This window comes from Lepidochelys kempii, chromosome 28, assembly GCF_965140285.1.
Source record: "Lepidochelys kempii isolate rLepKem1 chromosome 28, rLepKem1.hap1, whole genome shotgun sequence".
NCBI classification, from domain to species: Eukaryota; Metazoa; Chordata; order Testudines; family Cheloniidae; genus Lepidochelys; species Lepidochelys kempii.
Window position 1 is genome coordinate 5,455,252 of NC_136407.1, and position 121,896 is coordinate 5,577,147.

Sequence of the window (121,896 nt, forward strand, 5' to 3'; positions counted from 1 at the left end):
TTCATAAATCTTGGAGGTCCCCCTTCTTCGGCAATAAAGCGAGCACAGCTCGCCTGCATGAAAGAGGGAGGACCCTGCTCTGCAGAGACTCGGCCCAGACGGTGACTAAGTCTGGGCCGAGGATATCCCAAAACACGCGGTAGAACTCCACGGTCAGCCCGTCAATGCCTGGAGACTTATTAGTGGGCATACGACGGAGGGCTTCTGAGAACTCGGCCAGGGTGAGAGACAACTCTAGCTGGTCTCGGTCGCTTGCGCTGACCATAGGGAGCTCCTCCCAGAGCACTCTGCAAGCGCCAGGGTTGGTCGGATCCGTGGAGAAAAGACTTGCGTAGAAGGCTCGGGCCCTCCTGCACATCTCCACCGGTTCTGTGAGAGGGGTGCCGTCCTCTGCCAGGAGGCAGGTGACGTGTTTCTTGGCCCTCCTCATTTTCTCCAGGGCATAGAAGAAGCGGGAGCTGCGATCCATCTCCCGAAGGAGGCGGATGCGGGATCGAACAAAAGCGCCCCGGGCCCGATGGTGCTCGAGGGCCCGGAGCTCCTCTCTCTTCTCCTAGCACGCTCCGCAGAGGAGCGGGTCCTCGGGGCTGGCAGCCAGATGCCTCTCCAGCTCTAAGACCTCCCGTTCCAGCTGCTCTATTGCTGCATTTCTCCGTCGGCTGGTGTCCCGGGTGTAGTTGCGGCAAAAAAGCTGGGCACGCACCTTCCCCAGGTCCCACCATCACTGCACCGAGGGAAAGGCATGCCGCTGCCCTCGCCAGGCCAGCCAGAAATCCCGGAAGAACATCACAAAGCCCTCGTCCTCCAACAGGCTGTTGTTAAAATGCCAGTAGGCCGGCTCCGGCCTCTTCGTACAGAGGGAGGCTGTCACGGTGGCTAGGTGATGGTCAGAAAATGGGGCTAGCCGAATGCTGGAGGAGTGGGCTCGTGAGAGATGGAAGCGTGATAAATAAATGCGGTCCAACCGGGAGTGGCTCAACCGATGGGCTTCCACCTGGACAAAGGTGAACGTGGAAGTATCATCCGGGTGGTGGTCACGCCAGATGTCCATTAGGGAGTGATGTTCGACTATCTCCCGGAGGGTGTCCGCGGCGGCCGGGCTCTGCTTGGTCCCTGAGCGGTCCCACTCCTCGAGGGTGGTATTAAAATCCTCTCCCAGGACCAGGCACTCATGAGAATCTAAGGTGCCGAGGAAGGCGGACACCCGCTGATAGAATTGCAGCCGCTCCGGGCCCGATGTCGGGGCATAGACGTTAACGAGGTTAACCATGAGCCCTTCCATACGGACCCGGAGATGCAGAAGGCGACCTGGCACAGCCTCAGCAACCCCTAGCACCTCGGGCCATAGGTCGGGGGAGAACAGGGTCGCCACTTCAGCTTGTCAAACTGTGGAATGGCTAAAGTAGACCATGTCCCCCCACTCCAGTCGCCAACTGTCTTCGGCGGTCGGATCCGTATGGGTCTCCTGCAGGAAAACCACAGAGTACCCCCCCTCCTGAAGGAAGGAGAGCACCTGGGACCTGCGGAGAGCCATCCTACAACCCCGGGTGTTCAACGATACGATGGTGAGAGGTGTCATGGGGAGGGCCGGGGGGGATCCTCACTGGCAGGAATGCTCACATCCCCCGGCGGGCCGCAGAACAGTCCTTGACCCGTCCCGTAGGTGAGTAATTGGTCACGGAAGATGCGGACCCGCCAGTAGGCCGCGGCATCCTGCTTCCCTGTCCCTTTACCTTCCCTCATGAGGGCCCTTGTGGCCCGGAGGATTTGAAAAATGTCCCCAGATCGCTGGAGAGCAAGCTGTACCTTGTTGCAGGAACCACGGACATCCTCTAAAAACTTACGCAGTTCTTCTCGCAGCTCATGGGGGGCTGGGGTTACGGTTTCCGGGTTGTTCCCCAGCAGGGCCCTTGGTGTAGCCCTGTGGTCCACTTGGACAAGCAGGGTGTGGACCCCCGATGGGGTGTCTGATGGGCTGGAGCTTCTAGGCCTGCCTCAAGCTCTGGGGCAATAGGCGGCGTTGGAGGGAAAATAGCAGCTCCTAATGGGTCGGGGCAGGAGAACACAAAGGCCGCTCCCTGGGGGTCATCAGTTGGGAAAGGGAAGGAGACAGCCCTGGGGGCCACAGCATCAGGAGGTGGATTATCTTCTGTAGGGCCCCTGCCCGGGAAGGAAATCAATGGCTCTGCACCCACAGGGGGTGCCCCTGGCAACTCGTGTCCCGGCCGCGTGGCACCAGCTGTCACCTGAGCAGGCTCGGTGGTCTTCAGCGAGGTGCCCTCAGTGGCTGGGTCAGTGGAGGAGTCCTGGGGCTCCTCGGAGGTGGGAGCGGAAGCAGCAGTTAGGGGGAGGGAGCATGGGGAAAAGAGGGGTGGAGTGAGGTTGCCCAGATCAAGATTTGCTGGCAAAAGATCGTCCTCCCCCTGGGCGACCAGGGTCAGATCTAAGGCTTCGATCTCCTCGAACATGGAGGAGAGAACACTTTCTGCCGCCCCGGGGTTCTCCCCGCCGGCACCCACCACGACGGTTGCCTCGGGGTTCACGGGGGCTTCGGGTAGCGTCAGGACAGAAGGGGCTTCCTCGAGGGTCTCGGAGGGGAGGTTCTCCTGTGGAGGGGAGACACTACCCTCCGGTGCTGCCACGTCTTTCCCGGCTGACACCGGTGGATGGGACGCACTTTTGGGCAAAGTGGAAGGTTTGGCATCGGTGCCCCCCTTCCTGGTCTTCCGGGGGGGCCTCCGCCTCGGGTAGATGAGGCAGAGCTCAAGCCTTCCACTTGCTTCGCTTCCCCTGGACTAGAGCCCAGCCCTCCATGGCATCATCTGGGGGCTGGTTAGCAGGGGTCGTGTCAGGGGGTAAAGGCGATGGCTCAGGGACTTGGGGGGGAAATGGTGGGGCAGCATAAGGGAGGGAGGATTCTCCCTGGGGCAGGCTCTCTCCCATGCCTGGTGATATCTCTGCCACACCCTCCTCCGTAGGCCCCGCTAGATTGTCAGCAGCGAGGGCGGGGCTCTCCCGCTCGTCTGGGCGTTGTAGGGGAGGTGCCCCTTGGGCCTGAGCGGGAGTAGCGGTGGTCCGAAGAGGGGGGCGGGCAGGTTCGGGTACCGGGGAGCCAGGGGCGTCGGCAATGATGGGGCCGATGTCCTGCCGGGTCTCGGGGATCCCAGGTGCCCCTCCTTGCTGGGCTAAGGGGCAGTCCCTCCGGACATGCCCTGACGCCTGGCAGAGGTAGCACCAGGCTTCTCCCGTGGAAAAGTACACCCGGTAATGGGCCCCCTGGTGGAGGACTAGGAAGGACCCTTTGAGCACCACTCCGTCATGTGCTGCCGACGGCAGTAGAAGCTGCACTTGCCAGGGGAAGGAAAAGATGTGATGGAGGGTGGGGTCCTTGCAGCCCAATGGGAGAGGGCTTATAACAGAAACAGGTTTCCCCAGGGTGGAAAGGGCGGGTAGCAGGGCAGCATTGGGGAGAAAAGGAGGGACAGAGGTCAGGACCAGGTGCACGCCCAGGTCCTCTAGCGGCTCTAGGGGGACAAACACCGCCCCGCCACCGCCAGGCCCCTCTCCACCACTTCCTGGGTGGCAGCCTCCGATGCTAAGAAGAAGACGACCTTTGTATATTTTGGAGGCCGCCACAATGGCCAAGGGCCCCACCACCCTCGCCAACGCCCGCACGTAGGTCTCCACGTGGGGCGAGGCGGGCACCAGGAGGCATCGGACACCGCGCTTCCTTGTCATGGTAGGAAAGGGGCCCCGGCCGCTGTTGATGGTGGCGGAGGTGGTGGGCAGGAGAGATGACGAGGCGGCAGGGTTGCCGTTGCCCGGGCATACGTCCGGGGGGTGAGGGAGGGACATCTGCAGAGCTGGTGAAGGGGGCAGCGGGGGAGGATGCTGTGGTCAGTGGCGGGGCCGCAGCAGTGGGGTGGCCCCTGCCATGGAGGGCCTGGTGGTTTTAGCGGGGCCCTTCCCCTTCTTCTTGCCCTGGCCTTTCCCGCTGGCTGGGGGGGCTTCCCTAAAGTCTGGGGAGGCGATGGGCATGGCAGCGGTGGAGGTCACCCCGGTGCCCTCCATTGCCGATGCCCCAGCGGGGGCGGTGGCAGGTGGTTAACAGGAGTTGGGGTCAGGTAAAAAGGGACAAGCTGTGGGGTGGAGAATTTAGGGGGCGGGGCACATGAACCACCGTACGCTTGTACAGAGAGTCTTTGGGGTGTTCACAGCAACGGATACTATGAGAAACATGCTGGGTTAAGCGGGCCTTTTCCAAACTGACATTGGCCCAAAGTCTACCTCAATTCAGCCGGATTGGGACACATCTGTATCAAAGGAGTGGTTCACACCTGATTTGCCCAGAAACCTTGGGGGAGGGGTGTAAGGTAGGATAAGTAGGAATCAACAACAATGAAGTTAAAGCTAAGGGTGAAAGACCCTCACCTTGCAGGTCAACAAGCCTGTTCTGTTCATTCCCTCTGGCACATCTGCCACTGGTCACTCTCCAGCAGCACGCTGGGCTAGATGGACCATTGGTCTGACCCAGTATGACCAGCCTTGCGTTCTTATGTAAGCCATCTACGGCCTTGTCTACACTGGCAAGATTCTGCACAGTAAAGCAGCTTTCTGTGGTGTAACTTCTGAGGTGTATGCACGGCCAAGCTACTTAGTGCAGAGAAACTGAGCAGTTGCAGCGCTGTAAAAGAACCAACCAGACGAGAGGCATCCAGAGGCGTACATCTCTCCTCCGGTGGCTGCTTTTTAATAAAAGAATGGTTTTGGTTTAAAAACAATCTTTATTTCATTAATTGAAAGCAAACAGAGCCCTGCAAAGCAACAGGCAATTTCACAGTGCATCGTCTGCACCAATCGAGCATTACAAGCACTGCAGTCCAGTCATAGCAACAAATATTCGTGGCTTTCAGCTTCAAATTGCTGCCTCAAGGCATCCCTGAGTCTTATGGCCCCGCGCTGCGTCCCTCGAATAGCTCTGGTCTCTGGCTCTTCAAATTCAGTCCCAGGCTCAGAGCCTCAGTGGTCCAGCCCTGAGTGCAGCTTTCACCCTTCCCTTCACAAATATTATAGAGCGTACAGCAGGCATATTGAATACAGCATAGGAATATTGTCATCGGCCAGGTCCAGCCTTCCATATAGGCAGCACAACCGGGCCTTTAAATGGCCAAAAGCACACTCAACACGCATTCTGCACTTGCTCAGCCTATTGTTGCACCACTCCTTGCTGCCATCAAGGTGCCTCATGTATCATAGAATCATAGAATATCAGGGTTGGAAGGGACCTCAGGAGGTCATCTAGTCCAGCCCCCTGCTCAAACCAGGACCAATCCCCAACTGTATGGCTTCTTAAGCCACGGCATTAAGGGGTAGGCAGGGTCTCCCAGGATCACAATGGGCATTTCGACTTCCCCTACGGTGATCTTCTGGTCCAAGAAGAAAGTCCCTGCTTGCAGCTTCCTGAACAGGCCAGTGTTCTGAAAGATGTGTGCATCACACCCCTTTCTGGACCAGCGTTAATGTCTGTGAAACGCCCACAGTGATCCACAAGTGCCTTGAGAACCATAGAGAAATATCCCTTGTGATTAATGTACTCGGTGGTTAGGTGGTCTGGTGCCAGAACTGGAATATGTGTGCCATCTATCCCCCTCCACAGTTAGGGAAGCCCATTAGTGCAAAGCCATCCACAATGTCAGACACATTGCCCAGAGTCACAGTCTTTTGGAGAAGGATGCAATGAATGGCCCTGCACACGTTTGTCAACATGCCAAACTGGTTAGTGACTGATTGGTAGCAGTCTGGCGTAGCCAGCTTCCACAGTGCAGTTGCCACGCACTTCTCAAAAGACAGGGCAGTTCTCATTCTCATGTCCTGTGCTGCTTGGCTGGGGCGAGCTCCTCACACAGTCCCATGAATGTGGCTTTCCCCATCCAAAAGCAGACACTGCTCGTCATCCCAGATGTACATGACGATGTGATCCTACCACTCAGTGGTTGTTTCCTGAGCCCAAAAGCGGCGTTCCACTGTGGTCAGCACCTCTGTGAATGCCACAAGCAATCTCATGTCATAGCTAGTACGTGGGGTGAGATCAATGTTGAACTCCTCTTGCCTTTGTAGTTTAAGGAGTAACTCCACTGCCACTCGTGATGTGTCAGTAGGAGGGAGCAGCATATTGGTCAACGGCGCGGGATCCATTCCTGCTGCCCGAAGAGGCAGAGCGCGCAGTACACCAACCATTGAAAGATGGCGCCAAATGCGGACGGAAGCACAGGGATTGCTGGGATGCGAAGCAAGGCATCACGGGGCATTGGGACAGGTCCCGGGATGCCCCGTGACCCCCTCCACCTTCCCACAACTCTTAGCAGCAGAAGAGGAAGAGATGCTCAGTGGGACAGCTGCCCAGAGTGCACCGCTCCGAATACCGCAGCAAGTGCCGCAAGTGTGAACACACTATTGTGCAGGCAGCTGACAGTGTGAACACACAACAGCGGTTTCCCTTCAGCGCTCTCTGAGCAGCACTGTAACTCCTGGTGCTGTAACTCTGCCAGTGTAGACAGGGCCTCAGAGAGACAGGCTGCCAGGATCCCAGGACTGATCCCCTCTGGGGAATGAAGCACAACGTCGACAGGCTATGCAGCCTTCACTTGTCTCCTGTACCTGTAAACCCTGCTAGCCCAACGTGCTGGACCATCTCCGCCAGCACCTGGTTCCTCAACTGCAGGTACAGTTCCTGCTCCAGGGGAATCCAAAGGCCGAGAGGTGCAGAGATCCAACCCCTTATAACCTTAGAAAGGTTTTGTTTCGTTTTCTATTTTTTGTCTGTTTCTTTTTATGAACTTGGAGACCTCTCAGCCTTCTATTAGATTGGGGTGTAACCGTGCGGCTCAGTGGGGGTGAGTGTGTGAACACCTCTGAAATCTACAAAGGGAAGATGTTAGGAAGAATCGTTCCCCAAATCTTAATAGCCTTGAAACTCTGCCCCATGAAATGACTGAATGCATGCTCCTTTACCTATGGAAGCATTGCAAGGAATTGAGCTGTCAGATATATGTTGTTCAGTGAGATCTGTTTGAACTTCTTTTACTAATGTCTCTATAAGGTCTGTATGTGTTTTTGGGTGAGAGGGCAAGAAGTGTTAGCTACATAATAGTGAAATCGAAGGAGAAAACTGTAATTAGCTTTGAGGCTGTAGGCTAATTGTAAGCAATAATTTGGTTTTGGTATTGAAATATTCAGCTGGCTAAATCTGGTTTGCACTGCCTGGCTAAAAGTCTCTGATTGGGGTTTTGGCATCACTAGATATGCACCTGCCTTCTTGGGTTGCTCTTTTAGGATTTGTAAGGGTTGATTTTCTGCTGTATTAATCTGATGGCTTGACTAAATTGACAACTTGATTCCAATGCAATATTCTTGTTAACTCATTGATTTACTGATTTGACCTGAACTTTATCACTGTATTGTTTAACCCTTAGCTGAGTGGTGTTTATAGTCATTTAGCCTTAGTGATGTGTGCTCTTGGATTTATTTGTTCATGTTAAAAAAACATGTAACTTGGATCTTGAGTCATTTCTTTCAATAAGCAACAGGGGCTGGATCTTTTATTTCTATATTTCCCTTTAATTCAATCATAGAATCATAGAATATCAGGGTTGGAAGGGACCTCATGAGGTCATCTAGTCCAACCCCCTGCTCAAAGCAGGACCAATCCCCAACTAAATCATCCCAGCCAGGGCTTTGTGAAGCCTGACCTTAAAAACTTCTAGGGAAGGAGATTCCACCACCTCCCTAGGTAATGCATTCCAGTGTTTCACCACCCATCTAGTGAAAAAGTTTTTCCTAATATCCAACCTAAACCTCCCCCACTGCAACTTGAGACCATTACTCCTTGTTCTGTCATCAGCTACCACTGAGAACAGCCTAGATCCATCCTCTTTGGAACCCCCTTTCAGGTAGTTGAAAGCAGCTATCAAATTCCCTCTCATTCTTCTCTTCCGCAGACTAAACAATCCCAGTTCCCTCAGCCTCTCCTCATAAGTCATGTGTTCCAGACCCCTAATCATTTTTGTTGCCCTTCACTGGACTCTCTCCAATTTCTCCACATCCTTCTTGTAGTGTGGAGCCCAAAACTGGACACAGTACTCCAGATGAGGCCTCACCAATGTCGAATAGAGGGGAACGATCACGTCCCTCCATCTGCTGGCAATGCCCCTACGTATACATCCCAAAATGCCATTGGCCTTCTTGGCAACAAGGGTACTGTTGACTCATATCTAGCTTCTCGTCCACTGTAACCCCTAGGTCCTTTTCTGCAGAACTGCTGCCAAGCCATTCGGTCCCTAGTCTGTAGCGGTGCATGGGATTCTTCCGTCCTAAGTGCAGGACTCTGACCTTGTCCTTGTTGAACCTCATCAGATTTCTTTTGGCCCAATCCTCTAATTTGTCTAGGGCCCTCTGTATCCTATCCCTACCCTCCAGTGTATCTACCTTTCCTCCCAGTTTAGTGTCATCTGCAAACTTGCTGAGGGGTGCAATCCACACCATCCTCCAGATCATTTTTGAAGATATTGAACAAAACCGGCCCCAGAACCAACCCTTGGGGCATTCCACTTAATACCGGCTGCCAACTAGACATGGAGCCATTGATCACTACCCGTTGAGCCCGACAATCTAGCCAACTTTCTACCCACCTTATAGTGCATTCATCCAGCCCATACTTCTTTAACTTACTGGCAAGAATACTGTGGGAGACCATGTCAAAAGCTTTGCTAAAGTCAAGGAACAACACGTCCACCACTTTCCCCTCATCCACAGAGCCAGTTATCTCGTCATAGAAGGCAATTAGATTAGTCAGGCATGACTTGCCCTTGGTGAATCCATGGTGACTGTTCCTGATCACTTTCCTCTCGTGTAAGAGCTTCAGAATTGATTCCTTGAGGACCTGCTCCATGATTTTTCCGGGGACTGAGGTGAGGCTGACTGGCCTGTAGTTCCCAGGATCCTCCTTCTTCTCTTTTTTAAAGATGGGCACTACATTAGCCTTTTTCCAGTCGTCCAGGACTTTCCCGGATCTCCATGAGTTTTCAAAGGTAATGGCCAATGGCTCTGCAATCACATCCACCAACTCCTTTAGCAGTCTCGGATGCAGCGCATCCGGCCCCATGGACTTGTGCTCATGCAGCTTTTCTAAATAGTCCCGAACCACTTCTTTCTTCACAGAGGGCTGGTCACCTCCTCCCCATGCTGTGCTGCTCAATGCAGTAGTCTGGGTGCTGACCTCGTTCGTGAAGACAGAGGCAAAAAAAGCACTGAGTCCATTAGCTTTTTCCACATCCCCTGTCACTAGGTTGCCTCCCTCATTCAGTAAGGGGCCCACACTTTCCTTGACTTTCTTCTTGTTGCTAACATACCTGAAGAAACCCTTCTTGGTACTCTTAACATCTCTTGCTAGCTGCAACTCCAGGTGTGATTTGGCCTTCCTGATTTCACCCCTGCATCCCCGAACAATATTTTTATACTCTTCCCTGGTCATTTGTCCAATCTTCCACTTCTTGTAAGCTTCTTTTTTTTGTTTAAGATCAGCAAGGATTTCACTGTTAAGCCAAGCTGGTCGCCAGTCATATTTACTATTCTTTCTACAAATCGGGATGGTTTGTCCCTGTAACTTCAATAAGGATTCTTTAAAATACAGCCAGCTCTCCTGCACTCCTTTCCCCCTCATGTTTTTCTCCCAGGGGATCCTGCCCATCAGTTCCCTGAGGAAGTCAAAGTCTGCTTTTCTGAAGTTCAGGATCCGTATTCTGCTGCTCTCCTTTCTTCCCTGTGTCAGGATCCTAAACTCGACCATCTCATGGTCACTGCCTCCCAGGTTCCCATCCACTTTAGCTTCCCCTACTAATTCTTCCCAGTTTGTGAGCAGCAGGTCAAGAAGAGCTCTGCCCTCAGTTGGTTCCTCCAGGACTTGCACCAGGAAATTGTCCCCTACACTTTCCAAAAACTTCCTGGATCGTTTGTGCACCGCTGTATTGCTCTCCCAGCAGATATCAGGGTGATTGAAGTCTCCCATGAGAACCAGGGCCTGCGATCTAGTAACTTGCGTTAGTTGCCGGAAGAATGCCTCGTCCACCTCATCCCCCTGGTCCGGTGGTCTATAGCAGACTCCCACCACGACACACCCTTGTTCCTCACGCTTCTAAACTTAATCCAGAGACTCTCAGGTTTTTCTGAAGTTTCATACTTGAGGTCTGAGCAGTCATACTGCTCCCTTACATACAATGCAACTCCCCCACCTTTTCTGCCCTGCCTGTCCTTCCTGAACAGTTTATATCCATCCATGACAGTACTCCAGTCTTGTGAGTTATCCCACCAAGTCTCTGTTATTCCAATCACATCATAATTCCTTGACTGTGCCAGGACTTCCAGTTCTCCCTGCTTGTTTCCCAGGCTTCTTGCATTTGTGTATAGGGCCTTGAGATAACTCGCTGATCGCCCCTCTTTCTCAGTATGAGGCAGGACCCCTGCCCTCTCGCGCGCTCCTGCTCGTGCTTCCTCCCATTTTCTTGTGCAATCTCCATTTTCTGCATTTCGTTACTGTTCTAAGTTAAGGAACGTGCAGCAATGCAAACGGACACAAACCTGTTGCTGCCCCATTCTGTGCCCATCCAGCAGGAGTAAAGAACAAACACCTCCTGGAGCAGGGATTGTAACACTGGACGCCTGTTCCCAAGGTTTGCTGTCTTTCTCCAATCATGGCATGAGGGTGATACCTACAGCTGCTTGTAATCACGCCTCGCAGGAAGGAGACCCCTATGTTCATTCCCTTGGGAGGCAGAGGGATCTGGGAGACCCTGGACACTGGGGGCTACTTACCCAGAGCACAGGAGCAGTCTACTCAGGGGTGATGCAGTAGAAAAGACCTGGGTGCTGCTTTCCCCTCTTATTTCCCCTTATCGCCTTTCGGTCTCTCTCTCCCCTTTCCCTTTCTTCCCACTCCCCCCACCCTCTGGCAGGGAGACTTGGTCACTTCCCTGCTCCCAGGGGCGCTCACTCTCCCATAGCTGGGTTGGCCCCTGCGAGTGCTAATAGGAATGAGAGCCTTGCAGTAGCTCTGAGATACACAGAGGTAGGAGGAGGAGCAGAGATGGGGCCAGTTCCCACCTCAGAAAGTCCCTGGCCCGGTGAGTGCGGCAGCTGCAGCCCGGGTTGGGCTTGAAGGGGCCAGAGCAGTGGGGAGCGGGGGGCTGGTAGGAAGGAAGGCAGGAAAAGAGCTAGGGGGCAGCTCCTGGAGGCGGGGCTCTGTAAGGTATGAGACACCAGTGTTTGCAAAAATAGGGGGGCGGGGGGCAGAGGGGCTTTTTTATTTCCCCTCCCACAGACAGTACCCCCAGTCTTGTTGTGGTCACTTAGAACAGGGGCTAGGGTGTCCCCACTCTGGAGTACTCTCTCCACACTGGACTCTTCCCTGACCCACTGATCATTGCAGGTGCTTCAAGCAAATGTAATTTATTAAAGAGCAATCAATTTAAAACATAAGGAAAATGGGAAACGTTAAAGGCAAACATGTAACCTCATTCTGTAGCACAGAGATATCACAAACAGGAGTCTCTGGCACATGAGGGAAGTTCACAGTCTCTCCCTCACATGTCCTGGGCCTCCTTCCCGGGTCCTGGCTGTGGTGCAGGGATGCCACAGGTCAAACACTTGCTCTGGTGGTGGCCACATGCCCTCAGGCTCTAGATGGCAGGACCCTTCTTCCCAGCATTGGCCCCCTGTCGGGGTTATGATCCTCCACGTCTGGCCTGCAAGGCCTCTTGACTGGTGGCATCTCCATGTGCTGGGCCTTCTGCCCCGGTCCCCCTTGCTCTCCCAAGCTGCTCACTGCACGCACCTCCAGCCACAGGCTGCTGCCGCTCTGCCTCCATTTCCCTGGGCTGCTTCTCTGGCCTCTCTGGCTCTGGTTGCTCCAGCTTTCCTCCCAGCACAGATCTGCTCCCTGGACTGCTTCTCTGGCTCTGGCTGGCACAGCTCTGTTCCCCAGCTCTTCTTGGGCTCCTGCTCTCTCCTTAGCTCAGCCCACTCTGGCCCAGGTAGTTCCAGCTCACATGGAGGATGGGACCCTCTGGCCAGCTAAATCCCTCATTAGACTGCCTGCCCTGTCAGTCATGGTGATCTGGAGCTTTGCCCTCTCCCCATTGCCCTTAGAGCTGAAAGTCCTAGCCATGGAGGAGAAAGAAAGAGAGCAAAGACCACTAATTGGACTGCTAGAAAAGCAGAACCAGAACCTTCCCGTCACTGATTCCCACCTTCCAAAAATCCACAAATGGGAACAATTGCGTCTTTCATGCAAAATGACAGATGATATTACAGAATGTTTCACTACCTTTGAGAGGCTGTGTCTGATTCCTGAGATTCCTGAGGACAAGAAAATCCCCACTTTGGTTGCAAAGTTAACTGGTAAAGTTCTGAATACATTCAAGGAAATGCCCATTCAGGATGCTTTGGATGACTATAAATTCAAAGGAATGGTTTTGAAATGATTTCAGATCTCCCCTGAAACATATCGGGTGAATCTTAGGAATCTTAAGAGAAATGCTGGTGTGAGTAATAATGTTATACCAATAAAATAAAAACCAGCAGTATCTTATTAAAGGGGAAAAGGCAAAATGCCACATTTATTGTGGATACAGAAAGAATCATAGTAAGCAGTTAGTTATAGCTATAACATTCCATTCAATCTCATATTTATTCATACACACACACACAGGTTCTGCAAGGTTGTTATCATCGTTACCAGCCTTAGAGTTGCTCATGCCAAGCCAATGGCCAGGTGGCCTGGACATGAGGAGGGAGCAGGGCCTTGTCAGATGCTCATCTGATGCTCCTGAAAGTTGGTTAGCAGAATCAGACCCCAAAGTTCTCACTTTCTAGAGTCCATTTTTATAGGAATTTCTTCCTATGCCAGTCTGTGGGAATTGCTTCATTATGCTGTTGCTGAATCAATAGCAGATGTCACATTCCTGACAGCTCCGTGCTGCCAGATGTTATCTTGTTCTTTGGTTCTCCCATCCTTGAGGCTGCTGGGTGGATTCCAGTCTGCCCTCCAGGGGTCCTCTGGTTATTTCCACTTGATGCCTTCTTCAGCCGATGGACACTGGATTCTTAGGCTGGCACCTCCCTGATCATTCAGTTATTATCCACACCAAGCATCCATCCACATACATCCTCTATCTCTATTTTAAACACAATTGTTAACAAAGCGAGATGAATACAACAAAAGGGCGGGGAGTTTCTGGATGCTGTTTCTGTAGTTACAGAGTATTGCTTTGAGTCTCTCTCTGTGTGAGTAGTTGTTGTTACAAAGAATTGTTTTGAGAACAGACTCTGTCTTAGAATATACTAACACAATTAGCAGCTTGCAAGTTTCACACAGAGAGGGGGAGAAACAGTACCAAAAACCAAGAGACCTCTTCATTAGTAATACCCTGGAATTTAAACTGTGGGGAATCAAACTCATTTGTGATTTTAATTCAGAACTTCTTTAATATGATCCAACAATGGGGAGTATGTAAACAGGATGAACGATCTGATGGGAGAACGGTGAGGGGAAGGGGAATTGCCAGCTCTGAAGAAATGTTTGAACTTGTTGCTCAGCAGCATTTCTTAAGCACATGTAAAGAAGATATGAAGCAGTGTTTATGGGACAAAAGCTTGAACACTCTGGATGAGATGGTGTCTCTAGCTGATGCCTTTGAGCCAACCAAGTGTCTACTGAGCATAAACCACAGAAAGGGAAGTTTAAACCTGGTGGGAAGCAGGGTTCCTGTTTTACCCCTGGGAAAAGGGAAGGGGGGTGGGAGGCTGGGCACTCGTATGTTTGTCCGCAGAGAATTAAATACACGTGTCTGTTAACAGAGGGGGGTTGAGTCCCATCCCTTGTCACCATCAAAGTGCAAAACAGGGGCCTGTTGCTTTGCATTCCTGGTGGTGTGTCTCCATCGTGTGGTCAGTCCTTTTAAATAAACAATGCTTTTTTTTTTTTTAATAGAAACCATATTTTCCTCATCCAGACACAGGAATAGATTGATCTACAAAGGGCAGGTGATTCCCAGGCAGTTCTGGAGGGAGAAGGGAACATTTTCAGCATCACAAAATGATTGTGTTGTACCTCTCACACACACACACAGAGTGACAATAAACATAATTAACTGAGCTACCAACATACTTCACAGGAATGAAATAAACACCTTTATGTTCAAGGAGTTAGGTGCATTGAAATAATATTAAAAATATGTTCTGGGCAACACATGGAAACCTCAGTTTCTTGAACAACCCACTTGATATAGTTCATATACTCCATGATATTTAAAACTTCAAAACCAGACTCCAGCGACAGACTGCTGAATTGGAATTCATTTGCAAACTGGGTACAATTAACTTAGGCTTGAATAGAGACTGGGAGTGGCTAAGTCATTATGCAAGGTAACCTATTTCCCCTTGTTTTGTCCTTGGCCTGAGAGGAAGACTAGACTTGGCTCCCTGGGTGCTCAGAAACTGAAGGTACAGCCATGAAGACACCACACACCAGCCTTCCCTAGTTGGCAAGAACCAAACCTCCACAGAAAGACCCCCATGGTTTCCTAGGCCAGCTCCCTAAGCACTCAGCCACAACCACTTAATACAGGGGCTTTTCTACACTGTGGTTCTGTTCTCATTGAAAGGTCATTTCCAATTGTTTGCTCAGACCAGCTTACCCAGCACGCTCACTGCTTTGCAGTTCTGTAAGTGTGGCCATGGCTGAACAGCGAGAATTTCTGCCCATTTCCCTACTGGCTGGAGCATGGTTAGAGTGTGTTTGTGGTTAATGATTTTGCTGTAGATTGTTCATTCCCTGCTGTGACAATTCAGACAGTCCTTCCCCCCCTCATATCGCCAGCACATCGGTGATACCAATAGCAGGGGCAGGCTTTCTCTGGGACACTGAGATTTTTCAGGGAGTTGGTGGCTCCTGTATTTTCTCACCCTGGAGTAAACTCAGCTTTTTATTCCATCGTTCATGTTTCATGGAATAACAGCAGCAGCAGGAAGGAAGAGGAGAGGGAATATCTCACTGTCAGGGCTGAAGGTGGCCACGTCCCCTCTGTCTGACCATTGCCATTGCAGGAGAGAAGGTTTAAGTGGAATTGAATGCCCTGGCTCATACTAGAGACATGGAAAGGTTTTGCTGTTCATGGCTGTGTGCAAAGGAAATTGGGGGGAGGGATAACTCAGTGGTTTGAGCATTGGGCTGCTAAATCCAGGGTTGTGAGCTCAATCCTTGAGGGGGCCATTTAGTGATCTAGGGCAAAAATTGGGAATTGGTCCTGCTTTGAACTAGATGACCTCCTGAGGTCCCTTCCAACCCTGCAGCGGCACAATGCCCTAAGGCATGACGGGTGGAGGAATGACTGGAGTAGACTCACCTGGGATTGAAATGACATTTGTTCCTGTCAAGTAGTGAGAAATGTGACATTAATTCAGATGTGGCATTGAGGCTTCTTTAGCTCCTTGTAAAAACTTGAACTTGATTTCCCAAAAGGGAAAGTCTAGAGCTGCCTTTAATCCCTGGCTGGGGTCTCCTGGGCAGTGGAAAACATCCCTTGTTTTGCACTGCCAAGGGGATTGTGGAGAGCTCAGATGTCCCTCAGCTTGGATCAAAGAGGGATGTTGGATGGAATTTATCACAGAACCCTCCCTGCTCCCCAGAGCCCCACGGGCAGAATCTAGAGAAGGGGGAGTCATTCCTCACCTGCGCTCCCAGAAGAGCTGCTAGGACTCCTTCCTGCCAGCTACTCACCCCCTGGATTCATCCTCAGCTCCTGGGATCTTTCTGCTCCCAAAGCTCCAGAGTCCTGGGGTGGGGAGGGCGTCACTGCGCAGTCTGAAATACAAGGGAGGATTCTGGAATTAAAGGAATGGTGGGGGGCGGGGGGGAATTATGGAGAGGAAAGAAACAGAGAGAAAACGCCTCTTCTCTCACCCTTCCCCCTCCCAGCAAGAAATGTTATCAATGAGGAAACTCCCCACCAGGACCAGTCTTAGGGAAAAGGGCGCCCTGGGCAAAACTTGTATTTTGACACATTCCCATTGCCCCTGGCCCCTGTGGGCTCCCCACTTGCCCTTTTCCACTAGTTCCTTCACCCCTAACCCTGGCACCTCCTTCACCCCTAACCCCTGCCCCTTCCTGTGTCCTAACCCCTACACTGTGTCACCTTTGCCCTTAACTCCTGCACTCCCCTCCTGTGCCCCCAGCCACTGCCCCTCTCCTGCACCCCCTTCACCCCAACCCCTTCACCCCCTCCTGCACCCCCTGTGTGCATGGGGCAGCTTTCATTGCTTCCTACTCCTCCCTGGAATGCAGCTCCTCTGTGCACCCCTCTGGGGCTGCAGGGGTGGAGCGGGGCGAGGAGCAACGTCAGAGCTCCCTGCATCCAGGTCACTTTCCTCCCCTGGGCTGGTCATTTTGGCAAAGCGGACCCATCATGCTGCATAGCTAGGCAAAGTAGGCGTCTCTATGCAAACACAGTCTGTTCCTGAAGTCTTTCCCCCAGCTCCTCACTAGATGTGAAGGGGAAGCTCATTCAGACCCTGCTTATGCTTAGTATTTAAAAACCCCTCATTGTCCCTGCCTCTGCTGCCCTTAGATTTCTCCTCCTGTCCCTTTCCTAACAATTCAGATGAGGTGGCCGAGTGGTTAAGGTGATGGATGGCTAATCTATTGTGCTCTGCATGAATGGGTTCGAATCCCATTTTCATCGCATGCATTTAGTCTTCTCCTCTCCTTGACAAACAACTATCTCCCCATCTGGCATAATGACAGACCAAACCATGTTGCTTCCTGCAAACAAAAATCTCAGGAACTCAGACCTCTTGCTTTAAATGAAATATGTCTAAAGCCCAGATTTCTGAAAGAATTCTCTAGTTTTGTGTATCTTAGCTTTTATCTCAAAAGGTAACATCCCCCAAACATCCCTGGGACCTCCCCAAATTACTAAAATACCCCAAACCTCAGCAAGACCACAGCAGTGAACCACAGTTAGAGTGTCCAGGCCAAGCTGTTCTGAAGGAGGCCACTCAACATTTTCTCTCTGCTTCCCTTGGCAAGGTCTGACTGGGAAAACAAAATCCCGCAAATTGAAAATTTTCTGCTGAAAACCCTGTCTGGGGACTTTGATTTGAATGGATTATTATTAGTCTCGTCTGATCTCTGAATTATTTCAGTTCAGTCTTTGTCCTCCAGATGTGTTGCCAGGTGTTGAGTTGTGGGGGAGCGAGGCCAAGTCATGATGTCTCTTCCCCTCTTTCATAGTTTCTTCCAACTTGCTAGAAAGCTCCTTTGCTAGGAAGTGAGTCAAGCAGTGTCCATTGTCTCCGGGCTGTCTCGGAGAAGTCTGCATTGTACACGGTTCCTGGGATAGTCCTTGGGAGTGTGGATACCTTTACTGGGTCAGCAGCGAGTCTGGCTCCTCCATGTCGCACCGGAAAGGCTGGTGGTGGGCATTTCCCAGCCTCATCACAAATTTCAGTAACGCACCCAGAGCAAAACTTCATCACTTCCCAGACAAGGATAGCACACACCTTCCACCCAGGTATTAGCCTTCAACTGATCACGACTTTTACAATGATACCTCACAAGACACATGTTGTACAAACCATGTCATCATTATGTGACAGTGGTGACTATGGGGCTTCCAGGGTGCTGCTTTGAGCACAGGGTGCCACACCTGGGCTGACTTTGCAATGGAGACGTACCCTTAGAGTCCATCTCTCCTGGGATAAAGATGGCAGCAGGGCTGGTCTGGGTCACCTGACTTGGGCTCATGGGGCTGTGGGGCTAAAAACTGGGGAGCAGGTATCTGTGTTCAGGCTGAAGCCTGGGTTCGGAAACCCTCACCCCTTGTGGGGCCTCAGAGGTTGGGGTCAAGCTCATAGGTCTGCACTGTCATTTTATAGTCCTGCAGCCCAAGCCCCATAAGCCTGAGTCAGCTCACCCGGGCTTTGAGACAGGTGCCCTGGGTGTTTTAATCGCAGTGTAGATATAATGTTAGGATACGGCTCCAGTGCAATGAAAACCCACAGGGAGGGGCAGAGAGGTGTAATGAGCCAGCCACATATTGACTCTATTTCCCCATGTTACGTATCCTCACACCTTCTTGTCAACTGTCTAAATGGGCCATCTTGATTATCACTACAAACGTTTTTTTCTCCTGCTGATAATTAATTAATCATCTTAATTAATTAGCCTCTTACAGTTTGTATGACAACTTCCACCTTCTCTGTATGTGTGTGTATATATATATACCTTCTTACTATATGTTCCAATCTATGCATCCGATGAAGTGAGCTGTAGCTCACGAAAGCTTATGCTCAAATAAATATGTGAGTCTCTAAGGTGCCACAAGTACTTTTTTCATTCCTTAGGTTCTGCCACCTTATGCTGTGGCCATTTCATTTCAGTCCTGTTCCAACATTTATCGTTGTGCAAAGCAATGTTAGGCCCGTAAGTTGGGCGAGAGAAGACCAGAGGCTGTGTTCAAGCAGAAATGTAGATTAGGACCAATGTACTCTCCAGGTTCCTCCATCCCAACCTTCTGCTGATGCATCTCAACCCACAGCCATGCAGGGTTTGAAGAGTGCATTACATAAATTCCAGGACACTGGGGGATTTCAGCTTCCCTTTGTCCAGAGGAATCCCTGGGTCCCTGTTTGTCTTTTCTCTCTATCTAGGACAAGACCGGGTGCCTCAGTATAAATCCATGGTACACCCACATCCTGAATACTGCTAGCGGGTGTGGTCGCCCCATCTTAAAAAAAGATATATTGCAATTGGGAAAGGTACCGAAAGGGGGAACAAAAATGATGAGAGGTATGGAACAGCTTCCATATGAGGAGAGATCAATAAGACTGGGACTTTTTGGCTTAGAAAAGAGATGACTAAGGGGGGATATGATAGAAGTCTATAAAATCATGACTGGTGTCAAGGTACCTTCCCCACTCTGAACACTAGGGTACAGATGTGGGGACCTGCATGAAAGACCCACGAAGTTTATTCTTACCAGCTTAGGTTAAAAACTTCCCCAAGGTTACCAGGGAACTGACGGGTAGGATCCCCTGGGGGAATAACATGAGGGGGAAAGGAGTCCAGGAGAGCTGGCTGTATTTCAAAGAATCCCTATGGAGGTTACAAGGACAAACCATCCCAATGTGTCGAAAGAATAGTAAATATGGCAGGCGACCAGCTTGGCTTAACAGTGAAATCCTTGCGGATCTTAAACATAAAAAAGAAACTTACAAGATGTGGAAGATTGGACAAATGACCAGGAAGAGTATAAAAATGTTGCTCGGGCATGTAGAAATGAAATCAGGAGGGCCAAATTGCACCTGGAGCTGCAGCGAGCAAGAGATGTTAAGAGTAACAAGAAGGGTTTCTTCAGGTATGTTGGCAACAAGAAGAAAGCCAAGGAAAGTGTAGGCCCCTTACTGAATGACGGAGGCAACCTTGTGACAGAGGATGTGGAAAAAGCTAATGTACTCAATGCTTTTTTTGCCTCTGTCTTCATGAACAAGGTCAGCTCCCAGACTGCTGCGCTGGGCAACACAGCATGGGGAGGACGTGACCAGCCCTCTGTGGAGAAAGAGGTGGTTCGGGACTATTTAGAAAATCTGGATGAGCACAAGTCCATGGGGCCGAATGCACTGCATCCGAGGGTGCTAAAGGAGTTGGCAGCTGTGATTGCAGAACCATTGGCCATTATCTTTGAAAACTCATGGCGATCGGGGGAAGTCCCGGATGACTGGAAAAAGGCTAATGTAGTGCCCATCTTTAAAAAAGGGAAGAAGGAGGATCCTGGGAACTACAGGCCTGTCAGCCTCACCTCAGTCCCTGGAAAAATCATGGAGCAGGTCCTCAAGGAATCAATCCTGAGGCACTTACACGAGAGGAAAGTGATCAGGAACAGTCAGCATGGATTCACCAAGGGAAGGTCATGCCTGACTAATCTAATCGCCTTCTATGATGAGATTACTGGTTCTGTGGATGAAGGGAAAGCAGTGGATGTATTGTTTCTTGACTTTAGCAAAGCTTTTGACACGGTCTCCCACAGTATTCTTGTCAGCAAGTTAAAGAAGTATGGGCTGGATGAATGCACTATAAGGTGGGTAGAAAGTTTGCTAGATTGTCGGGCTCAACGGGTAGTGATCAATGGCTCCATGTCTAGATGGCAGCCGGTATCAAGTGGAGTGCCCCAAGGGTTGGTCCTGGGGCCGGTTTCGTTCAATATCTTCATAAATGATCTGGAGGATGGTGTGGATTGCACTCTCAGCAAATTTGCGGATGATACTAAACTAGGAGGAGTGGTAGATACTGTGGCAGGTAGGGTTAGGATACAGAGGGACCTAGACAAATTGGAGGATTGGGCCAAAAGAAATCTGATGAGGTTCAACAAGGATTAGGGGACTGGAACACATGAGTTATGAGGAGAGGCTGAGGGAGCTGGGATTGTTTAGCCTGCAGAAGAGAAGAATGAGGGGGGATTTGATAGCTGCTTTCAACTACCTGAAAGGGGGTTCCAAAGAGGATGGCTCTAGACTGTTCTCAATGGTAGCAGATGACAGAACGAGGAGTAATGGTCTCAAGTTGCAGTGGGGGAGGTTTAGATTGGATATTAGGAAAAACGTTTTCACTAAGAGGGTGGTGAAACACTGGAATGCGTTACCTAGGGAGGTGGTAGAATCTCCTTCCTTAGAGGTTTTTAAGGTCAGGCTTGAAAAAGCCCTGGCTGGGATGATTTAACTGGGAATTGGTCCTGCTTTGAGCAGGGGGTTGGACTAGATGACCTTCTGGGGTCCCTTCCAACCCTGATATTCTATGATTCTATGATTCTAAGGATAAGTGCAGGGTCCTGCACTTAGGACGGAAGAATCCAATGCACCGCTACAGACTAGGGACCGAATGGCTCGGTAGCAGTTCTGCGGAAAAGGACCTAGGGGTGACAGTGGACGAGAAGCTGGATATGAGTCAACAGTGTGCCCTTGTTGCCAAGAAGGCCAATGGCATTTTGGGATGTATAAGTAGGGGCATAGCGAGCAGTTCGAGGGACGTGATCGTTCCCCTCTATTCGACATTGGTGAGGCCTCCTCTGGAGTACTGTGTCCAGTTTTGGGCCCCACACTACAAGAAGGATGTGGAAAAATTGGAGAGAGTCCAGTGAAGGGCAACAAAAATGATTAGGGGTCTGGAACACATGACTTATGAGTTGAGGCTGAGGGAACTGGGATTGTTTAGTCTGCAGAAGAGAAGAATGAGAGGGGATTTGATAGCTGCTTTCAACTACCTGAGAGGTGGTTCCAAAGAGGATGGTTCTAGACTATTCTCAGTGGTAGAAGATGACAGGACAAGGAGCAATGGTCTCAAGTTGCAGTGAGGGAGGTTTAGGTTGGATATTAGGAAAAACTTTTTCACTAGAAGGGTGGTGAAACACTGGAGTGCGTTACCTAGGGAGGTGGTGGAATCTCCTTCCTTAGAAGTTTTTAAGGTCAGGCTTCACAAAGCCCTGACTGGGATGATTTAATTGGGGTTTGGTCCACCTTTAGCAGGGGGTTGGTCTGGATGACCTCCTGAGGTCCCTTCCAACCCTGATATTCTATGATTCGATGAGCCTAAGGTACAAACTTTGCCTTGTCCTTGAACCGTATGCTGCCACCACCAAGCATTTTAAACAAAAAGCAGGGAAAAGAGACCACTTGGAGACGTCTTCCCCCCAAAATATTCCCCCAAGCCCCACACACCCCCTTTCCTGGGGAGGCTTGAGAATCGTATCCTAACCAATTGGTTAGAAAATCACCGAAGACCCAAACCCCTGGATCTTGGAAGAATGGAAAAATCAATCAGGTTCTCAAAAGAAGAATTTTACTTAAAGAAAAGGGAAAAGAATCACCTCTGAAAAATCAGGATGGAAAATACTTTACAGAATATTCAGATTCAAAACACAGAGGATCCCTCTCTGGGCAAAACCTTAAAGATACAGAAAACAGAATAAACCTCCCTCTTAACACAGGGAAAATTCACATAAAACAAAAGATAAACGAATCCACCTTGCCTGGCTTACCTATACCGGTTGCAATATTGGAGACTTGGATTAGGATGGGTTGGAGAAGATGGATTTCTGTCTGGCCTCTCCCAGTCCCAAGAGAGAACAAACATGTAAACAAAGAGCACAAACAAAAGCCTTCCCCACCCCCCAACCCCAAGATTTGAAAGTATCTTGTCCCCTTATTGGTCCTTTGGGTCAGGTACCAGCCAGGTTAGCTGAGCTTCTTAACCCTTTACAGGTAACAGGATGCTGCCTCTGGCCAGGAGGGATTTTATAGCACTGTATACAGAAAGGTGGTTACCCTTCCCTTTATATTTATGACAAGTGGTGTGGAGAAAATAGATAAGAAAGTGTTATTTACTCCTCATGACACAAGAACTAGGGGTCACCCAATGAAATGAATAGACAGCAGGTTTAAAACAAATGAAAGGAAGTATTTCTTCATACAACAGGCAGTCAACCTGTGAATTTCATTGCCAGAGGATGTTGTGAAGGCCAAGACCATAACAGGTTTTAAAAAGAACTAGATAAATTCATGGAGGACAGGTCCATCAATGGCTATTAGCCAGGATGGGCAGGGATGGTGTCTATAGCCTCTGTTTGCCAAAAGCTGGGAATGGGTGAAAGGGGATAATCACTTGATGATGACCTGTTCTGTTTATTCCTTCTAGGGCACCTAGCATTGGCCACTGTGGAAGACAGGCTACTGGGCTTAATGAACCTTTGGTCTGACCCAGTGTGGCTGTTCTTATGTTGTGTTCTTATGAACTGGGATGTATGAGCACCCATGGCCCTCCCTGGAGCTGCCCTTCTCCTTCCCTTTCTATGCTCTCATGTTTCATTGACTCCAGACTTTTTTGTATTTATCATCAGCATCATCACAAACAAGCTGCCCTGACCTCCTGTCCCCCCAAAGAAACAGTGTCCCCTGTCTTGTGTAAATCCCTGACCCCTCTCCTCTCCTCTCTCTGCACTGACTGCCCCTCTGTGTCCTTGCCTTCAGTCTGTGCTGATGGGACCCTTCCCTCCAGTCCTGGGGGATTCTCCCTTCTCCTTCTTCCTCAAGTAGCCCAGGGGACGGGAATCTTAAAAGCATCCGGGTGAATTGGGATCAAAAAGCCCCACACACCTTCCATGTGATTGGCACTTGCCCCTCACTACTCAGGATTGAAACTTGTGCAGGGAGACTGCTGGGCCACATCCCTGCTGGGCATTAGCAAAGCAGCAGGGCAAAAAGGGAATCTAGAGATGCTGGAGATTGAATCCAGGGCCTTATATATGCAAAACACATGCAAAACCACTGAGCTACAAACCCAGACAGCCTATAGCTGCTAGGTGTTACACTCAGAGCTGTCCTGTTCCCGGTGTATCCAGTGCCCTATAAGTTTCATGGGAAGCCCATTCCCCTCTCTCAGGGCCAATCATGTTCTCCTGGAGGTTGCTGGTTCATAGGGGTCACTTCACAGCAGGGCCAGATTTTATGTGCGGGGCAGAGAGAGTGTGTGCCCTGGACTCAGGGTGCAGAGATACACTCAGCCCTCTCCCCTGCATTGGGTGGGGAGTGCTGCAATCCCCTGCTGGAAGGTCATGGTGGTGTGGGGTGCTGTGAGCAGCTCAACACCTGACCCTGGTGGCAGAAGTGGTGTGGGGAGCTCCAGGTGTTTCTAGGATCTGCTATTTCCACCTGTCTGTAAATTCCACCTTTCCCCAGCACATTCACTGCAGTGTACTTGGGTCACTGTTTCCATGGCTCTACAGCAAAGAATCACTCCCAGTTTCCCTTCTATCTGCAGCATGATTAGCCTGTGTCGGTGGTTAACAAGGTGCATCTAGTTGTAGATGGTTATTCATTCCCCACCTTGACAATTCACACAGTCCCTTTCCTATGCAAATCCCCAGCACCCCAGTGATCCCGGAAGCAGGGGTTGGGTTTGCCCTGAGATTTTCAGGGTTCTTTTTCCTCTCCACCTGGAGTGAACTCAGCCTGTTCCCCATCCCAGATATTCCATGAAATAATTGTAGCAGCATAAAGAAAGAGGGGAGGGAACATCTCACGGCCAGGGCTGGAGGTGCCCAGGGCCCCCTGCTTGTCCACTGTTTCCATCGCAGAAGAGGAAGGTTCCACGGAATTTGACACCCTGCTCTGCACAAGGGACAGAGAAAGATCTTGCTGTTCCTGCGTCTGTGCAAAGAAAATTGTGCTTCTGTATGAAAGAGAGGCGGGAAATGGCCCCACGGTGGGACAATATCCTCAGGATTAAGAGCAAAGGACTCAGGCTGAGAACTGATTTCTCTCCACTCATCTGGGATTTAAAAAATTATCTTCTATGGAGACACTGTGAATCTGTGACATTGATCCAGACTCAGGGCATTCGGGCTGCTTTAACTCATGGTAAAAACATGAGCTTGATTCCAAGAAGGGAGAGAGGAGAAGCCTGAAGCTGACTTTAGTCCCAGACTGGGGTCTCCTGGGTGAGTGGAAACTTCCTTTGCTGCTCCCAGGGACAGCGGCTACTGGCGACATCCCAGGGCTGGGATGAAAGGGGAATGTTTTATGGACTTTATGAGTACAGGGCCCCACTAACTCTGAATCCTCTGCTGTAGAGGGAACTTAGAAAGTCACACCTTCTTTCCCCCCACCCCCCTTCATAAGAAAGAGCTGGCAACTCAGGTGCTGTAATGATGCTGGTACTGGCGGGACCCAACTGAGAGTGCCAATTCAGGACAGGTTTCAGAGTAGCAGCCGTGTTAGTCTGTATTTGCAAAAAGAAAAGGAGGACTTGTGGCACCTTAGAGACTAACCAATTTATTTGAGCATGAGCTTTCATGAGCTACAGCTCACTTCATCGGATTCATACTGTGGAAAGTACAAAAGACGTTTTTATACACACAAACCATGAAAAAATGGGTGATTATCACTACAAAAGGTTTTCTCTCCCCCCACCCCACTCTGCTGCTGGTAATAGCTTATCTAAAGTGATGACTCTCGTTACAATGTGTATGATAATCAAGGTGGGCCATTTCCAGCACAAATCCAGGGTTTAACAAGAAGGTCTGAGGAAGGGTGGGCGGGGGTAGGAAAAAACAAAGGGAAATAGGTTACCTTGCATAATGACTTAGCCACTCCCAGTCTCTATTCAAGCCTAAATTAACTGTATCCAATTTGCAAATGAATTCCAATTCAGCAGTCTCTCGCTGGAGTCTGGATTTGAAGTGTTCTCCGACTGGTTTATGAATGTTATAATTCTTGACATTCAATCTCTCTGGTAACGCGATTACAGACATGAAAGTTGCGATATTACAACAGAAAAACTTCAAATCCAGACTCCAGCGAGAGACTGTTGAATTGGAATTCATTTGCAAACTGGATACAATTAACTAAGGCTTGAATAGAGACTGGGAGTGGCTAAGTCATTATGCAAGGTAACCTATTTCCCCTTGTTTTTTCCTACCCCCCCCCCCCCCCGCCACCTGTTCCTCAGATGTTCTTGTTAAACCCTGGATTTGTGCTGGAAATGGCCCACCTTGATTATCATACACATTGTAAGGAGAGTCATCACTTTAGATAAGCTATTACCAACAGGAGAGTGGGTTTGTGTGTGTGTTGGGGGCGGGGGGAGAAAACCTGGATTTGTGCTAGAAATGGCCCACCTTGATTATCATACACATTGTAAGGTGAGTGATCACTTTACATAAGCTATTACCAGCAGGAGAGTGGGGTGGGGGGAGAGAAAACCTTTTGTAGTGATAATCACCCATTTTTTCATGGTTTGTGTGTATAAAAACGTCTTCTGTACTTTCCACAGTATGCATCCAATGAAGTAAGCTGTAGCTCACGAAAGCTTATGCTCAGATAAATTGGTTAGTCTCTAAGGTGCCACAAGTCCTCCTTTTCTTAATTCAGGACAAATTCATAGAATCATAGAATATCAGGGTTGGAAGGGACCTCAGGAGGTCATCTAGTCCAACCCCCTGCTCAAAGCAGGACCAATCCCCAATTAAATCATTCCAGCCAGGGCTTTGTCAAGCCTGACCTTAAAACTTCTAAGGAAGGAGATTCTACCACCTCCCTAGGTAACGCATTCCAGTGCTTCACCACCCTCCTAGTGAAAAAGTTTTTCCTAATATCCAACCTAAATCTCCCCCACTGCAACTTGAGACCATTGCTCCTTGTTCTGTCATCTGCTACCACTGAGAACAGTCTAGAGCCATCCTCTTTGGAACCACCTCTCAGGTAGTTGAAAGCAGCTATCAAATCCCCTCTCATTCTTCTCTTCTGCAGACTAAACAATCCCAGTTCCCTCAGCCTCTCCTCATAACTCATGTGTTCCAGACCCCTAATCATTTTTGTTGCCCTTCGCTGGACTCTCTCCAATTTTTCCACATCCTTCTTGTAGTGTGGAGCCCAAAACTGGACACAGTACTCCAGAGGAGGCCTCACCAATGTCGAATAGAGGGGAACGATCACGTCCCTCGATCTGCTGGCTATGCCCCTACTTATACATCCCAAAATGCCATTGGCCTTCTTGGCAACAAGGGCACACTGTTGACTCATAGAATCATAGAATCATAGAATATCAGGGTTGGAAGGGACCCCAGAAGGTCATCTAGTCCAACCCCCTGCTCAAAGCAGGACCAATTCCCAGTTAAATCATCCCAGCCAGGGCTTTGTCATATCCAGCTTCTCGTCCACTGTCACCCCTCGGTGCTTTTCCGCAGAACTGCTGCCTAGCCATTCGGTCCCTAGTCTGTAGCGGTGCATTGGATTCTTCCGTCCTAAGTGCAGGACCCTGCACTTATCCTTGTTGAACCTCATCAGATTTCTTTTGGCCCAATCCTCCAATTTGTCTAGGTCCCTCTGTACCCTAACCCTACCTGCCACCATATCTACCACTCCTCCTAGTTTAGTATCATCCGCAAATTTGCTGAGAGTGCAATCCACACCATCCTCCGGATCATTTATGAAGATATTGAACAAAACCGGCCCCAGGACCAACCCTTGGGGCACTCCACTTGATACTGGCTGCCAACTAGACATGGAGCCATTGACTACTACCCGTTGAGCCCGACAATCTAGCCAACTTTCTACCCACCTTAAAGTGCATTCATCCAGTCCATACTTCTTTAACTTGCTGACAAGAATACTGTGGGAGACCGTGTCAAAAGCTTTGCTAAAGTCAAGAAACAATACATCCACTGCTTTCCCTTCATCCACAGAACCAGTAATCTCATCATAGAAGGCGATTAGATTAGTCAGGCATGACTTTCCCTTGGTGAATCCATGCTGACTGCTCCTGATCACTTTCCTCTCGTGTAAGTGCCTCAGGATTGATTCCTTGAGGACCTGATCCATGATTTTTCCAGGGACTGAGGTGAGGCTGACTGGCCTGTAATTCCCAGGATCCTCCTCCTTCCCTTTTGTAAAGATGGGAACTACATTAGGCTTTTTCCAGTCGTCTGGGACTTCCTCCGATCTCCATGAGTTTTCAAAGATAATGGCCAATGGCTCTGCAATCACAGCTGTCAACTCCTTTAGCACTCTCGGATGTAACGCATCCGGCCCCATGGACTTGTGCACGTCCAGCTTTTCTAAATAGTCCCGAACCACTTCTTTCTCCTCAGGGGGCTGGCCACCTACTTCCCATGCTGTGTTGCCCAGCGCAGCAGTCTGGGAGCTGACCTTGTTTGTGAAGACAGAGGCAAAAAAAGCATTGAGTACATTAGCTTTTTCCACATCCTCTGTCACTAGGTTGCCTCCCTCATTCAGTAAGGGGCGTACACTTTCCTTAGCTTTCTTCTTGTTGCCAACATACCTGAAGAAACCCTTCTTGTTACTCTTAACATCTCTTGCTTGCTGCAGCTCCAGGTGTGATTTGGTCCTCCTGATTTCATTCCTACATGCCTGAGCAATATTTTTATACTCTTCTCTGGTCATTTGTCCAATCTTCCACTTCTTGTAAGCTTCTTTTTTATGTTTAAGATCCGCAAGGATTTCACTGTTAAGCCAAGCTGGTCGCCTGCCATATTTACTATTCTTTCGACACATCGGGATGGTTTGTCCCTGTAACCTCAATAGGGATTCTTTGAAATACAGCCAGCTTGAAATTGCTTCAAGCAGGGCAGTTACAGCCCAAGGCTGGGGTCTCTGTGCACACCAAGGCAAGCCAAACCAGTCAAACGGAGAGGACTTTGGTTTTACCCCACTGGCTAACCACAAGTCACACAAGCAATTCCCTTAGACACTCCAGTTTCCCAGTATCTCCACCAATGCCACTTGTTATGGGGATGAATGGTTATGAAAACCAATACCCCAGTAAAAGAAAAAAGATTCTCTCGATCCTAAAGGGCCAGGCCCCAGACCCAGGTAAATATACAAATGAGATCTTACTCACAAATCACGCTGTTGCCAATCCATCAGAATCTAAAATCTAAAGGGTTATTCATAAAAGGAAAAAGATAGAGATGAGAGCTAGAATTGGTTAAATGGAATCAATGACATACAGTCATGGCAAAGTTCTTGGGTCAGGCTTGTAGCAGTGATAGAATAAACGGCAGGTTCAAATCAAGTCTCTGGAGAACATCCCCAGCTGGGATGGGTCTTTCAGTCCTTGGTTCAAAGCTTCAGTGCAGCGAAGTTCCTCCAGAGGTAAGAAGCAGGATTGAAGACAAGATGGAGGAGCTGCAGCAGCTTTTTACAGTCTCTTGCCGTGTGCTCTTTCTTTCTTTGTCCCAAAGACAAGCTGCCCATCTCACGGCCTGGAAACTCGTCAGGGTTCTGTCCATGGCCGGGTCCTTGCACACCTTGCTGAGATGCAAGGCGTGTCTGCCTTCTCTCAATGGGTCAATTGTATCGCTGATGGTCCTTCATGGGCCATCAAGCAGGCTAGGCAGAGCTGACACCAGCTTGTCTGGGGTGTCACCCAGAAGCATAGCACGAGTTTGAACTACAGACCGTATAGAGCCAACAACATTTTTAAATACAAAAATGATATGTGCATAGAGACAGAATAATCATACCCAGCAAACCATCACCTTGTCTTAGACACCTTATCTGATCCCCTTTATACAAGATTTGGTGCCACTACAGGACCTTGGTTGCAAGAATGCTCCATACGGTCCCAGTTCAAGTCAATAATGTCACAGGTGCAGAATACCACTTTTTCATTTGGCTGAGGAGCTGGAAACCAGGCATGGGCAACTGGTGTCTCCTGAAAGGGGGAGGCACAATTTCAAGGTTCAGCCCCACCCCCTTACGATCAACATCCCCTCCCAGGTGTGAACAATGCAGGGAGGGGAAGCAGCAAAGGCAGCCCCCCTCTACTTCCCCCTCCAGCAGCTGCTGTGCAGGGAGGGAGCCTGGCCGCACCGCATGATGTAGCAGGGATGCTAACCCAGGGGGGGCTCATGACCCCACATAGCGCCCTCTGCAAGTGTTGCCGCTGAAATTAGGGGAACTCGTGAGTTCAAGGCACAGCTGCACAGCCAGAAAAAAGCCCAGCACTACACGCCCAGGGTGAAGGGGTGTGCTAAAGCCTGGCATCGAGCCAGAAACCTTCAGATCATCCATCTCATGCACTCCCAACTGAGCTACTTTGGCAATGACTGAGCCAACCAGGAAGCCTTAATACACGTGCTGCAGCTCATGCTAGGAAGATGTAAATCTGGATGTCACAACACAGGAGACAAGCAGTGAACTTGGTCCGGAGGGGCAGGCTGGGGTTTCCTATATCCCATTCACTCAAGCCAGCACCTGCCACCTCGCAAGCTGTCATGGGCGCCCCCAGCTTGGCCAGAAAGAAGCAGTGGTTCTCACTGGAAGAAGTCTGCCCACAGCTCGCAGGCAACTCCCAAGCCCACCACAGCACACCATCATATCCTGAAAGGAGCCCACTCGGACTCATCTTTGCTTGTCTTCCTTTCACCCAGAACCCTGCTTCTTCTCCTGGGCTGCAAGTAGCCATCCCTGGGAAGCCAAGAGGCAGGAACAGGATTCTACCTTCCAGCAGCCAACCGCACCTCCCAGGCTTTGGTAGAACGAATGGCGGCGCTCTACTAACCCCACTTAGCCGCACTGAGGTGCGTAGTTTCTGTCCTGCCTTCCTCAGCATGACTCTTTTGCCCCATTCGTGCCTCCCTTCCGCCTTTGGCAAGTCATGCGAAGAAGGCCAGCAGGAAGAGCCGGCCTCCGTAGGCCAACCTCCAAGGGCAGAGGAGGCCAAGCCACAAGGCTCCAAAAGGTGACTGGCCTAGATCCTCCAGCTTTCCCTGGCTGACGCCAAGACACTTTCTCAGCTCATTTCACCACCCTCTGTCCTGCAGGGGTTGGGGTTATCCCAGGGACAGGCCAGTGGCAGAATGTGGAGTGCCTTGCTGGACAGCAAGGGGATCTGGGAAAAGTAAACCATTATGTTTCTGCCCAGTTTTGAACCGGGGCCCTTTTGTGTGTTAGGCAAATGTGATAACCACTACTCTACAGAAACTCCATCACCATGCCCCTCAAATTCCATCCACTTTGGTGGCACTTGTCCTGACACACACCGATAGGTGAACCAGGAGAAAGTGGTGTCAGCCCTTCGATGGGTCAGCTGGTAGAGCAAAGGACTGGAGCCGGCTCTCAGGAAGTCATCCTTACGTCACCCTCGTGACTCCAGCTTGAAGGAGAGCTTCTTTTTCTTCCCCTTGCTGAGAAAGGGTAAGAGAAGAAAGCAAGCTCAGGTGGGCCAACTGGGTGCACAAGCCTACACTGTCTTTTCCTGCTGAGGAATCCCGAAATGAGGGACTCGTGGCGGGTAAAGGCACCACTCAGCTTTCAGAAAACAGCCCACCTGTGCACAAAAAGAGACCAAACAGCATGGCAAAGCCTGGGATTGAACCAGGAACCTCTAGATCTCCAGTCTAACACACACCTGACTGCATTACTTTAGCAGCTGCTAGGCTTCTGTTTGGCCTGCTGTTTTTCTGTCTGGGATGTTTTTGTCAGCCATGGCACACAAAAAGGACATCATTGAGAGCAGCCCATGAGGGCAAGATGAGCTACAGAGACCTTTGCTTTGTTTCCACATTTTTCCGGTGCCTCCTTTCAACACTTGTCAGCAAAAAGACCTGTTCCTTTTGCAAGCATGTGTATGGCTAGTCAAAGGCAGGTTTCTCTGTTAGCAAAAAAGATTGACCAAAAGGTGACAAGAGGAGGCACGTTCAGCAAGGCAGCACTGGATGCTGGATCCTGAATTTTCTCTTTATGCAGTAGGTTTATTGGCAAGCTCTGCCATGGTGCCACTCTCTGGGACTTCTCCCGTAACTGCTCCATTTTTCATCAACAATAAAATGGAAGGTGAAAGGACAGTAATTCTCCATTTCCTGCAAGCCCTGCAGAGAACCTTCTAGAAGGGTCTTTGTGCATAGACATCCCCAGTGAATTGCATGGGTGCGGGACACAGGCTCGCATGTCACAGCAATTGCAGTCGAAGCAACCTCCTTCCCAACACCAATAGCCATTTCATCAACTCCAGGCTGGTGATTTGATTCTCTCCAACGCTCCTCTGCAAAGAAGCCTTTTCCTTAGCTAGCAATTGCTTGGATTGCCAAGGGAGGTCTCTTCTGTTTCCTAGGAAGACAGAGAAAAACAGTACAACAAGGCACCACTGGGAGTTGAACCCAGGATCGCCTGTTTACGAGACAGGTGCTTTAACCTACTAAGCCATGGTGCCGTCCTCAATTACCTGTTTGCATCTGTTCCACTTGATGGTCCAAGACAACACCGTCAAATGCCAAAGCACAGACTTTCCCCATTTCCCTCAAGACTTGCAGACCTTGAGCGGGCTGGCTCTCTGTGCACGGAAAGCCACAGCTGAGTTGACAGAGGGCTTCTAACATGCGCTTCTCCCACAAGCTGCTGTGATCATATAAAGAAAAGGAGGACTCGTGGCACCTTAGAGACTAACACATTTATTTGAGCATAAGCTTTCCTGAGCTGCAGCTCACTTCATCCGAGTGAGCTGCAGCTCACGAAAGCTCATGCTCAAATAAATGTGTTAGTCTCTAAGGTGCCACGAGTCCTCCTTTTCTTTTAGCAACTTCAGTGCAACTCTGAGTCACGGTAACCTTTCCATCAGCTCCAGACTTATCATTTGCCACTTTCCAAGACTTAGCTGCAAGGAAGGCTCTCTCTGTCTTGAACAAGCATTTACAAGGATTGCGCTGTGAGGTCTTTTCTTTTTATGAGAAGAGATACTGTAACTCATCTTGCATGCATGGCGGTTGAATCTACAAGGCAGAGTACTAAACACAATATTACCACGTCTGGTCACAGGAGGGTCTCCATGTGACGGGTCCTCAGGGCACAATCCGGAACTGTGGGGCTGCTCAGCCCTCTTAACTCTCCAGCCCGGGCTGCCTCTTACAATGCTGTGCTAGTGACAAGCAACAAAACCCCTCCAGGTGCTGTGGTCACTTGGCCAACAACATGCCGTGACACACTATGGTCCATGTTAGAGGGCTTTCCCTCTTCCCTGGTTCTTGTCAGGCAAGCAGCAAAAGGCCAGAAGTCCAAAGCTCAGCCAATGCAATGTTTATTGGGGATAGTTTCCAAGCAAGCATATTTCTAAGCCCTTCACACCAGTCGGGCTTATCTCTATACGCCGATAGAGTCTGTTCCCCAGTGTTCCCTTTCCAGCTCTCATTCCACAGAGTTTTTGCCCCATGACCCCCTTCCCAGCTCTGATGCTGCAGAACCTTGCCTGTGTCCCTGTTCCCTATTCCCGTTCCCCCCTCAGCAAGCATGATTCCCATTTCCCTTCCCCCTCCTGTTTGACCCCAGTTTATATAATATTATTCTCAGCTATACCTTAACCAATCATTTTACTGAAATTTAACTAACCAATTCTAACATATTGAAACATAATTCTGTAACCAATTGTATCCCACCACCTTAATTAACTTACACCTCCCAAAATTAATTATACAGCAGACAGAAACAATTAGAGAACCAGACAGATTAACAATAGAAAAGTGGGGGCCATAAAGATAAAACAAGACAGAAATGAGGGTTTCACATCCACAACCACTGATAAGTGATTTCTTGCTAGACAGGATACTATCAAAGTAAATTTTCTTTAACCATCTTAAGATCCCTTTCTTTATCTAGTGGTGATGGGAACTATCAGGACAGGATCGTCTTCCTAACAGCCCAATACCACCTTATTTCAATGAGACTGGTTTGGAATGTGAGGAGGTGACCGGTCGCTTCCTGGCTTATGGCTGCCCCTTGCTGCTTAGCCAAAGGCCTGAGCCTAAGAACAAGGCCTCAGTCTATACCTAGTGAGAGAAGGCCTGTACACAGGCAGACTGTGATTTTGATTCTTTGTTTTTATACCCCTGTAACTAGCTAAGTGATAAAAATACACCTCAGTTCTTAAAGTATAGGGAAATTAGTTTGTCTCTGTTCATATTTCACCTTCCGTTGTTACATAGAGGGATCTTCACGACACTTTCCGAGGTTAATAACTATCTCATAAATTTTGTTTACTCAAATTTAAAAATTGGTGTCACCTGATTTTTGCATCTTCCTGTGGAAAAACAAGGGACGTGTGTGGCTTTCTACAGGGTGTCATGATGTTAAAGTTGAGGAATTCAATCTCTGAAAGGTGGCTAGATCATCGGGCTCAACGGGTAGTGATCAATGGCTCCATGTCTAGTTGGCAGCTGGTATCAAGCGGAGTGCTCAAAAAGGTCGGTCCTGGGGCTGGTTTTGTTCAATATCTTCATTAATGATCTGGAGGATGGTGTGGTTTGCACCCTCAGCAAGTTTGCAGATGACACTAAACTGGGAGGACAGGTAGATACGCTGGACGGTAGGGATAGAATACAGAGGGCCCTAGACAAATTAGAGGATTGGGCCAAAAGAAATCTGAGAAGGTTCAACAAGGACAAGTGCAGAGTCCTGCACTTAGGACGGAAGAATCCAATGCACCGCTACAGACTAGGGACCAAATGGCTCGGCAGCAGTTCTGCAGAAAAGGACCTAGCGGTTACAGTAGACGAGAAGCTGGATATGAGTCAACAGTGTGCCCTTGTTGCCAAGAAGGCCAATGGCATTTTGGGCTGTATATGTAGGGGCATTGCCAGCAGATGGAGGGACATGATCGTTCCCCTCTATTCGACATTGCTGAGGCCTCCTCTGGAGTACTGTGTCCAGTTTTGGGCCCCACACTACAAGAAGGATGTGGAAAAATTGGAAAACATCCAACAGAGGGCAACAAAATGATTAGGGGACTGGAACACATGACTTAGGAGGAGAGGCTGAGGGAACTGGGATTGTTTAGTCTGCAGAAGAGAAGAATGAGGGGGAATTTGATAGCTGCTTTCAACTACCTGAAAGGGGGTTCCAAAGAGGATGGCTCTAGACTGTTCTCAGTGGTAGCAGATGACAGAACGAGGAGCAATGGTCTCAAGTTGTACTGGGGGAGGAAATTGTTTCTTTTGTTTTTCAGACACTCTACAAGCAAGCTGGCGCCAGCGGGAAAAATAACCCAGAATACCATGGATCTGTGTTTTGTGTTTGTCTGTGGTGTTTGCCTTGTTGCTAGGATCAAAAAACCTCATGACATGGGTGGGGGATGGCTTCAAAAGGCTAACCTGGGGCAGGGGGGTGGGAGATATGTATGGGAATACAAAATGCTCAACTAGGAGGCCAGCAGCTGTGTAATAGCTACCGTGATACCTGGAAATGGAATGGCAACTAAGGTGGTCCCCACAAGCCCTATGGAAATAATGAGAAGAGGAGGAACTCACTGGGAATCAATGGAGGGGTGTGTAAAATAGTATAAATCAACAGAAGATGGTTGGATGTGCCCCTCTCCTGTGACTATGGAGAAGCAGGATCAATGGCCTATGCAAGGGGTGGACAATTGGGTGTACTGTGTATAAGGTGTTTTGCTGGGAATGTACATATTACTGGGAGCACAATTACACCAGCCTATAACCAAACTACACAGATCTACATGCTGCTATCTGGACTTTGGTGCACAAATGGATCTGTGAATCTTGTTGCTGTGAATAATCAAACCAGGGCCTACTGCCTGATTCCATGCCAAGTGGTCAAGCTGGTTTGGACAATATCCCATTTCTCTGTGAACATTCAATGGACTTATGATATGGACAAAAGCAAGCAAAACCTGCAGGGGCAGCTTGTTGCAACTGCCAGCAACTGGACACATCAGATCGTGACCCCGTTGAAGGAGGAGAGGCAGTGTTTTGGGGGTGTCTCGGATGTTGGACCATACTGCAGTGGTCAGGACTCGGTGTTGCTGTGGATTTTGTATTGTTAACTGTACTTGTGTTACGTTGCATAGGGAGATAACCTATAAGTAATGTAATAAGCCTTCCGAACCCTACAGTGTACTAGACAACCTGGACTCAACCTTCTCGGGCCGGCTATAATGGGAAGTCTGGAACGCTAATTGGAATAGGTGTGGTATGCCCATACGAGAGAAGGTGCAGGGCACTATACTACACAAGGGGCAGTGGAACAAATGGAAAATCGACACCTTCCACCTTGATGCCTTGCCCTATCAGGAAATGTGTGGCCATATGTCCTATGCTTTTCCAGGGATACCTGGGCAGGAGGATCCCAAAAGAAAAAGAAAAAAAGAACGGGGTGGAGTGTTAGGATATAGAAATTCAGGCCTGTCTGTAAAGGCCTATACTCTAAGGATTTAGGTGTATTCTTATCACTTGGCTAGTTAGAGGTATAAAAGAAAGAATAAAAATCACTGCCGGTGTAAGGTCCTTCTCTTACTGTGACAGTTTGTGGCCCTGTGCTTAGGCTAAGATCTTTGGCTAAGCAACAGAGGCAGCCATAAGCTGGGAAGTGACCGGTCACCTCCTCACATTCCAAACTAGTCCCATTTAAATAAGGTGCTATTGGGCTGTTAGGCACGATCAGGACAGGATTGCATTCCTATCACCTCCAGAGAAAGGGAAGTGCCGAGAAAATGTAAAAGGAAACAGCATCCTGTCTGGCAAGAACTCACTTATCAATAGCTGGGATGTGAAATCCTCACTTCTGTATTGTTTTGTCATTATAGTTCCCACTTTGCTGTTGTTTGTCTGTATAATCTCTGTCTAGTTCTGTGATTGTTTCTGTCTGCTGTATAATTAATTTTGCTGGGTGTAAACTAATTAAGGTGGGACATAATTGGTTACATAATCATGTTACAATATGTTAGGATTGGTTAGTTAAATTTCAGGAAAATGATTGGTTAAGGTATAGCTAAGCAGAACTCAAGTTTTACTATATAATCTGTAGTCAATGAGGAAGTGAGTGGGCGTGGGCATGGGCATGGGCATGCGGGTGGGGGAGATGGGAACAGGGAATGGGGGTAAGAAAATTGGAATCATGTTTTGCTAAAGGGGGAAATGGGAACAGGGAATGGGAGTAAGGAAGTTGGAATCATGTTTGGCTAAGGGCAGGAATGGGAACAGGGACACAGGTGTAAGGCTCTGTGGTGTCAGAGCTGGGAAGGAGGATACTAAGGAAGGAAACTGGAATCATGCTGGAAGTTCACCCCAATAAACATCGAATTGTTTTCACCTTTGGACTTCGGGTATTGTTGCTCTCTGTTCATGCGAGAAGGACCAGGGAAGTAAGTGGGTGAAGGAATAAGCCCCCTAAAAGGGAGCTGTATTCATGTACTGAACAATCACTAGAAAATGAACATAAGAACATCTACACTATGTCAGACCAATGGTCCAGCTCTCCAGTATCCTCTCTTCTGACAGGTTTCAGAGTAGCAACCATGTTAGTCTGTATTCGCAAAAAGAAAAGGAGAACTTGTGGCATCTTAGAGACTAACCAATTTATTTGAGCATAAGCTTTCGTGAGCTATAGTGGCCAATGTCAGGTACTCCTGAGGGATTGAACAGAACAGATAATCATCAAGTGATCCATTCTAAGGACCTGCATATTTCCCTCACTCATCTTTATTTGACTGCATTTCAGTTGTTGCTGGAAGATGTCAGGGAAATGTCCATGGAAAAGTGGTGTGGATGTGAGATTTGTCTGTGTTTTGTCTCATTGTGAGATGTGTGCGCAATTTGGAGGCACTCTTGCAGCATTTGTGGTGATTGTTTGAGTTAAAACAGAAGTTCTTGGTGCCCTTTGCTTCCCTGTTCTTCAAAGGGAAACCAGCTGATGTAGCAGCTACTGAGAAAGCCTTAGAAAAGGGCCCAAAAAGTAATAGCAGCTGGTTTCTGTAGTGTAGTGGTTATCACATTTGCCTAACACGCAAAAGGTCCCTGGTTCAAAACCAGGCAGAAACAGTGCTGCTTTCTCTCTTGTGGTTCCTTTGGTCTTCTTTCCATCCAACTGCTTTCTCAAATACATCCATAGCTTCTATGCTTTCTTCCTTGATTTTTTTTTTTCATTTCATTAAACTTTAAGTTCAAAAGGAGAAGGTTAACTTGCATTTTGAGGGAAGGAACAGACCATCATTTGGGAGATTGCCAGCTACATAAGAAATCTGAACATAGAACAATCCCAACCCTCTGTCCTGCATAGTTCGCTCCCAGCCAGCAGTGTTCCCCTCGCTTTTGTTTCTTTTGAACTAACCACAAACAGCCTTGACTGATGATCACATTTCCCCTCCTATCCTGGCTAGGCAGGGTTGGGGTGTGAGGAATCAGAACATAATAATTGGAACTCTCTAACCCATCCTTTTAACATACAACATCACTTTCTCCTTTCTAAATAATATTTTTCCCATAATATTTTTTAACACTCAACAGCTTGCTCATCTTCAAATGATGTTAACACAAGCTCTGAACTACAGATTTTCTTACTGTTCCCTTGATATTTTTAGCACAGTAAATTGACATAAAAGAGGAACAGAAAACAAAACAATCTTCAATATTATAAATTGAGGACAGGTCTTTTTTTTTGTCCCCTCAGGGCAATGGAGAATGGATCAGGGTTACCAGAGAAAGCCTAGTACAGGTGATAGTGCTTAAGTTTTAATGTTTTTACCACTGTGACCTGGGTTCGATTTCTGGTCAGGAAATGATGCTTTTTTCAACACATATCTTCACTTATTGTCTCCTCAATTGATACTTTGTCATGCTCAGATGGGTTTTGGAGACCCCATGAAACTCAAACGGCCTCAGAACAGAGCATAGGCATAGAATCATAGAATATCAGGGTTGGAAGGGAACTCAGGAGGTCATTTAGTCCAACTCCCTGCTCAAAGCAGGACCAATCCCCAACTAAATCATCCCAGCCAGGACTTTGTCAAGCCTGACCTTAAAAACTTCTAAGGAAGGAGATTCCACCACGTCCCTAGGTAACGCATTCCAGTGCTTCACCACCCTCCTAGTGAAAAAACTTTTCCTAATATCCAACGTAAACCTCCCCCACTGCAACTTGAGACCATTACTCCTTGTCCTGTCATCAGCTCCCACTGAGAATAGTCTAGAACCATCCTCTTTGGAACCCCCTTTCAGGCAGTTGAAAGCAGCTACCAAATTCCCCCTCATTCTTCTCTTCTGCAGACTAAACAATCCCAGTTCCCTCAGCCTCTCCTCATAAGTCATGTGATCCAGTCCCCTAATCATTTTTGTTCCCCTCCTCTGGACATTTTCCAATTTTTCCATATCCTTCTTGTAGTGTGGGGCCCAAAACTGGACACAGTACTCCAGATGTGGCCTCACCAATGTCGAATAGAGGGGAACGATCACGTCCCTCAATCTGCTGGCAATGCCCCTACGTATACATCCCAAAATGCCATTGGCCTTCTTGGCAACAAGGGCACACTGTTGACTCATATCCAGCTTCTCGTCCACTGTAACCCCTAGGTCCTTTTCTGCAGAACTGCTGCCGAGCCATTTGGTCCCTAATCTGTAGCGGTGCATTGGATTCTTCCGTCCTAAGTGCAGGACCCTGCACTTGTCCTTGTTGAACCTCCTCAGATTTCTTTTGGCCAATCCTCGAATTTGTCTAGGGCCCTCTGTATCCTATTCCTACCCTCCAGTGGTATCTACCTGTCCTCCCAGTTTAGTGTCATCTGCAAATTTGCTGAGGGTGCAATCCACACCATCCTCCAGATCATTAATGAAGATATTGAACAAAAGCGGCCCGAGGACTGACCGCATGTTCCCATTGTGGATCTTTCATACAAGTAGAGCTGTGCAAATCATTTATTTCCTTGCTTGCTAGCTAGCCTAACCTCTATAATTATATTATAATAGTTAATAATAATCCAGGTTGACCCCAGATGAAGTTTTTTCAGTCTTCTTGTTGAAACAAAACTAAAAAATAAATAAATCATTTGTGGCCCACCAAAATATTTCAGTAAATAAAATATTCATCCAAAAACCATTCACCTGGCTCCATAGACTAGTCTTCAGAATTAACCAGCTGGAGAGAAGGATCAGTAGCCTCTTCCATTCCTGAAGTCTAGCTGCTGAAGGGTTCTGAGGATGAAGCAGATTTCATAGCCTTCCACCTGTATGCCACTGGTTGCTGTCAGGTTGCTACTGGTGAAAGCAACTTGGGTCAGCGGCAGATCTATGTATAGCTCTCTGTTCAATACAGAGGAGTATTTTTTTTTTGTGCATTGCATATAAAAACAAAATAAATTGTGTTGAAAACTGACCCTGGGATCAAGGTGAAACATGGTGATTTTAAATCAAGGACAAAATCTCGACTGAGTTAAACAGAAGGAAGGCTTTTTCATCAGGTTCTTTCAAATGCTAAAGATTGAGATGGTTCTTAGAGCTTCCAGATACATCATCGGCCAGAATTTTCAGAAGATCTCAAACCCACCCCTAAAGCTAGATTTTCAGAAGAACTCAGCTCCCAGATAGGCACCTAAATTTTTGCCCAACCTTTTTTCAACTTGGGTCAACCTGAATGTCTATTATTCATATTATAAGGTTGGTTAGGCTAGCTAGCAAGGGGGGAAAAATAATTTGCACATGTCTATTTGTGTAAAATGGCATGCAGCCTGGACTTTGAGGTGCACAGTGGACACATGCCCACATTCTGCTATTAGTCGGTGGGAAGCTTTGATTTTCATATGGTCTCCAAAGCCCTTCCCAGCATCATTTAGAAGAAGGGGGAGTCAGGGAAAAATCACACGTTTGAGTGAATTGCAAGTAAGGAATGAACCAAAGTTTTCTGTTGTAAAGTTACTTTCTCTGAGCAAGAGTTGAACCCAGGCTGCTTATCCCGCCTAAGAGGTCATGAAAACTGGAGAAAGCAGAGAAGGTTTCTGCTCGTGCATATCTTTTATTCCCCTAATAAGTGAGCAGAAGTCACAGGGCTCTAGGAAACTTGCAACTTTAGGTGAGTGTGATTGTATCTAAAAGCCAGCTGTGCTGTAGGGGGCCTCTAGGTGTTGGAAGAGATGTGCCACCTCAGCCTTCCTGAGTGCTCATAAAACATTTTAGAAAACTAGAGTTGGTAGATCAGCTGCTTCCATGGTGTCAGGATGTTCGAGTGCTCTAAAACGCCAGGTTCAAGGTACTATCTTTTTCTCAACTGGGTGTTCTGGTCTCCATTGGAAGCCTGGGTTAATACCCCACTCCTGAAACGATTTTTTAATTCTACATGGAGGAATGGCCTCATTTCGATCTCTCTTTTAACATGAGAAGAGCGCTTGCTTTGGATTTCTGTTAGAGTAGTGGCAAGAGAATTTGGAAGGAATTCAAACACCTTCAGAAGCTGCATATTGAGCCCTAGTTGGGTAAATTCCAGTTCATGCCCCAGGAGAAAGTTGGCATTGCTTGAGGGTAGGCAGGTTTGGGTGTTAAACATACAGGTAGGGGAAGAAGGGAGCAGTGCAGAAAACACTGATAATACGGAATGTAAGACTCTTAGTCTCACGGTTTGGGCTTGAGTCCCAAGTTGGGTGCCCTCCCTACTCTGGTTTGACTGCTTCCTGAGGGCACAGAATTGACTACATCGGAGCAAAGACAAGGGGCAGCTAAAACCAAGAGCCCTGTCATAGTGTGCCAACGTCCTATGAGGATGTATCAAAACCCTTCTCTCAGAATACTATCAGCTCAACCAGGCTTTTTTCCTGGAAGAGCCTCTAGATAGGCCGAAGAAGCAGGTGAGAGGATTAAAATGGGGTAAATGAAAGCCACGGAGGGTTGTTCCCCTTGAGATTTGTTTGTGTTTCTCTTATCATCCTGGTGGAGGAATCGGCTGCATAATTCAATTTTTCCCCAGTGCCTTTGATTGGGTTCAGTCTGTGACATTGAGCATAGGGGTTCCATCAGGAGCTGCTCCTGTTCTCACAGGAGAATGGGAACTGGGCCAATTTCCCCAGTTGGACAGAAAGTAGCTTGAGAAAGCCAGAAGAGTTAGTGGCTTGGAGACAGTACCTCTTTAACCCCGGTTCAATTCCAGGTCATGGAACAGAACTCTTCCGCAAAAATATCCAAAAAATGTTGTGTTTCACTTTAATTCATGAACACAGTTGTGTGGCAATTAATTAAATTTCATTTATTTAAAGTTAGTACATTTAAATTTATTGAATTACTTAGTTTATTTATTAATGTATTTATTAATTAAATTTATTCATTAATTTTTGTATTTATTAAATGTAAATGTGTTTAGATTTATTAAATTAAATTAAATTACGATCCTAAAGTTTCTGTGCTCAGATTTTTTAAGTAGCTGGTAATCTCCCAAATAATGATCTATTCCTTCCCTCAACATGCAGGCTAACCCCCTCCTTTTGACCACCATGCTCCCAGTGGCCCGAGAGAAGCAGAGCTCAGCACTTCCTAAGAGTACAGAGCTGACAAAATGAGAGCTACGCTAGCCGGCAGCTAAAGCCAGGAGACCTGTTCTAATGAATCAGCCTCCCATCAGGTAGCACAAACCCCCCTCTCTGGGTTTCTATCCCAGAAATATTGTCAGATCAATGATTTTTTTCCCCGACGAAGTCTCCAGATTATAAGCAGCAGAAGAAGCGGAGAGGACTGCGCTGGGCTCAATGAAAGAAGAGGAGAATTGCTCCTCTGGTGATTTCTTTGTTTTGCTTCTGTTGTGATGCTGATGGAGGAACCTGAAGCATAATTTGAATTTGTGACACCATGCGGTCCTTTTTTGGGGCTCAGCTTGTGACACTGAGCACAGAAGTTGCTTCACTCTCTGTTTTTGTCCCTTCAAGGCAATGGAGACTGGACCAGCATCTGAGATTGGCGAAGTAGGAGCCTGAGAAAAACAAAGATGGCTGTCGGAAAAAAAGAGCCCTACTGGGTGCTTTAAGTGGTAGGCTCTGGTGTTTTAACAGCCATGGCCTGGGTTCAATTCCCCTGAGAAATAGAAGTTTTTCAACAAAAATCTCCATTCATTCCACATTTGAAATTGAAAGGAAAAGAGGGCAAGATGAATTTTTGCCTGCCTTGCTCAGCTTGACTTCCTTCCTCGCCCCATTCCTGCCTTAGTTCCTGGGTTATCTGGTCACTGAAGGAGACTGGGGCCCAGCAGCATGGGGCTGAAGTTGGGCAGCTTGACCCCTGCAGCAAGAATCCTGCTGCCACTTGCCGCTCCACCCTGTTGTCCCAGCTTCACCTACTGGCTGCCAGGGACTTGTCACTCAGCAGCAAAGCAAAAGGAGGTGGACAGAGCCACCCTCTCCTTGATGCTTGGGCTCATTAAAACATATCTTTAATTGATGATGGCCAATTAGAGACTGACATCACTTGCTATTTTATCACTTGAAAATGCCATTGGCCAGTCCTTGGATGTCTCTAATGCTGCGCTTCAGTTCATGAGGTCAACGATGACCTTCGAGCTAAAGCACTAGGATTAACATTCAAACTCTGCCTCTTAATGTAACAGAATTTAATACTGGTCCACCCTGTGTTGGTGGCAGTTCGATTTCTAGATGTTTGCACATTTCAGTTACTGTTAAAATTAAAAAGTTTCTATGATTTTAAATTTTGAAACGATTTTTTTTACGAACGATTTTTTTTACGAAACGAAACAGTTGAAACGATTTTTTTTATTTGCTCATATACGGCATGAATAAATACAGATTTACAGATCCTAGCCTGCAAATTTATCATTTTATATGACAGAGAAAATCATGCATCCAAATTGTGCATGAAAATCATGAAATGAGCTACAAATGCAATAAAAAATAAGGTATTCAAAAGTTTAACATATGGGGGGCAGCAAAGAAGCTTCTTGCCTGGGGTGCCATTTAGTCTAGGGGAGGCCCTGTCAGGGAGAGCAGGAGTTAGTTTCACATGTCTATTTTCAGGCTGTAATCTGTGGGCACCCTGCTCTGTGGGAGGGATCGGAGGAGCCCACACTCAGGGCTGGAACAGGCCCCTGATTTAGGGGGTGGCTGCATGGTTTACAGAGCTCTGATGTCTCAGACAATCTGTCTCTCCCAAAGCCTCAGATCTGCGTCCCCAGAAGGCTCCTGCACCGCCTCCTCTCCCTTCACATTCTATAGAAAGGAGCAGCATGAAGGGTTAGGGATGAGCCATAGGGCACTAGCTGGTGGCAGAGGCTTCAGGAGCCCAGGGTGTTTGCCTGTCTGGAGCATTTTGGCTGAGAGCTCAGGGACACATTGTGAGGCAGAATCCCAGGCATCTACACGAAAGGAGCATAAGGACGTACAAATGGCCATACTGGTTCAGACCAAAGGTTCTGTGACGGGGTGGGTCACAGAGACCCCCTTGGGCTTCCACCTGATGTGCAGAGACTACCTCTGAGCTCATTTTCCCTGCCAGCTTGGGACTTCAGTGCCCTGCCTTGTTGAGCCAGACACGCTAGCCTGCTACAAACACAGGCCCAGGTCTAAACCAAATCCCCCAAAAGCTGCAAGCTTAACTGAAAATAGCTTAAGAAGCGCTCCTGTCTCCAATACCCAGTTCCCAATGGGGTTCAAACCCCAAATAAATCCCTTTTACTCTGTATAAAGCTTAGACAGGGTAAACGCATCAATTGTTTACCCTCTATAACACTGATAGAGATGTATGAACAGCTGTTTGCTCCCCTAGGTATTAATTGCTTGCTCTGGGTTAATTAATAAGTAAAAAGTAATTTTATTCAATATATAAAAAGTAAGATTTAAATGGTTCCAAGTAATAACAGACAGAACAAAGTAAATTACCAAGCAAAATAAAACAAAAACACACCCTTTAAGTACCGAGAACTGGAGGTTGGGCACAGTGGGCTTTGAAGCTTTTTACAGCTCTGCTATTGTGTTTTTCAGTTTTCAGCAGGTGGCTGAGCTGGAGGACAGGGCAGACCTGAGGGGAATGGCAGGGCAACCACAAAGAACACAACCGACTCTTCAGATCGTGGGACACACTGCGTCTACTCAGTGCCATAGCATTGTATCCCCTTTGGCAGAGCCACTGTGAGGAGCATCTTCAGCGATGAAGGCAGTTCCCCGAAGTACTGGCTAACCGGGTTTCTGTGGCCCTTAAATGGCTGGCCATGGTGGAAAAGCACCGTGAGCCAGCAGCAGAACGGAGGTGGGACTCTGGGACCTGGATGGGCCTTGATTCTGTCCTGATGGTCTCTGATTGAGGGAAGGGAAACGGTTTTACTGTAGCAAGTGGGAGCAGTTGTGTTTCATTTTCAGGCATTGGTATCAATTCCTGTAGGTTTCTTGTAAGCTCATAGGGACGTTAGCAGGTGCTTTCAATGCAGGATTGGCCCAGACACCATAATGTGATGGGGATTGCATTTTCCTTTTTTTTTGTTCTTCCAATGGCATTTCTGTCTGTGATTTTGTTTTGCTTTGTATAACCGTGTTTTCTCCTGGATCTGATATTTAACTGAAAGAAGAAGAAGGTCTCAGGGCACTGGATGGAAGAGGAGGCTGGGGCTAGGGCTGCTAAGAGAGTGAGAGTAGCAAGTTTTCTGTATTGTTTCCTGCCTTCTTTTTCTTGACTAGTTTCTCTTCTGCACCAAACTTGCCCTTTTCCTATGTGAGCCTGGTTAGCTCTGTTGGAAGCACATCAACCTTTAAATGTAAGGGACCAGAGTTCAAGCCCCTGATCAGGTGGAGAAGGGATTCTTTCCCCTGGTAGTATCTCTCAAGGGGCATCTCTTCAGTACCCTTCTTGGTGTTACTTTTTTTTTCTTCTTTTCAGGACTTGGCCCTTCCTAGGAAGGGCCATTTACTGCCAGGGGCTGAAGGGGCAACTTCCTCACACGCCCACTGGCCTCACAGTCTGGAGGAAGAAAGGTCTATGGGTCTACAGCAAACCACTGCATGCCGACTTGTTGAGCAAATACAGGGCTGGCCAGAGAGGCCATTGAGGCCTTGAGTGAGGAAGGGAAAAAGCGAGTCCACCCAGGCCCTTCCACACCGGAAATCAGCAGAACACAAGCTGTTCCCTGCTTGTCCCATGGAGTAAGGGCCAGCACTCAGGACTTTAAATTCTGCAATCCAAGTTCAAGTCTTGGTGGGACCTTGGAATAGCTCTTTCAGCACCTAATGCTACTGGGTGTCCCAAGGCTTTGTCTTGCTCTCTCAAATCACATGGGAGCCTGTCCTTTGCCCTCTAGCTTTTGTGACTTGAGCGCATGAAGGGACGTTTGATCCAGAAGGCTGGCCATGCCTGGAGTCCTGTAGGTAGGGATGCGAGCTCCATTTCCTCTGAGTCCTAAAGCTGGGCTGCAGCCTGGCCTAGGAGGCAGCCCTATTGGTTGACCTACTGGCCCCAAGTTCCTTGTGCGGCATTGGTGTTCCCCAGGAATGCTGAAGGGCTGGCCTAAGGGCAGGAGGCTTAATACTCCTCCCTGTCAGTCAGGGCAGAAGAGGAGGGCTGCAAGAGTTGGCAGGTTGATGAGCTGAGCCTTCTAGCGTTCGGTCGGTGATGAGGTGGGGAATGTGAACTGGGGCAGTGCTGGCCTGTGAGGAATGGCTCGGCCAGTGGAGTAAGTGGACCTTGTCATTAGCCCAGAACGTTGTCATGCTAAAGAACTATCTTTTGGCCACAGGAAATTTCCTCAGCCATGTATTTCCCCCAGCTCCACCAGTGCTGCAGAGACTGAACACGATAGTGTCCCAATTCTTGTGGGGCAATTGGACACCCCTAGTAAGGAGAAGTGTGGCTTTCCTGCCGGTGACAGAGGACGGGTTTGGGCATGGTGGGCTTTGAAGCCTTTTATGGCTCCACTTTCTTGTTTTTAAATTTTCAATTTCCCGGGCTGGGGGGGCGGAAGGGGCTGCTCCTATCCGAGCATGGCCCTGCCCCAGGCGGGCCCCTCGCAGGGTGTTGTTGACACTCGGGGAATTGGGGAAACCCTCCTTAGCCTGGAGCGGGGCAGAGCCATTGAGGATGGCTCTAGACTGTTCTCAATGGTAGCAGATGACAGAACAAGGAGTAATGGTCTCAAGTTGCAGTGGGGGAGGTTTAGATTGGATATTAGGAAAAACTTTTTCACTAAGAGGGTGGTGAAACACTGGAATGCGTTACCTAGGGAGGTGGTAGAATCTCCTTCCTTAGAAGTTTTTAAGGTCAGGCTTGACAAAGCCCTGGCTGGGATGATTTAACTGGGAATTGGTCCTGCTTCGAGCAGGGGGTTGGACTAGATGACCTTCTGGGGTCCCTTCCAACCCTGATATTCTATGATTCTATGATTCTATGACTGGATGGATCTTACCATGAGAAAAGCAAGGGGAATGGGCTGTTTTTACTGAATCATTAGACTAAGGAGACCCTGCATGGGAATGCAACAATCATATTTCAGTTCAGCTTTGGAGATTTGACACAATACATGTACAATCACCTTCCTATAAAGCTTCTAAAATCCCACGGCCAAAAATCTCCATTGCACAGCTTGTAAGCTGCACTGTGAATAGATCCTGCAGGAAACCACCCACGCAGCAAAGTGGTGCAGCAGAAGGGTGCTGGGCCCATAACCCGGGAGTTGATGGATCGAAACCATCCTCTGCTAGCTTGGGGTTTATTGCTTACAACCCTGGGAAATATTTCAGTCTGTCTTTATTTCTTCCATATACAAAAGAGGAACAAATTCTCTCCTTGCTTACCCTTCCACAAGGACTAAAGGAAGGAATAAAGCCCTATCCCATAGGGTCACCTCCTGTAAGGAGAGAGATGTGCAATGACTCCAATCATAGAATCATAGAATATCAGGGTTGGAAGGGACCTCAGGAGGTCATCTAGTCCAACCCCCTGCTCAAAAGCAGGACCCATACCCAATTAAATCATCCCAGCCAGGGCTTTGTCAAGCCTGACCTTAAAAACATCTAAGGAAGGAGATTCCACCACCTCCCTAGGCAACGCATGGTTTCTTCTGAGGCAATCACATGGTTTCTTCTGAGGCAGGACCTTTCTTGTTGGAGGAGCTGTAAGGTTGTTCCTGGGCAAAGGCAGACTGATTCATACTCTTCAAGATTCACACCTTACTCCTGGGGGAATTCTGCACCACTGCGCATGCACAGAATTCATGTCCCCTGCAGATTTCTTTGATTCCCCACAGAAAAAGGGGCAGTGGGAGGGGGCGGGAAAGTTACCACAAATTTTGTAAGCCCGCTGCAGAGCTTGCAAAAACAGAGGTTGCGGGGCAGAGGGACTTTTTTCCCTCTCCAAGGATGGTACAGCTAAGGCCCCACTTCCTGGGGCTGTGTTCTCAAAGGCAAAGTGCATTGCCATGCCTAGACAAGGTAGCCCTTCCCTGTATGAAATGATGTATTCAGCTGCTGAAGGAGACTTGATTCAGGAAAATATTTGTTATATACCACCCCCAACATAGCTAGATAGATAGATATAGTTGTCATCTATGTTTTAGTGTTTGAGTCCCTAACCAGTCTCTATGTCTGCATAAAGTCTCATACCAATCACAAACTTGTCTTCTCTGCTGTTCTGACTCCCTGAACTGGCCTGCCTTTCTTGTAATCCATTCTCAATATAGTGTTGCACCTTCTGATTGTTTACTTTTTAAAAAGTTCCTTTTATCAAGTAACCAAAAGTTATTTGAGACTTCAGAACGATCTTGACAAACTGGAGAAAACAGTCTGAAGTAAATAGGATGAAATTCAATAATGACAAATGCAAAGTCCTGATACAGAGAAGAAAGAAAAGCAGTCATGTAAAGCTATGCTTCTGTCTTTTCTCTACACCTATGGGTAGAAAGAATTTGCACTGTGTGTAACCTTTACTTCCGGTGCAGGGAAAGAACTCCTTGTAAGGATCAGCCTCCATGTTCATACCACAGGACCCAAACAGACTGGGTTTAACCAGTTTGAACTGGACGAAATGTCAGAATTTATGTTGAGCCAAGCTATAAAAGCTCAACCTTGTTCTTTGTTCAGGGCTTCGCCATTTTCCTCTGTGTAGGAAATTGGTGAGCCCTTCAGCTGTCGTACTTGCTAGCATTAAAGTGCCTCATTTTATCTAAGAGCCACGACTCTGTGTTTGTTTGGCTAATACAGAAGTACAGGGAAGGCTACCCTCCCAACCCTGGACGGGAGGGGAACCCTTTTTCCCTAATGGCACCCAACTTAGGAAGGGGTAATCAACTGCACAAATACACAATGGGAAATGACTGTCGAACAAGGAGTACTGCAGAAAGGGATCTGGGGTCATAGTGAATCACAAACTAAATATGGGTCAACAATGTAACACTGTTGCCAAAAAAGCAAACCTCATTCTGGGATGGGTCAGCAGGGGAGTTGTAAGCAAGACAGAAGAAGTAATTCTTCCTCTCTACTAAATGATTAGGGGTCTGGAACACATGAGTTATGAGGAGAGGCTGAGGGAGCTGGGATTGTTTAGCCTGCAGAAGAGAAGAATGAGGGGGGATTTGATAGCTGCTTTCAACTACCTGAAAGGGGGTTCCAAAGAGGATGGATCTAGACTGTTCTCAGTGGTAGCAGATGACAGAACGAGGAGTAATGGTCTCAAGTTGCAGTGGGGGAGGTTTAGATTGGATATTAGGAAAAACTTTTTCACTATGAGGGTGGTGAAACACTGGAATGCGTTCCCTAGGGAGGTGGTAGAATCTCCTTCCTTAGAGGTTTTTAAGGTCAGGCTTGACAAAGCCCTGGCTGGGATGATTTAACTGGGAATTGGTCCTGCTTCGAGCAGGGGGTTGGACTAGATGACCTTCTGGGGTCCCTTCCAACCCTGATATTCTATGATTCTATGATTCTATACTCAGCACTGATAAGGCCTCAACTGGTGCAACCCCAGCCCCGTCTCTTACATTATGACAGCAATATTTATGAGTTCATGACTGCGATATCCACAAAGGTGTGAAGTCACATTCCGATAGGCTGCAAGACAGATGTTTTCAGGTGATTTGCAGCGCCGTGATGAGGAGAAGGGTTGGGATCAGGGAGAAGTGATGGGGAGAAGGGGGGAAGAGGAGTGAATGAGGGGTGGATCCTCGAAGGGAAGAGGTGGGGCAGGGGAGGTTCCGGCACTCCTGACGGACTGGGCAGTTTTTAAATATGACGAAGTTGACAACCCTACCCCAGCTCCGTCTGTGCTCTGCCCAGAGTCCCTGCCCCATGTTCCACCCCGAAGCCCTGCCCCCACTCGGCGTCTTCCCCCCACCCCTGGCCGCTCGCATGGGGAGGAGGGGGCAGAGAGGAAAGGGCATTGGACAGGTCTGGGGGAGAGGGCAGAGAGGAGTGAGCAGCGGGTGAGGAGAGGGGGTGGAGAGGATCAAGCAGTGGGCAGAGGGGAGTGAACAGAAGAGGTGAGTCAGAGAGGGGGCAGAGAGGAGCGATTGGGGGTGAGGGCCCCGGTCCAGGTTCCGGGACCCCTTCTGAATGTGGGCCTGGCACCACGCTGCCATTGTAAACCCAGTACTAGTCACTGGCTCTGATCTATCTGGATGGGAAGCATGGGTGGCAGGTACCATAGGCTGGGGGAGGCTGTGCCTCCCCAAACAGCCAGGCCTGGTGCTGCCCACCCCCAGCCCCCAGGCTCCCCCCTTCCCTTGTGCAGCTCCAGTGCCCCTGTGCAGGGGCCCCGGCTCAGGCTGTGACCGTGCCGCTTGCCCTCCTGGCCCTCCGGGGCTAGGGAGGCTGCGGCCATGTGCCACTCACCTCCCCGACACTCTGGGGCGGAGGAGGCTGGGGCCACGCTGCCTGCCCTCCCAATGCTCCGGGGCTGGGGGGGAGCTGCGGCCACACACTGCCCGCCCTCCCGGTGCTCTGGGACTGTGGGCCTAGCCTGGGGCAGGGGCTGGTAGTGGCAGTGGGGGGGGGATGCTCTGGGCTCCAGTGGGGTGTGTGTGCATGGAAGAGGCGGGGCCTCAGGTGTAAGGGGCGGGGCCAGAGGCTAGCCTCTCCCAGCCTGCTGTTCACGTGCCGCCCATGATGGGAAGGTTGGAGGCAGGGGATTCTGCTGAACAGACGCTGGGGGCTAGTCTGCACAGAAGTGCTACGTGCTCTCTCCCGTCGGCATAATAAATCCATCTCCACGAGCGGCGGTAGCTATGCTGGTGAGGGAAGTTCTCCTGCCAACATAGCGCTGTCCACTCTGGGTCAGTGTAACTTATGTTGCTTGGGGGAGGGGGGTTATTCACACCCCTGAGTGATGTAAGTTATAGCCTAGTAAGTGGCAGTGTAGACAAGGCATAGGACTCTGAGTTCTGGAAGGTTCAATTTCCAGGTGGGAATTCTCCAGAAACTCATAGCATTGAATGTGAGATCTGGATTCCAGCTGATTTCCAGGGTCCCCTCTGTCCCCCTCCATCCCTATCCTAGCACCTCTCAACCTGGTGACTTCCCTTGTGGTAAAAGTTCTATATATGGACGGCAAACAACAACTCCACCTCGGGGTCCCACTGCGGTAACGCCAGGATCCCTGAAACCACCAGCCAGGTGACGGAGACACAGCCGGGCAGTTAGCTTCTCCATCCGCTGCTCTCACTGAGGGGTTTTGCCTCAAGTTAGGGCCACAAAAGAGGAGGAATCACTTCCCTAATTCACTTTACTTCAGAATCCCAGTCACTCTTCCTTGCCAGGGAGCGGGCAGGAAACTGACAGACCCCCCAGATCTGAATCCTCTATTACTGAGGAGCTTTGGAAGAAGGACCCCCCAATCTGGGGTCTTAGGGGCATCTGAGGCTGTACAGAGCTCTGAGACATCACAAGAACCATTCCACCCCCCAGCATCTTTGCCCCTCACTATATGCTCCACACCCTCAGCAGGGCAGCCCCAAGCTGAACTGGCTCGAGAGGCTGAACTTCACTCTCACCCAAGAGCTCCTGGCTCCTTTCCACCAGGAATTGTTATTATTAGGGCTGTCAATTAATCACCGTTAACTCAAGTGATTAACTCAAAACAAATGAACTCAATTAAAAAAATGAATCGTGATTCATCACAGCTTTAATCGCACTGTTAAAGAATAATAGAATACCAATGAAAATGTATTTTGGGATATTTTTCTGCATTTTCAAATATATTGATTTCAATTACAACACAGAATACAAAGTGTACACAGCTCACTTTCCTATTTTTTATTACAAATATTTGCACCATAAAAATGATAAACAAAAGAAATAGTATTTTTGAGTTCATCTCATACAAGTACTGTAGTACGATCTCTTTATCATGAAAGTGCAACTTACAAATGTAGATTTTTTTGTTACATAACTGCACTCAAAAACAAAACAATGCAAAATAAGTCCACTCAGTCCTACTTCTTGTTCAGCCAATCACTAAGACAAACAAGTTTTTTACATTTACGGGAGATAATGTCACCTGCTTCTTATTTACAATGTCACCTGAAATCGAGAACAGGCGTCCACATGGCACTTTTGTAGCTGGCATTGCAAGGTATTTACATGCCAGATGTGCTAAATATTTGTATGCCCCTACATGCTTCAACCACCATTCCAGAGGACATGCTTCCATGCTGATGATGCTAGTTAACAAAATAATGTGTTAATTAAATTTGTGACTGAACTCCTTAGGGGAGAATTGTATGCCTCCTGCTCCTTGGTTTTATCCCCATTCTACCATATATTTAGTGTTTTGGCAGTCCTGGATGGCAACCCAGCATATGTTGTCTGATTTAAGAACACTTTCATTGCAGATCTGACAAAACGCAAAGAAGGTACCAGTATGAGATTTCTAAAGATAGCTACAGCACTCGACCCAAAGTTTAAGCATCTGAAGTGCCTTCCAAAATCTGAGAGGGACGAGGTGTGGAGCATGCTGTCAGAAGTGTTAAAAGAGCAACACTCCAATTCAGAAACTACAGAACCCGAACCACCAAAAAAGAAAATCAACCTTCTGCTGGTGGCATCTGACTTAGAGGATGAAAATGAACATCCGCACTGCTGTGGATCGTTATTAAGCAGAACCCATCACTGGCATTGGCATTGTAGACATCGCCTCAGACTCGGTGCTTGCCAGTGGGGAGTGTCACCTCTAGAGATACCCAGAGCTGGTGTGGAATCGTCTCAGGCTCCTGGGTCGGGGCTCGAGCAGGTTCTGTGTGGTGTTGTTGAAAAGGAACCCCTAGATATTGAACCCGGGCCGTGTTGCTGCCGACTGCAACTGGCAGAAGGGTTACAGAAAGAAGCAAGGGAGAGGAGCACCAATGAATGTATGCAAATTATTCAGTGAGGCAGGGGCCTGGCATGAAGGAGACACCTCTGCCCTTGGGCGACTGGGGGATTTGTGATGTCCTGGGCCATGGAGATCCAGGCCCACAGCACTGGGATGATCAGCCCAGGGATGGGGCAGTACATGGAGTGAGGCAGATTTGGGAATTGGGAACCCCTCTCCCCAGGTATTTCCCCTGCAGGCTTTTTTCAGTGTCCCTCTCTCCCCTTTCCCTGTGTAACCCAGTGGTTCTCAAACTTTTTGAATTGGTGACCCCCTTCACAAAGCAAGGCACCCAGTGCGCCCCTCCTTATAAATTCAAAACACATATTTTATATTTAACGTTATTTTAAATGCTTAATGTATACCCTGATTCTCTGCTATGGATTGACCTTTTCTCACCACTTTTATATTAACCCTAAAACACACTTTGATTGAATTCCCGGGATAAGCAGAAAAGGGGGTTTTAAGATAGTTACGGTTTAATACTGGGGGTGCGAAGCCATTTCTCAAGATCACTTTTCACAGCAGACTTTGTGCTCCGTTGCCCCCCCTCACTTCTGCGCTGCTGCCCCCCGCAGAGCTGGGCAGCTTGTGCCCCCCCATAATAACCCCCCCCCCCGAGGGGCTGCAACCCCCAGTCTGAGAACTCCTAGTCTGCCCCCTCCCCCCTCTGGCCGGGACACCGGACCCCTCTCCCGTTCCCGGGGGGCCCGTGCTCTCCCGGAGCTGGACCGGCCCCTCCCGAGGGCAGCCAGAGCCGGGGGGTGGCCAAAGCGCAGGGGGGCGGGGAGGGGCCGCTTGTGCAGAGTCCCGCCCCCATGCCCGGGGCTGGCCGGGGGCCGGGGCCGCCGGGAGGAAGGAGGCAGGAGTCGGGGAGAACAAAGAGCCGAGGGCGCCGGGGCCCGCGGGGGCAGCTCCTGGGAGCCCGGGCGCTGCTGCTCCCCTGGGAGCCGGGGGCCGAGCGGCCGCTGCCGCTTCCCCAGCGGGCTCGGGGCGGGGGGCCCGGCCGGGGGCGCCTCCTCCGGCGAGAGACCCCCGGGCGCTGCTGGCGGCGGCGGCTGAGCGGAGACTGCAGGTGAGAGAGACCCTGGGGCCGGGCGGGTCCCGGGCTCGGCGCAGCCCCCGCCCCGGGTGTCCGGGGGCCCGGAGCTGCTAAGGCCGGAAGGGAGCCTTCTCCCAGCCAGCCTGGCCGCTGCCCCGGCCCTCTGCTGTGCCCTGATCCCCCTGCTGCAGGAGAGTGCTGCCCTGGGGACGGTGTCAGGGGGAATCCCCCCCCAAGGGGCTCCTTTGGTCCTGGTCTTTTCCAGTGTTTAATTCACCCTCTGTTGCTGGGAGGGTTTGAACGTGGGTTTAGTCCTGGGGTGCGGGGGGTGAAGGGAAGGGCAGGGGCATGGTCTGTGCAGCAATATGGGGATTGAGCATGTTCCCAGCATGGCAGAAACTAGCCTGTCTGTCTGCAGGGGAAGAGCCTGGGGGAAGCGTGATGTGAAATGAAGTAAAGCCTGTTCTGAAACCTGCACAACTGCCCTTCTCGCCCTGCCAGGCTGCAGAATGACGCCCACGTCTCGCTCCAGCTCATCCCGTCCTCCCACGGGAGAGGGGAGAGAAATGGCTGCTGTAGAGCCAGCTCAGGTAGGGGTTATTGGGGGGGGGGGGGGTCCTGGTGGGTTCCTGCTGGAGGGAGAGGGGAAGTAAATACTGAATGGGTGGCAACTTCTGGGGAATGAGGTCTGCAGGGGGCAGGGACTACCCTGGGTGAAGAAAGGGAAGGGGACAGAGTGTGACAAACCTTTTGGGATTTGTTTAACCTGGGCCTAGATTCTAGGAACAAACGCTTGGGTGTTGGGGGAGAAAATTCCCTAATTTATGAAACAGGAAATAGAGAAACCAACCCCCTGGGCAGGGCTGGGAAAACTGACCGGACTTCCAGTGCTGAACCCTCAACCTGCGAGCTAGAGGCTGGTGTGACATGGAAAGGGGGCACCCACCAGGGAGGCGTAGGGAAGATGCCCCAGCCACTCACATCCAGCTGCTGGCAGTGAGGAGGGTTTTAGGATTCCTACCATGGGGCTGTATCAGCCTCTGGCTAGTAGGTGTGTGGCTCTCTCTTTGTGCTCTCACCGTGATGCGTCATGGCTGTTCTCAGCAGTATGGGGATAGGACTCTGCTGAGTGTCTCTCTCTCAGAGCTTCCGTTTGATTGGCTCCTTTCCCCCATGAATCATGGGGTTGTGACTGGGGCAGCAGGTACTGACTGTTGGACTCTTTCTCTTTCAGGGGCCGGTGACCTTCGAAGAGGTGGCTGTGTATTTCACCAGGGAAGAGTGGGCTCTGCTGGACCCCGCTCAGAGAGCCCTCTACAGAGACGTCATGCAGGAGAACTATGAGAATGTGACCTCACTGGGTAAGAATTCCCGTCCCCTCAGTTCTTAGAAGGGGAAATGAAAAGTTAACGTTCATGCCATCCCCACAATGCCACCTCTGCTCTGCCCTGTTTCAGCATCATCCCAACATGGAATCATAGAAATGGAAGGGACCTCAAGAGGTCATCTAGTCCAGTCACCTGCACTCAAGGCAGGAATAGGTATTATATAGACCATGCCTGAGAGGTGTTTGTCCAGCCTGCTCTTAAAAATCCCCGATGATGGAAATTCCACAACTTCCCCAGGCAATTTATTCCAGTGCTTAACCACTCTGACAATTAGGAAGTTTTTCCTAATGTCCAACCTAAACTGCACTTGCTGCAATTTAAGCCCATTGCTTCTTGTCCTATCCTCAGAGGTTAAGAAGTACAATTTTTCGTCTTCCTCCTTGTAACAACCATTTATTTATTTGAAAACTGTGATCATGTCCCCTCTCAGTCTTCTCTTCTCCAGACTAAACAACCCCAATTTTTTCAATCTTCCCTCATAGGTCATGTTTTCTAGACCTTTCATCATTTTTGTTTTTCTTCTCTGGATTTTCTCCAAGTTGTCCACATCTTTCCTGAAAGGTGGTGCCCAGAAGTGGACACAGTACTCCAGCTGAGGCCTAATCAGTGCGGAGTAGAGTGGATGAATTACTTCTCGTGTCTTGCTTATAGTACTCCTGCTAATACATCCCAGAATGATGTTTCCTTTTTTTTTCAACACTGTTACACTGTTGACTCATATTTAGCTTGTGATCCACTATAATCCTCAGATCCCTTTCCGCAGTACTCCTTCCTAGGCAGTCATTTCCCATTTTGTATTTGTGCAACTGATTGTTCCTTCCTAAGTGGAGTACTTTGCATTTGTCCTAATTGAATTTCATCCTATTTACTTCAGATCATTTCTCCAGTTTGTCCAGATCATTTTAATTCTATCCTCCAAAGCACTTGGAACCCCTCCCCGTTTGGTATCGTCCGCAAACTTTATAAGTGTACTCTCTATGCCATTATCTAAATCGTTGATGAAGATATTGAACAGAACTGGACCCAGAACTGATCCTTGCGGAACCCCACTCGTTATGCCGTTCCAACAGGACACTGAACCACTGATAACTACTCTCTGGGAATGATTTTCCAACCAGTTATGCACCCACCTTATAGTAGCTCAATGCCAGTGACACACACACCAGTGCTCTGCCCTCCCCTGTTACAGAACGCTCTGGGAACAGAGCAGTACAGCAGAAAGTCTAACAGCTTCTCTTAGCTAAGATAATAGTCGGGTTCATCTCTATCCTAGCAAACAGACGCTTCCTACCCCTGGCCTGCACTCCCGCACTGAACTTCCTGCACGCAAACCATCTGAGACTTGCACAGTGTTACCACCCCTTTGCCCTCAACCTGACTTTTCCATTTGAGTCACTGCCTTCACTTACCCCTCACAGATGACTAGACCATATGCTATCACAGTGCTGACAATCCCTATGACACAAGCACACCCTTGGGCACCTTTACTGACAAAGCCTACAACACTCAGCACGGAAATGAGGCAGAATTGGTCCCCCAAGTTTCACACGCACCTCTCTTCAGAGCACAGCCACAGCTCTGCCCAGCTGTTCCAACCAATCCCTCCTTCATCCAGTGACAGCTACAGCTGACCCCGTGCACACAGCTGGAGGGCATGCAGAGAAAAGCTGGGATTCCCATCTGTGAACACAACACAAACACTGACAGGTTCTCCTAGTCTTTCCTCATATTGATTATACGTTCATAGATTTTAAGGCTGATGTGATATTAGGTCATTTACTCTGACGTCCTTTATAACACAGACCATAGAATTTCCTCCTGTGACTGCTGCATTGAGCTGAATACCTGAATTCCTGTGGCCGTTTGTTAAGCTTTGCACCGCCCACACAGAACCATTCTCAGTGGTTCTTGCCAGCTGCAGGGTTAAGGGTTGCGTGCAACTTTAAGGTTGCGTTGGAGGGGTGGCGTTTACATTAACTTTTCTTTTCCTGGTTTGCAGAGATTTAAGTTTAGTCACCGTCCATATGGTGCAAGTCAGGAGACAGCACTGGGCAACCTTAACTCTGCAGTAATGTAGCTTATGAGCATTTAGTTTCCTGTTTTAAAAAATGGACGCTTTTGCCACTATAGCTGTGTCTATAATTGAGCTTTGCCAGCAGAGCTATGTTGGATGGTGTACATGTGTGCGTGCACTTTTTCACAGCCTTAAGCAACAGAGCTGGACTGGCAAAGCTTTTAAGAGCAAACCAGGTCAGAGTCTGCACATGGATTTTAGAGCCCTTGAAAATATGCCTCTTAACTCAGAAATGTTGGCATCAGAGGGCAAAACTTCCAAGAGGAACTCCTGCAGGACGCAAGAAAAATGCACAGCACACATTGTCTGAAAGGTATCAGTGGTGGGGTCTCACTCAAACTCATGGGTGGAGCTCAGGTTCAAAGGCTGCAGCATGTTCTCTTGAGCCAATGAATTACAGTGAGGGTACATTGCTGGAAACCCTCTGGCTGTTAAGGAGAGCCTTAGGCCTGGTCTCCACTACAGAGCTAGGTCAACATAAGGTAGCTTCAGTTGACCCAAGTCTGTAAGCATCTACACTAAAATGTAGTACCCACCAATGTTACTTACCCATTACACCGACTTAATAACTCCACCTCCACGAGAGACATAGCCCGTATGTCTATGTAGTTAGGTCAATGCAGTGTCAATGTAGACGCTGTGTTGCTTACGTCGACTGCTGCTGCCCTTTAGAAACCATCCCACAATCCCCCATGCTGGCAGTTAAATCGGTACAAGCGCTCCTGGTGAGAACGCGCACCACCGACATGAGGAGTGTAGTGCGCACGTGTAAAACCGATTCAGTTACTGTGGTGGTTCTACGTCAACTTAATTCTCTAGGGTAGACTTGCCCTTAGTCTTGCTGCATTTCATGGGCCTTTCAGGCTCTCTGACTCTTCCCTTTTTCTCGTGCCAATCTGAAATTCCAGCCTCTGCAGTTTATTAGCTTTTTCTATACGGCTTCCCCAAGGAGGTATTGGGTGCCATGGACTAGCAGAGATAAATGCCAAGGGACTGAGATCACTTGGTGGAAAATTACAACCATAGTTTCAGCCCCAGGTTTGTGCAAGACCGTGTTATAGGAGCCAGCTGATAATGTGAAAAGCTGCTTTGGGGAGGGCTGTATCTCAGCAAACTCTTCATCAGGAAACACCCCATATTTGGGCCATTAATCCTGCTCAGCATCCCCATGATAAGCAGAAAATTTCAAGAGATTCTTAGTAAGAAAGGGGATGTTAGACCAATTAGAATAGCTGATCAGGTTATGCAGATGTATATTGAATGTTGAACTTTAGCTATGGTAGAACTGGTGGTCTGCTATAATAATTTCCCAAATGTGAGAAGGGTGTGGTGTGACAGTTGGGGGGGGGGGGTGCCGAATCATTGGATAGGAGACCGTGGGAGGTTCCTTCCTTGGGAGTAGGTGATGCGGGTCTGGTGCATGAACATTACTGGGACAGGAATATGGGTCTGCAGAGTCCCAGATGGGTGGCGGTTCTGTGCCACCACCGGGCAGCCTTGGCAGAGCTGCTGGCAATGCACATACTGGGAGACCAGTCACTGCAGGAAGTGCTGCCCGCATGAGAGATGACTGGCAGCTCTTCCCGTGACCTCTGATCCAGGAACCTTCCCATTTAAACCTGGAAAACCGGGAAGTCCTCTGTGCAGCAAGGCAGATCCCTGACCTGTTGCTGAGAGAGACCACGACTTTTTCCTGGTCCTTGCTTTGTCACCCTGCTCTATGCTTCCTGGTGTTTTCAGCCAGACTCTGGCATCTGATTTTGGCTTGACCACGTAGGCCTGACCACTTATGGTTCTCACCACTGGACATCACTTTTCATGCCCCAGGTGCTGTTAGCAATAGACGCACTCCAACCTTTGAGCTCTCCGAAGGTCTCCCTGGACTGTCCAGCCCCCTGGACACTCCTCATGTTGACAGATTCGCTGCTCCCGAAGAAGCACTGCATCGCAGCTTACCAGTTACCCTTCAGATCACGACGCCATTTAACTCATGGCACTCATATGTATTTCTAGTGAAAATAAGTGAAAGCTTATTTAACCAAGGATAGAGATTCAAGTGGTAGCAAGTAGAAGTCTTGGAAACAAATGGTTACACATCAAGTAAAATCATAACACGCTTTCTAGACTCTAGACTTACCTACCTAACTAGATCCTTTCATATTATAGAGCAAAACCTATGAAAGTCCCTCCAGCATTTTACAGCCAGGTTTGGCTGTGATCCTCCTGTCATGAGACAAGTCATGCTGTCAGTTTGCTTCCATGGCAGAAGATGCAGAGTGTATCTCTACACCCGCAAATGTCCCCCCACATGCCATTGTCTTCACTCGTAACAGGATCCTGCTCTTTATTTTTTCCCTGTAAATTTTCCTCTCTTCAAGATTTCACAATCTCTTCAATTAGCATTTCGCTGAGTGTACAAACAGGCCCCATTGTGAGACATACAGTGCCCAGTATGCATCTGACTGGACAGAGAGAGAAAAGTTTGTTACCTCCTGGTTGAAAATAACCTGTTTCAGTCTTTACAAACATAATTTCCAGTATAGATACAAAACTTCTTAAATGTTCTCCTTACACCTCCTCCTTCTCCAATCGCTGCATTGGAGTGTCCTTAGAATGATCCGCCTCACCCCCATTCCAACTTTCTGTTTGTTTTCCACGGGGCTCTGTCCTTGGTCCCTTTTTTTTCTTCCTCTGCACCTTATTTCTGGGTGATCTCATCCTCACACACACATTCAGCTACCACCATCTCAGTTGCTCTTAGCTCACAGTTCTTTCTCTCTACAACTTAAATCTATTTAGTACACAATTTGAAAAAAACATATGAGATGACCAAAACAATGATAAATGAATGATAAAATGAACTAATTGGCTCCATGAAACATGGAGACTCTTCCTTTTCCATCCCCACCTGCAAGAGCCACAGTTTCTCTCTTCCCTGCATGCTCTTTGGATCTTTGAATTTGTCCCTCCTGAAGTTACATGGCCTGATTCTTATTTTTCACTTTCTCCTTTGGCAGAAGAATTAGTCTGTGGCTTCTGAACTATGCCATCTAATTTGCCAGCTTTCTCCACACATGCTGTTTTTTATACTCCCTCCCTTTACACCGGACTCACTAGATTCCCTAATGCCGCAGTATGTGCTTTCCTGACATCTAATGCTGCTGAGATCCTGCATTCAGTGATATCCCTGCCCTTCCTGTTCCTTACTCCACTGAACCCCACCAGCCCATGCTTACTGTTCCCAGCTTCCCCAGGTCTCTTGCATTGTCTCTGGACCTTTTTGTCAGTTAGAAGCAGTGCAAGGGAGACTTCCCCTCTGTCTGGAGTCTTCACTTTCTGGGACATGCAGTTCCATTCTCTTTGTTTTAGGAGCCTCTTTGATAATGAGTGTCTGGCTGTGTGTGCTCCCAGCAAAGATGGGAATAGTTAAATCCCTCATAAGCAGAGTGTTCTGCACCTTTGAGCACCTGGGGAGCTGGCCCTGCAATTTTACTGGTTTAAAATGGACTGGGATTAAACTAATAGAGTGGTTTTTTTATGAAAAATGTCCTATGAATTCACCTGATCTCCCTTGTTTTCTTTCCCTTGAGCAGGGTTTTCAGTTTCCAAACCCTGTGTGATCTCCCAGCGGGAAGGAGGGGAAGAGCCACGGGTCCTGGATCTCCATGGTTCAGAGGAAAACGAGATCCTGAGAAGTCCTTGCACAGGTGAGGAAACATGAAACCAACCCAGAAACTGTAAGTCCCTGAGAGAAACAGCTGGGATTCCCCCCAAAGCCTCTGTGAGCTCAGGATAGTCCCCAGCAGGTCTTACTCCTGGCTTCCTACAGATTATGACTGACACCTTGGCAGGAGCTCCCTCCCTTCCTACTGAGCGTGTGGATGGGATGTGGACAGGGCCGGCCTTAGGGAAAATGGCACCATAGGTGAACTTGCATTTTGGTGCCTCTGGCCCCCATGGGTGTGGCACCCACATTGCCCCTGTCCCCCATGGGCTCCCCAGGATCCCCACCCTCCCTTCCCCCCAACCCCTGCACTGTGCCCCCTTTGCCCCAAATGCCTGCTCTCCCTCCTGCACCCCAAATCCCTACACCCCCTTTATTCCTAACTTCCGCCCCCCTCCTGCACCCCAGCACCTGCCCCCTCCTATGCCCCTAACCCCTGCACTGTGCCCCCTTCACCCAAACCCCTCCCCCTCCTCCTGCACCCCAGCATCTGCCCCGTCCTGTGCCTTTAACCCCTGCACTGTGTCCCCTTCATCCCAACCCCTGCTCCTCCTGTGTATACCCCTTTCACCTCAACCTTTGCACTCCCCTCCTGCGCCCCAAACCCTGCACTGTGCATACCCCCTTCACCCCAACACCTGCCCCCTCCTGTGCCCCTAACCCTTGCACTGTGTCCCCTTCAGTGTTACCCACTTCACCTCCCTCCTGAGCTCCTAACCTCTGCACTGTGCCCCCTTTGCCCCTAACCCTTGCATCCTCCAGCACCCACTTGGGGAAGCTGACCTGGATGCACAAAGTGGCTAGCATTGCTGCTCACTCCCCCGCTGGACTGCTGCTCCTCCGCCCCCCACCGCCTTAGGGGGCTGGGATGGGGGGAGCAAGGAGCGACATCAGGGCTTCCTACATCCAGGTCACTCTCCCTGCGGGCTGCATACGGGGAGAGCAGGAGAGCAGCAGCTCCTGATGCCTCAGCACAGTCCCGGTAGGGAAGTGACCTGGATGCAGGGACCTCTGCTGTGTGTGTTGAAGGGAGGGTGTAAAGGGGAGTGTGTGTGTGTGCCTGAGTGAGCGCGCTGTCTCTTTAAGAAAGCACTTCAGGTCAGGAGCCTGAGCTAGGCTTGTTCAGACCCACAGATTCCCCTGTCCCATCACCCCAGCTTAGTGGAAATTGGTTACATGGGTGGTGGGGAGGGGGACACCCTGCCATCAATCAGCCCCTGCTACGCCCCTCACAGAGCAGTCAGGAGGACACTCCCAGTCCTGAGTGGCCAGGGATGACTCCAGAGATGAATGGAGGGCAGAGGGGTGGGGGGACAGGCACCCCTACTCCGGAGCCGTCACCTGGTTCCGACGTCTGGTCATCCAACAGCCCCCTGCAGATCGGGTCTCGCCCCCTCCCCCACGCTGCTGCTCGCCTGCCTGCTGTGATGGCTCCGTCAGCCCAGTGAGCCCCTCGGCAGCAGGTCAGGTGGGAATCCGAACCCTGCACACAGCACCCCCTTGGGCGGGCAACCCATACAGTCCACCCTAAAACCCAGCCCCAGATGTGAAATAGAATTGATCCCCTCCGCTCTCCCCTATGGGGAAGAGTTTGGGAGAATTCAGTCCCTGATTTTTATTTTCTGTCTCTCCAGCTCTTGAGTTTTCTCTCTGCCTTTCCATCCCTAACTCTGAGATTTCCCTTCTATTCTAGCAGGTGATGGGGTGGTGAGTGAGAATGAAGAGCAGAATCCCCACCAGGAAGATGCTGAGCTAGTAGACGTGCATGGGGCATTACTGCAAAGATCCAAAGGGAATGTGTCCAGCCCCCATGAGCCAGGAACAGCTGGTGAAAGTTACCACAGACCAGAGAGAGAGCAGGGAAACCAGTCAGAGAAGAAAGTGGATAAACCCATTAATTGTCAGGAAACTCACAAGGACCTCAAGGAAACTACATCTCCGGAGAAGATCCTCAGGGAAAAGAGAGAGAATACATGCAGCGAGTGTGGGAAAAACTTCAATTACCGCTCTGCCCTTATTCGACACGAGATAATCCACACAAAAGAGAAACCCTATGAATGCTGTGAGTGTGAGAAAAGCTTCAATCATACCTCAGCCCTTATTCGACATCAGCGAATACACAGAGGAGACAGACCCTATGAATGCTGTGAGTGCGGGAAAAGCTTCACTCAGAGCTCAGACCTTTCTACCCATCAGCGAATCCATACGGGGGAGAGACCCTATGAATGTGGTGAGTGCGGGAAAAGCTTCAATCATAGCTCAGCCCTTATCTCTCATCAGAGAATCCACACAGGAGAGCGACCCTACGAATGCTGTGAGTGCGGGAAAAGCTTCACTCAGAGATCAGCCCTTATCTCTCATCAGAGAATCCACACGGGAGAGCGACCCTACGAATGCTGCGAGTGCGGGAAAAGCTTCACTCGAAGCTCAAACCTTACTACGCATCAGAGGATCCACACAGGAGAGAGACCCTATGAATGCAGTGATTGTGGGAAAAGTTTCACTGACATCTCCTCCCTTATCTCTCATCAGAGAGTCCACACTGGAGAGAAACCCTATGAATGCTGCGAGTGCGGGAAAAGCTTCTCTCAGAGCTCAACCCTTATTACACATCACAGAATCCACACAGGAGAGCGACCCTATGAATGCTGTGAGTGTGGAAAAAGCTTCACTCAGAGCTCAGGCCTTCTCTATCACCAGAGAATCCGTAAAGGAGATAAACTCCATAAAAACCTTTTCTAGAGCTGTCAGAAGATTTTTTTTCTTTAGTACTTTTGACAGTTCCCAGGTAGTGACCATTAAGGCTGTTTGCATCTTTTGCACACTGTAGTCCCTCAGCTCTCAAACGTGAATTGCCTACGTTTGAAGCCTGCCCATCTTTGGGGTGGATCCTGTGGTCCTTTCTATCAACTCCATTGTCCTGCGAGTCATGGGAGTGTGTGTCCTTTCTACCAGGAATGTCCATTATCCGAGATAAGGGGTGTCTTCAACCAGCTACGTCGAGGTAAAATCTAACTGGGCCTCATCACTGTGGTTTCCATGGAGTTAGCTAGCTTGAGTTTGCTTTCCTGATGAAAAAGACAGCTATTCTTGCAGTAAAGACATGGACCATGGATAGGGGGTTGGGTTATCTAGCACATTTCCTCCTGATCTGACCTAACCACCATCACATTTCCACGTCTAAACAAACCTGGAGATTCACATTTATACTCTTCCTTCCAGTGCAAAGTCATCCAGTTCCTCTTTGAGGACAGATTGCCTCATTGCCAGTTGTTCTCACACTACCCTGGATCGAGCTGAAAAGCAGTTATTTTGCTGATTGTTTTTCTCACTTAAAATATATTTAAATATAACAAAGAGCTGGAGCAGTGTCAGGGAAATAAGTGTCATTTCAGACTCTGTGACACTGGAAGGAGACGGGGTGACTCAGATATTCCCTCCTTCCCCATCACCCCAGAACTGTTGCCTCGTGTCTGAGCCATGCAGAGTTCACCCCCTCATATTCCTTCACTTCCCAAAGCATCTGGTGAGGTCATGTTCTTAGCTGTCTGTGCTTGTTAATGGTGCTTGGACATCTTTGATCCTAAATCAGAGTCAGTCTGGCAGGAGATGAAAGTGTCACAGGCATGGAAGGGGATTTCAACTGGATCCCAACCACACTTCAAATCCCATTTTCTGTCTATTGGCAAAGCCACTTCTAGGCAGTTTGGCTGTTTTTCCCCCCATTGTGAAAATTTTGTAAATAACATTAATAAGACAGACTGAGTGAAGCAGGTTTCAATGGATCATGGGGGAATCTCTCATCCTGATTCTGAGACATCAGATGTAACCTACTCTGGAATTTCCCTTCAAATGAAAATGAAAGTGTCTTCTACCTCGATGTGATATGGGTTTTGTATCTTTCATGAAGGCTCCTTGATCATATAACTGCATGTTGGTTTTGTTTGACAGAATGAGGCTCAGATTTATTGGTCAATTTCAGACAAATGACAATCATTTTTTACTTTAGGTTTGTTTTTTCCCTCATCCCTGCATGATGACATGGAGAAAATTCAAATGCAGTTCAGTCAACAAGAGAGAATACTCCAAGCGATTGGACATACTATCAAAGAAATAGTCGTGTTTTTAAATCTCCACTCTGAAAAGGTGAACAGCAGCAGATCCCAAACGGTGCAACTGACGAAAGTAAGTGCCCATGATCACAGTGTAGTTCAGTTGTGTAAGTCAATATTGTCTCAGACGATCCAGGGATAGACTTGGAACTTTGAAAAATGCCCAGGTGTTTGGTTCCCAAAGCATTTCTGACCTGGTCCCTGCAGGAGGTTACTCCTGAAGAGATCTCCTAGCTAATCCCAAAATTTGGGAAATGCTGTCTGTGATGACGTGTATCTACCCGGCACTGGCACTCCTAGGGTTAACTTCACCCTGTGGACTGAAGAAGCCACACCCCCTCGCCTTTCCTTGGCATGGTCCGACTGGAGACAGAGTATAAAAGGGAGCAGTTCAGCTCCGCCCGGGCTGACTGAGGAGGAGAGCAAACCTGTGTTGTGGGCTCCTGCCGGGAAGCTGCTCGACCCCAGGCTGCAGAGGCCAGCCGTGCTGAGGCTCCTGCAGACATGCAGTCGACTGCCAAGGATGGCCAAGAAGAGACGCCGGATGCTGGGAGACTACTGATGCTGGAAGTAAGGGTGGGAAGTGGCCCAGGGAACTGGACTGTTGAAGTGAGAGATCAAGCCTGGACACAGGAGTATTGGTTCCTCAAGGCCATGGGTCAGGACCTGGTGGGGTAGGGTGGTCCCAGGTCCCTCTAGACCCTGCACTGCACCCACCACTGGATGCGGTCACCACCTCACGACAACCTGTCTTGACCCAGGGGACAGATTTCTTCACCCCAAATCCCTGCCTTTTTATGCATCCTGCGACAGTGCCATGGGGTTGATACGTCCTTTCTCATAAGGATGTAGATTTGGAGGAAACAGAAGAGGTGTTTTTGTTGAACTCAACATGTGTGGGTGCTATAACTGTGTGTAAGATGAAATCAGTGTTGAATGTGAGATGGCTGCAGAAAAATAGCTTTTTTAATAGAAACCTCATCTCTTGTATCTTACAGAGATTCTGATCCAAGGCCTGTATCTAATCCCTAACCACAACTGTACTCAAGGGTTCACTGGTGGAAAGGGGGATTAAAAGAAAACTAACATTTTTGAGAGGATTCTTTAATCATTGAGTATTTATTGTTACCAATGAAAATGAAATTAAACATGGTTACTCTTTAACGAGGAAGAGATTTAATTATGTGATCAACTGAATTATACGGGAAAAATAAAACTTGTATTGTTTTTCTTTTAGTTAGTAATATAGGAAATGGTGGCTAATCCTGGAAAGCTTCTTTGATGTAACTTACCCCTTCCACCTAAAATGTCCTCATGTAAAACCTCACCCCACAGGTTGGGGTGGGGGAATGTGCCTGAGAAATAGTGTAGAGGAGAATACTCACAGAATCATAGAATATCAGGGTTGGAAGGGACCTCAGGAGGTCATCTCGTCCAACCCCCTGCTCAAAGCAAGACCAATCCCCAATTAAATCATCCCAGCCAGGGCTTTGTCAAGCCTGACCTTAAAAACTTCTAAGGAAGGAGATTCTACCACCTCCCTAGATAACGCATTCCAGTGTTTCACCACCCTCCTAGTGAAAAAGTTTTTCCTAATATCCTAATTTTTCCTAATACTGACCCAGTATAGATTTTAATGATTTGGATTTCAAATTATTTTGTTTAGCTTCAAAGTCAACTTCTGTGTAGCTATGTTAGCAACAAGAAGGTCAGGGAAAGTGTGGAACCCTTACTGAATGGGGAAGGCAATCTAGTGACAGATGATGTGGAAAAAAGCTGAAATACTCAATTTTTTTTTGCATCAGTCTTCACAGAGAAGGTCAGCTCCCAGACTACTGTACTGGGTACCACAGTATGGGGAGGAGGTGAGCAGCCCTCAGCAGTGAAAGAATAGGTTAAAGACTATTTAGAAAAGCTAGACATGCACAAGTCCATGGGTCCAGATCTAATGCATCCGAGGATGCTGAGGGAGTTGGCTGATGTGATTGCAGAGCCATTGGCCATTATCTTTGAAAACTCATGGCGATCGGGGGAGGTCCCAGATGATTGGAAAAAGGCAAATATAGTGCTCATCTTTAAAAAAGAGAAGAAGGAGAATCCAGGGAACTACAGATCAATCAGCCTCACCTCAGTCTCTGGAAAAATCATGGAGCAGGTCCTCAAGGAAAACATTTTGAAGCACCTAAAGGAGAGGAAAGTGATCAGGAACAGTCAACATGGATTCACCAAGGGCAGGTCATGCCTGACCAACCTAATTTGCTTCTATGATGAGATAACTGGCTCTGTGGATGAGGGGAAAGCAGCAGACGTGTTGTTCCTTGACTTTAGCAAAGCTTTTGACACCTATCTCACAGTATTCTTGACAGCAAGTTAAAGAAGTACAGGCTGGATGGACGGACTAGATTGTGGATAGAAAGCTGGCTAGATTGTCGGGCTCAACGGGTAGTGAACAATGGCTCCATGTCTAGTTGGCAGCTGGTATCAAGCGAAGTGCCCCAGGGGCTGTCCTGGGGACAGTTTTGTTCAACATCTTCATAAATGATCTGGAGGATGGTGTGGATTGCACCCTCAGCAAGTTCGTGGATGACACTGAGCTGGCGGGAGTGGTAGATACACTGGAGGGTAGGGATAGGATACAGAGGGCCCTAGACAAATTAGAGGATTGGGCCAAAAGAAATCTGATGAGCTTCAACAAGGACAAGGGCAGAGTCCTGCACTTAGGATGGAAGAATCTCATGCATCGCTACAGGCTGGATACTGACTGGCTAAGCGGAAGTTCTGCAGAAAAGGACCTGGGGATTGCAGTGGATGAGAAACTGGATCTACAGTGTGCCCTTGTTGCCAAGAAGGCTAACGGCATATTGGGCTGCATTAGTAAGAGTACTGCCAGCAGAAAGGAGGTGGACAAATTGGAGAGAGTCCAGCGTAGGGCAACAAAAATGATTAGGGGGCTGGGGCACATGACTTACCAGCAGAGGCTGAGGGATCTGGGCTTATTTACTCTGCAGAAGAAAAGAGTGAGGGGGGATTTGATAGACGCTTTCGACTATGTTAAAAGCAGTTCCAAAGAGGCTGGAAGTAGGCAAATTTCAGTGGTGGCAAATGATTTTATTAAAAGGAAAACTATTTGAGGAAATTACTTGTAAAACCTTTTAACCCATTAGACTGTAAGGATCACTGACTTCTCCACTTCTCAAATTTGCAAAGGAAAGGCATAACATCTGTCAAAGGATGTGTCCAGCAGATAGGAAAACTGCAATCATCAACCATCAATATCAAGGAAAAGGCTGAAGTCTGTTGCCTTTCCGGTCAAAAAGCCATCTAATGGCTGGTCTACATGCAAAAGCTATATTGACATGGCCACATCTCTCAGGGGTGTGAAAAATCCACTCCCCTGAGAGAAGTAGTTAAACTGACCTGAGCCCCAGTCTAGACAGTGCTAGGTTGTTGGAAGAATGCTTCCTATGTTTGAAGTGTAGACATAGCCTTAGACAGATTGATCCCCTATGGGAAGCAAGTCATTACATCAATTTGAGGGCTTTTCTCTGCCTTTTCAGTCCCTGCTACAGACACCACCTAACAACTATTCCTGGTCACGGGATGGTGGCATTTCCAGGGACCCTGGCAGCTCTAGCCAGCATCTTGGTGGCTATTTTCCTGCTCAGAGCCACTGGCTTCTTCTCATGCCTTGTCCTGGGGGCCCAGATGTTGCCTGAATGTGAAGGAGCCAAGATGTTGGTGACCTTTCCCTCACCAAGGTGCCTTTGCTCATCAGTCTCCTGAACTCCAACTGGATGTGGTTTTTGTTCTTCTGCACAGCATAGCCCATGGAGAACAGGGATCTGCAAATGTGCATTCATATTATACCTTTGCTTATTGATGAAAACATAAACTAGACACTTAGAGGATTGGAACTGATTTCAGCTGATGGACAGGTTAGCTAGGTTTTTATGCATTTACACAGGATAATGTTGTGTGTTTAAATTCATTCGAAATATCCTCATCCAATGGAACTCATGAACATACTGTACTGGAAATGAATAAGAAAATGTTTTTATTTAAGAAAAAGGCTTCTAAGGGGGTACTTGGATTTGAACCAAGGACCACTTGGACCACAGTTTAACATTCTGTCACTGCACTATACCCCCATGATAATACTATCTTGCAGTCAGTGATCTTAAGGACCTTGAAGGACGGACCCTGCTTCAGAGACCTGTTCCATTACCAGACTATGGGTGGTTTTGAAAATGGGGTTTGACTAAACTTTATATATGCAGGTAAACACCACAGCGTGAATACCCACAGCCGTGGCTTCTCCCACTGACATAGCTACCACCTCTTGGGGAGGTGGATTAACTACACAGAGGGGACAGCTCTCTCCCAACAGCTTAGAGCAGAAGTCCAGACTGGCTCCATTTGGCACATTGAATGGTAAGACACCCCAGTGACTGCTTTAGTTCTGTAAGTGTGTCCATGGCTGAACAGCGAGAATTCCTGCCCATTTCCCTTCTGGCTGGAGCATGGTTAGTGTGTTTGTGGTTAATTGTTCATTCCCTGCCTTGACAATTCAGACAGTCCCTTTTCCCAACATGTTGGCAACACATCAGTGATTCCAGTGGCAGGTTTTCTCTGGGGCACTGAGATTTTTGGGGGAGTTGGTGGCTCCTTTCCTTCCCCACCCTGGAGTAAATTCAGATTTTTATTCCATCCTTGATGATTCATGGAACAACAACAGCAGCATGAAGAAAGAGGAGAGCGAATATCTCACTGTCAGGGATGAAGGTAGCCATGTCCCCTCTGTTTGACCATTGCCAGGGCAGGAGACAAGGTTTCAATGGAATTGAATGCCCAGGCTCAGACAAGAGAGTCAGAAGGATTTTGCCATCTGCGGCGAGGCAGACGGGTAGGGCCAGAGGCGCCCCAAGGACTAGAGCTGGTGCGGCAGCCTGGGTTGGGGGGAGGGAGGAGAAGGGGGCAGTGGGACTAAGTTAAATGTGAGCTCTGCTCTAGGCACTAGATGTCAGTTGCCTCTTGGAGCCAGGGATTGAACCCAGGCTCCCATTGGGGTAACGATATGGCTAGGTTTCCCCCAGACTTCACCTCTTTGATGAGCCTGCTTCCTCTGTCCAGGCAGGGGTCTCAGGTGACCTGCAAAGGACAGATTTTTGCACAGCAAACCAGCTGCAGCTCAGCAGAGACCCTATGGGTCTGATTCCCAATTGGTCCCTGCCCAGCATCCACAGCTGATGGCTTCCTTCCCCTGCAAGCCCCAGCTGCCAGACCCCAACCCCCCAGTCCTGTGGAGAGGACTTGGCAGGGAGGTGGTGGGATTGTGTCTGGGGCTTCTACCAGGAGCCCTGCCATCATGACAGGGAGCAATACTGCTCACATCTGCATTGAGTACCCCCACTGCAGATTGCCCCCAGAGCACCAAACTGTACCCCTCAGCTCCCCCTTGCAGGCCCAGTGGCAGCAATTCTGTCACGTCCCAGACCAACTGCACTGGCCCCCAAAGTGTGGGGCCTGGAGGGGTCACCACCTGCATGCCTAGGAGCCCTTTTAAATCACCCAGGCCCCTGGGCAATTGCCTCCTTTGCCCCCGCATCCACAGGCCTTCCCAGTTCTACCCCCCCAGCTGCCCATCTCCCTCCCCCAACTGTATCACCCAGATTCTCCCCCCACAGTGTCTTATTTTTGGGAACCAGTCCCCTGACTTAACCGATTAGACCCCACTCCCCTCCCAGAGCCAGGCCAAAAACCAGGACTTAGACAGGAATGGGGATTGGCCTGATGCCCAACCGTGCCACTTCCCATTCCTCCTGTCTCCTGGCAGTGGGCACAAAATGGTGTGATGAAGTGGGACTGTTCTTAATGTTTCCTCTGAATACTGTAGGGGTGCCTCAGTTTCCCCTATGCATTTCGCAAGTCTCTAGGTGGTGGGATAAGGGAGTGTAATTATTGCAGAGCAAAGGGCCAGTGTACATAAATGGCCGACACTCTGTTTCCTGTCAACTGATGCCCTGGGCCCTTCCCCCCTGAAAGGTGAGAGTGAAAGGGTTGGAGAACAAAGGAATCCGGTGACCTCCTGGCCTGGAAAGGGACAAAGCCCAGAGGAGGAGGGGCTGGAGGAGGAGTCAGTGGGGGCTGGCTGGAGACGTGAAGTGCAGATGGGGTTGTCTGGCTCACTGCCCCCCAAAATGGACCCGGCTGAGGGGTCCTGTTCTCTGTACCTACAAGCTCTGTTCTAGACCGTGTTCATAGAATATCAGGGTTGGAAGGGACCTCAGGAGGTCATTTAGTCTAGCCCCCTGCTCAAAGCAGGACCAATCCCCAATTTTTGCCCCAGATCCCTAAATGGCCCTCTCAAGGATTGAGCTTACAATGCTGGGTTTAGCAGGCCAATGCTCAAACCACTGAGCTATCCCTCCCCCCGTCATCTAATAAACCTCTGTTTTACTGGTTGGGTAAGAGTCACATCTGACTGCGGAGTTGGGGGGCAGGACCCTGTCTTTCCCCAGGACCCCGCCTGGGCGGACTCGCTGTGGGAAGCACACGGAGGGTCAGAGGATGCTGAATGCTCCGAGGTCAGAGCCAGGAAGGGGGAAGCTGTATGATCTTCTTGCCCTGAAGACAGTCTGCTCACAGAGAGTAGACTTCCCCAGAGTCCTGACTGGCTTTGTAGGGAGCAGTTCCAGAGCATCACCCAGGGACTCCGTGACAAGTGGTTCCATTATCTTCCCCCCAACCCCCTGCCGAGGGCATGGAAGTTTGCAAAGAGGGCAGGCAGAGCTGGAAAGGCCCCAGGTTCCCTGGGGCAGTCTTTCACCCCCCCCACCCCCACCCATAGGAAACACCACTGGCTTTATGAAAGGGATTAGTGGAGATGAGAAAGACAATGCCAATCTAGGTGGCTTCCCTGAGTGACAGCTGGAGATAGAATCCAGGAGTTCTGGCTCTCAGCCCCCCCTGCTCTAACCACTAGACCTCACTCCTCTCTCAGAGCTGGGGGCAAACACCTTCACACCACTAAACAGTAACTGCTGGTCCAGTGGTTAGAGCAGGGGAGGGGGCGGGGTGAGCAATCTGGGATCCAGGACTCCTGGTTTTTGTCACTGCCAATCTATCGGGAGGGGGGCCTAACTTGGCATTGTCTCTCACCTCCCCTAATTGCTCTAAATCTGGAGCATGGTTCCCACATGCAGGGGTGGCTAAGGGGACACATGGTCCCCCAGAGGGCTTTCAAGGCCTGATCATCCCTGGGTACATTTCCACACTCCCTGCTCCCACTCAGATGGGGGAGGAGATGGGGCTGCCCTGTGCCTACTGCAAGGACATGAGAGGATCAGGAGGTACCTAGGGGCCACAATTGGGCATTGTGCCAGCCCATGCCCCAACTCACTCCTGGGTTCTATCCTGGCTCTGGGACTGCAGTGGGGTCTAGTGGTTAGAGCAGGGAGGTAGGGGACTTGGAGCCCTTTGGGGGATGGTTTCCCCTGTGCCTCAGTTTCCCCTGGGTAACCTGATGCTGATTACTGCCTCTCATGGGGTTATGGGAAAAGAAGGAAGTCTAGGGGCAGTGCGGGAGGCATCCTCTCATCTCCCACACCATGGTTCGTCCTGCTCCCTCTTGTGGCATGGTATCTAAGGCCTTGTCTACACTTGCAGATGTAGAGCACCGGGAGTTAAACCAGCCCTTGCAGACAGCAGGAGGGAAAGTGCTGCAGTGTGTTCACACTGCCAGCTGCATGCGCAGTGGCGTGACCACATTTGTGGCACTTGCAGCGGCATTCGGAGCAGTGCATTATGGGCATCTATTTCACAGAGCACCTCTTCCCATTCTGGTGCTGAGGCTTGTGGGGGGGGGGTGTTGGATCATATTAAAGAAGTTCTGTATTAAAATCACAAATGAGTTTGATTCCCCAGAGTTTAAATTCCAGGGTATTACTAATTAAGAGGTCTCTTGGTTTTTGGTACTGTTTCTCTCCCTCTATGTGTGAAACTTGCAAGCTGCTAACTGTGTTAGTACATCCTAAGACAGAGTCTGTTCTCAAAGCAATTCACACAGAGAGAGACTCAAAGCAATACTCTGTAACAACAGAAACAGCACCCAAGAGACTCCCCACCCTTTTGTTGTATTCATCTCGCTTTGTTAACAATTGTGATTAAAACAGAGATAGAGGATGTATGTAGATGGATGCTTGGTGTGGATAATAACTGAATGATCAGGGAGGTGCCAGCCTAAGAATCCAGTGTCCATTGGCTGAAGAAGGCGTCAAGTAGAAATAACCAGAGGACCCCCGGAGGGCAGACTGGAATCCACCCAACAGCCTCAAGAATGGGAAAACCAAAGAACAAGATAACATCTAGCAGCACGGAGCTGTCAGGAATGTGACATCTGCTGACTGATTCAGCAAAAGCATGATGAAACAATTCCCATAGACTGGCATAGGAAGAAATTCCTATAAAAATGGACTCTAGAAAGTGAGAACTTTGCGGTCTGATTCTGCAAACCAACTTCCAGGAGCATCAGATGAGCATCTGACAAGGCCCTGCTCCCTCCTCATGTCCAGGCCACCTGGCCAGTGGCTTGGCATGAGCAACTCTAAGGCTGATAACTATGATAACAACCTTGCAGAACCTGTGTGTGTGTGTGTGTGTGAATGAATGTGTGAATAAATATGAGATTGAATGGAATGTTATAGCTATAACTAACTGCTTACTATGATTCTTTCTGTATTCACAATAAATGTGGTATTTTGCCTTTTCCCCTTTAATAAGATCCTGCTGGTTTTTATTTTATTGGTATAACATTTTGGTGGAGAATTGCGAAAGGGGGAATATTGGTAAAGAACCTCAGTTATTGTAAATATTGGTGTGCACACCGCCAGCTCTAGTGAGCTAGGCATTTCTATTAGGTTAACCAGACCTGCTGGACTCCGGGAAGCTAGCAGGGGACCTGCTGGCCTCCGAGAAGGTAGCAGGGAAGAACAGGTTAACCGGACCTGCTGGCCTCCGGGAAGGTAGCCCTTAATGCCATGGCTCATGAAACCATACACAGAGAGCCTTGACAGCAGGAAGGAGTGGTTCAACAACAGGCTGAGCTAGTGCAGAATGACTGTAGAGGGGGTTCTGGCCATTTAAAGGCCCACTAGGTGCTGTCTGTATGGGAAACTGGACCTGGCTGATGACAACATCCCTACAGTTATAGCCATGTGCTGTACTCTCCATAACATTTGTGAAGGGAAGGGTGAAAACTTCACTCAGGCATGGACCGCCTGGAGGCTGAAATTGAACAGCCAGAGACCAGGGCTATTAGACGGGCCCAGTGCGGGGCCATAAGGATTAGGGATGCCTTGAGGGAACAATTCGATGCTGAAAGCCACCGGTAATGTGTGGTGCCCTGCACGGGAGTGAAGAACGCTGGTTCCAGTGCTAGCAGGCATCTGTGTTTGCTATGTATGATGCACTGACTTGCAGCGCCTGTAGCTTTCCTGGGCTGTGCTATCATTTACTTAATGCAATAAAGAATGTTTCCAAAACCAAAAACATTCATTTATTGGGAAAAAAACACAACTCCTGGAGAAATACACATGGCATGACACATCTGTGCTGTGTGGGAGGAAGGAAGGGGGCAGGGTGGGGAATAGAACAATCACAGATTTGCATATGTCCTGTTATCATAGTCAGCCTTCCTGTCTGGAGTGTCATGCCATGAGTGCTGCACTTCAGGCTGGCTAAAATGCCTGGTGATGGAGCTTGAGTGCAGTGGCTAAGGGTCGTAGTTTGCAGGGCTGGGCGGTGAAGGTAAAGGTGTTGGAGGTGACTGGTGGTGATAAGAAACCAAATGTTGGAGAAAATGGGTTAGCGGTGATATGGGGGTGCAAGGGAAATAGTTTTGGGACACGGGTTGCGGGGGGGGAGGGGGAGTAGTGCTCTGCCTGCCTTGCTACAAGCACCTGCTTTGAGTCTGCTTGGCGCTCCGTAATGCTTATGAGCCGCTCCGTAATGCTTATGAGCCGCTCCATGCTTTGGTGCTGGCGCGGGGGTGCCGGTGTAGTGTAGTAAAGTGCTCTCCATAGCGGTGTCCTGAGCATGCTCAATACATCTGCTGAAGCCACTTCATAGAATCATAGAATATCAGGGTTGGAAGGGACCCCAGAAGGTCATCTAGTCCAACCCCCTGCTCAAATCAGGGTTGGAAGGGACCCCAGAAGGTCATCTAGTCCAACCCCCTGCTCAAAGCACTTCCCTTCACCCTGCCCTTATTAGCCGTAGGATTCTGCGGACTGCTTTTGACAGGGGTTAAAAAGTGGCAAAGGGAGCGAATCGGAGCAGGGGGTGGAAATTGACTGGTCGGGGGGGGGGGGGGGTCAAGCTTCTGGAGGCAGCATTAGGAGAGGGGCTAAAGGGTAAAACCAGGAATGAAGCGGGGAGGAGGCAGAGTTCAGACCAGGAGTGAGGTGCTGGCAGAGGGTGACAGAGGGCAAAACCCAGCACAGGCAGGGGCACAGGGGGTAGCAGTTACCCCAGTGGGACTGAGACACCGGTGCTTTGCAAAATAGTTTGTTGGGGGGGGAGGGGAGAGGCTTTTTTATTTGAGTAAAGTAGCTTTTTTGTATCGTCACACAAACGGAACATGCTCAATAACATCTGCTGAAGCCACTGCCCTTCACCCTGCCCTTATTAGCCGTAAAATTCGGCTCACTGCTAATTACAGGGGTTTTAAAAGAGGTAAAGGGGGCGAATTAGAGCAGGGGGGTGCCCAGGGTCAGAGCAGGGGGCGGAAATTGACTGGTCAGGGGGGTCAAGCAGCTGGAGGCAGGATTAGGAGAGGGGCTAAAGGCAAAATCAGGGCTGCTGGGGAGGAGCAGGAGAGAAGCTTGGGATGAGGCGCTGACAGAGGGCAAAACCTGGCACAGGGCAGGGGTACAGTGGGTAACAGTTACCCCAGTGGGACTGAGACCCCAGGGTTTCAAAAATGGTGGGGGAGAAAGGGGCTTTTTTAATTTCCCCTCTCACAGACAGCACCTCTCAGCATCTGCCTCCCAGGGCTGGGTTCTTAAAGGCACAGGCATCTCAATGCCTAGTCAATGCAACTCCTCTTTGTCTGATCTAAACTACTGAGCCCTGGTCTACACTATGAGTTTAGGATGGATTTAGGAGCATTAGATTGATTTAGCCTTACACCCGTCCACACTCCGAAGCTATTTTTTCTGACTTTAAGGGCTCTTAAAATCAGTTCTGTACTCCACCCCGATGAGTGGATTAGCGCTGAAATTGACCTTGCTGGGTCCAATTTAGGGTAGTGTGGATGCAATTCAACGGTGTTAGCCTCTGGGAGCTATCCCAGAGTGCTCCATTGTAACCGCTCTGGACAGCACTCTCAACTCAGATGCACTGGCCAGGTAGACAGGAAAAGCCCCACGAACTTTTGAATTTCATTTCCTGTTTGGCCAGCGTGGCGAGCTGATCAGCACAGGTGACCATGCACTCCCATAATCACAAAAGAGCTCCAGCATGGACCGAACAGGAGGTACTGGAGCTGATCGCTGTATGGGGAGACGAATCCGTGCTATCAGAACTCCATTCGAAAAGACGAAATGCCAAGATATTTGAAAAAAATCTCCAAGGGCATGTAGGACAGAGGCTATAACAGGGACCCGCAGCAGTGCCACGTGAAACTTACGGAGCTCAGGCAAGCCCACCAAAGAACCAGAGAGGCAAACGGCCACTCCGGATCAGAGCCCCAGATATGCCGCTTCTATGATGAGCTGCATGCCATCCCAGGGGGTGCCCCTACAACTACCCCAGCCCTGTGTGTGGACTCCATTAATGGATTCTCACGCAACAGGGATGCAGATTTTGGGGACGAGGAAGATGATGATGAGGAGGTTGACACACAGCAAGCAAGCAGATAAACTGTTTCCCCTAACAGCCAGGACCTGTTTTTCACCCTGGATCTAGTACCTTTCCAACCCACCGAAGGTGGGCTCCTGAACATAGAAGGCGGAGAAGGAACCTCTGGTGAGTGTACCTTTGTAAATATAATACACAGTTTAAAAGCAAGTGTGTTTAATGATTAATTTTCCTCGAAGACTTGGGATGCATTTGCGGCCAGTACAGCTACTGGAAAAGTCTGTTAATGTGTCTGGGGATGGGGCGGAAATCCTCTAGGGACATCTCAATGAAGCTCTCCTGGATGTATTCCCAAAGCCTTTGCAAAAGGTTTCTAGGCAGAGCAACCTTATTCCGTGCTCCCTGGTAGGACACTTTACCACGGCAGGCCAGCAGCACGTAGTCTGGAATCATTCCATAACAAAGCATGGCAGTGTATGGTCCCGGTGTTTGCTGGCATTCAAGCAACATCCGTTCTTTATCCCTCTGTGTTATCCTCAGGAGAGTATTCAGGGTCACCTGGTTGAAATAGGGGAATTTTATTAAGGGGACATTCAGAGGTGGCTGTTCCTGCTGGGCTGTTTGCCTCTGGTTGAACAGAAACCATCCCCGCAGTGCGGGGAGTGGTGAAGCGATCATCCCAGAGAGTTCTGTGTGTGGGGTTTGGGGGTGGGGGGGTGGTTAGTTCGGTTTGTGCTGCACGTTAACCCGAAAACCGCAGCCCCTCCTTTTAAAGGGCCAACCCAATGGGTGCTTGGTATGTGAAATGAGGGTGCTGCTGTTTGAAACCATTCCCACATGTTAGGAAGGTTAAAGAAGCCAAAAGACTGTGGCTTACCATGGCTGCCTGCAAGCCGAATTCTGTTGCCCGCCGGCACCTGCGCGTGTGATCTCTCACACCATACCAATAGAAGGTCCCCGATATAAGAGGCAAAATGCGACCTTGTAAAGAAAGCACACGTGCTATGTAATGTTAACAGCTTGGTTCACCATGAAAGAGTCTACCAGTTGTTCTCTAAAATGTCTCTTTTTAAAGACTAATCTCCCTTTTTTCCCTCCTGCAGCTGCAAATGTTTCATTGCTCCACGTATCATCTCCGTTCCAGAGACTATCTAAGATTAGAAGCCGAAAAAAATGCACTCACGATGAAATGCTCTCTGAACTCATGCAGTCCTCCCACACTGAAAGAGCCCAGCACAATGCGTGGAGGGAGACAATGTCAGAGTCCAGGAAAGCACAAAATGAACGCGAGGACAGGAGGGACGAGCGAGAGGAGAGGAGGCAGGATGCAATGCTGAGGCTCCTGGAGGATCAAACTGATGTTCCGGCATATGGTTGAGGTGCAGGAAAGGCAACAGGAGCACAGACCGCCGCTGCAGCCACTGTGTAACTGCCCGCCCTCCTCCCCAAGTACCATAGCCTCCTCACCCAGAAGCCCAAGAACGTGGGGGGAGCCCTCTGGGCACCCAACCACTCCACCTCAGAGGACTGCCCAAGCAACCGAAAGCTGGCATTCAACAAGGTTTGAAGTGCAGTGTGACCTTGTCCTTCCATCCTCCCCTCCTCCACCACCGCACCCAGTGCTTCCCTCTTCCCCCACCCCCCCCCAGGCTACCTTGGCAGTTATCCCCCCAGTTGTGTGACGAATTAATAAAGAATGCATGAATTTGAAACAACAATGACTTTATTGGCTCTGCAAGCGGTGATCAAAGGGGGAGGGGAGGGCGGTTGGCGTATAGGAAAGTAGAGTGAAGCAAGGGGGCAGGTTTTCACCAAGGAGAAACAAACAGAACTGTCATACCGGAGCCTGGCCAGTCATGAAACTGGTTTTCAAAGCTTCTCTGATGCGCAGCACACCCTGCTGTGCTCTTCTAACCGCCCTGGTGTCTGGCTGCGTGTAATCAGGGGCCAGGCGATTTGCCTCAACCTCCCACCCCGCCATAAACGTCTCCCCCTTACTCTCACAGACATTGTGGAGCGCACAGCAAGCAGTAATAATGATGGGAATATTGGTTTCGCTGAGGTCTGAGTCAGTAAACTGCCCTAGATGCTTTTAAACATCCAAATGCACATTCTTCCACCATTCTGCACTTGCTTAGCCGATAGTTGAACCGCTCCTGACTACTGTCCAGGGTGCCTGTGTACGGCTTCATGAGCCATGGCAATAAGGGGTAGGCTGGATCCCCAAGGATAACTATAGGCATTTCAACATCCCCAACGGTTATTTTCTGGTCTGGGAAGTAAGTTCCTTCAAACTACTCAAACAGACCAGAGTTCCTGAAGATGTGAGCATCATGCACCTTTCCCGGCCATCCCACGTTGATGTTGGTGAAACGTCCCTTGTGATCCACCAGTGCTTGCAGCACCATTGAAAAGTACCCCTTTTGGTTTATGTACTGGCTGCCAAGGTGGTCCGCTCCCAAGACAAGGATATGCGTTCCATCTATTGCCCCACCAGTTAGGGAATCCCATCGCAGCAAAGCCATCCACTATGACCTGCACATTTCCCAGAGTCACTACCCTTGATAGCAGCAGCTCAGTGATCCCGTTGGCTATTTGGATTACAGCAGCCCCCACAGTAGATTTGCCCACTCCAAATTGATTCCCAACTGACCAGTAGCTGTCTGGCGTTGCAAGCTTAGAATCATGGAATCATAGAATATCAGGGTTGGAAGGGACCCCAGAAGGTCATCTAGTCCAACCCCCTGCTCGAAGCAGGACCAATTCCCAGTTAAATCATCCCAGCCAGGGCTTTGTCAAGCCTGACCTTAAAAACCTCTAAGGAAGGAGATTCTACCATCTCCCTAGGGAACGCATTCCAGTGTTTCACCACCCTCTTAGTGAAAAAGTTTTTCCTAATATCCAATCTAAACCTCCCCCACTGCAACTTGAGACCATTCCTCCTCGTTCTGTCATCTGCTACCATTGAGAACAGCCTAGAGCCGTCCTCTTTGGAAGCCCCTTTCAGGTAGTTGAAAGCAGCTATCAAATCCCCCCTCATTCTTCTCTTCTGCAGGCTAAACAATCCCAGCTCCCTCAGCCTCTCCTCATAAGTCATGTGTTCCAGTCCCCTAATCATTTTTGTTGCCCTTCGCTGGACTCTCTCCAATTTATCCACATCCTTCTTGAAGTGTGGGGCCCAAAACTGCACACAGTACTCCAGATGAGGCCTCACCAATGTCGAATAGAGGGGAACGATCACGTCCCTCGATCTGCTCGCTATGCCCCTACTTATACATCCCAAAATGCCATTGGCCTTCTTGGCAACAAGGGCACACTGCTGACTCTTATCCAGCTTCTCGTCCACTGTCACCCCTAGGTCCTTTTCCGCAGAACTGCTGCCTAGCCATTCGGTCCCTAGTCTGTAGCTGTGCATTGGGTTCTTCCGTCCTAAGTGCAGGACCCTGCACTTATCCTTATTGAACCTCATCAGGAACCTTCCACAGGGCTAACACCACTCGCTTGTGAACTGTGAGGGCTGCTCTCATCTTGGTATTCTGGTGCTTCAGGGCAGGGGAAAGCAAGTCACAAAGTTCCATAAAAGTGCCCTTACGCGTGCGAAAGTTTCGCAGCCATTGTGAATTGTCCCAGATGTGCAACACTATGCGGTCCCACCAGTCTGTGCTTGTTTCCCAGGCCCAGAATCGGTGTTCCATGGCATGAGCCTGCCCCATTGCCACCAGGATGGCCAAATTTTTGGGTCCCGTACTATGAGAAGTCTGTGTCCATGTCCTCATCACTCTTCTCATCGTGCTGCCATCGCCTACTCGCCTGCTCTTGCAGGTTCTGGTTCTGCATATACTGCTGGATAATGTGCGTGGTGTTTAGAGCGGTCACAACTGCCGCAGTGATCTGAGCAGGCTCCATGCTTGCCATGATATGGCATGAGCAGGAGAGCAGAGTTGCAGCGGAAGCGGCGGGTGGATGACGATGCTGATAGCAATATGGCACCCGCACGGAAAAAGGCGCAAAATGATTGTCAGCCATTGCTTTCACAGAGGGAGGAGCAGGGGGTAGGCTGGCAGCAGATGGTGCAGTATGACGGCTAGCCATCATTATCTCCTGGGTGCTAGCCAGCAGACAGTGCAGCACTAGTGCTAGCTGTCATCGTCTCCTGGGTGCTTGCAGTGCTGCTGGCTGGGAGAGCAGCCTGAGGCAGAATGGCCTCCTCAAGGATTGAACTCACAACCCGGGGTTTAGCAGGCCAATGGTCAAACCGCTGAGCTATCCCTCTGCAAATAGTCCAGGCAGCACTGAATCTCCATTAGACAAAACTTAAAGAAGACAATGACCTGAGTCACTCCCATTTATGTCCAGGCACTCCTGACAGACCTCACCAAGATCTGCCAGGAGCACCCCAATCAACCTCACGGAGGCCGGCCAAGAGCAGCCAGGAGACGATGAGGACAGATACCAGTCATACTGCACCGTCTGCTGCCACAAGACAACGAGCTGCTGCTGTGTAGCAATGCAGTCCCACGTCTGCCAGCACCCAGGAGATGTAGGGTGACGGTGAGCTGAGTGGGCTCCATGCTTGCCGCGGTATGGCGTCTGCACGGGTAACCCAGGAAAAAAGGCGTGAAACGATTGTCTGCCGTTGCTTTCACGGGGGGTGGGAGGGCTGATGACATGTACCGAGAACCACCCGCGACAATGTTTTTTGCCCCATAAGGCATTGGGATCTCAACCCAGAATTCCAATGGGCGGCGGAGACTGCGGGAACTGTGGGATAGCCACCCACAGTGCAATGCTCCAGAAGTTGACACTAGCCTCAGTACTGTGGACGCACTCCACCGACTTAATCGTCTTATGGGGGGGGGGGAACGGACACAATCGACTGTATAAAAATCGCTTTCTAAAAAATCGACTTCTATAAATTCGACCTAATTTTGTACTGTAGACTAGATGACCTCCTGAGGTCCCTTCCAACCCTGATATTCTCTGATTCTATGATTAGATTCCAGGGCCTTGTACCATCCAGAAACATATGCAGCAGCGAGAGGTCCTACTTTGTAAAAAAGGACATCTCATGTAGCTAATTCAAGCAGTCTCACATGTAAAACCAAACTGATAGCTTTCTTTAACAGTGGAACAAGCCTTGTGGATGGGGGGAAGTGGTTGGCATGGTCTGTCTTGCCTTTAGTAAGGCTTTTGATACTGTGTCCCATGACCTTCTCATAAACAAACTACGGAAATGCAACGTAGATGGAGCTAAAATAAGATGGGTGCAAAACTAGTCTGAAAACAGTTCCAACAGCAGTTATCAGTGATTCACAGGCTGAAAGGGCTGAGTCAAGCTGAAAGGGCATAACGAGTGGGGTTCTCCAGGGATCAGTTCTGGCTAAGTTTCTATTCAAAATCTTCATCCGTGATTCAGATAATAGCATAGAGCAGTGGTCCCCAACCTTTCTGTGGGAACAGCACATTCCTATTCCCAACAGACTGTGGCGAGCGCCAAACACCCCGCCGCCAAAATGGCGCTGAGAAGTGGCAGCGGAAAGAAGCCTCGCTGCCGAAATACCGCCGAGAAACAGCGACACCTGGGGGTGGCATATCGGCGGGTGGTTCTCAGGTGGCCGCACTCGGCGACGGCATTTCGGCGGCGCGGTGCCCATAGGGCACCGCGTTCGGGACCCCGGCACAGGGAGTACCGTTGCCGCCACAGGGTGCCCGAGGCAAGCAACCGCTGGGTTTGCTGCCCGGTGTGCGCTGCGCCCATGATCACAACGGGGCGGAGAAGCAGGGAGATTTATTTGGTGCTCCAAATAGGGCGCAGGGAGACTGGGCTGGCTCAAACCCTGCCGCCCCGCACGCAGGTTCCAGTATACCTTTGCCTACCTCACTACACACGCTTACGCAACCAATGCCCCGTTGCCCCGCACAAAAAGGGAAGAAGGAAGATCCTGGGAACTACAGGCCAGTCAGCCTCACCTCAGTCCCTGGAAAAATCATGGAGCAGGTCCTCAAAGAATCAATCCTGAAGCACTTGCATGAGAGGAAAGTGGTCAGGAACAGCCAGCATGGATTCACCAAGGGAAGGTCATGCCTGACTAATCTAATCGCCTTTTATGATGAGATTACTGGTTCTGTGGATGAAGGGAAAGCAGTGGATGTATTGTTTCTTGACTTTAGCAAAGCTTTTGACACGGTCTCCCATAGTATTCTTGTCAGCAAGTTAAGGAAGTATGGGCTGGATGAATGCACTATAAGGTGGGTAGAAAGCTGGCTAAATTGTCGGGCTCAACGGGTAGTGATCAATGGCTCCATGTCTAGTTGGCAGCCGGTATCAAGTGGAGTGCCCCAAGGGTCGGTCCTGGGGCCGGTTTTATTCAATATCTTCATAAATGATCTGGAGGATGGTGTGGATTGCACTCTGAGCAAATTTGCGGATGATACTAAACTGGGAGGAGTGGTAGATACGCTGGAGGGGAGGGATAGGATACAGAAGGACCTAGACGAATTGGAAGATTGGGCCAAAAGGAATCTGATGAGGTTCAATAAGGATAAGTGCAGGGTCCTGCACTTAGGACGGAAGAACCCAATGCACAGCTACAGACTAGGGACCGAATGGCTAGGCAGCAGTTCTGCAGAAAAGGACCTAGGGGTGACAGTGGACGAGAAGCTGGATATGAGTCAGCAGTGTGCCCTTGTTGCCAAGAAGGCCAATGGCATTTTGGGATGTATAAGTAGGGGCATAGCGAGCAGATCGAGGGACGTGATCGTTCCCCTCTATTTGACATTGGTGAGGCCTCATCTGGAGTACTGTGTGCAGTTTTGGGCCCCACACTTCAAGAAGGATGTGGATAAATTGGAGAGAGTCCAGCGAAGGGCAACAAAAATGATTAGGGGTCTGGAACACATGAGTTATGAGGAGAGGCTGAGGGAGCTGGGATTGTTTAGCCTGCAGAAGAGAAGAATGAGGGGGGATTTGATAGCTGCTTTCAACTACCTGAAAGGTGGATCCAAAGAGGATGGCTCTAGACTGTTCTCAATGGTAGCAGATGACAGAACGAGGAGTAATGGTCTCAAGTTGCAGTGGGGGAGGTTTAGATTGGATATTAGGAAAAACTTTTTCACTAAGAGGGTGGTGAAACACTGGAATGCGTTACCTAGGGAGGTGGTAGAATCTCCTTCCTTAGAGGTTTTTAAGGTCAGGCTTGACAAAGCCCTGGCTGGGATGATTTAACTGGGAATTGGTCCTGCTTCGAGCAGGGGGTTGGACTAGATGACCTTCTGGGGTCCCTTCCAACCCTGATATTCTATGATTCTATGAAATACCGCAGCCAATCAGCTAAAGCAGCCAGTTGGGGTTTTCCTCAGCAGCATTATCCGGGCCTTATTTGGCCCCATCGCTTACCGGCTTTTGCTAAACATTTCCGCCTCACCTATCTGCTTCCCAGGCCGAAGCTGGCCTTGGCTGGCGAGCCGAGCGCGGAGCCGCCTGCCCCCGCGCGCTGGCTCCCTCGGCGTCGCGCCGGGTCCAAGGAGCAAAGGGGCCTCGGTCTACTGGGGCCCAGGGCAGGAGGGCTTCCTCGGCGCTTGGCGGGCTTCCACCCCCGCGAGTCACCTAGGGCAGCGCCCAGCGCCCCCGACGGGGCAAGGGCGGCCCCGGGCGGGGGCCCGCGGGAAGGGTGCGACGCTGCCGCCCAAGCCCCGGGCGGGCGGCCGCCCCGCTCCCCGCCGGGTTAGGCCTCCCGCGGCGCCTTGGGCCCGGTCGCCGGGAAGAGGCGGGCAAACTGGCGGTAACGGCCACCGGCAGCACGTTCCCGGGGGGGGGGGGGGGAGCCACAGCGGCCCCGCCCCCGGGTCTCGCTCCGGTACCTGGAGGCTGCAGCTCCCCGGGCCAGGCGGGGGGAGGGGGGGGGGGTGAATGAAGGTCTCCCCGGCACAGACCCTTCGGCCCCACCTCTGCGCATGCCCCCACTCGCCCCCTGCGCATGCCCAGAGCCGGGAGACACAAAACCCTCCTCCGCGTTCCGGAGAGGCTCCGACGGCCCCGCGCGAGCCGTAGCGCCCCCCTCGCGCCTTCGCAGCCCGGCTCGTCCCCGGGCCCCACCCTCCGAACGTCACTTCCGCTCCCAGGAGGGTCAGGAACTACCTCTCCCAGCGTGCCCCGGGGGGCCTTACCGGCACAGGTAAGGGAGGGTTTCCAGCAGCTGTTATTGCGCATGCTCGGTGCGAGCCCTAGTGGGGTTTGCAGCCGGGCCCAGAGCGGGGGGGGGAGCACCTTGGGGGGGGCCGGGAGAACAAAGCCCAGAGCCCGGGGGCGGGGCAGCTCCTGGGGGCGGGGCTCGGGCCTGGGCCAGACGCTGCTGCTGCCTCCGTGGGACCCGGGAGCCCGGGCTGGGCAGCGGCTGCTCCCCCCCGCGGGGTCTGTGCTGGGGGGGCCCGTCATTAACCCCTCCGTGCCCGGCCGGGGGGGGTTTCTCCAGCCGGGACCAGCCCCCCGGGCTCTGCCCGCCCCCGCCCGCAGCCGGAGCCCCCCGGTGAGTGAGAGACCCCGGGGGGGGGGGAAGCGACTCTCTGCCCCCGGGAACCGGGGAGAAGCCTCGGGGCTGCCTCAGCCCCGGCGGAGCCGCCGCCAGGATCTGCCCCCGGCCCCGCTGGGATGGGGGGGCAGAGACTGGGGCCCGGCGGGGGGGGTCTCGGGGGGGATCGGGCGGGGGGGGCAGAAGCCGGAGTAGCCGGGGGGGGGTTGAATTCCCGGGGGGGGGAAGTGGGGGGCGGGGGAAGGGGGGGAGTTAATTGGATCCTGTCCCTGTTTGTGCCACTCGCCTCTCAGCCCCGATACAAATTCCCTCCGGCTCGTCCCCTTTTCTCTCTCAGCATCTCACACGTGGCTGCAAACTCCGGGGCGATTCCCCCCCTTTCCCCTCAAATGATCCGCTCTCTCGTCTCTCCTCATCCCCCCCGGTCTCTCCCTAATTCTCAAATGTCCGTTTAAAATCTCCTCCCATTTGGGGGGGGGGGGTTCCCACCCATTTTATCTGCAGTGATTTGTCCTTGTTTAGGTGGGAAATTGTTGCCTGGAGTCATTCCCCAAAACATGGCTGCCCCTGGAGTGGGGGTGGGAGGAAGCACGTGTCCCCCATGAAGACTGCCCCAGACCCCGGTTTCCCAATCCCAGTTGCTGCCCCCTAACTGCCAACACAGTTGCCCCCCAGTTGCCAGTCACCTGCCCATCCCCCACTACTGGCCCCTCACCTCACCCAGGGGGCCCTCCAGCTCCCCCTCCTTTGCCCTCTTCAATCAGCTCCTCAGAGGGCTCCCTGCTGCCCCCGTGAATGGTGGGGAGGGACCATCACTTTCTGTTTATGTATTGGACACTCATATAAAATCCCTTCAAACAGTCCCCCTTTTCCCTTTAATTATTTAATAGCAATATGAAATCCCCTCCGATCTTGGTGTTTTTCCTCTCATGTTCTCAATTGTGTCGTTTGTGATATGCGTTCTCTGCAAATCTCAAGGATGGATATAAAATACTCTAAACGTTTGCTCCAGTTTTTCTCTAATTGTCTATTTCTAATTATATGTCCTGAGATTTTTCCCTGTCTCTCTAATTATAAAATACTAAGAACATCTCATATTTACACCTTTTCTCAGATTCCTGCGTATGGATATGAAATGTTTGTAACTGTTGCCCATTTCCGCTCTATTCATATATCAAATATTGATGTAAAATACACTCCGATTTTACCTCAGATCAACAACTGATATAAAATCCCTCTGAATTTCCACTTTCCTCTCTATAATTTGCAAAAATGGATCCAAAATCCTTCAGATTTCTTCCCTTTCTCTTTCATTTCTGAACATTGATCTCAAAACTCAGGCTTTCCCTCTCACTATGTCATTATCAAATGTCAATTAAAAAGCCTCTTGAGTTTGGGGCTGTTCCCCATGTTTCTAAATCCCAGCAACAACTTCGTCCTTGGAGGGAACCTGTGGCCCTGAGTCGTTCTTCAACCTGGAGGTTGCAGGGGGTTAAATTGCCAGTGATCATCTTCCCCCTCTCCTTTGAGAATCATTTGTTCCCCGCTGTATCTCTGTTAAAATGTTTGCCGATGAAAGAGATCAGCCACATATTTAATACACATCAAATCCAGAGGACTCCCCCTGTTTGGGGGATCAGTGGTTCCCCACTGGTAACAGGAGAGTTGGCTGGACCTTTTTCTTTTCTCCAGCTGGCACAAAATGAGGAGATCGCTCTGAGTGCAGCGTGGGTCCAGAAGTATCCCAAACCCCATGACAAATGGTCTCTGTGGGGGTTGCTTCTGACAGTGCTAAGATGTAGCCAACTGTGGGGTGGATTCATGGTGGCCGGGGGGAGAGAGAGCTCGGTGATTTGAGCATTGGCCTGCTAAACCCAGGGTTCTGAGTTCAATTCCTGAGGGGGCCATTTAGGGATCAGGGGCAAAAATTGGGGATTGGCCCTGCTTTGAGCAGGGGGTTGGACTAGATGACCTCCTGAGGTCCCTTCCAACCCTGATATTCTATGATTATTTGCTGGTGGCAGGGCATGGAAATTTCTTACCTGTCTTGGCCCTTCAGGCCTTCCATTCTCCTGTTAAAGAAGCATCCCCAGGGCTCCCTCTGCCTGTGTGACTGGCCAGCAGGGCGTTGTGGTAACTTTCTATCCACTTATTAGACACTATGAGGTAACACTGTTGCTGGGCGGGGGGGGGGGTGGGGGGTGTCTGTGTGGGGAGTTTGCAGCGGGAGCTGAAGGGGCATTGTGGTAGGGGGAGGCCTTTGGGTGGCTGGGCAGGGGGTACCCTAGTCAGGTTGGTGGGTTCTGGAGGTTTGGGGTTTCGGGGTGTGGTTCTGATGTGCCCAGCCCTGAGGCAATGGGTCCTGGAGGTGTGTATCACCAGGGGCCTGTTGGCTGCAGAACAATGGGGGTGGCTGTTTCTTTGGGGGTAGGGAAGGGGGTTAGAGGGTACCTGGTACTGTGCCAAGGGCTCTCTCTGGGCTTCCCCCGCTGGCTCCTGGGACCATTGCCATGCCCAGTGCACAGAGCTTGGGGGGCGGGGGGGAATCCCCGGCACTAGGTCAGGGGATCCTATTGGGATCCAGGCAAGCAGACTGAGGGGTCCCATGGTAAACCATCAGGGGGTCCCAGGCAAAATGGCAAGGCAGATCCTGCTGGAGGGCAGGCAGGGTGTCGTAGGCAGACAGTGAGGGACTGAGTTTCCAGTGGGGGGGCCCTGGCTGCTGGGGGCTCTTGGTGCGGGGGAACCTTTTGGGATTCCCAGCCTGGCAGTGATGGTCTGGTGGGGGTTCTCTGGCCGGTGGATCTCTGAAGGGTATCTGAGGTCCCTGGCTAGGGACTCTGGGGGCTAGGTCCCAGGGAATATCTGGTGGGACCCTGGCTGGGGGGGTCTGGGCTCCGGGTACTGGGGAGTGTCTGGGGGCCCCTGGCTGGGGGCTGCTCCTGACCTCATTCCTTCTTCCTGATCAGCTTGTGCCAGTATCCAGGGGGTATTCCCCAACCACGCCCAGTCACTGTGATAACTTTCTGTCCACTAATCAAACACAGTGAGGTGAAATCACAGAGTTTGCTTTTCTCCCCTCTTGAAAAACAGCAGGAACTTCCAGTTCCCTTGGGAAATTTCCTGCCACCCAGGCCTTATCTCAGGGGTGATAGCAGTGGGCAGGGGGTTAGCAGTGCCACACAATTCTTCTGGACTCATTCTTTCTGATTCTGGTTTCATTGAGACCATTGTTAATCCAGAGTCACTGCATGGAAAGACAAGGAGTGACTCCAGATGGACACTGGGGAAAATGAGATTCTTCCTGTGAGGAGGGGCTCTCATTAGCTGCTCTCCCCAGAGAGCTAAAGGAGGGAAGGCTGCTCAAATGCTCTGTCCCTCTCTACTCAGGATATTGGGGTTCAGTTTCCTGGGTCAGACACTGCAGCCTCCATTGTGATCTGGGAGACCAGGCTTAGCAGCTGCTGCTCCCCCAGCGGGGGTTCTGTGCTGGGAAGTGACCTTTTAATTAAAGCTTCTTCTCTTCCCGGCCCAGGTGATGACTTTCTCCAGCTGGTACTAACCCCATAGGGCAGCCCTGGGCCCTGTTAATACTAAATTCTGAGCCAGAGACTCCAGGTAACTAAAAGAAACCAAGGGAAAATGCTGGAGTCTGGCATTAAAATGACTCTACACAAACAGCCCCCCCATTTCTCCTCCCATTAGCAATTGCAGGAGCAAATCTAGCCATGGTGAGCAAACAACCCAGGAATGGGACTTTCCTACCAGATGGGCAGGGAGAGGGGACAGGGAAAAAGAGATAGGAGAAAGAGAGACTGAAAGGGGCCATGAGAGAGAAGAGTTTCAAGAGAGATTTCCAGATCTCTAATCTGCCCACACAGATGTATTACTGCACCCTGGGTAGAGTCACTTTCCTGTGGACAAGATGAGGATCAGACAGAGGAAAACCCAGTTCCTGACTCCATATCCCTCCTGCTGGGGTGTGGCTCCCATAGGGGCAATGTCAGAGGGAATCATCCAAAGTGATTCCTTTGGTTCTGCTTTTTTCTAGCCTTATGTTCAGAGACTTTGTTATGGGGCGGAGGGAGGGAGAAGGGAGGGTAAAAATGTCTCTCTGGGCTTAGCCTGGCAGGAGGGGTGAGGTCTGCACTGTAATAAAGAGATCAAGCATTTTTCCAGCATGGCAGACACTAGCATGTCTGTCTGCAGGGAAGGAGTCTGGGGTAATAGTGATGTGAAATGAACTAAAGCCTGTTCTGAAACTTCCACAACTGCCCTTCTCTCCCAGACAGACTGCAGAATGACGTCCATGTTTCGCTCCAACTCATCCCATCCTCCCATGGCACAGGGAAGAGACATGGCTGTAGTGGAGCCAGCTCAGGTAGGGATTTGGGGTGAGGGTTGGGGGGTTCCTGCTGGAGGAGATGGACAGCAAATACCCCGGAGATGGGAAGGTTTGCACCGTCTGGTTTGGAGGTTGGAGCGGGGCAGGAAATGCACAGGGTGGAGAAAGAGGAGGACAGGGGTTGGCAAAGCTGCTGGGAGTTGTTTAATAAGTGGCCTAGATTCTAGGAACAGACCCATGAGGTTCGGAGGTGGAAATGCCCTGATCTGTGAAACAGAAAATAACTCACCTACATGGGGCTAGGAAAACTGACCAGACTCATCGTGCTGGAGCCTGACCAGACTAATCAACGGCTGCTGTGAGAGATGAAAGGGGCACCCACCAGTCAGGCTTAGGGAAGCTATTCCTCACTTCATATCCAACTCCTCAAAATGAGGAGGGTGTTGGGCTTCCTACCAGGGAGCTTTCCCTGGGCCCTGCTAGGGGCTCCATCTCCTGTAGCAGTCGGTGGCTAGTAGGTGTGTGATGGATCTGCTGAGAGAGACAAGCAGCTCTCTCTTCGTCCCCTCACCCTGGTGTTTCCTGGATGCTCTGAGCGGGGTGGGGGTGGGACTCTGTTGACTGCGATCCACCCAGTGCTTTCATTTGGCTCCTCTTCCCCACGAATAATTTAATGATTTAATTGGGTATGGGTCCTGCTTTTGAGCAGGGGGTTGGACTAGATGACCTCCTGAGGTCCCTTCCAACCCTGATATTCTATGATTCTATGAATAGTGGGGCTGTGAGTGGGGCAGCAGGTACTGAGTGTGGGACTCTTGCTCTTTCAGAGGCCGGTGACCTTCGAGGAGGTGGCTGTGTAGAAGAGTGGGCTCTGCTGGAACCTGCTCAGAGAGCCCTCTACAGAGACGTCATGCAGAAGAACTATGAGAATGTGACCTCGCTGGGTAAGGATTTCTGTGTCTTCGGTTATTAGAAGGGGAAATGAAGAGAGAAGGTTCACGCCACCCCCACAATGCCACCTCTACTCTGCCCTATTTCTGCATCACCTCAACATGCCACTGACACATACAATATCACTCTATCCTCTCCTCCTGCAGAACACTTCGGGAGCACAGCACAGGAGCAGTACTGCACAGTGTCAAATATCTCCTGGTAGCACAAGTAAAACTGGGGGTTAGGTCCAGCATAACCAACAGAAGGTTCCTACCCCTGACCTTCTCTCAAACCCTGAGCCTACTCCACCCAAACCAGAAGGTGCTTGGGGTGTAACAAGCAGGCTGCTGGAGTCAGAGCTGCTGGTCCAGGGGTACTGATAACACAGATTTCAGAGTAGCAGCCGTGTTAGTCTGTATCCACAAAAAGAAAAGGAGGACTTGTGGCACCTTAGAGACTAACAAATTTATTTGAGCTTATCCTCTAAGGTGCCACAAGTCCTCCTTTTCTTATCACACAGACACTCAGTGCATCCTTGAATGCTGGCTGGGAGAATCCAGACAAGAGAGCTCCAGCATCAGAATATTGAATCTCACCCAGGATTACAGATGACACAACTCCTCGCTGATCTGGATAGCCCCCGTGCATGTGAAAATGGCTACGTTGTTAATGAAACTTCTTTAGACTTGGAGAGTCTTGCTCCTCCTCACCGTGTGTAATAGCCACAATCTCTCTTCTCTGCAGGCTCTTTGGAGCTTGGGAGTGCGTCATTCCTGAAGTCACATGACCTGATTCTTATTTTTCACATTCTGCCTTAATTAGAGTCTGTTGCTCCTGAATTATAGCTTCTAATTTTCATACTCCCACCCATTACATTGGACTCACTAGATTCCCTAGTCCATAAATCTGGCCATACTGAGTCAGATCAAAGGTCCATCTAGCCCGGTATCCTGTCTTCTGACAGTGGCCAATGCCAGGTGTCCCAGAGGGAATGAACAGAACAGGCAATCAGCAAGTGATCCATCACCTATTCTCCATTCCCAGGTTCTGGCAGTCAGTGGCTAGGAACATCATCCCTGCCCATCCTGGCTAATGGCCATTCATGGACCTATCCTCCATGAATTTGTCTTGTTCTTTTTTTGAACCCTGTTATAGTCTTGGTCTCCACAACTTCCTCTGGCAAAGAGTTCAACAGGTTGACTGTCAGTTGTGTGAAGAAATACTTCCTTTGATTTGTTTTAAATCTGCTGCCTAGTACTTCAGTTCGGTGACTCCCAGTTCTTGTGTTAGGAGCAGGAGTGAATCATAGAATATTAGGGTTGGAAGGGACCTCAGGAGGTCATCTAGTCCAACCCCCTGCTCAAAGCAGGACCAATCCCCAACTAAATCATCCCAGCCAGGGCTTTGTCAAGCCTGACCTTAAAAACTTCTAAGGAAGGAGATTCCACCACCTCCCTAGATAACGCATTCCAGTGTTTCACCACCCTCCTAGTGAAAAAGTTTTTCCTAATGTCCAACCTAAACCTCCCCCACTGCAACTTGAGACCATGACTCCTTGTTCTGTCATCTGCTACCACTGAGAACAGTCTAGAGCCATCCTCTTTGGAACCCCCTTTCAGGTAGTTGAAAGCAGCTATCAAATCCCCCCTCATTCTTCTCTTCTGCAGACTAAACAATCCCAGTTCCCTCAGCCTCTCCTCATAAGTCATGTGTTCCAGTCCCCTAATCATTTTTGTTGCCCTCCGCTGGACTCTTTCCAATTTTTCTACATCCTTCTTGTAGTGTGGGTCCCAAAACTGGACACAATACTCCAGATGAGGCCTCACCAATGTCGAATAGAGGGGAACGATCACGTCCCTCCATCTGCTGGCAATGCCCCTACTTATACAAGCCAAAATGCTGTTAGCTTTCTTGGTAACAATGGCACACTGTTGACTCATATCCAGCTTCTCATCCACTGTAAGTCCTAAGTCCTTTTCTGCAGAACTGCTGCCGAGCCATTCTTTCCCTAGTCTGTACCACTGCATAGGAATCTTCCGTCCTAAGTGCAGGATGCTGCACTTGTCCTTGTTGAACCTCATCAGATTTCTTTTGGCCCAATCCTTTAATTTGTTTAGGGCCCTCAGGATCCTATCCCTACCTTCCAGTGTTATCTACCTCTCCTCCCAGTTTAGGGTCATCTGCAGACTTGCTGAGGGTGCAATCCACACCATCCTCCAGATTATTTATGAAGATATTGAAAAAAACCGGCCCGAGGACCGACCCTTGGGGCATTCCACTTCATACCGGCTGCCAACTAGACATGGAGCCCTTGATTATTACCCGTTGAGCCTAACAATCTAGCCTGCTTTCTATCCACCTTATCGTCCATTCATCCAGCCCATACTTCTTTAACTTCCTGGCAAGAATACTGTGGGAGACCGTGTCAAAAGCTTTGCTAAAGTCAAGGAACAACACGTCCACCGCTTTCCCCTCATCCACAGAGCCAGTTATCTCGTCATAGAAGGCAATTAGATTAGTCAGGCATGACTTGCCCTTGGTGAATCCATGGTGACTTTCTGATCTCTTTCCTCTCGTCTAAGTGCTTCAGAATGGATTCCTTGAGGACCTGCTCCATGATTTTTCCAGGGACTGAGGTGAGGCTGACTGGCCTGTAGTTCCCAGGATCCTCCTCCTTCCCTTTTTTAAAGATGGGCACTACATTAGCCTTTTTCCAGTCATCTGGGACCTCCCCCGATCTCCATGAGTTTTCAGATAATGGCCAATGGCTCTGCAATCACATCCACCAACTCCTTTAGCACCCTCGGATGCAGTGCATCCGGCCCCATGGACTTGTGCTCGTTCAGCTTTTCTAAATAGTCCCAAACAACTTCTTTCTTCTCAGAGGGCTGGTCACCTCCTCCCCATGCTGTGCTGCCCAGTGCAGCAGTCTGGGAGCTGACCTTGTTCGTGAAGACAGAGGCAAAAAAGGCATTGAGTACATTAGCTTTTTCCACATTCTCTGTCACTAGGTTGTTTCCCTCCTTCAGTAAGGGGCCCACGCTTTTCTTGACTTTCTTCTTTTTGCTAACATACCTGAAGAAACCCTTCTTGTTACTCTTAACATCTCTTGCTAGCTGTAATTCCAGGTGTGATTTGGTCTTCCTGATTTCATTCCTGCATGCTCGAGCAATATTTTTATACTCTTCTCTGGTCATTTGTGCAATCTTCCACTTCTTGTAAGCTTCTTTTTTGTGTTCAAGATCAGCAAGGATTTCACTGTTAGGCCAAGCTGGTCGCCAGCCATATTTACTATTCTTTCTACACATCGGGATGGTTTGTCCCTGTAACCTCAATAAGGATTCTTTAAAATACAGCCAGGTCTCCTGGACTCCTTTCCCCCTCATGTTGTTCTCCCAGGGGATCCTGCCCATCAGTTCCCTGAGGGAATCAAAGTCTGCTTTTCTGAAGTCCAGGGTCCGTATTCTGCTCTCCTTTCTTCCCTGTGTCAGGATCCTGAACTCGACCATCTCATGGTCACTGCCTCCCAGGTTCCCATCCACTTTAGCTTCCCCTACTAATTCTTCCCAGTTTGTGAGCACTAGGTCAAGAAGAGCTCTGCCCCTAGTTGGTTCCTCCAGCACTTGCACCAGGAAATTGTCCCCTACACTTTCCAAAAACTTCCTGGATTGTTTGTGCACCGCTGTATTGCTCTCCCAGCAGATATCAGGGTGATTGAAGTCTCCCATGAGAACCAGGGCCTGCAATCTAGTAACTTCCGTGAGTTGCTGGAAGAAAGCCTCGTCCACCTCATCCCCCTGATCCGGTGGTCTACAGCAGACTCCCACCACGACATCACCCTTGTTCCTCACACTTCTAAACTTAATCCAGAGACTCTCAGGTTTTTCTACAGTTTCATACTTGAGTTTTGAGCAGTCACACTGCTCTCTTACATACAATGCAACTCCCCCACCTTTTCAGCCTTGCCTGTCCTTCTTGAACAGTTTATATCTATCCATGACAGTACTGCAGTCATGTGAGTTATCCCACCAAGTCTCTGTTATTCCAATCACATCATAATTCCTTGACTGTGCCAGGACTTCCAGTTCTCCCTGCTTGTTTCCCAGGCTTCTTGCATTTGTGTATAGGCACTTGAAATAACTCGCTGATCGTCCCTCTTTCTCAGTATGAAGTAGGAGCCCTCCCCTTTTGGGCTCTCCTGCTCGTGCTTCCTGCTGGTATCCCACATCCCCACTTACCTCAGGGCTTTGGTCTCCTTCCCCCGGTGAACCTAGTTTAAAGCCGTCCTCACTTGGTTAACCAGCCTGCTTGCGAAGATGCTCTTCCCTCTCTTCATTAGGTGGAGCCCATCTCTGCCTAGCACTCCTCCTTCTTGGAACACCATCCCATGGTCAAAGAATCCAAAGCCTTCTCTCCGACACCACCTGCGTAGCCATTCATTGACTTTCACGATTTTACGGTCTCTACCCAGGCCTTTTCCTTCCACGGGGAGGATGGACGAGAACACCACTTGCACCTCAAACTCCTTTATCCTTCTTCCCAGAGCCACGTAGTCCGCAGTGATCCGCTCAAGGTCATTCTTGGCAGTATCATTTGTGCCCACGTGGAGAAGCAGGAAGGGATAGCGACCCGAGGGCTTGATGAGTCTCGGCAGTCTCTCCGTCACATCGTGAATCTTAGCTCCTGGCAAGCAGCAGACTTCTTAGTTTTCCCGGTCGGGGCGGCAGATAGATGACTCAGTCCCCCTGAGGAGAGAGTCCCCGACCACCACCACGCACCTCCTCGTCTTGGGAGCGGTGGTTGTGGAACCCCCATCCCTAGGACAGTGCGTCTCATGCCTTCCAATCGGCGGAGTCTCCTTCTGTTTCCGTGCCTCAGATGTATCATCTGGTCCACTCTTCGCATTAGTACCTGTGAAGAGAACATGGAAATGGTTGCTTACCTGTATCTGCGCTGCTGGTACATGGACACTCCCCTTTCTTCTTCTGGAGGTCACATGCTGCCAAATTTCTTCACCGTCCTCCTGTCCCCGCTGCTCAGCCTGCTCTGAATCTTCAGAACGTTATGTCCGTAGAAGCGTATCCTGATGTCTGTCCACGAAATCTTCAGTTTCTCTTATGCAACGCAGGGTCGATGCCTGTTGCTCTAGACCTTGAACCTTCTCTTCCAATATGGAGACCAGCTTGCACTTTGTGCAGACAAAGTCGCTTCTGTCCTGTGGAAGAAAGACAAACATGGCACATCCAGTGCAGGACACAATGCTGAACGCTCCCCATCCATATTACCTTCCTTCTACGAGTTTCCTCAGGAGTTGTAGTAACTACTCAGAGAAGCCGGCAAGATGTAAGCCTCAGTGGGCTCTCCCCAGGCAAACTCCCTGTTTGCCACTCCGCTGGTTCGCAGCTGACTGGCTTTTTATAACAGTCAGGCCCACTCAAGGCTCACGTGGAACAAAGCACTCCCAATTCACACTTTTCAAACAAACAACCAGTCAAGCACACGGTCAAACTGTCCCCACAACAGACGCTCAGATACTCACCAACACAGCCTCCCTAATGCAGCCCTTAGCATACCTCCTCTCAGACAGATCCCAGGCAAACTCCCTCTGTTAGCCTCTCTGCTGTTTGCCGCTCAGCTGGTTTGCAGCTGACTGGCTTTTTATAACAGTCATTTATATTTGTTGTTTACTTTCTCCACAGCAGTCTTGATTTTATAGACTTCTCTCATATCTCCTGTTCTTCGTCTCTTTTCCAAGCTGAAAAGTCCAGTCTTTTAATCTCTCCACATATGGAATCTGTTCCATACCCTTAATCATTTCTGTTGCCCTTTTCTGAACCTTTTCCAATTCCAATATATCTCTTTTTAAGATGCGGTGATGACATCTGCATGCAGTATTCAAGTTGTGGGCGTACCATGGAGTTATATAGAGGCAATATGCTATTTTCTGTCCTTATTATCTATCCCTTTCTTAATGATTCCCAACATTCTGTTTGCTTTTTTGACTGCCGCTGCCCACTGAGTGGATGTTTTCAGAGAACTCTCCACAGTGACTCCAAGTTCCGTCTCTTGAATGGAAACAACTAATTTAGACCCTATCATTTTATATGTATAGTTGGGATTATGTTTTCCAATGGGCTGCAATTTGTGCTATCCTGACATCTAGGACTGCTGAGATCCTGCATTCAGTAATATCCCTGCCCTTCCTGTTCCCTTTCTCCACTGAATCCCACCAGCCCATGCTTACTGTTCCCAGCTTCCTCAGTACTCTTTCGTTGTGTCTGTACCTCTCTGTCTACAAGAAGCAGTGCCAGGGAGACTTGCCCTCTTGTCTGGAGTCTTCAATTTCTGGGGCATGGATTTACCTTCTCTGTGTTGTTAGAGGCTCTGTCATAATGAGTGTCTGTGACATTACCCACAGTACAATCCGGACTGTTGAACAGCTGTATCCAATCAGTTCTCCAACCTGGGGTACCTTTTCCACTGTTTTACTGTGAGAACAGCCTCTCTTGGCCAGTAAACAGAGTCTCCAGCATGTAACTCTCTCCCAGCTACACAGTTTTGAGTGCTCCTAGTCAGCCACTCATGAATTATACCTCAGGAGAACACCAGCAAATTGTCAAGTGCCAGACTTTCCCCCAAAAATGTGCGTCTTGCACTGTCCAGCAAGCTACTGAAAAACACAAGCTCATATTAAATCTTTCATCAGTGGAAAATGACATGCACCAGCCTTGTTATCCCAAATGGAATTCCCCACAAAATTTAATCCAAACACACTGGTGGGACATTCCCCCCCGGTGTTTTCTGGTCTGATGATCTGCTAGGCCTCTCCAATCCTTGACTCTGGGAGCCAGCCTTACCCTGCTCTGCTGTAAGAACCCCCACTCCTGGGGTGTTCATGCACAGCCTCTGGAATGTAAGCTTTTCCCAGCTATTGGCAAGCAAATGACACTAGCCAATATCTGGTCCCAGACACAACCCTAGGAACCGCTGTCTTGCAGTGTCCAGTAATGCTCGCTGGACGATGCAAGTTCATATAAATTCATCAATTTAACAAAGAAATTCATATGTACCAGGCTTGTTATCCCAAGGGGAGCCTCTGACACACTTCAAACCAAACATACTGAACCATGATGGGACGCAGATCATGCGGGCCAGCATTTGGCTACAGAAAATGATGCGGGAGGATGATGTAGAGGCATACCTCCTGACCTTTGAGAGGACAGCCCTGCTGGAGGCTTGGCCCCAAGAACAGTGGTCTGGCATCCTCACTCTATTCCTATGTGGGGAGGCCCAGAAGGCCTACTATGATTTGCCTGAAGAGGCTGCAGCAGACTACCCCCAGCTGAAAGCAGATACCCCAGATCTGGCCAGGATAACGACCGCAGTGCGGGCCCAGTGATATCATGAGTGGTGGTACCAGGAAAACAAAACCTCGCGGTCCCAATTATATGACCTCATCCATCTCGCACGAAAGTGGTTACGAACTGAGTCCGGAGGAGATACTCGAGGTTCTGGTCATCGACCGGTACATGAGAGGACTACCGCCAGACCTTTGCGCCTGGGTAAGCCAGAATGAACCCTCCCACTACGACGAGGTTGTCGCGCTGGTAGAAAGGCGAAGGACGGCGAGGGAGCTGACCCCACCAGTTAAGGAAGAAGCACCCCATGTTAAACTAGCAGCATCAAGCCCTAGAGCTCGGGTGACTGGGCCACCAGGAGAACCCAGCTGGAAAAAGAGGGGGGTTGAAGGCCCACCAGAAGCCACAAAGAGTCAGAGCACTGAGGGGAAAGAGGATTGTGATGCTACCCAAACCAAGAGACCAGGGAATGCCTAGGGCTCCATACAGATGTTACGCCTGCGGGAAGTGCGGACACATAGCTGCAGGTGTTCTAATCAGCCTGTCTTAATTGTCTCCAGAAAGTTCCTGATTGGGGGACTGGTAAACCAGGTAAAGGCCCTTACAGAGCTGAACCGCGATCTATCATCCGCAGACCGATGGGCAGGTAGAAAGGTTTAACCGAACCCTTAAGGCAATGAGGTTCCTGATTGTTCTGCACAGTGTCCCAATGCTGAGGAGCCTATGCAGTGTAACGTGGGGAACTGGGCAGACCCATGCTCCCTAATCCACCTTGTGGGGGTCTCACTAACCCCACATATGTACACTAGACCAGTAAAGCTAAATAGGGTAGAGACCACAGCACTGGTTGATTCGGGGAGTGCTATCACTCTTGTCTCGGGGAAGCTCATGAAGCATAGTCAGCTGCTGTGGGCTAAACTTACGGGGATAACATATGTCCATGGGACAGTTGGTTATTACCCCACCATCCCAGTAAAAATCGAGATTCAGGGGAACGCTACTGAGGTAGCAGCAGGTGTAGTCCCTAAACTCCCATACCCAGTGCTCATAGGGAGGGACTTCCCAGGGTTTGGAGACTTACTGCCAGAAGGGGAATTGGAGAAAGGGGGAAGCCCTGAAAGTAGTGAGGCTTCCACAGTAGACTGTCAACCCCCAACCTTCTCTGAAATATCCCCAGATTTGTTCTCCACTCCCAGACAGCATAGAAAGACAAAAAGGGAAAGAAGGGCAGCTTAGGCCTTGGGAACCTGAATACTGGCCCAAAGCCTAAGGGTCGGTCTCATAGGTAGGCAGACCCGAGCAGCTGAAAAGGAGGTCACCCAGGAGGGAGAAGCATGCGAGTCTGACCCACACCCTAATGCCTCTGAACCAGTAGAGGCAACAGAGACTGGCCCCCTAGATCTCGGGCAGATTAGCCCCGGGGGAGGAAATTTTGGACGGGACCAGGCTGAAGACCCAAGGTACGACAACATTAGGAAGGAGGTGACCGAAATAGATGGGGTCCCCATGGAAGGGAAAACCCAGGGACCAGGACCCTACTTCATAATGAAGAAGAATCTCTTATACGGGGTTGCACCAGTACAGGGGCAGAAGATACAGCAGATCCTAGTACCTCAAAAACACCAGAATGCTGTATTAAGCCTGGCCCATAGTCATCTTTTTGGGGGGCATTTAGGGGTAGAGAAGACCCTGGCATGGGTCCTGCGACGATTCTTCTGGCCCAAAGTACATGAAGTGCGGAGGTACTGTGCGTCCTGCCCAGAGTGTCAGCTGCACAGTCCCCATCCCCACTTGAGGGCACCGTTAGTACCCCTTCCCATCATAGAGGTTCCCTTTGCGCGAATAGCCATAGATCTAGTGGGACCCCTGGAGAAGACAGCCCGGGGCCACCAATATATACTTGTCTTTCTGGATTATGCTACTCACTACCCAGAAGCCATCCCCCTGTGGAACACAGCCTCTAAAACAATAGCTAAAGAGTTGGTGGGGATCTTTGCCTGAGTGGGGCTACCAAAGGGGAAATTAACAGACCAAGGTACCCCATTTATGTCGAAGCTAATGAAGGACCTCTGTACACTGCTCCATATACATACCCAGAGAACTTCAGTCTATCATCCGCAGACCGATGGGCTGGTAGAAAGGTTTAACTGAACCCTCAAGGCAATGATAAGGAAAGTGGTAAGTCGAGACGGGAAGGATTGGGACGCCCTACTACCCTACCTTATGTTTGCAATCTGGGAGGTACCTCAGGCCTCATCTGGATTTTCCCCCTTTGAATTATTATACGGACACCACCCCCGTGGCATACTAGATATTGCAAAAGAAATTTGGGAAGAGGAACCCAATGAGGGGAGAAATATAATTGACCATGTGTTGCAGATGCGAGAATGGATAGCCCGGGTCGCCCCTATTGTATGGGAACATTTGGAAAAGGCGCAGGAGGCCCAGCGAACCCATTACAATCGCCAGGCAAAAGTCCAACAGTTCCAACCAGGGGATCGGGTGATGGTGGTGGTACCCACGGCAGAAAGCAATCTTTTGGCCCAATGGCAGGGGCCCTATGAGGTGGTTGAACCCGTGGGGGAAGTAACCTACAAGATGCGGCAGCCAGGACGCCGGAAACAAGAACAAATTTATCACATTAACCTCTTAAAGCCTTGGCACCAACGAGAGGCGTGTGTAGTGGCCCAAGAGACCCTGATCCAGGGAAATAATATGCAGGAGCCGATCAGGATATCCACTGATCTGACACCAAACCAGGAGGAGGGGGTGACTGAGATGATCAACTGATACCAGGATGCGTTTTCAACCAAACCAGGCCGGACCACCAAAGCATATCACCACATTATCACAGACCCTGGGCAAAGGTAACTTTAAGGCCTTATCGGGTCCCAGCAGCAAAAAGGGAGGAGATCAAGGCAGAGGTAAAAAGGGTGTTGGAGCTGGAAGTCATTGAAGAGTCCCATAGTCAGTGGTCAAGCCCGATTGTGCCCAAACCCGATGGCACAACTAGGTTTTGTAATGACTTTCGCTAGCTGAATGAGAGATCCAAATTTGATGCATACCTCATACCTCGTATCGATGAGTTAGTTGACCGCCTGGGCAATGCCCGATTTTTGGCCACTCTTGGTTTAACAAAGGGATACTGGCAGATTCCCCTTGCCAAAGATGCGAAAGAAAAGACGTCATTCTCTACACCAGAGGATCTGTTTCAATATACAGTTCTTCCTTTTGGACTGCATGGGGCACCTACCACCTTCCAGCATCTGATGGACAAGGTCCTATGGCCCCATACCAGTTATGCAGCGGCATGCCTGGATGATGTGATTATTCACACCCCCCGACTGGGAAACCCACTTAGGAAAGGTGGAAGCGGTTCTGGACACGCTAAGACAGGCTGGCCTCACAGCTAACCCAGCCAAGTGTGCTATGGGGCTAGCCGAGGCTAAATACCTTGGCTACATTGTAGGAAGGGGCATGGTCAAGCCCCAACTAAACAAACTAGCGGCTATCCAAAATTGGCCCTAGCCGAATCGGAAAAAGCAAGTCCGGGCATTCCTGGGTGTGGTGGGGTACTACCGACTATTTATTCCCCATTTTGCTACCAGAGCGAGTCCCCTGACAGACCTGATAAAAACCTGGGGTCCAGACATGGTGAAGTGGACAGATGCGGCAGAGAAAGCATTCATGGATCTACAGACAGCCCTTTGCATGCTTATAGCCCCAGACTTCAACAAAGAATTCATTTTACAAACAGATGCATCTGTAGTAGGATTGGGAGTTGTCCTATTGCAGATGGTTGGAGATAAAGAACACCCAATCCTCTACCTCAGCAGGAAACTCCTCCTGAGAGAGCAGAAGTATGCCATGGTTGAGAGTGCCTAGCTGTGAAATGGGCCATGGAAACACTACGTTATTACCTTCTGGGATGACGGTTTACCCTTGTGACCAACCATGCACCCCTCCAGTGGATGCAGCCAATGTAAGAACACCTGCGGCCAATCAAGAAGCTGCTAGAATCAATTGAGGCAGGCTAATCAGGGCACCTGGGTTTTAAAAAGGAGCTCACTTCAGTTTGTGGTGTGCGTGTGAGGAGCTGGGAGCAAGAGGCACTAGGAGCTGAGAGTGAGCATGCGGACTGTTGGAGGACTGAGGTGTACAAGCATTATCAGATACCAGGAGGAAGGTCCTACGGTGAGGATAAAGAAGGTGTTGGGAGGAGGCCCTGGAGAAGTAGCCCAGGGAGTTGTAGCTGTCACACAGCTGTTCCAGGAGGCACTCTAGACAGCTGCATTCTATAGGGCTCTGGGCTGGAACCCAGAGTAGAAGGCGGGCCCAGGTTCCCCCCAAGCCTCCCAACTCCTGGTCAAACACAGGAGTCGTCGACCTGGACTGTGGGTTCAGAAAAACGGCCAAGCTGAGGGCTGCCGTGAAGCTCCAAGGCGAGCAAATCTGCCAATAAGTGCAAGACCCACCAAGGGAGAGCAGGAACTTTGTCACACTGTTTACAGGTATTAATTGAAAAGTAGCATTACCATAAGGTTTATCATCTGTGTCAAAATTCTTAGCCCCAAAACTTAACATTAATACCAAAGTTTTTGGGTGTTTACAAGTATCTTTATGATACCACGCCCTCTGTTCAGATATTCTAGTTTGAGGTTAGTTTATTCATTTCCCATGTAATTAGTCACTGGCTTTTCCTTCCCTCCAGTGTTCCTTCTGTGTGAGCTCTTAATTTAATCATGTTTCTGGAATTTTGGTGCCTCAGGATCTGGCAAGATAGGTGTTCAGGGGGATCCTGCACATTGGCTGGACCTTTGGGGAGTGGTCTCCCAACCCCATGACTGTACATATGCAGAAAAATCCAGCTCCCCTCTGAGCACTGTGTCCTTCCCTGCCCCCTAGAGGGCTGTGATCTGTGCTCTCTGGGTTAGGTGTTTTTACCCTTTGATCAGATTCACCTTTTCCCAGCAGCTCTTCCATAACGCCTCTCTGTGTCTCACAAGTCTGGGGGAAAACACCCCCTTCTCTGTCAGTTGGGTCATTTGTATTCTGGCAAACTACCACCTGGCAATTTCCTGGTCTCAACTCATCTGCTGTGACAGGCATTGGAGTTGCATCTTGATGTAAAGAGACACAGTTACTTTCCAAAAACTTATCAGAAATAGCATCCTGAAAAATTGGGACCTGGATTGGGGTACCCTCCGCCACCCCGTCTCTGTCCCTGAGAAGTCAGCTGTGTGACTGCTCCCCTCTGGGAGGTCAGTTACACAGTTCCTTCTCAAAACCTGGGTCACAGGCTGAGTGCCTGGGTGCACAGATGCTGACCCAGCCATCCTCCTAGTCTCCTGGGCCTCCTGCCTCAAGTGACTAGTGAGGAGACATTCCTGTACCCCCACTATTCCTTCCCCCGTTTCCTCCTCTGGGCCTCCTCATAAAACACATTTCTCTGTGCTCTGTAAGAAGGAATCCATCTCTTCATCTGCAATACTCTGCCAGCTAACAACTGGGACAGTTTCCTTAATTACAGATGACATCTCTCCTGCCCCTGTCCCTGAGGGCATGTTGCCTTCTGCTGGTAAGGAGCTAGTCTCAGCCTTTCCCATACTTGGAAGCACCCTGCTTCCCTGTGTTACAGAGTCACAGGAATCCTCACCACCTGAGTGGTTTCTGAGATCCCCCTGCCCCTTCTCTGGGATCTTCTCTGGGACACATTGCTATATGCTCCCTAGAGTGTGGTTTTTTTCCTCTGCTTCAGCTGTGACCTTGTGGCAGCTAATAACCTGGACAGATCTTTCCCTGGCAGGCATTACACCCCCATCCCTTCCTGATGTGGTGTTACTTCCAGCTGCAGTGCAGGAGTTGGTCTCATCCACCCTCTCACCTGGAAGCATGTGGCTTCCCCCAGCTGCAGAAGAATCAAGGAGACACTCTCAGCAATTCCTGAGACCTTACCCTTTCCCTCCGGGATCCCAGCATAACACTCCCTCCTGCTGCAGGTAAATACTTTAACCTGAGCTACGTGGAAAAAATCATTACCAGGGAGCAGGTCGAATAGAAGGTGTTCCATTACCCCCCCAGTCAAAACACTTTCCAAACTTTCCCAAACCACATGGATTTTAGCTAGTGGTATGAGGAATTTGCTTTCACCCACCCCCACAATCTCTGTCATTTGGCCAGGCAACATACTGGCCTTTGGGACCACACTCTGCTTAACCAGAGAGATCTGAGCCCCTGTATCCCTCTGCCTCAAGTATTCCCTGCCATCAATTTGGACAGCCATAACGTGATCCATATCTGGTTCTGCAGAGGGTAACCTCACAGAGCCAATATGATAGGCTTCAATTGATTGGGGGCTTTCTGTGCTGAGGACAATGGAACTAACATGAGCTATTGGTTGCCTGCTTCCTCCTAGCACAGGGTATTTTATTCCTCAGGTGATCAGTGGAATTACACTGACAGCGCCTTTTGGGTTCTTCTGTTTTTACCAGCGATTTGGAGTGGGGGTTAGAGGAATTTTTTGGGTAAGAGAGTGTTTAGGCTCCCAACCCCCTTCTCTTTTCCCAGGGGCAAAATGAGATCCTCCCTTCCCACCAGTTTTAAACCCCTCTTTCTGTGGCCTACCCTCAATAGATGCCTGATTCTGTTAAAAGGCATGAGATTAAAAAAGCCATCTCCTCCACAGACTCAACATCTTTGTCCCACAGACACTGCTTTACATCAGCTTTACATGTGCATAGGAAATGCTTTTGAGCAACAAGATCCAACATTCCCTCAAAACTTGCCACCTCTCTACCCCTCACCCATTTTCCCAACAGATCTGTTTACATACTCCCCATTACTCATACCAATATCCCTCTTAAGAGTCCTAAATTTAACTCTATATGTTTCAGGGGGTAATCTGAAAACTTTGCAAAACAGTATCTTTAAATTTGCAATAGCCTAAAGCAGCTTCAATAGGCATTCCACTGAATACATTTCAAGCTTTACCAGTTAATTTTGTAATCAGGGTAGGAACTCTATCAGGGATTTCATGTATTACACACAGCCTTTCAAGGTAGTCAGATATTCTGCAGTATCATTGGTCTCACTGTATGCAGGACATGAGTGTTCCCATTTGTGGATTTTTGGAGTGATGGGACATGTTGGGGTCGGGGGGTTCTGGTTCTGCTTCTCTAGCAGGTCCAGCTGGTGTTTTTGCGCGCGCGCTCTCGCTCTCTCTCTCTCTCTCTCTCTCTCTCACCTCCAGTTCTTGCAATAATCTCCGGTGCTCCCTCTCCTTTTCTGCAGACTGAAGCCTGAAAAGCTCCAACTTCACAATCACTTCTCTGCTTTCACTCATTTTCCTGCTTTCCTGTTCTTACTTCCCTTTCCCGAAATAAGCAAACAGAAAGTAACAAAACTGTGACCTCCTCCTGACTGTCCTTAGCCACTGCACTTAAGACTCACTTAAAATCACAAATATCACAAAACAAAGAGTTTTACAAACCGGGAGTGTTGCTTTAGGTCCTAAACACTCCACCTATTGACACAATATACGTTTTCACACAGCTGTACATAGAATACATCTGTATACATTTGGGGGCAGTTAAGTTCCAATAGAAACTCCTTATGGTCTTTTAGCGAAATAGACTAAATTGTTCATAGTCAAACGATTTAAATCAGATTGTCTCTTTGCCTGGCTTATTTACAGACATTCCTTTGGAAAAGGGCCCATTTTCTCTTCAGAATGGCTGCAAAGAAACCAAGAATTCTCTTTCTATAACACTTTTCCTTTTTAACATTTTTACAACGTTCAACTGCTTAATTCCCTCCAGTCTCTGCAGAGTTAACTTCTCACTCTTTTTTAATCACTCGCTTATCTCCCAAAATGATACCTTCATCAACTCGGATTTCACCATTCCAAGTATTGTTCCAGGGATCTGAATTCCCCATGGCCTAGACTTACTTTTTTTTCTTTTTTGCCACTATGCCCTCAGGGCTTCCAACCTGTTTTCCAACTTTTTTATTTGTTGCCTACCTGCTTGTCTGGGCCTGACCCTGCTTTCCTCGCTGAACCATCCCTTTTCCATGGACACAGGCTTTATTCTACTACCAATTTAGCACAGAGGGTGGGCTCCTCAACTAGCCCCCACCCCTCCTGGTCCCTTTCCTTAATCATTTCTTTTAAAATTGTGAAATCATCACAATATCATTCACAAAACATTACTACACTGCCCAAACTCCTATATCCTTCACAGTTTGGTTTAACAGAGCAAGATCTGTTTAAAAGGAGCAATCTCTTGAACAAAGTATCGTCTTTGGATTGCTTCCTTTTCAACATTTCTTACACAGGTCCTATCACTATTTGTCCACGCTCCTATATCCTTCAGAGTTGGGTCTCGCATAGAAAATACTGCCTCAACATATTATTTTATGAATTTATTTTACCTTTATAACTTTTCCATGCCCACACTCATGCTGGGACTTACAAAACACAAAAGTCTATACCCACTAAAAACAACTCTGGCTGACAGAGCAGAGGGGGGAAATGCTAAGCCCTCTACACTTTGGGCTTGATCCTGCTATGACTGAGGGTATATTCACCTATGCAGTTTTCCCCCGACAGACGTGTAGGAGCGAGGACTCTAACTCTCCCCTTTATGGCCCGGCACTTCTACGACTGGGGGTCAGAGGTGGCAGGTTTGTAGAAATTTTGGTGGTGCTCAGAACCTGCCCCACCAACTCTGCCCCCCCCCGCAAACTCCATCCCCCACCTGCCTAAGGCTCTGGGAGAGAGTTTGGGTAGGGTGGTGGGGGGAGGAGGTCTGGGGTGCAGGCCCTGGGTTGGGGCAGGGGATTGGAGTGCAGGACAGGTGAGAGTTTGGGCTCTGGAAGGGAGTTTGGGTGGGGGAGGGGGTCTGCGGTGCAGGCTCTGGGATGGAGTTTGGGTGCTGGGTGCAGGAGGGGGTGAGGGGTGCAGGCTCTGGGGTGGGGATGAAGGCTCTGGGAGGGAGTTTGGGGACAGGAGGGAGTGCAGAGGGAGGGGGTGCAGGTTCTGAAACGGAGTTCGGGTGTAGGCTCTGGGCTTGGGCAAGGGGTGGGAGTGTAGGAGGGGGTGAGGGGTGCAGGCTCTGGGAGGGAGTTTGGGGGAAGGGGGTGGGGGTGCAGGCTCTGGGACGGAGTTTGGGTGTAGGCTCTGGGCTTGGGCAAGGGGTGGGAGTGTAGGAGGGGGTGAGGGGTGCAGGCTCTGGGAGGGAGTTTGGGGGAAGGGGGTGGGGGTGCAGGCTCTGGGACGGAGTTTGGGTTCAGGTTGGGAGGGGGTGCAGGCTGTGGGAGGGAGTTTGGGGTCCAAAGCGGGGTACAAGCTCTGCGGGGCGGGGGGCTGCAGTACTTACCTGGGGCTCCTAGGCAGGGCAGGCCGGGAGTCTCCATGTGCTGCTACCCCCAGGCACTGCCCCGCAGCTTCCCATTGGTTGCAGGGGCGCTTGGGTCAGGACACAGACCCACCCTGCCCAGGGGCTGCAGGGAGGGTCTGGCAGCCATGTGGAGTGAGCAGGGGGGAAGCAGTCCAGTGGTGAGTGGGGGCCCCAGGCTGTTTTAAATGGCCCGAGGGATGCGTGGGGGGACCTGGGGGCGGAAGGTTGGGCCAAGGGAGAAGACCCAGCCCCAAACGTTGTTGGAGCTGGGCCAGGAATATTTCTGTTTTCCAGGCACCATGGGCCCATAGGACTCGCTGCCCATGCCAGGGGTGTATATACCTAGACAGTTCATATATGTCTTATCTGTATAGTTTTCCCCAACAGATAGGTTGGAGCTAGGACGCTAATTCTCCCCCTATTGCCTGGATCTTCTATGACTGGGGGTGTGCACACCTGAGTGATCGATCACTTTATATGTAAGGTATACCTTTTAGCAATATGGAGCAGTATGTTAAACAATCCTAGTGCATGTCTTCACCCTTTTGCAATTCTCCACCAAAAATTTTATGCTTATAAGAAGCACATGGGATCTTTTTCAGGGGAAAAAGCAATATGCTGCCTTTATTGAAGATACAACAATTAGTATATGCATTCAGTCACACCACACACAAAAACACTCTCCTGCCAGTCGATGTTATAGTTACCAGCAGCCAGCTAGGTTGATCCCTGGTAGGGAGGAGCCAATTTCCATTGGTCACTACACAATGCTCCAGGGAAGTCTTGGCAGGATGAACCCAAAGTTTCATGGCAAGGCACCCTGTTTATATAATGATTTTCCTTCATTGGGACCAATGAGTTTTCCACCGTCATACTGTCATCAATTGTTGTTTGAGTGCTTATTTTTTTTATTTGTCCTTCTCAACCTTTATCTTGTTCTTTCATCAAGTCCCTCAGGGAGTTATCCCATGCTGGTTTTGATCACAGCTATCTTGTCCCCACTGATAAGTGACTGTCTCATCTTTAGAGTTGTCAATCTGCCCTTCTCTGACATTTCACTGGGGGCGTGTGGCAGCCTCCTGGCACCCTTGCGTCTGTCTCTGGTTCCTCCTTTGTACATCTGGTTCAGCGATGGCCTTCATACTTATCTCTTAAAACACACATTCCTCATTCACACAAAACAGAATTAATTTACACACAACATTTTGAACAGGAATATCAAATTCCAATGCAAAAGAAAACAATCATGGCATTCTGTTACTTATTTTAAAATGCTAAACCTACAACAAATTGGTGACCCTCAAAGGTCTGTTACTGCCTTGAAATCAGTCCAGATACAGATTCTGGCTGATGGATCTCTACCCGTTGGCCCGTTAGGCCATTCCTTTCTGTTGTTCAAAAAGGGTGACTGGCAGGATATGATCAGATCATACACCAATACATTTAATACATGCTACATTCTTATCCTTTATTCTTCATTCTAAATTACATAAAATGCAAACTTAAAATCCTACTACTACATTTGGGGGAAGAATTTGGGGGAGTTAAGTTCCTGATTTTTATTTGACCTCTCTCCAGCACTTGTTTTGGTTTGACCTTCCCCTTTCCATCCCTGTTTGAGGTTTCTGTTTCTATCACAGCAGGTGATGCAATGGCATGTGACAAAGAGGAGCAGAATTCTCAGCAGGAAAATGTTGAGCAAGTGGATAAAGACAGAGCACTATCGCAAAGACCAAAAAGGAATGTGTCCAGGAGTCATGAGCAGGAAAAATCCTCTGAGATTCAGCACAGACCAGAAAGAGAGCAGGGAAACCAGCCAGGGGAGGAAGTGGGTAAATTAATTTTGTGTCAAGGAACTCAGAAGGACTTCAAGGAAACCACAACACAGCAGGAAATCCTCAGGGGAAAGAGAAAAAATACATGCACTGAGTGTGGGAAAACCTTACGTCACTACTCAGCCCTTATAAAGCATCAGAGAATCCACACAGGTAAGAAACCCTGTGAATGCCGTGAGTGTGGGAAAACCTTCAAACGCAGCTCAAACCTTATTACCCATCAGAGAATCCACACTGGGGAGAGGCCATATAAATGCCGGGAGTGCGGGAAAACCTTCAATCACAGTTCACACCTTATTACCCATCAGAGAATCCATACAGGAGAGAGGCCATATAAATGCAGTGAGTGTGGGAAAACCTTCAATCACAGTTCACACCTTCTTAGGCATCAGAGAATCCACACAGGAGAGAGACCCTATGAGTGCAGGGAGTGTGGGAAAAGCTTCACTTGCACTTCAGACCTTTTTCAACATCAGAGAATCCACACAGGGGAGAGGCCCTATGAATGCGGTGAGTGTGGGAAAAGCTTCACTACCAGCTCAGCCCTTTCTGAACATCAGAGAATCCACACCGGCGAGAGGCCCTATAAATGCAGTGAGTGTGAAGAAAGCTTCCCTAGGAGTTCAGCCCTTTCTGAACATCAGAAAATCCACACCGGTGTGAGGCCCTATGAATGCACTGAGTGTGGGAAAACCTTCAGTCGCATCTCGACCCTTATTAGGCATCAGAGAATCCACACAGGGGAGAGGCCCTATGAATGCAATGAGTGTGGGAAAAACTTCACTCACAGATCAGCCCTTTCTGAACATCAGAATATCCACACTGGTGTGAGACCCTATGAATGCACTGAATGTCGGAAAACCTTCAATCGCAGCTCGAACCTTATTAGGCATCAGACAATCCACACAGGAGAGAGGCCCTATAAATGCAGTGAGTGTGGGAAAAGTTTCACTTGCACTTCAGACCTTTTTCAGCATCAGAGAATCCACACAGGGGAGAGGCCTTATGAATGCCATAAGTGTGGGAATACCTTCTCTTGGCACTCAGCCCATGTTAGGCATCAGAGAATCTGCAAGGGAGATCAACACCATAAAAACCTCTAGGGCTATGCATACTTTTTTTTTTTTAATACTTTTCCTGATTCCCACATAGTAACTTTTAAAGCTGTTTGAACTGTTTGCAGTAACATTATCCCTTAGCTTGTCCAGATGAGTGGCCCATTTTTGCCTTTTGATGTTCACCCTGTTTTGAAGTTGACCCATTTGTCCTTCCTATCAACTCCATTGTCCCATGAGTAATTCAAGTGTCCCCTTCCTACCAGGAGCCAGGGAGCGTCACATTTACACCATTCCTCCTGTTGCAAAGTTATTGTTAGTCACCCATGATACAGTTTGTATCATTGCCAGTTGTTCTCGCGTTGTTCTGGGTTGTGCTGAAGAGCAGTTATATTGGGAACTTTTCAAATGATATTTAAATGAAGAGGAGCAGGGGCAGGAAAAAGTGTCCTTTCAGCCTCTGTGACACTGGAAGGAGATGGGGAGACTCAGAGATTCCCTACTTCCCCATCACTGCAGAACTGTTACCTTTTGTCTGAGCCATGCAGAGTTTATCTTCATCACATGCTATCCCTCCACTTCTCAAAGTGTCATGTGAGGAAGAGTTCTCATCTGTCTGTGCTTGGAGATGATGCTTTGGCTTCTTTAATCCTATATCAGAGTCACTATGACTGGAGATGAATGTCAAAGACCTGGAAGGGGAATTCAAATGGATCCCAAACACAGTGTGATCATTTGGAGTTTAAATCCCAGGTTCCATCTATTGGTAAAGCCACTTCTGGCAAGGTGGCTGTTTTGTCCCCCATTATTTGGATGCTAGGATACTAAAAATGTTGTAAATAACACAACTGACTATTGAGACAATGCTGAGTGAAGTATGTTTGAATGGATCAGAGGAGAATGTGATGGGAGAATCTCTTGTCCTGATTCTGAATAATCAGACGTAACCTGCTCCAGAATTTCACTTGACACTTTCATTGTCATGTATTCTATCTCTCTGTGATGTGCATTTCTATTTTTCCTGAAGGCTGTTTGGTCAACCAATTGGATATTCAGTTTGATAGGATATAGCTCAGATTTATTGGAGAATTTAAGACAAATGACCATTTGCTAAAGTCATAGTTTCTCACTTCAGCTTTGCTTTTTCCCCGCCCCTCCATGATGACATGGAGAAAGTTCGAGTGCAGTTCTGTTAACAGGGGAGAACTCGCCAATTTACTGGACATGCTAACAGAGAAACAGCAGCGATTTAAAACCTCTACTTGGAAATGGTGAACAACAGCAGAACCCCAACTAATTGGAGGAAGTGCATGTGATCACAGTGTAGTTCAATTGTTGAAGTCAATATTGTCTCTGATGATCTGGGAAGAGAATTTCATGGTAAGTGATTTTGAACTAGGCAAAATGCCCATGTATTTTATTCCCAAAGCATGTGTAACCCAGGCCCATCAGAAGATCTCTCTTAGCTAATCCTGTATTATGGAAGATGCTGCCCTTCATGACACTGAAGTTGAGGAAATAGAAGTGGGGTTTTTGTTGAATTTATCCTTTGTGGATGCTAAAAATGTGTATAAAATTAAATCAGTTTTGGAAATCTAATAGCTGCAGAAAAATAGCTATTTCTGAATAGAAACTCCAGCTCTGGTAACAGAGATTCTGATTCAGGCCTGTATCCACCAAATTAAAAAAAAGCTGGGCATGTTTTGGGAAGCCATTTCTCACTAACACTGTTGAGATTTTGAGTGGTTTTGTAAGGGATTCTACTTCAGAGATGTCATAAATATAAAGGGAAGGGTAACCACCTTTCTGTATACAGTGCTATAAAATCCCTCCTGGCCAGAGGCAAAACCCTTTCACCTGTAAAGGGTTAAGAAGCTAAGGTAACCTTGCTGGCAACCTGACCCAAAATGACCGATGAGGGGACAAGATACTTTCAAATCTGCAGTGGGGCGGGGGGGAACTAAGGGTTTGGTCTGTCTGTGTGATGCTTTTGCCAGGTACAGATCAGGAATCTAGCTGGAACGTGCGTTAGATTTTCTTTCGTTTAATGGCTTGTAAAATAAGCTGTGCTGGAGGGAATGTATATTCCTGGTTTTGTGTGTTTTTGTAACATAAGGTTTTGCCTAGAGGGATTCTCTGTTTTGAATCTGATTACCCTGTAATCCTGATTTTACAGAGGTGATTCTTTTACCTTTTTTTAAAATTAAAATTCTTCTTTTAAGAACCTGATTGATTTTTCATTTTTCTTAAGATCCAAGGGTTTGGGTCTGTGTTCACCTGTACCAACTGGTGAGGATTATCATCAAGCCTTCACGAGGAAAGGGGGTGTAGGACTTACGGGAGGGAATATTTTGGCGGAAGACGTCTCCAAGTGGTCTCTTTCCCTGTTCTTTGTTTAAAACGCTAGGTGGTGGCAGCATACTCAAGGACAAGGCAAAGTTTGTACCTTGGGGAAGTTTTTAATCTAAGCTGGTAAGCATAAGATTAGGGGGTCTTTCATGGAGGTCCCCACATCTATACCCTAGAGTTCAGAGTGGGGAAGGAACCTTGACAAGAGAACTGTAAATTTACCCTAACCAGTGCCAAGGATTTGGGAAGAACTGGGGTTGAAAGAGTCCACACCCAGTTCTTCGTTTCCACCCCAGTAAAGGAAACTATGGTGACCAATGACCCAAGGAAAATTGTTTGTACCACTCCACTTCCTAGTGCGGTGTCGCTGATTACAGTTCCAGAGGATACCAGAGTTAGACTGAGAACAATCATCCTTCATTGTTTGGATCCAAAGAGTGAGTGCTTCATAGGACATTCCTTCCCCGTGGATCCCAAACTGGCTGCCTGAGTGGGTAACATGGACTTTCAGGCTGTAGAAATGATGGAAACCAATGAGGCAACGAATGTTTCAGGCTCCAATTTCAGACTTCCGGATACTCGCATGCTGAGTCCTGATTCTCTGGTTTTGTGTCTGACGCGACGGCTACACAATAAAGCTGATGTTGGCCCAGCTGCACCGATTTGTAGCTGTGCTGGTCTAGCATTGTTATTACAGATGCTCTCTGCCAAGGAGAGAGAGATCTCCCGTCGGACTTGATTAGTCCAGGCCCCGCAAGCGGCGGTGGCTGTGTTGGCAGGAGAAGCTCTCCCGCTGACGTAGCGCCATCTACACGGGGGGTTAGAGCTGTGTAACTACGCTGCTCAGCAGTGTGGATTTTTCACACCCCTGAGCAATACAATAGCGTAAGGAGTTCTGGTAGAAAACCTCACTCCAAAGGTTGGGGTCGGAGAATGTGTGTGAGAAAGTGTATATGAGAGAATATTGGCCCAGTATAGATTTTAATTTTTTGTATTTCAATAGAACTTATTTTGCTAAGCTTCAAAGTCCATTTTTATTAAAAGGAAAACTACTCGAGGGGACAAGATGTATAACCTTTTACCCACTTAGACTGTAAGGGTCACTGACTTCCCCACGTCTCTAATTTGGAAAAGAGATGCATGACAATGTCAGGATGTGTCCAGCAGCTAGGAAAGCTGCAATCACCACCATCAATATCAAGGAAAAGGTTGAAGTCCATTGGCTTTCATATCAAAAAGCCATCTAAAGGATGATCTACTCTGAAAAGCTATGTGGACATAGCCACATCTCTCAGGGGTGTGAAAAATCCACTCCACTGAGAGAAGTAGTTAATGTGACCTGAGCCCCAGTGTAGACAGTGTTAAGTTGTCAGAAGAATACTTCTAGTGTTTGAAGTGTAGACATAGCCTTAGTCAGTTTAGTCAGCCCTATGGGAAGCAAGTCATGACATCAATTACAATTTTGACCCTTCTTCCTGTATGTGAGAAAGCTCCTGATATGGAGGGCTGAGCCAATCGCCTGGTTTCTCAGCTGTAGCTACAGCTCTTAGTACCCATCCATCCAAAGACTGAGAGAAATGGAGAGTTCCAGTCATTGTCATTTTAGTAGCTTAGTGTTCCTTCTTTCTGTTATACCAGGGTGTGACTGTATAGCTCAGTGCATGTGTGACAAAAGCTCATTGGTGCCAATTGGCAAAGGGGTCATGGTTATTCAAAAGCAACTCCTGTCTCAGGCCTGACAAACTCGCCACACCTAATACACTGATTTTATTATATTTATCCAGGAAGCATAGCAGTGAGATCTCTACTGAAAGCTTGTAAATTATTCTTACTCCTAATCAGTAGCCAGTCATGCAATGTATTGTGCAATTGTCAACCTTTGCACCAACCCAGAAAACCCTGTGGAAAACTATCAAAGACTAACTATAGACACTGAAACCCTGTGGAAGTGAAAAGGACAATATAACAATGAGATTGTCCTTTCTGTGAATAAAGACAAAAGACTTAATCAGTTTATAACAGGGTGGAGAAAAACACTCTGGATCTATACACCAAGGAGATCCCTAATGACCAGTCGTGCTTCATGAAAGGCAGGGCCCTGTCTCCTAGGGACTAGCAATTACCGCAATAGACTGAAGTTTGAAGTGAGAATCTACTTAGATAGGAAAGGTAACTATTAAAAAGTGTAGGTTGCATTTTGTGATTTTGTTCTGTTGGTAACGGTTGATTTCCATCACTCACGTTTGTTTGTGTTTAAATCTGTATCCCTTGTTAAATAAATTTTCCATTTCTTTGATAACTGTGCTCAAGTACTGTGTGTGATGCAGGAGCAGTGGTCTACAGTAAAACTGGTAACCTGGGATGTACCATTGCTTCGGTAAGAGTGTATCTGGGATTCTTCTAAGTATTTGGTGATCAGGGCTGGACCCGAGAGGGGGACACATTGAAGGAACTTGGGGGTTAGGTTACCTCTATTGTCAACTGGCAGGGCTGCTGTGGCTCAGAGGATGGGTCTTGGAGGGCAGACAGGCCGGTGAGTTTGGTCGCTAACATCCGGCTACCAAATGTAAAAGTCCCTCTTCCTAATGGCAGGTGCCAACAAGGAGACTCTCAGCCCTCAGCAGCCTGAGAAGGGTCATAGTGTGCATCTAGGTTGATCCACCTGTCAAATCCACACAGGGAAAGCACCCTACAGCATAGCTCCCTGAATCAAAATAGCCCTAAAACTCTGCCGTATGAAATCATGGAACATTTGCTCTTCGCTCTGTGAAAGCATGTAAAGAATCTAAGCGTTGGAGGGTAGGGATTGGGTCCAGAGTGAGCTAGAAAGATTGGAGGATTGGGCCAAAATAGATTTGATGAGGTTCAACAAGAACAAGTGCAGAGTCTTGCACTTAGGATGGAAGAATCCCATGCACTGCTACAGGCTGGGGACCGACTGGCTAAGCAGCAGTTTTGCAGAAAAGGACCTGGGGATTACAGTGGATGAGAAGCTGGATATGAGTCAACAGCGTGCCCTTGTTGCCAAGAAGGCTAATGGCAAATTGCGCTGCATTAGTCAGAGCATTGCCAGCAGGTCCAGGGAAGTGATTATTCCCCTCTATTTGGCACTCATGAGGCCACATTTGGAGTACTGAGTCTAGTTTTGGGTCCCGCACTACAGAAAGGATGTGGACATATTGGAGAGAGCCCAGTGGAGGGCAACAAAAATGATTAGGGGGCTAGGACACATGACATAGGAGGAGAGGCTGAGGGAACTGGGCTTGTTTAGTCTGCAGAAGAGAAAAGAGAGGGGGGATTTGATAGCAGCCTTCAACTATCTGAAGGGGGGTTCCAAAGATGAGGGAGCTCAGCTGTTCTTACTGGTGGCAAATGACAGAACAAGGATCAATGGTCTCAAGTTGCTGTGGGGGAGGTCCAGGTTGGACATTAGGAAACACTATTTCCCCAGGAGGGTGGTGAAGCACCTAGGGAAGTGGTGGAATCTCCATCCTTAGAGGTTTTTAAGGCCCAGTTTGACAGAATCCTGGCTGGGATGATTTAGTCAGGGTTGGTCCTGCTTTGAGCAGGGGGTTGTACCAGATGACCTCCTGTGGTCTCTTCCAATCCTAATCTTTTAGGATTCTAAACACCTGCAAATAGTCCCCAAATGTTTCTTTGTGTTCACATATGTACAGGTTTTATGCTATACAAAACCAAGGGGATCTTTATAGGGGAGAAGGGAACACGCTGCTTTTATTGAGAATACAACAGTTAGCATATGCTTTTCAGTCACACACACACATGCACATCATACACACAGTCCTGCCAATTGATGTTTTTATAGTTACCAATCTGTTGTAGCTTGAGTTGATCTAATGGCCAGTTAGATTGAAGACGAGTGAGGAGCTGGGCTCTGTCGGTCGCGATCCGATGCTCCAAGGTTTTGGCAGGACTGAACCCATGGAGTACTAATCCATTGTGCTCTGCATGCATGGATTCGAATCCCATCCTCATTGGGTGCATTTAGTCCAGTAGGCCCCAACCTTTCTTTGGGAATAGCACATTCCTATTCCCAACAGACTGTGGTGGGTGCCAAACACCCCATCGCTGAAATGCGGCCGAGAATCGGCAACGGTTCTCGGCATTTTGGCGGGTGGGTCTCAGGTGGCTGCATCAGTGGCGGCATTTCAGCGGCGCATTATCCTGCGGGTGCACACAACTGCCCCGGCAGGCGCCATTGTGCCCATAGGCACCACATTGGGGACCCCTGATTTAGTCTTTTCCCCCCCTTGACAAACAACCTTTGGCACAATGACTGACTAAACAACGTTGCTTCCTGCAAACAAAAACCTTCTCAAGAACTCAGACTTCCCTTGCTTATGTGGGGGGGAGGGACAGCTCAGTGGTTTGAGCATTGGCTTGCTAAACCCAGGGGTATGAGTTCAATCCTTGAGGGGGCCATTAGGGATCTAGGGCAAAAATCGGGGATTGGTCCTGCTTTAAGCAGGGGGTTGGACTAGGTGACCTCCTGAGATCTCTTCCAACCCTGATATTCTAAGCTCAGGTTTAGATTTATTTATAATAAATAATTGTTTGATTCTAGTGTCACAATCAATACAGTTGCTTCAGACTGATAGTTTCCCAGAGGGAAAACTTCACTTCTCTCCAAAGGGAGTTGAAGGAATGCACTTTTCAGAGTCCAAGACAAAGCACTTCATCAGTTCTGTGTAGCCCAGAAGGTTGTCTCTTCCATAAACAGCAGCTGGAACTTAAGAACAGAGATACTGAGTCAGACCAGTTCATGTAGCCTACTATCCTGTCTTCCAACAGTGCCCAGTGCCAGCTGCCCCAGAGGGCATGAACAGAACAGGTCATCATCAAGTGATCCATCCCCTGTTGTCCATTCCTAGCTTCTGGCAAACAATGGCTAGGGACACCATCCCTGCCCATCCTGGCTAATAGCCATTGATGGATCTATCCTCCATGCACTTCTCTAGTTCTTTTTTTGAACTCTGTTCTAGTCTTGGCTTTCACAACATCCTCTGGCAAAGAGTTCCTCAGGTAAACTGTGCATTGTGTGAAGAAATACTTCATTTCAAGCCTGCAGCCTATTCATTTCATTTGGTGACCCCTCTTTGTCCTCGTGTTATAAGAAGGAGTAAATAACGCTCCCTCCCTTGGACCTTTGAAATATATTATGTGACCCCCCCCCGTCTCTCATATCTAGGGACCAACACGGATATAACAACACCACAAACAACAAGGTTCAATGTCAATGCACATGGGAGAAGCATCTTGTGTTTCATGCCTTACGTCCCAGTCTCATTGTGTGGCCATTTCCTTTCCCTTCTTTCTGTTAAAGGCTTTTGTGTTTTGCCCAGAAACAACATTTCCACAGGAGACACCCAGGAGTGGGGGCTGCATTCCTGTACCAAACGATCACTAGAAGGAGGCAGACAAAGGCCTTTAAGATGAGGTGTCCATCACTGTAAAAATATCATCTACCTCCTGCAGGTGACTGGCAGCCTGAATTTGTTCCTTATTCCTCCCAGAGTCTTGTCTGGAATCAGACCTATCCAGCTCCTCTCTATGTAGCAGGAAAAAACACAAACCTTGTCTTTAAAACAAGCTGTCCCCTTCCTTCTCAGGGAAAATTTTTCTATGTTTGAAATTGAGCTTCAGTTCCCCTCTCCTAGGGGCGGGTTGGGTGTGGGGCCAGCTCCCAATGAGCTCTGTTTTCACCTTTGCCCCCTTTCAGTCACTCTGGGATAGTAACTCTGCTCCCAGCTGTCAGGCAACCTCCACCACATCCAGCCTGCTTACTAGCTCCATGGTTATGTGTCACCGCCTTTGCGAGCACACACAGCATGCAGGAAGGGCGTTCGTGCTAGGTGCATTGGTCGCATAGTGGTGCACAGAGCTGCCTTCCAAGCAGTTGACCTGGGTTTGAGCCTGGAACACTAGGTCTACTTCTTTGTTGTTTCCTTGTCTGGAAGTGGTTTAATTTCAGTCACATTGTGTTGTAATCACATTATCAACAGAATGAGACAATACATTCCCCAAATATCATACAGGTCATACAGGATGGAGGTACACAAGGGGTTGGAACATACAGGGAGCTGCACTGCACATCCTTGTGTCATCAGAGAAAGACACAACGCTTGGAAACCTGCAGCCCCCATCCCCTTGCCTTCACTGTTCTGATTCCAGCTGCGTGCGATGTTTGCATGATGTTCCTGCATGATGGGGAAATAAAGTTTTGGGTCAGTTTTTACTCCTGCAGATTCCTTTGCTGTTACAATTATAATGACATGAACGAAAGGGAGGCAAAATAAAAATAAACCCAAAATTGCAATACTGGTAGGGAAAGAGAAGATCACGGTTAAGCCAAACACTTCAAAATAAAAATTAATACTAAAGAGGGGGAGGGGAGAAGCAATCAAGTGTGTGGTAATCCCCTTGATATTTGAACTCACGTTGCTAGAATCAAAGTTCAGACTTGACACTGTGGAAAACCTACAACTACCCAGCTCTCTGAACGCCTGTGATGAGCAAGCTTGAGTTGGGACACCTCTTCTGCTTCAATCATTTATTGTCTCACTGTGTTCTCTGTCTCTTTCTTCTCCCCCCATTTCTCTTCTCCAGTGTCTCGGCCTTTCTCCTCTTGCTCCCTCTGCCCCTGTCCTTTCCCAGGAACTCACCGACTACAGCTTCTAGGAAAAGCCAGAGCTTCCATGTTCTGCACATGATCCTGTGTCAGAGGACATGTGGCTCAGGTCAGAACCAGTCACCAGAACAAATTGAAACTTTATTGGAAACTTTTCTGCCTGTTACCCAAATTACACGCCCACCACCGCTAAAGGGGGGTGGGGTACAGCTCTGACTGAGAGGCCTTACAGGAGAAATTTCAGCACAAAGAAAATTTGTGTGAAATGTTGGGAAGTGAAGAGCCCCCTTCCCTCCCCCCCAAATCCCCAGAACTCTAGTGTGACCCAGTGGCATGAGCACAGGGAATCCGGTGGGATGGGGTTACAGAACACAAGGGAGGAGGCAGCAGGGGGGAGAGGTGACAGGGAGTCTCTCTTTTTCCTTTGCTCTTCACTTTCTCTTCTTCTCTTTCCTTCCAGGAACTGCAGCCACAGCAGGGAGGGGTTTGTCTCATTGTAAGGGATCCTTGTTTGTCATGGATGTGGTGGAAGTGACGGATTCTGTGACTTCCTGCGACCTCCGTGACTTCTGCAGCAGCCACTGTGGCTGACTCCAGGGTTGCCAAAGTAGCTGCCAATGCGGCTGGCCCTGGGCACCATTTGACCAGCGGTTCCAAGGGCAGCAGAAGCAGCCGTAGCCCAGTGGGCCCCGGTAGCATTCCCGGGGTGGCCGGAGCAGCAGCTGGCCCCCTGGGGCTCCCCCGTCCCCGGCAGCAGCAGGCCCTCGGGGCTTCTCCCCTGGTCGCTGGTACTCATTATCGATCAACTAAATCGAAACACTTCCACCTGCAAGTGGATTTAGCTCAGGACCTCAGAGTCAGCAGCTCTTACAACCCCCACTGAGCTCTCTGGTCAGGTGTCCTCGCGCTGGAAGCCTCCTGTTTAGATCCTAAAATAGCGTTTTTGCACCAGGGGGACTGAAATTTTGGACTGGACGTTGTAGCTCCACCATTATTTTATTGAATTGCTTCAAAACAGAAAGTCTCCCAAGGGCCAGGCTCTCTGCCATGGAAACAGCTGCCACAGCTCTCCAGGAGTCTGTGCACCACTCAGCAAAGTACAAACCTGCTCCGAACTGAAGTGAGGTCAGACAGTGACAGTAACGCGAATACTTCAGACTATTAACCCTAGGTCCCTTTCTTCCTGTAAGCCCAGGACATGCCAGTCAACGGTTAGCCATGGCGTTATCTTCATCTTAAAATACCTCTCAGTACGTTTAACAGAGGAAGTGAAACCCCCTCCCACCAATGGCTCCCTGTTAAGGAGTTGTTCCATACCTGCCCCTGGAGACTGGTTTTACACCCTTAGAGCTTTTTCTCTTCAAACCCCTTATCCCAATCTATGGGCCAACCTCCGCATTTCAGAGTTTAGCGTTTACTCTCATCACCCTAGTACGGCACTTTCCATGTGAATTAGACAAAGTAAGTGGGGGAAGCTACAAGGCTAATGAAAACTGATGCTCTGGGTGAGGCCTGAACTCACAACCCCAGCAGTGTGCCTCCCTGCACTGACCAGCTGCACCCCTGTAGGTGCTTTGTAGACTAACTTGGGAAGTAGGCAGTTACCTGTGTCTGTGGTTCACCACTTTGGCTGGTAACTGAAAGGCTGCTGGTTCAAACTCTGTGGAAAATGGAGGTCTTTTTAAGTGATGAGAATCCAGTACATTTTAACAGGCAGAAAATCTCCTCTATTCTGGTCTAGCCTCGTTTGACTCCTGCCCATCATCTTCCTCCTCCTTCAGTGTCTTTCCTTCCCCACTGGGGACATGCAGAGATGAACCCTGGTCAGTCTGTGTCACAGACAGTCTGTATCGCATAGAGCGGTGCTTTTCAAACGGTGCAATGGAAGGCACTGGGTTGCAGCGACTCTGGCCAGCACCACCGACCTGGCCGTTAAAGGTCCAGTCTGTGGTGCTGCCTGGCTAAGGCAGGCTAGTCCCTATCTGTTCTGACACTGTGCTGCACCCCAGAAGTGGCCAGCAACAGGTGTGGCTCCTAGGCGGGGGTGGGGGCACGGGGCTCTGCAAGCTGCCCCCAACCTAGCCAATGGGAGCTGGGGGTGGTGCCTGCGGGTGAGAACCACGCAGAGCCACTTGCGCACCTCCACCTAGGAGATGGACCTGCTGCTGGCCGCTTCTGGGGTGCACACAGTCTGCAGTACCGGGGAGGCAGGAAGCCTGCCTTAGCACCCCCGCTGTGCCGCTGACTGGGAGTCACCTGTGGTAACCTCGCGCCCCTGCCCCCTCTCCCCAGGTGCTTTGGGGGGGGGCCCCCTAGAGCCCAGCATGGAGCTGCTGTCCCTGCAGGGTCCCTGGGAGTCACAAAGGGCTGGAAACGTACTGTTTCTTTAAGAGCAAAGGCTGAAATAATCACATCTCCACCTGACTGCAGGAGCTGGGGCTTTAAGGAAAGCAATAACTCTCATGAGACTCAAGGCAAAATCATCAGCACTGAGTCGGACTGAATTTTCATTCTCTGGGATTCCCTGGAGCAGGGGTTCCCAACCTTGTTGCT

The 121,896-nt window shown here is 49.3% G+C and overlaps 2 protein-coding genes, 1 long non-coding RNA gene and 2 other non-coding genes across 8 annotated transcripts; 3 read left to right on the forward strand and 2 right to left on the reverse strand.

The window, feature by feature from the left end:
* Positions 1–31,757: 31,757 nt before the first annotated feature.
* Positions 31,758–31,831, reverse strand: TRNAT-CGU (transfer RNA threonine (anticodon CGU)). Its single transcript has one exon. It is a non-coding gene; the product is annotated as a tRNA-Thr (tRNA).
* Positions 31,832–37,369: 5,538 nt separating this feature from the next.
* On the forward strand, positions 37,370–37,442 carry TRNAV-AAC (transfer RNA valine (anticodon AAC)). Its single transcript has one exon. It is a non-coding gene; the product is annotated as a tRNA-Val (tRNA).
* Positions 37,443–53,526: 16,084 nt separating this feature from the next.
* LOC140904239 (uncharacterized) lies at positions 53,527–66,201 on the forward strand. 2 transcript variants are annotated; one of them, XM_073326709.2, is made up of 5 exons: positions 53,527–53,772; positions 54,241–54,329; positions 54,974–55,100; positions 60,795–60,908; positions 62,619–66,201. In XM_073326709.2, exons 2-5 carry the CDS (start codon positions 54,249–54,251, stop codon positions 63,665–63,667), a joined length of 1,371 nt encoding a protein of 456 aa, XP_073182810.1. In that variant the 5' UTR covers positions 53,527–53,772; positions 54,241–54,248; the 3' UTR covers positions 63,668–66,201. The 2 variants fall into 2 exon arrangements, with proteins under 2 accessions (XP_073182810.1, XP_078707081.1); XM_078850955.1 differs by having other exon boundaries at positions 62,622–66,201.
* Positions 66,202–77,092: 10,891 nt separating this feature from the next.
* On the reverse strand, positions 77,093–84,987 carry LOC140904269 (uncharacterized). Of its 3 annotated transcripts, none has more exons than XR_012156476.2 (3): positions 84,754–84,987; positions 77,771–77,874; positions 77,093–77,451 (listed from the first exon to the last, which is right to left on the reverse strand). It is a non-coding gene; the product is annotated as an uncharacterized LOC140904269 (long non-coding RNA). The 3 variants fall into 3 exon arrangements; XR_012156475.2 differs by having other exon boundaries at positions 84,318–84,987; XR_012156474.2 differs by having other exon boundaries at positions 84,290–84,987.
* A 213-nt stretch (positions 84,988–85,200) lies between these two features.
* LOC144929099 (uncharacterized) lies at positions 85,201–114,993 on the forward strand. Its single transcript, XM_078850943.1, is given in 5 exon segments — positions 85,201–85,418; positions 89,710–89,802; positions 90,594–90,621; positions 90,624–90,710; positions 109,096–114,993. Coding segments are annotated over 4 exon segments (1,494 nt in total). The 5' UTR covers positions 85,201–85,418; positions 89,710–89,721; the 3' UTR covers positions 110,394–114,993.
* The last annotated feature ends 6,903 nt before the right edge of the window (positions 114,994–121,896 follow it).

What these genes read in the sequence shown, in the direction of transcription:
- LOC140904239 (XM_073326709.2), top strand. Translation starts at nt 54,249, where the DNA reads ATGACGCCCACGTCTCGCTCCAGCTCATCCCGTCCTCCCACGGGAGAG. An exon ending in CTGCTGTAGAGCCAGCTCAG is followed by an intron (nt 54,330 to 54,973) that starts GTAGGGGTTATT and finishes TTTCTCTTTCAG; the next exon opens with GGGCCGGTGACCTTCGAAGA. An exon ending in CCTGAGAAGTCCTTGCACAG is followed by an intron (nt 60,909 to 62,618) that starts GTGAGGAAACAT and finishes CTTCTATTCTAG; the next exon opens with CAGGTGATGGGGTGGTGAGT.